This window comes from Elephas maximus, chromosome 3 (genome assembly GCF_024166365.1).
Source record: "Elephas maximus indicus isolate mEleMax1 chromosome 3, mEleMax1 primary haplotype, whole genome shotgun sequence".
Lineage (NCBI taxonomy): Eukaryota > Metazoa > Chordata > Mammalia > Proboscidea > Elephantidae > Elephas > Elephas maximus.
Window position 1 is genome coordinate 63,811,800 of NC_064821.1, and position 132,347 is coordinate 63,944,146.

The 132,347-nt window shown below is 46.5% G+C and overlaps 3 protein-coding genes across 6 annotated transcripts in view; all 3 read right to left on the bottom strand.

Annotated features, from left to right (window-relative positions):
- The window catches only part of ZNF436 (zinc finger protein 436), a 12,494-nt gene extending 12,414 nt beyond the window's left edge, over positions 1 to 80 (bottom strand). For both annotated transcript variants that reach the window (XM_049878240.1, XM_049878237.1), the window contains exon 1: positions 1 to 80. This exon is cut by the window's left edge and continues 421 nt beyond it. The gene's annotated coding sequence lies outside the window, so the exon portion shown is untranslated.
- Positions 81 to 6,123: 6,043 nt separating this feature from the next.
- Positions 6,124 to 49,352, bottom strand: TCEA3 (transcription elongation factor A3). Of its 2 annotated transcripts, none has more exons than XM_049878241.1 (11): positions 45,666 to 47,250; positions 43,711 to 43,773; positions 42,880 to 42,985; positions 41,998 to 42,142; positions 33,158 to 33,220; positions 21,321 to 21,484; positions 21,085 to 21,146; positions 17,902 to 18,051; positions 11,790 to 11,936; positions 9,795 to 9,866; positions 6,124 to 7,409 (listed from the first exon to the last, which is right to left on the bottom strand). In XM_049878241.1, exons 1-11 carry the CDS (start codon positions 45,759 to 45,761, stop codon positions 7,401 to 7,403), a joined length of 1,077 nt encoding a protein of 358 aa, XP_049734198.1. In that variant the 5' UTR covers positions 45,762 to 47,250; the 3' UTR covers positions 6,124 to 7,400. The 2 variants fall into 2 exon arrangements, with proteins under 2 accessions (XP_049734198.1, XP_049734199.1); XM_049878242.1 differs by lacking the exon at positions 45,666 to 47,250 and adding an exon at positions 49,268 to 49,352 and having other exon boundaries at positions 6,125 to 7,409.
- Positions 49,353 to 55,131: 5,779 nt separating this feature from the next.
- Positions 55,132 to 100,826, bottom strand: ASAP3 (ArfGAP with SH3 domain, ankyrin repeat and PH domain 3). Of its 2 annotated transcripts, none has more exons than XM_049878235.1 (25): positions 100,547 to 100,826; positions 75,788 to 75,860; positions 75,548 to 75,693; positions 74,678 to 74,752; positions 73,517 to 73,566; positions 66,335 to 66,446; positions 66,018 to 66,103; positions 65,494 to 65,569; positions 65,228 to 65,314; positions 64,951 to 65,060; positions 63,957 to 64,026; positions 63,502 to 63,589; positions 62,272 to 62,320; positions 61,956 to 62,146; positions 61,738 to 61,871; positions 61,352 to 61,446; positions 60,947 to 61,124; positions 59,552 to 59,637; positions 59,277 to 59,392; positions 58,600 to 58,667; positions 58,400 to 58,507; positions 58,052 to 58,247; positions 57,002 to 57,227; positions 56,330 to 56,420; positions 55,132 to 55,221 (listed from the first exon to the last, which is right to left on the bottom strand). In XM_049878235.1, the coding sequence occupies exons 1-25, from the start codon at positions 100,673 to 100,675 to the stop codon at positions 55,147 to 55,149; spliced, it is 2,715 nt and encodes a 904-aa protein (XP_049734192.1). In that variant the 5' UTR covers positions 100,676 to 100,826; the 3' UTR covers positions 55,132 to 55,146. The 2 variants fall into 2 exon arrangements, with proteins under 2 accessions (XP_049734192.1, XP_049734193.1); XM_049878236.1 differs by lacking the exon at positions 100,547 to 100,826 and adding an exon at positions 88,923 to 89,113.
- Positions 100,827 to 132,347: the final 31,521 nt, after the last annotated feature.

The window sequence follows — 132,347 nt, forward strand, 5'->3', positions numbered from 1 at the left end:
TCTGCCGTGGGGAAGAGCTCCGAGCTCGCTGTAGCCTTGGAGAGGGAAGTGATGGAAAAAGAATATAGCAGCTTATTAGGGACTCCCACCCTCTTCAAGTTATAAATATCCCCAGAACCTTGGCTACGTGCCCGGAAGCCTGTTGTCTTCTAACTGTACAGGAGACTTCTCTGCCTGGGCTGGGAAAGGGGCTTTTCTTTTGTTTTGCAGATACATTCACCCACTGAGTGACTTAATTTTTTTTTTTTCAAACATGACTCCAGGCCATGCTTTTATTAGTGAGTGTCCTGTTCCCAGTGCCCAGTTATTTATGGTTAAATTACTCAAGTGTCTAAAAAGAACTAGGACCCTACCCAAACATGAGACAGAATCCCCCACTCCCACACCTCTTCCACATTTCTCCCCCCAAGTGATGGACTAGAAATCCTTTAGATGCCAAGAAATTGTGCTATCCTCCCCATCTAAATTTGATCTGGGCACCACAATAATGGAGCACGGGAAGGTCCCCAAGAGACAGTATCCCTGGAGGCCTCAAGGTCAGAGAGACCTGGGTTGGAATCCAGATTGTGTATCCTTTTGGAAAGTTATTTAATCTCTCCAGGCCCATTTCCTTTTCTGTGAAATGGGAATAATCACATCTACAGTGATGGTGAAGACTGAGTGAGATGACTTAAAGCACTACACAAAGAATGAGCACTGATGATAGCTGTTATGACGATTAATCCTGCCTTCCTGAGAAGGAGGCATCCAGAAAGCCCTGTGGGTATCTTCACTGGCTCAGAAAATCTGGGAAGTCAGAATGGCTCCGTAGCTGTGAGGATCCACTGGTGACCTTATCTTCACAGTGAGTTTCTGCTGGAAATCCAGAGGGAACTGGAAGTTGGACTAATTCAATGTGTAGAACCAATAAAGCAGAGGTGTTTGGGGCTGTAAGTTGAGGCCTCACACTCAAGGAAGCTTCCAGGTCAGGGGTTAATAACCTAACTCCTAGGAACAAGGGGGAGGAGGATCATTTCGGACTTTGGTTTAGTAATTGCAGGTTTCTAACTAGACCTAAGGCCGAGGTGAGGGCCTGAGCCCCTCAGCCCAGCGGGGCTCCCTTTTCATCCCTTCTCTGACAGATTGCTTTGTAAACTTTCTTAGGCATTTTCTCCCCTTTGCTCCAGTGCTTTAAGCCATTCTTTGTTCTCTCACTGTTTAATTCCTCAAGCCTGCCTGGGGGCAGGATGACTCTCTGAGCCCGGCTTGGCTGCTCACCGCATTGAGTGAGTGCTTTTCTTTTTCTTCACCTGGGACCCTCCAGAGGGTGAAGAAGAGAGGCTGAGAGCGGATGGAAAGCACAACTGCATTTGGAGCCCCTGGGGGGAGTGGAGAAGAGGGGGAGGAAAGACAGCGGCTGAGGGGCTTCCTGTTATAGCATTCAGCTGGACTTTGGTGGTTGGGGTCACTGGAGGAGGAGGTGGCTTCCTGCTCCATTGTTCAGGACTTCAGTGTTTCTCAGAAATATCTTACTGTTTGTGGGTTTTAAATAACCAACTTGTGAAACTGTACTAATTCCTATCATTTGGCAAACAATGAGCACCTACTGTGTGCAGAGGCAGCAGCAGAGGCTATCACTGGGGAAATGGCCAAGAGAGCCATTTGTTCTCCAGTTTAGGCTTTTGACATTTTGTCAGATCCACTGACCGATTTGATCTAAGACCCCCCCCTTGTATATCCTTAAACTTGTGTCCCATTACCAGACCACTTTTTTTTTTTATGCCTATTAGTGATTATATTTTAATAAATCCTATCATTATCTTGGAGCCCTGGTGGCGCAGTGGGTAAGAGTTCAGCTACTAACCAAAAGGTTAGCAGTTCGAATCCACCAGCTGCTCCTTGAAAACCCTATGGGCAGTTCTTCAGTGTCCTATAGGGTTGCTATGAGTCAGAAATCAACTTGATGGCAACAGAAATGGGATCATTATCTTGTGAACAGCATGATTATGTTGTAATTTTTGTGTTAGAAGCATTAATTTGTTAAACATTTTAAAATATGCCCCAGTCGTTGTAATCCTGTTTTGCCATCTCTTCATTTTCAAATATACCAGGAACCTCAGGAAAGTGAAGTGACCGTACTTCTCTTGACCTCTCAGAGGCCCTGCAAGGAGTGGGAAGGAAGGCTTATCACCGTACAAGGAGAGCCGGGGGCAGGGAAGACACACAGACTTGCAAGCAGCCACTGCGGTCCAAGGCCTATAGTATAGGGATGAGCTAGTCTGCACTGAGGAGGGGGCTGGCTCATAGCTGGGGGCTGAGCGAGAGGCTTCACAGAGGAGGTGACATCTGAGCTGGCTAAGACTGTGTAGGAGTTTGCAAGGCAGAGAAAGTGGGAAGGAGAGCATTCCAGACTTTGAGAACAGCATGTGCAAAGGCACGGAGGCGTGAAAGGACAGAGAGTGTTCCAGAAGGGCCAGGATTGAGTATGGCTTGAGGGAAGAATGTGGGGGTGGAGCAGCACAGGGAGGAAGCAGAGCAGGGACGGTTTCTTATGTCCCCTTGCCTGCTTGCCTGCACATCTCTGCTTTTGGCTACGGATCGGCAAAGCTGGTGATGAGATGCAGATGGGGGGAGGCCTGAGTTCTGGCCTGGGGTGAGAAGGGCAGATTGACTCGGTGGGAGGAGAAGGGAGTGGAGAGGGTTGAGAGGCTCTCTCTGATCTCATGCATTTCAGTTGATTTTCTCCAAAGAGAATTAACACTTCCAAAAAAACTGTAAACAAAATTGCATTAAAAATGTACAACAGACTTATATAACATTGTTTAGCTTACTCTAAGGACATCAAATAGGCCTGTATTCACTGAACATGTTTACTGTGCCCCTATGCTGTACCAGACTCTGAGCTGGGAGATATAGAACACGGCCTCTCACAGTGACCGCAGGGCTGCTGTAAGGATTAAATGTGAGATTGGCTTCAAAACACATTGCCCTGCTGGGCACAGAGGAGGGGCTTGACACACGGTGGCCATCATCAGAGGTAAAGCACATTCACAGTTACTCTGTGAGATGAAGCCTATTTCAAAGGGGCTGAGAGCATGACAGAGAGCCTGAGTTCAAATCCAGGTTCTGTCTCCTAGAAAGCAAATTACTCTCTGAACCTTGATATTCTCTGTCTGTAAAAAGGGTATAATACTAGTAACCTAGATCATAGGGCCAGAGGATTGGCTGAGACAATCCCCACACTCAAAGTAATAACCATAGCTGTCATTATGTGTCAAGCATAATTCTAAGTGCCTTCCTTGTAGTAATGAATTTTCACAATAACCGTTTGAGCTAGGTGCTATTAGTACCACCATTTTACATATGGGAACTACAGGCATAGAGAAATTATATAATGTGCCTAAGATACCCAGCTAGTAAGTGCTCAATAATTAACAATTATTAAATTATTAAAGAAATCACCACCATCCTTATCATCACAGTAGAATGCAATGCATGCTATGAGAATTTCACAGTGCTGTGGGAGTTCTGAGGAACCGTCCCCTACGGCCAGAGAAGAATTCATAGATATGCATCTGAGGTGAGCCTTGAAGAATGGGTAAGACTTTGATGTGGTGGAGAAGAACAGTTCAGGAGGAGGAAGGAGAATAGAGAGTTACAGGTGGGAAGGCTTGGCCTGTATTCAAGAACAGGGCAAATACCTCCCTTAGGCTGGAGCCTAAGATGCGGCAGGGGTGGGAGAGAAGTCACCCAAGACAGTGGAAGGGGCCTTTGAAAGTCAAACCAGAGTTTGGATTTTATTTGGTACCTGGTGGAAATCCACTAAAGATGATTGGGGGAATGATATGCTCAGAGCTATAACGGGCAGATGCAGGTAAGGTAGGGACTGCCTTTGAGTTGAGAGACCAGTAGAAGGCAGGCCTTTGTACCAGTTCAAGGAAGTGAGGACGGAGAAGGAAACATGGAAGATGGTGTTGATGGTGACGGCAATGGAGAGGAGGGTAGGACAAGGGAGTGACTGTAGAACTGGTAACTGTGAAGTGAAGAGGGAAAGGGAGAAGGGTCAAAGATGGCTCTAAGGATTGAACTAGTTGACAGAAATAGAAAAGACAGGAGACGTAAGAAAGAGAAGATGTTAAGTTTCAGACTAATTGTATTTAGAGGGCCAGTGGGGTACTTGGTGATGTAAGTCTTGAGCTCAAGAAAAACCAGGGCTAAAGATTTAGTAGTCTCGGTGAGACTCCTAAGACTTCTCATTCTAGGTAGTATATTAGGCTCCTGTAACCTTTGGGAGGAAACCTTGATGGCGCAGTGGTTAAGTGTTACAGCTGCTAACCAAAAGGTCAGCAGTTCGAATCTGCCAGGTGCTCCTTGGAAAACCTGTGGGGCAGTTCTACTCTGTCCTGTAGGGTTGCTATGAGTCAGAATTGACTCGACGGCATTGGGTTTGGTTTTTAGTTTAACCTTTGGGAAGGAGTCCTGGTGGTGCAGTGGTTAAGTGCGTGGCTGCTAACCAAAAGGTCAGTTGTTCAAACCTGCCAGCTGCTCTGTAGAAGAACGAGGTGGCAGTCTACTTTCGTAAATATTACAGCCTTGGAAGCCCCATGGGGCAGTTCTACTCTGTCCTATAGAGCTGCTATAAATCAAAATTGACTCAGTGGCAATGTGGACGGGGGGAGGGGAGCCTTTGGAAAACATCTAAATTGATCGTAAGATCTTGAATGTACTTTTGTTTTTAAGGTCTTTTGGTCATAACATTCCTGGTAAGACCTCCATCTCAAGCATGTCACCTTTCTGCTTCCTCTCACCTAACCTTGTCTTTTCTCTCCCCTAAGGTAACAATCTCCCCTCCCCTGGGAACTCTTCCTTCAAGGGCAGAAGTTGATGCTAACTCCAGTGCAGCTCATACCTTCTTCGTCTTTGATATGAAGGAGGAATTGGGGTTAAACCATGTGTTCCAACCAACAGCATGTGCAAAGGCTGGGTGACAAGGAGGAGCCCAGCATGCTATGAAGAACAGAGAGAGGGCTAATGTGGCTGGAGCACAGAGTGTGGAGGCGGGGCAGAGGCCAGCCACGGAGGGCCTTGTGGGCCAGGCCAAGAGCAATGGGTAAAAAAATGGAAGGTTTTAAGTGGGGGGTGCGGAGGTGGCTGTAACACAATCAGATTTGCAATTTCGAAAAGCTTATCCAGGTCAGTCACTGTGGAAAGCCTGAACTGGAGTGGGTCCAGAGTGGACACAGGGAGACCAGTTAGAGGGTACAGATGCCTGCTGATGAATACAATCTGTGGCCTACTGAAGCTTTTCTGTGTCCTTCTGCACATGTACATGTGTGCTGTATAGCTGTATGGACTTGAGCCAACTTGTTTAATCTGATTCATCTCCTTTGTAAACAGTAAGGTTACTGAGGGTAGAAATTCCTTTTTTTTTTTTTCCTTCTTCTATGCTCTAAATCCCTGGGACACCTGGAACACACAATTAGACCATAACTATTGAAAATTGCCCCCCGGGTGCCACCTTTAAAAAACTCACCCAAAAGTAACCTTTATTGACATTATTACATTGATAAACCAAACCAAACCCGTTGCCGTCAAGTTGATACCAACTCATCACGACCCTGTAGGACAGAGTAAACTGCCCCATAGAGATTCCAAGGAGCACCAGGTGGATTCAAACTGCTGACCTTTTGGTTAGCAGCCATAGCACTTAACCACTACGCCACCAGGGTTTCCATTACATTGATAGTGGATGCTGTTTTGTTCAGCTTTTGATTTCCAGTCATTTGGATGGAGAATTAGATAATGCAGAGGAAAAATCTGGATGACTAAACCCCTGTTACTGTATTCTGTGGACCAGCAGCATCCATATCACCCAGGAGCTTGTTAGAAATGAAAAATCTCAGGCCCCATTCCTGGCTCACTGAATCAATCTGCATTTCAACAAAAGCCCCAGGGGAGTCCCACCCACAATAAAGATTAAGAAGCACATGGGTGCCCAACGTCCCTCTGCACTGCTGGGGATAATAGTTGGACCTCGAATGTGGCATTTATCACACTCTGGTGTGGAGGTCTGTGCCTCTGGCTTATTTCCCTGCTAGATCATGAATTCCTGAAGTCAGGGGCTGAGTCCTGTGTAGCTCTAGATCTCCTGGAACATTCAGCACAATGACAAGAAGCAGAGGACCTGGCTTTCTGGACCGGTTCTGCCACTTAGGAGCTGTGTGTGTTTTATCTTCTGTGAGAGGGTTTTCAGTCCTTCCAAAGGACCTACCCCAAATCCAACTGTTAAAAAGCTTAAGATGATGACAGATTTCTGTACATGGTTTATTTATAGGCTTCATCTACAGGAGGAGGTACCTGATAGGCAGAGGGAGGAAGGGAATAACCAATTCCAGAGTGGATGAGGCCCAAGGTATAAATGGAACTAGGCGATGGCTACCCCAACAGCTGCCCTAAGGATGAACCAAGGCAGACAATCCCAGTGGCCTCTGCACAAAAGGGCCCAAGAGTACATAGGATTCTGTACTTCAGCCATTTTAGGAAACTCAAAGACTAGAGATAGAGACTAATCTTGGACAGGCCCATCAGATTTGCTCCCAAAGTTTTTCCAGAAGGTTCCAGTTTTGCCTGAAGTTCCTATCAGCTTACAAGGCAAGCTAATGCCAGAAGCATGACAGGGCTCCTCTTGCTCTGCAGACTTCCTTTAAAGCTCAGGCCGCAGAGGGAGCTGTGAGGAACAGATTGCTAGGGCCTGGGCAGGTTCTAGGCATCAGGACCTCCAAGGGGCCATGGTACGCAGAGCACCGCTATATTCTTCACTCTGAAAGCCTGCACCCAAGAGAACCTGTTCCCCGCCTAGGGAAACCAGTCTGGAGTCCTCGAATGCCCCCAAAACATCTATGAACAGGGACAGCAGAGAGTTTGGGAAGAGATGAAGGAGCAGGAAAGAAATATTTCTACATGATTGGAAGTCATATCTGCCTAAGCCAAACCATGTACCATCTGCTTTGCACATGTGACTCTGGGGTGGGGTGAGGTGGGGTAACATTTGTGTCAGTTTGGTATTTCCAATCCAGAAAAGGCTGAGAGGTTCAGATGTGAGGGAAGGGACTCAGAGCCAAGGTCTGCCATCCCACTGTCACAGATCTGATACCTCAGCTGTGCAGCTTTGACATCTGTGAGTTTCTACAAAAGGCCTGTCAACATAGACTCTCAGCCTCTTTACCCATTAGGCTTTCCCATTAGTCAGTTATTAATGACTGATTATTAATTTGCAAAAGAATTCTCCCTCTGATCCCTATTACCCCACTCAGAGTTCATCATTTTTCTTCATTTTTTTATTTTTCATCCAGTTCACATGGTTTAGTGCTTCCTCTTTGTTCTTCCTCACCTTGTTCACCAGAATTATGCTGGTGGTTCCATCAGCAGAACTGCAAAACAAAAAAAACCAACAGAATTTGAGAAGTTTCCCTGTGTCCCCCAAGGAGGCTGTGAGAGAACATGAAGAAGATGGGGTCTGGAACCAGACAGGCCAGAGTCCAAATCCCAGCTCTCCCATTATTAGCTGTGTAACCTTGGACAAACCCATAAAACAGGGATTATAACGCTGGATAATGCTGAGAATGATATAAGGGAATAGATGGATGGAAGGTCAATGCCAGGCCCTGATGGGCTCCCAATTCATGGTCAAGAACATCACTGTGATTATTACTAATCACTTGGTTAGGCTTTAGGCCTCCCACGTGGCAATGGACACAACCTGAAAATGTTGTCAGAAGCTGTGTAGCTGCCACCACTAGTGGTTCCTGCCTCTCCAGCTAATAGGAATCAGGGACGAAAAGCTGGGTTTGAAGCACACAGAATGCCCTTTTCTAGATAACAATAATCAGAGGAGCCAGGCCGTATTAACATCTTCACAATCACCCTATGAGGTAGGCACTAGTATCACTCCTATTTTTACAGGTAAGGAAACAGTTCAGAGAGGGTAAGTGACTTGCCTAAGCTCCCATAATACCAGTATGTGACAGACTCAAAATAATAAGGCACATATGTACTCAGAGCTGCTTTGTATGGTTGTACAGGTTGTTCACTGAACGAGGGAGCCTGGCCAAAGAGGCAAGTTGGGGCTGAAACTCAGTCCACACTCTGCTTGCCAAGCTCTGTACCCTGGTGCAAGGCTGTGTTTGCCTGGAGGAAGGGACGCCTTTTTCTAATCTGATAAAGGTACCATATGAGCTATTACAGACCCTGTTAATATGTTTGTATGTATTACCTTCCCTAATCCTCAAAACAGCTCTGTGGGTTAGATATTAATACCTGCATTTTATAGACGAGGAAATTGAGGGCTAGAGAGTTGAGGTCACTTAGCTAAATCACTTTCTAAGTGGTAAAGCTAGCATGCCAAAGCCCATGCTTTAAACCACGGGGCCACTAAACTGACCCCATCCCCGAGTGCTCATTAAGTGAATACAGGAAAATACATAATCATCTGGCTTTACCTTAAAAAATATGACAATTCTAATGAGACCCCAGGGCTATCCAGGCTTTTAGACATTTGTAGAAAAATCAGTCCATCGAGGATGGGGACGTTATTTTTCAGTGAATCAGGAATTGGGGCATTCTCTTTCAGTGCTCCAAACTGTGTGACTTTACGCTTGCTATTTAACTATTCTGTAGTTCAATCTCCTTGTCTGAAAGTGAGAGTAATATTATAAAGACACATTCCTCATAGTTGCTTGCAAAGTGTGTATACATACGGACATCAGTCCTGGGAGAAAGGCATTATCATCGTCCGTTTGCTCAGAGCGGTGAGTGATGTGCTCAAGGCCACACAATGAGTAGGGGAGACTGAGGACTTGAAACCAAGGCTCTGGACTCCCAATCCCATCCCCAATCCCAGGTTCTTTGCTAACTAAATACCTTAGAACATTTGAAGCACCTGCAGCCTGCCTGGCGGCCCAGACATCACACGACACACGTGCAAGTCAGATGCTACTGGAAACTGACATGAGTCACATGACCGCACTTAGTTCTTTCAGAAGATTTGGCAGGGAGGAGCACTCGGGAAGAGTCTTTGCTTGGCTCCCATGCCTGCAGACGAAACCTCTGCCTTTGCTGGAGCTGAGCAGCTTGGGTTACAGCCTTGGATATTGTAAGGCTTTTCCTGAGCTGCCTTAGAAAGGGAGGACGACCTCTGACCTGGCTCAGCCCTCCAGTGTCTCTCATCCTAGTACAGGGCCAGGTTCAAGGGAAATACATCTGTGAAAGCACTTTGCAAAGAGGTGTGGTCCAAATGCAGAGTGCTATTGTTTTCTTCCCTTTCTGTGGATCTGGGAAGGCTGATTCCATCTGGGCTCAAATGGCAGCCTTGCCCATCCTGTAATAAAATGTGGGCTGCCGCCCCCACCCCAGCTGGATGCCTCTAGGAAGCTAAAGCTTACTTACGCACTTTCTCCCCTCCTTCCCACTGACAATTCGCTGATCTCCTGGCTTTGCAGACCTACTCTGTGCAAGCTGGCAAGCCCCCCGCCCCCTCACACACAAGGCCCCTTGTGGGCTGTGCGTCTATATATCCCCTGTGCAAGGCAGTAGAAGGAGCCCTGGTGGCACAGTGGTTAAGCTCTTGGCTGGAAATCACGGGGAAGGGGGAAAAGACCTGGCGATCTGCTTCCATAAAAATTAGAGCCCAGAAAACCCTATGTGGCAGTTCTACTCTGACCTGTAGGATCGCTATGGCTTGGAATCTACTTGGCATACACAACAACAACACATGGGGCAGTGTCTGTGGATGACGGGAAGGAAAAAGATATACAGACCTTCCAGCGATTGCCACATTCATTGCATAAGACAAAGGTGGTCATTGGCTCATCAGCGCTGCGTGTCTGCACCTAAAAGAGGACAGCTCATGAAGTCACTCTCCTGCTCTGCGACCTGCCATGACTCCCACTGTCTATAGGAGCAGGCTCAAATCTCAGAGCTTGGCACTGTTATTCCCAACCCACCTGGGTGACTCTCTTATCGCTGACAACTCCTGAATGCATGCTTTCCTCTTCTCTCTCAATCAGCTCACTCCCCCAGTATCTCACTGGCTCAGCCTGGCCTCTGCACTGCCATTCTTGTTGATCCCTCTGAAATGATCTCTCCTCCCTGGCCTCCAGGTTCATCTCCTATGGGAAGTATTCCCTGCCTCACCCCTGAACACACCCTGTTGGACACGCCTCACTAATTAGAACTTGAACTAGGGTAGGAGCACCTTAGAAATCATCTAGCTCCTCTTTATTTGACAGATGGAAGAACTGAGGCCCAGAGAACAAAGGGACTTGAAGATCACTGGGGCTGCTGGATGTTACTTTTTCAGTTTCTCATCCCCTCAGCCACATCATAGGCCTTTACATGCAGGAACGAGGTTTCCCACCGCAAACCCCTGATGCCCCCAGATGTAACAGTTGGTGTTCGGATTCTCTACGGCGCATCCTGGATGGCTGTAACATGTTGTCACTTTGCTGACGCTCAGCTATGACACTGTCAGCTGGGAGTTTGTGGTGTGGGAGGGAGCCCCCCAGCTAAAGAATCTGCCAAGAGGACACCGCTCAGAACATCCTTGTCATTGCAGAGCAGTGACACCTGAGAAAGGGTAACAGTAGGGTTTCTCTGTGGGAGAGAAAACTTGGCTAACAGGCTGTTTACTTCCCGAGGGAGGCAATGCCCAGGAAGCATGTGACTCTACACGGAGATATGCTTGGGAGAAAGCAGGAGCCCACACAAACATCTCTGAATTCCTGAGTCTGGGATTCTCCAAGGGGCTCTCCCCGAATAGCAAGGCCAACCTGTATTTCTGCTGTAGCCACAGAGCACCACAGGTAAGATGTTCTTGATAAACCTTGCTTGCTGAACAGATAGAAGAATGAACAGAGTTCTAAATGACTAGGCAACAATTAAGAATCCAAGAATATCGTGGTCCAAGGGTATAACATGTGTAACCCAGAAATAGGAGGCAGTTCTCTGGTTTTGTCTTTTAGAGAGGAGGATCTCCACAACCTTCTGTAGCTCTCCATGCCAGGGCAATGGTCTTCACCCTTAGGACTCAGGGCTAAATCCTTTAGGCTTTACTGACTATAGTGGCTGTATTGCTGGTGGAAGGTCTGGATCTTAGAGTCCAAAGGCTTGGGTTTATTAGTATCTCTGCCACTGGCAGAAACCCTGGTGGCGTAGTGGTTAAATGCAATGGCTGCCAACCGAAAGGTCGGCAGTTCAAATCCACCAGGTGCTCCTTTGGAAACCCTATAGGGCAGTTCTACTCTGTGCTACAGGGTCGCTGTGAGTCAGAATTGACTTGGCGGCAATGGGTTTTTTTGGTTTTCTGCCACTGGCTGGCTGTGCCACCTTGGGCAAAGCGGCAATGCCTGACCTCTGTTTGGGCCTCAGTTTCTCTGTGTGAAAAATGAGGGAGCTGGGTTTCATATTGCTAAGTTCCCTTTCAACTGTGTGTGACTCTAGAGAAGTTCTGTGCACTGTGAGTCTGGTTCCTCTTATTCTTACCATAGGGCAGGCCAAAACATGCAGGCCAAATCTCACAGACACATATCTGGGCAATTCTACACTCATGAGAACATTTTCTAGAAGCCAGGGGTATATATCCTATTGGCGTATCAAGGCTTTCCTTCTCGCTATGGCCTGGAGAGTTTTAGCCCTTTCTCCCCCTCTGGCTCTTCCTTAAGCTTCTCTCTGGTTCCCACTTGTATGTCCCTGTACCCTTTATGACAGGCCTGCTCCCCCACCACAGCCCCCTCCCGCACCCATCCCCCACACACCTGGTTATAGGTGCAGTTCTTTTTCTTGCACTTGCTGCACTGGAACAGGTCAGTGGTGGTGCCGCCGGTCTTGGCCATCTGGTGCTCACGGATGGCCTCCTGGGTCATGGCATTCCTCAGCTCCTTCAATTCATCACTGGCCATTTCCTAGACAGAAAAGAGTCTGCCCTTCAGGGCCAGGGAACCCCAAGGGCCCTGCCCCATACTTGGTTTCAAGAGAGCCTAAACAGAGAAGGAGGGATAGAGGGAACACACTGGATTGAGTACAAGAAACTAGAGGGTGGCCTGGACCCCTGGCTCTGTCCCAGGTGGGAAAAGGCTGTACCTGCAGAGTCCCCATTCCGCCCCTGGATGGAAGGTCAAACCTGGGTGCTCTGGCTGCGCCAAGCACAGTGGGGCACGTTCAGGAGTGCAGCCAGAAAGCAGCCTCTGCTCTAGGATCAACACTCTTGTGCACATTTCCTCGATCCCGGCGCTCTCCCTGCCTGCTGGGACCTTGGTTATCTGACTGAACTTTTCTGCTTGAGCTACTTGACCACTGCCCACCTGATCTAGGATGTCCCCCTTACACTTAGAATCTGGACCTGACCCAGTGCCTGCTTGGGCTCTGATCACTGCCCAGACTATTCTGCCTAGTGGGAACCTTGGTCTCAGTTATCCCTGATTAGTTGCTACTACCCTGACCCCAGCTGGACCCTGAAGCTCCCAGGCTCACACACTGCTCACCTATGAATGCACCACAGAATATCTTTTTCTATAAGTTCCTCTAGAACATGGTCTTCCATTTCCTGTCCAACCTACTGTAGACACTCAGTGTCTGCATTATCCAGGTCCTTCCCTTCTCTGTCCATCTCCCCAGCCGTTTGACTCCCCTTAAACCTTTGCCGGAGCTGAGCAGAGAAGGGAGCTCTCAAATTGGAGAGCAGCTCTCTGTAATGGTTGATTTTTGGGGGAAGGAGGACGTCTGAAGCTAATGTTAAAATGAGGATTCAGAACTACTTAGACATTTTAATTGCTGTTAACTATACTTACTCCCGGGGCTCTGGTGTCATAGTGGCTAAGACCTCAGCTGCTAACCAAAAGGTCGGCAGTTCGAATCCACCAGCTGCTCCCTGGAATCCCAAAGGGGCAGTTCTACTCTGTCCTATAAGATTGCTATGAGTTGGAATCAACTCGACAGCAATGGGTTTGGTTTTTTGGGTATATTTACTCCCGAAGAGTCCTGGTGCCTCAATGGATAAGCACTTGGCTGCTAACCAAAGCTTGGCAGTTTGAAACCAACAGTAGTTCCATGGGAGAAAAACCTATCTGCTTCTGTGAAGTTTACAGCCTTGGAAGCTCTATGGGACAGTTTTACTTTGTCCTACAAGGTCACTATGAGTCAGACAGGGTCACCATGAGTCATAATAGACTTGACAGCACACAACAACATACTTACTCCTTAAACGATGGAGAACAGAGTTGGCATAAAGGTCAAATGATTTTAACATGCTGACTACTGTATCAATACCAGTTGGGCTTCCTGATAAAATGCAGATTCCAATGAATCTGCATCTGTAAGGCCAGGGCCCAGGAATAAGCATTTTTACTAGTGCCCCCAAGTTGTTCTGGTGTACAAACCAAAAAACCAAACCTGTTGCCGTGGAGTCAATTCCGACTCATAGTGACCCTATAGAACAGAGTACAACTGCCACCTGGGGTTTCCAAGGAGTGGCTCTAGATTGGAACTGCCAGCCTTTTGGTTAGCAGCCACGTTCTTAACTGCTATGCCACCAGGACTCCACCAATGGCAGGGGTATATAGAAAAACCAAGTCAACCCCAGGCCATATAAGTAAAAAAAGCAGCTTCGTTTCATTTGGGGGGGGGGGGGAGTCCAGAGCATAACACATTCCTTTATTTAAAATTCATTTGATGCCAATTTATTGAATGTGTCTAACTGAGTGGCACTCTGGTAAACAGACTTTGGGGACAGGAGTAGTAGTGAGCCCTAATTTGTAACATACACCAATTTCCAGGGTGTAAATACTTCTACCGTGGCCAATTTCAAACTACAAATGTGATGTAACTAAACGAAGAAGTGGGAAGAGATGCACATAATTAGATCTCCTGAGCTGGTAGGAGGTTCCAGCACACCTCTGCCTCCAAGCCCTAGGATTCAGATATCCAGATATCCTGCCCCTAAGGAACACTAATCTGGAAGGGCGGTGTTGTTCGGTGCTGTGGAGTCACTTCAGACTCACAGCAACCCTATGTGTAGCAGAATGAAACCCTGCCCAGTCCTGCTCCATCCTCACAGTCGTTGCTAAGCTTGAACCCATTGTTGCAGCCACCCTGTAAATTCATCTCATTGAGGGTCTTCCTCTCTTTCACTGAACCTCTCTACTTTACCAAGCATGATGCCCTTCTGCAGGTATTGGTTCTTCCTGATAACATGAACAAGACTGCAAGCTGGTGCATGAAGTACTAAAGTTTTACAAAGTACAAGGGAAAGCACTCAGCTAACTGCTTGGAGGTGGGATGGGTCAGAAAGGAGGTGACATCTTAACCAGCCTAGAAAGACAAGCAGGAGTTCCCAAGGGGGACGGCACATTCCAGAGAAAGAGAATAGGAGATATAAAAGGGCAGAAAACAAGAATGGCACGTCTGGGGAAGAGTATTTGAAATGGGTCAGGGTGAAAAGTGTGGGAAACAGGGCTAGAGGTCAGATTGTGGAAGGAAGGTTTCTTATGTCAGCTAAGAAACAGAGAACAGAAATATCTATCCTTCACCTGCCCACCCATCCATTTATAGAATAAGTAAAGTGAAAGAATAAAAAAAGTTGGAAAACGAAGGAAAAAAAGGCAGGAGATAATATTGGACCCTCAAGTTGTATACACTGCTAGAGGGTCTCAAATGTGAATTTAATATATATTTGTTGAGCACTTAGGATGTGCCAGGCACTGTTCTTAGCGCTGGGTGAACAGTGAACAGACAAAACCCCTCTCCTCATGGAACCGACAGTGTAGTATCCCCACTCAACAGCTCTAATGGCTATCTCGGAATGTATTTCAGTTTCTGTTACGTCTGGGTAGGGCGGAAAAGAGAAAAAGAAGGTGCGTCTTCACAAAAGGAGAATCGTGGAGACACAGGAATGTAAGGAGAGATATCCCTCCACGGTGTATCTGCTCTCCCAGGTTCTCCCAGACACGAGCGAGCATCCCCGTCTACTGAGCCACACCCCAGTGGGTAGTCTGGTCCCCAGCTGTTATTTTTCTTACTGGAGCAACAATTGTCCTATATTTCAAATAAGAACTTCCTGCCTCGGGCAAAAGGTGGTTCCAGGATAAAGGTTTCCTTGGCCTCCGTTGCCTGGTTGCTGGCAAAGTCCTTGGTGGCTTGCCCCACAGTCTCTCTGGATCCCTGGTGGACACCCTCCCCTGGACAGCCACCTCTTGGCCATGGGTTGATCATCTGATTCTCTCGCCCTATTCTTTTTTTTTATTCTAGTAAGCGGTCCTTGGGTGGAGTCAGACTTTGTCCTCATGTCTCGCTTGACCAGCTGCTTTGCAGCGACTTCTGGGGAATGCCTTTGTCCCAATTCTGACATCCAGCTCTGCTCCAATCTCCAGCTTCCAGGAACTTCCCGGGTTTGGCTCAAACCTGTGTCTTACACATTCCTCTTGGTTCTCCTGTGTCTGGTTTACCAACCTGCCTCTAGAATTAGCTGTAAAACAATCTCTTGATATCACCCCCCACAACACATACACACACAAAGAAGCATAGGGACCCCAGAGCCATAGATTGAGAGACAGAGAGAAGAAAACAGAAGGCCAGGTTTCCATAAAGTCACACATTCAATTTTCAGGGAAGGAGAATACACTGTAAAGCCAGGTTGCAATTTGTAGCATATGTCACTAGTTACTGCAAAAGAGCTGATATTTGAGACTACATCAGCCTGAGACCAGAAGAACTAGATGGTGCCTGGCTACAACCAATGACTGCCCTGACAGGGAACACAACAGAGAACCCCTGAGGGAGCAGGAGAGAAGTGGGATGCAGACCCCAAATTCTCATAAAAAGACCAGACTTAATGGTCTGACTGAGACTGGAAGGACCCAAGAGGCCATGGTCCCCAGAGGTTCTGTTAGCCCAATACAGGAGCCATTCCCAAAGCCAACTCTTCATGCAGGGATTGGACCGGACTATGGGATAGAAAATGATACAGGTGAGTGAGCTTCTTGGATCAAGTAGACACATGAGACTATGTGGGCAGCTCCTGTTTGAAGTGGAGATGAGAGAGCAGAGGGGGTCAGAAGCTGGCCGAATGGACACGAAAATAGGGAGTGGAGAGAAGGAGTGGGCTGTTCATTGGGCGGAGAGCAACTAGGAGTATATGGCAAGGTGTATGTAAATTTTTGTGTGAGAGACTGACTTGATTTGTAAACTTTCACTTAAAGTACAATAAAAAAAAAAAAAAAGAGCTGATATTTTAAATAAAGCAGAATGATAATCCCGGTCCACCTGCGCCAAGTTTCCCATTTTATCCTAAAGCCAGGGCTCTTTGTTGTTTTAGGTATTTGAGGAAAGGAGCAAACCCTCTCCTCAAAAAACATACATGTGCACACACACCACACACTCCACGCCACATACACATACTATACACTACACAAACACACATACGCCAAACAAATAGGACTACACGCAACGCTACACACATCATACACCACACACATGCACCAAATACACACACCATACACATCACACATACTACACACACACAATTACCACACTCCACACACAGACATTACACACACCACACACATCATACACACTCCACACACACACACAGAGGAAGGTTGCCAATAGTTTCACAGGACTCCCAGATACCCTGAGGCCCATCCACAGACTCCCGGACCCTAGCACATTTCCACTCCCTTTCTCTGAGCCACTTCAATTCTCTAACCTCCCCTACATCTCGGTGCTTCTCTGGGAGGGAATCCCCTCAGTTAGCTCTGGCAGGAAAGAGCCAACCATACCTGAGGATATGCAAAAGGTCTTTCCAAGATGTCAGCTCTGAAATAAACAGATTTCGGTTCAAATCTTTGTTCTCTCACGTACTAGTTGTATATGGCCTCAGTTTTATCATCCTCAAAATGGCAACTATAGTTCCTTTTTCATAATACAACAGTGAGGTAACATGAAATGGCTGGTGAATGAGCTTGTCATACTAATTGGGGATAGAGTTTTATACATATTAACCTTCTAAGCATTTCACATATATTTACTCATTTAATTCTTTAATGAGATAGTCATTATTATTATCCCCAGTTTACAGTTAGGAAACTGAGGCACTGAAGAGTTAAGTAATTTGTCTAAGGTCACACAGCTAGTAAGTGGCAGAGGCAGGATTTAAACCCAAGCTTCTAACGACTGCACATACTGCCTCAAACGGGGTTGTTCCCTTTCCTTCCTGTGTAAGACCCTCACTGACTCTTCCGAGCTCTGTCAATCCCCGCCTTTTTCGAGTTCCCATTGTGGCTCTATCATGGTTCTTATTATCTTTGTACAATACTTATTTGTAAACATGTCTGTCTTCCCAGTCTGGACAGTGCTCCATGGAGACAGGGACTCTTACTCTGACTTGTGCCAAGAGCTGGGTACTGGAATATAGGACTGAGCGAGATCGAAGAGGGAGGCAATATAACAAAGCAGTGAAGCTTCAGCTTGCCTCCTGGCTTCAACATTTTCTAGCAGTATGCATGGGCGAATCAGTTAACTCCTCTGAACTTCAGTGTTCTCATCTGTAAAGTGGGTATAATAAATGTTTCTATCTCAGTTTCTGTGAAGATAAAATTGACCAATGAATTAGAGCACTTAGTTTAGCATAGAGCTTAATGCAGATTAGCTGTGTTCATTATCCTAATGGTCCAGAAGCCATGAGGCCCTCAGAGGGGCAGCCTTAGTGCAGGAGGCTGGGCTCAGGAGGCACCTGCTGGGGAAACTGAGAAGGTTCTGGGTCAAAAAAGCCCCTGACTCATGTCTGCTGAGTCACAAGCCACTGCCTCTCAGAGGCAAAGCTAGAGGGGCCTAGCCTTTGGCCCCTCCATGCAGAGGTCTGGGCCCCGCCCTCACCTCTGCTGTCATCTTGGCAATGAGCCCTGCGGAGATGGCCCCGCTGAGCACGTTCCGCCTCAGGCCAGGGTTCCTGGGATCCTTGAGGTTGCTGATCCGGCTACGCACACGGTTCCGGTACTTCATGTCTGTGCTCTTGAGCTCCTGATAGATATGTGACACGGTCAAGGGCCAGCCAGTCACTTGTGGAGTGGGACTAGAGAAGGATGGGGAGCCTCAGGCTGATGCCTGAGGAAGAGTCCCAGGGCCGCCTCTTCCGCTCCTTGGACTTCTACGGGGAGGGGCACCTTCATGGCCTCTGACTCCCTGACTGGGGAATCTCAATGGGCCTGTGGGGTCATCCAAGTGTCAGGGACAGGAAACAGCCTCTGTGGTAAGGACTATGGTGTCAGGGTCCCCCAGATAGGCACCCCAGATTTGTCTGAGCCTCTCATATGACCTCAGGTGAGTCACATGACCTCTCTGTGCCTTGGTTTCCTTATTTATAAAATAATTCATAAAATAGGAAACACTTATTTCACAGGGCTGTCATGAGAATTCAATGAACTAAACCACATAACACACTAGCCTGGCTCCTGGGACACATCAAGTGCTCAACATTTAGGAGCTGTTGAGATTATGACAATGATGAAGATGACCTCTACCCTGGAAGGGTCCCTGGAGGTTGTGAGTCCAGTGTCAGGGGTCTGTTCTGGGAAAAAGATAAGGTTGGGAAACACCACTCGCTGACACCACCAGTGGCCATTCATCACGTACATCCATCCTCATGTTTAAGGCTCTAAGAAGTATTGCAATCCAGAAATCTGTTGAGCTTTGATTAATCTGGTGTTTCTGTTTATATCTGATGATAGGATCACCACCAAGACACCCCCAGAATCCCTATTACCATCTTATGGAACCCACTTTGGGAGCTGCTGGTAGGAGTTGCTTCCCCCATTAACCGATGACGAAGCTGAGGGTGCGGGCCTCACTCAAGGTCACAGGGTGAATTCCCGGCAGATGCAGGGCTGGAAGCCAGACCCCCGCCTATCAGTAATCCTCTCTCCACTCGCTCAGCAGGAAGTTACTCCTGGCCACTGACCACACCGAGTTCTCTGTCCCCACCTTGCATCCCAGACAGGCCTCTCTGTCTGGGTTCTTAGCCTCCCACCCAATCCACCCTTCTTCATCCTCTGGGAGTTCAGGGAACATAGCCTCGCTATCTTGGCTGCCTGAGCCAAGCAGAACAAGGAAGACAGAGCTGTTGCTGGGAAAAACCAGAGACAAGAAAGAGACTGTGGGGAATGTGGACAACTGGAAACAGCTGACTCGCTAGAAATGGTGGGATGGGAGGTAAAAGCATTTCTTCTTTTTTCTGTTATTGTTGTTTTAATGCTGTGCATTCAATAAAAACATGAAAAGTATACACCATAACACATCTGAAAGCCAAAATTTCTGTTTAAAGATCTGCCACTGGGGATTCCTAGAGGTGTGCATTGGCTTGATATGTGGGCACAGCAGTGCTGGCAAGGTCTTCACCAGCCTCCTCCTGATTCCTTGTTGAATTCCTGGGACCACAGGAGAGGACGAGGTAAGGAGCAGACCCAGGGCTCACAGACCCCTCGGAGGAGCCTACGTGTGCCCCACGCTGCCATGTTAGACAAGGGCTACTCCAAAGAGGACACGGAGTATTCAAGCCCCCAGACTTATCCTCACCTGACCTCTCACCATCTAAGAACAAAGAGCTACAGGGCCTGATGCAGCTTGAATTTTCTCTCCTTCAGCCGAGGGACACTTAGTGGAGCAAGAGGTTGGACAGGAGGGTAGGGAGTACAATTAAGTACTGGATCATCCACGTTTTGTCTCAAACTGGACATGAAGGCGGAAGGGACCTGCTTGGAGAGATGACTGTTCCAGAGAAAACAAAGCCGAGGCTCGAGATCGTCCTGATCTCTCATACTCTGTGTTCCTGAGTTTATAGGAAATTACGAAAATGTACTTGTTGGCTTAAGACACGCCAGTTAATAATTAAAATGATGATGGTGGGAAACTCAGGCAGGAGACTGAGCAGGGAAGTCTGTTGTCTGCAGATCGGTCCCTGCCCTTCCCCTCTCTGGGCCACAGGCCCAGTCCAGCTCCCTAGGGAGAGCCCAGGGAGCCTCACAGCCCACTCAAACCTCGGTGTGACACTTGGTATGACACTTAGATCCCTGTCCTCTGGGGACTGTACCCCCCCTGCCTCCACATTTCTTTGTTTTTGGCATGCAAAGCTTTGTCTCCAGTAAAAGAAATTCCATACATGAATTCAGTTGGGGCATCGTGGGGAGGGATTTGTTTTTCCCAAGACAAAAATCTTTTGTTACAATGGGTCCCTGTCACTCTGGTGGTAACGTAACCTTCCCTGTCTACTCCACAAGACCCCTTTCAGAGAAGCTGAAGAAGCGGGGCATGTTGGAAAGAGCTCAGGACACAGAATCCAAAGACTAAAGTTTGGGAAGCCCTTCCCCTACTTCGTCCAAGGCCCAAAGAGCAGTTAAGCTTTGACACCCACTAGTTCCTGAGCCTCAGTTTCCTCATCTGTAAAATGGAAACAACAGCCTCTGCCTCACAGAGATGGCTGAGGATTAAGAGAGGTGGGAAGTGTTAATTGCCTAGCACAGTGCCTGATACATAGTAGAGACTGAAAAATGGGAGCTGTTATCATCAGAGAATGGAAGAGGAGAAAGGCTGACCATGAGAAATGCTTGCCTCTCTGCCTACTCTGATCTAGGAGGTGACGACTTGACTGGTGGAGGCACGATATGACACAGCTTGCCCAGTATAGCAGTTGAGCCTTGGGCTCTAGAGTCATACTTTCTGGGTTCAAACCCCAACTCTGCCACTACTATTAGCTGTGTGAGCTTTGGCAAATGACTCAACCTCTCTGAGCCTCAGTTATCTCATCTCTAAAATGAGATTAATCACAGAACCTACCTGTGTGGTTGTTCTCAACACTGAACAAAGTACTGCTCCTAAACAGGTTAGCAGGAGGTTGGCAGGTGTAAAACTTAATGTATGTTAGTTAGAATGAAAAGCTCTGGTTCAGAGGCCATGCAGGGGGCTGTCCTGGGAGCCCTTCCCTCCTCTCTCACTGTCCTGGGTTCTTTGTACTTGAGAGGCCTGTCGCTAGACAGTCCAGACACCACAGCCCCAGCACAGCTCAAGGATATGATCTTCGATTTCTGATGCCATCTTGTCACAGTTGACACCATAGTCCTTATAATCATCTGGAAGAGATTCAGGAAACACAAGCATCAGCCAGACAGGACCTTCATAGTGAAACCTCCCTGTAGTGGGAACTACAGAGTTCCCGTACCACCCCCAGGTGGAGAGAAAGTCTGTGCCTCCCTGGCTTTGAGAAGACCTTCCCCTCCCCGCTCCCGGGCCCCTGGCCCTCTCACCATCTGCCTTCAGGGCTGCTGACAGCATCTCCACACACTTGTCCCGGACAGAGTCCCCTGTGAGATAGCAGGGCGCCAGGAGGCACATGGAAGGGGCAAACGTGGGGGTCAAAGGGCTGCTGGGTGTTTTGGGGGCCTCCGCTTTCGATTTGCTGCTGTTTGATCTGAGGATGACAATCAATAACAGACATGTTGACATTAAGAGAACAGAGCACTATTCCAGATGTGCTTTATGGATGATCTCCTTCAATCCTCACAACAGTCCCATAAGGTAGGGGCTATTTTAGACACTTGACATGGGTCATCTCATTTAATCCCTGTAACAACCCCATGAGGCTGGTGCTATTCTTATCCCCATTTCAGAAGTGCATCTTAAAGTAAATTTTAGAGATTAAAAAAATAAATAAATAAACACAACGAAAACCAAACCCGTTGCCGTCAAGTTGATTCCAACTCATGGTGACCCCATGTGTTACAGAGTAGAACTCCAGTCCATAAAGTTTGCATGGCTGTGACCCTTTGGAAACAAATCACTAGGCCTTCCTTCTAAGGTGCCTCTGGGTGGGTTCGAACTGTCAACCTTTGGGTTTACAGCCAAGCGCTTAACTGTGCCACCCAGGGACTCCATTATTTTAGAGATAGATGCATTTAAAATAGCTTGCTTTAGGTTAACCATTTAGAAATCAGTAGAATCAGGATTCAAACCTAGGCAGTCAAACTCCAGCACCCACCTTCTTAACTAACCACTGTGTGCTGCTGATTACAGGGCAGTGTAACAACGCCAATAACCATATGTCTTGGCCATCTAGTGCTGCTGTAACAGAAATACCACAAGTGGATGGTTTTAACAAAGAAACTTATTCTCTCACAGTCCAGTAGGCTACAAGTCCGCATTCAGGGCACTGGCTCCAGGGGAAGGCTTTCTCCCTCTGTGAGCTCTGGAGGAAGGTCCTTGTCATCAGTCTTCCCTTGGTCTGGAAGCATCTCAGCACAGGAACCTGAGGTCCAAAGGATGCACTCTGTTCCTGGAGCCGCTTTCTTGGTGGTATGAGGTTCCCAGCTCTCTGCTAGCTTCCCTTTCATCTCTTGTAAGATAAAAAGTGGTGGAGGCCATACCCAGGGAAACTCCCTTTATATTGGATCAGGGAGGTGACCTGAGCAAGAGTGTTACATCCCACCCTAATCCTTTTAACCACAGGCAGAGATTATGATCTATAATGTATAGGAGAATCACAAAATGCAGTACAACCACACATGGACTAAGCAAGTTGACACATATTTTGGGAGGACACAGTTCAATCCATTATACCATACTACGATTTATTATACACTGTGCCGGCTGCTCTATATGGATGCTCTCATGTAAGCATTTATTCACTCATTCATAAATATTCATAGACACCTATTCTCCAGGCACTGAGGGACACACACAGGGATAAAGCAGACAAGTCAGAAAAGCTCCCACTCTCAAGGAGTTTGTTGTTGTCAGCTGCCGACACGGGACCCCACGCACAATGGAACAAAATGCACCATCCTTCCTGCACCATCCCCATGATGAGCTGTGGATCCAACTGTTGTAATCCATAGGGTATTCACTGGCTGATTTTCAAAAGTAAATTGCCAGGCCCTTCTTCCTAGTCTGTCTTAGTCTGGAAGCTCTGCTGAAACCTGTTGAGCGTCATAGCAACATGCAAGCCTCCATTGACAGACAGATAGTGGCTGCACATGAGGGGCTCCCTCATGGAAGGTGAGAATTCTACCGCCCAGCCACCACTTTCCCCTCAAGGAGCTTACAGTCTAGTGGATAGTAACTACTGACTAATATTTTCAAAGTCTGGCTTTCACTATGTGCTAAGCACTGTGCAAGGCACTTTACAAGCATTTTTAAATTTAATCCTCAAAGCCATTCTAGGAGTTAGATACTCTCATCATCCCCATTTACAGATAAGGAAACAAACCTAGAGGTGAAGTTACTTATCTAAAGTTGCACTACTGAGATTTGAACCCAGGTCTGTCTGATTTCAATGCCTATGCTTTTAACCTCTGTCATATACTGCTGTGATATATGATATAATCTATGATGTGGATTGCCAGAAGATCGAACAAGTCCGTCTTGGAAGGAATACATCCAAAGTGCTCCTTGGAAGCGAGGATGGTGAGACCTTGTCTCACATACTTTGGACATGTTATCAGAAGGGACCAGTCCCTGGAGAAGGACATCAGGCTTGGTAAGATAGAGGGTCAATGAAAAAGAGGAAGACCCTGGACAAGACAGATTGACACAGTGGCTGCAACAACTGGCTCAAACATAGAAACAATTGTGAGGATGGCGCAGGACCATGTAGTGTTTCATTCTGTTGTACACAGGGTCACTGTGAATCAGAACCGACTTGACGGCACCTAACAACTAACAATGACGTATTATGAAGTCCCTGGGTGGTGCAAATGGTTAACTTGCTCGGCTGCTAACCGCAAGGTTGGAGGTGCCTTGGAAGAAAGCCTGGTGATGTACTTCTGAACATTAGCCACTGAAAACCCATGGATTACGGTTCTACTCTGACACACATGGGGTCTTTAAATCTCAGAACCAACTCAACGGCCACCGGTTTTTTACGTTATATCATATAACCCCTATATGGTATAATAAGAATGAGCTTATTTTGGCTTTGGTTTTTTAAAAAACCCACAAATATGTATGCATATATGCACAGAATATTGGAAGGATAATCGTGTTAACAGCAATTATCTCTCTGAGATGGAATTATAGGCAATTTTTATTTTCTTCTTTTGCTTATGTATATTTTCGAAGTCTCCTACAAAGAAAATACCTCACTTTTGTAATAAGAAACACTTTTTTTTTTTTTTTTAATGGTTAACAATCATCAAAATATCACGCTGAGCTGGTGGCTCAGACAGGCTTCCTTCTTCGTGTCCTCACGGAGCTGCCGGCGTAACAGATAGTCAGATACAAACACCTGGAGGACCGAACCCAGTTCCCTGACAGGTCTTTGTATGAGGCACTCTCCTCGGATCACAGTGTCAGGGTGAGCAAGGAACCTCTGAGAGGGCGAGGTGGCAAGAAGAACAGTTGAAGTTTGCTTATCCATTCAGACCTGCTCCCTCCAGAAGGGATTTACAGTGGCTTAGGAGGACACAGAAGAGCCCTGGTGACATAATGGTTAAGCTCTGGGTTGCTAACCAAAAGCTTGGCAGTTGAAACCCACCCATTAGCTCTGTTGGAGGAAGACCTGGTGATCTGCTCCCTTAAAGATTATAGCCCATAAAAACCTATGAGGGAGTTCTACTCTGTCACATGGGGTTGCTATGAGTCGAAATCGACTAGGCAGCACCTAACAACAGCAATAGGATACATACAAGCTAGCAAGGTGGAGATTAAAATCAACAGCCTTGAAAACATAAGATGGAACCAGGGATACGGCTAAACAGTACACATCATGAAACAACCATGTATCCAATGATAAGGGACTGCTTACACTATGGTGCATCCCTACGTTAGAATACTATACAGTCATTCAAAAAGATGTTGAAGAACATTAAAATATTTGGAAAAAAGGCTATACTGGTTTTCAAGTGGAAAAAGCAGGTTACCAAACACAATGTATGCTATGATCTCAGTTTTGGTTAAAATGTACATCTAAAAATACATAGAGAAATGGCTGGAAGAATATACCCTATAGAATGTAAATAGAGATGACATTTCAGGACTGGAATGAAGGGGTATTCTGACTTTCTAGGTTATATATAGAGTATCCAAATTTTTTTATAAGCATGCCTTATTTTTTATACCTTACTTTTACGGGCAGAAAAAAAAGATAAACTTTAAAAAACAATATATTATAAAAATGCATACCCTAGTAAACACGTGTCCAAAAGGTCACAGTCTTGAAAACCCTATGGAGCAGTTCTACGCTGCACATGTGGGGTCGCCATGAGTCAAAATCGACTTGATGGCAACTAACAACAACAATATACACGAAATAGGGTAAGATGCAAACTTGGCTTTTTGTAGAAGTCACAAGGTAAAACAGACCAAGCAAGGCTCAGACTCCAACCGCTGCTGGTTCTTTCAGGTCCTCATGAAGAGGATGCCGGGTGATGCAATTAGAAGCATCTCCCAGCATCCTGTGGGGTGGATCACAGGGCTGTGCCTTAATGTGTAACTTAAGACAGGTCAAAAGGGTCACACTACAGTGTGATTTGGTCCAAGAAATTCTGTAAGGGCCAGTCAGACGAGGGGGTGGGGAAATACATCCTTGGCAGAAATGCACGGAGGTGTGAAAGTCCATGGTTTGTGTGAGCAGTGTTGAGGAGCTCAGAGCAGCTGGGGTACAAGGCGTCAGGGGGCTGGAGGCATGAGAGAGAGCTGCAGAGAAAAGATTTAGCCAGGCTCTGGGGTTTGTTAAGGATGCTAATAACAAAAGCCACCATTTACCACGTGTTTACTATTTATACTCATAGCGACCCTTTGGTTTGCTATTTATAAAGGAACCCTGGTGGCGCTGTGGTTAAGCACTCTGCTGCTAACTGAAGAGTCCCTGGTTCGAACCCACCAGCCTCTCTGTGGGAGAAAGATGTGGCAGTCTGCTTCTGTAAACAGGATCACAGCCTTGGAAACCCTGTGGGGCTTCCAGCCAGTCCCTATGCCTTGGCTCAGGAAAAACTGACTCATCAGAGCTGAAGAAATTAGGGTCTCCTCTACCCCAGGGTCTCACCACATTGAGTACATGGAAGGGCCCAAAGGGCTGCTATACTTCCTAACTCCAGGGGGTGCTATTCACATCCTTGCCTGGGTGCCTCTTAGAGTTGTACAGTGCACAGCCTGGGCTGCAGCACCAGGCAGCCCTGGAGCTGGATTCCATAGCTGTTTTTCACATCCACCTTCAGGCTATGGATATGCTTCTTCCTTTCAGAAAGAAAAGTAGGTTGGGCCTTCGATCAAGTCCTTTCAGGCCCATGGAGTTGTCTGGGAGTGAGGCTTACTGGGTACCCCAGGGCTCCCAGGATTAGAAAAACTGGATGGCAGGAGAATACCATCCAACATTCCACTGAGATTCCTCAATGTGGACTCTGCTGGTGACCTCCTCGTCCCCTGCCTAACCTTTTCTGTTCAACCTAACCTTGGATCCCCTCTGTCGCCACTGGGATGTTTGTGTTCTCTGGAGCCTTGAGGCTCCTTCAAGGTGTCTTGGGCTCCCACGGGGGCAGTAGGGAAGGGGGGGAGAAAGGCCCAGGGAGCCATGCTTTGCTCTTACCAGGTTTATATTTTGAATTCTTAAAAATGTTGTTCAAGGGGATTTCCTAGATTTTATTTATTTTTTAAGGCAGTTTGAAACATACTGTTCTAGATAACTTACCTTGGATTCTACCCAACCCTGCCTGGCAACTGGGTGGCCTGGCAGCAGGGCCTATGGGTAGGGAAGCCAAGGTACAACCCCTATCTCACCTGGAGTCAAATTTCAGCAGGAAGGAAGAGCATGGATGAAGAAAGGGTGGGGAGGGCAGAAATCTACAGACCAAGGGGCTTCCTGCAATCAAAATAAAGTCTCCCTATGTCCAAGCGTGGTTCCAGCACCAGGCTTTCACCTGCCAGCCACAACGGCCTGAGCTGGCTCCCTGGTTCTCTCGCCACCTTACAATCCACTTGTCACGCAGCAGCTGGAGGGAACTTTTGAAAATTCACAGCTGTTTTTGCCAGTCCCCCGCTTCTGACTCTCTAACGGTTTCCATTATTCTCAGCATAAAATCAAACTCCTCACTGTGGCCTCCAGCCCCTCCACATCTGGCCTCTGCCCACTGCCTCTGCTCTGACCTCATCTCGTGCCACATGGAAGCTGCCCTTCTACAGTTCACTGCTTCCTTCTGTTCCTCGGGCACACCCGTGATTCCTACCCCAGTGCTTTTGCACTGGCTGGTCCCCCCTGGAATGCTCTTCCTCCAGGTTTTCCTCTGGCTGGTGCCACCCATCAGTCAGGTCTCAGCTCAAACGTCATGTCCTCTGCAAGGTCTTCCCCGACCAACCCAGCTGAGGCAGATTGTCCTTGCCCTGTTACTCTCTAGCACATCGCCCAATTTCTTTCCTTCAGAGTGCTTATCTAAAACTATAATTAACTTGTTTGTGTCTATAAAATCACCTTCATCTCCAGGTTACAGGGCTCCAGAGTATAGGGACCTGGCCTGCTGGTTCACCACAGTACTCTAGCACCTGAAACAGTGCTCTAGGCAGGCGCTTGATAAATCTTCACTGAGTGAATGATGCATGCATGATGAATTGAGGCAGCTGATCACACGGAGATACAGGGCACAGAACGGTTGGCTGTTTGAACTCACTCAGAAAGGCCTGGAGGTCTGCTTCCAAAAAAGGTCACAGCCATGAAAACCTTAAGGAGTGCAGTTCTTCTCTGTAACACATGGGAATGCCATGAGTTGGAATCATCTCAACAGAAGCTGGTATGGCTTTGATGAATCCTCTTTGGAAGGCCAGTGGCCCCACTCCCAGGGCCTAAGAGGCAGACCTCTTTGAGCCAGTGTCTGTCATCTCCCATGACCTGGGGCAACCACAACGCCTGCAGCTGGGATGAACCTCCAGATTCTTCTCGGTACTACCCTTCACTAACCTGTGTGCCCCATCTCCACATCCCCAACGCTTAGGACTCATGAGAAGGGAACCACCAGAGGAGAGCTCGTAGCATGCTACTTTGAAGGACGCATAATGAACAACAACGACAATAGTTGTCATTCTTGGAATACCTACCCTGAGGTGGTGTATTTATTAGGAAGCCAGGCTCCAGAGCCAAACTCCCAGGTCAAATGCTGACACCATCATTTTGTAGCTGTGTGACCTTGGGCAAATTCTTTAACCTCTCCGTTCCTAAATTTCCTCTTGTGTAAAAATAGGCTAACGTTGTTGTTTTTATGTGCCATTGAGTCAATTTTCAACTCATAGCAATCCCATGCGACACAGTAGAACTGCCCCCTAGGATTTTCTTGGCTATAATCTTTACAGGAGCAGATAACCAAGTCTTTCTCCTGTGGAACCGCTGGGTGGGTTCGAACTGCCAACCTTTTGGTTAGCAGCCAAGAAGCTAACTGCTGTGCCATGAGGGCTCCTTAGGGTAACATTAAACCAACTGTCATCTAGTCGATTCTGACTCATAGCAACCTTAGAGGACAGAGTGGAACTGCCCCATAGGGTTTCCAAGGCTGAAATCATTATGAAAGCAGACTGCCACATCTTCCTCCTGTGGAGCAGCTGGTGGGTTCGAACCTCTGACCTTTCAGTTAGCAGCTAGTATGTAACCACTGCACCACCAGGGCTCCTTCGAAATGACATAAGTACCCACTTTATAGGGCTGTTGAGAGGATTAAAGCCCCAAAGAGAATTCTGGGAACTAAGTATTAGAGAATTTACACAGATTATCACATTGAGTGTGAGTTTTATTACTAAGTGTGCACATTTATTGAGCACTTATATGAGCTGGGAACAGTGCTAAGCAGTTCATTACCTCATTTGATCCTCACAATGACCTTAAGAGAGGGTCATAATTACTTCCGTTTTACAGGCCAATCAATTGAGTCTCAGAAAGATGAACTGACCTGTCCAAGGTTATTCAACTAGCAAATGGCAGAGTCAGACCACAAACCTAGGTCTTCCTGCTTTCCATATTGTTTTCGACACATCCCAGAGTCTCCTTACCTGAGCAAGGCTGCTTGAAGCATTTTCTCCCCACCTTCCTGGCTTGTACCTCGTGCTTGGCTAAGAGCTGGCCGGCCAGGTGAAATTCGTGTCTAGGTGGTATTTCAGGTAGCCACGCTCATTTTGCTTTCAATACACACAACTGGGAACTGCGCCAAATTGCAGAGAGGGTATCACTGGATGGTGAGGGGGGGCTGGATTTATCAACAGCTTCCTTCTGCTCCATGGATGTGAGAGTTTGTTGGTCTGACATCACCAAGCCCTAGAAAATCCTCCCATTCCAGGTCTGAACCGGGGCAACTGGAGGCCCAGCTCACTGCTCCTGAGTGCCACCTAGAGGGAATTTCAGTCACTGCATCTCTAAGCGTGCCGTAACTGCTTGGCAAGGGTGTGGTAGAAGAGGGGGTTCCAAAAACCAAAGCCAAACCCACTGGCGTCGAGTCAATTCCGGCTCATAGCGACCCTATAGGGCAGAGTAGAACTGCGTTTCCAAGGAGTGCCTGGTGGATTCAAACTGCGGACCTTTTGGTTAGCAGCCATAGCACTTAGCCACTACGCCACCAGGGTTTCCGAAGAGGGGGTTAGCTAAGCAATTCTGACAGCCCAGTCCCAACTTTCTTCCCTGTCACAGATTTGGTAGTCTCTTCCCTGATACTCCAGCTATATAGTTCCCAGAGCACCATGGTCACTCATTCTGCCATACCTTTGCATATGCCATTCCCTCTGCCTGGGATGCCTCTCCTAGCTTGTCTACCAGGCAAACTCCCATTCATCTTTCAATTCTGAGCTCAAATACCACCTCTTCCATGAAGTCACCCTTGACTTCTCAAGCCAGATTGAGACACTCTTCCTATATTCTCATTGTGTGTTATTTTATCTACCCAAAACCAAACCAAATCCATTACCGTCAAGTCGATTCCGACTCATAGCAATCCCATGTGTTATCAAGTAGAACTGCTCCACAGGATTTTTTTTTTTGGGGGGGGGGGGCGCTGTAATCTTTATGGACGCTGATCACCAGGCTTTTCTTCCATGGTGTTGCTGGAGGGGATCGAACCACCAACCTTGAGGTTAGTAGATGAGTGCAAACCATTTGCACCATCCATCCCTCTCTAAAAACAATCATCTTGGTGCCTGCCTCTCTACTAGTGGTTAGCTCCATGCAGGCAGAGACCATGAGCCTTAGTCTTTAAGGCCAGGACCTGGCCTTAAAGGTCACAAACTAGAGGCTACAAATATGTTTTGGTTGGTCAACTGTGTTTCAGAAAAATATGAATAAGTTGCCCGTATTTGAAATGAGGAGTTTCATATGAAAACCCAGGTGTCCAGTTTTCCTTGAAAAACTGGAAGGCATGGCACACGGGACCTGCATTTCTGTAAAGCAACCATCAGCTGGGACTGGGTAGTGGGTGCCCCTTTGGACAGGGCACATACTCTAGTTTGTTTTGGTCTCTATTAGGCAGCCAGTGTATGCACATGTCCTTGACCCCTAGAGAAAGTTGCACTTGCAGGGAGGTACTCAACAAATGGGCTTGCTGAATGAATGAACAAATGAGCAAATTAACTGAAGGGAAAGATGAAAAAAAGAGGTAAAGAGTGCAGAAAATGGTCTGGGTGGTGGATAAAGTGAATTAAGAAGACTTGTTCTGTCCCTTTTGGTTGTCTACCCCCAAAACTGAACCAGCAGGAAATGGCACAACTGATAGAAGGACAAATGTACTCTGACCTTCAGAAAAAGAATGCATTATGCGAGGGAGCCAGGAGGCTTCAAGCCCACGAATGAAAAGTCAGGAGAGGAGTCTGGAGGTAAAAATCCTTACACAAATACCAAATGTTTTTATTATACCATCAAACATAGAACTGTTCAGTGCTTTTCAATGAAGGCACTGCCAGCATTTTGGGGTAGGATGATCCTTCATTATGCAGGGATGTCCTTTGCATTCCAGGACATTTAGCATCTCTGAATGCCAGTAGTGCTTCTCCCTTCCAGGCCCCAGTCATAGTGACAACAAAAATGCCTCTGCAAATTCCTACATGTCCCCGTTATTGAGAACCGCTGGTCTAGAACTAGGAAGACACCGTAACCTCCATTCCCAGGCCTCACCCATGGCAGACATTACTAACTGATCACAGAATTCTTTTCTTCAGAGGCAGGATGCAGCCTCAGACTCCTTCTCCAATCAGCACTTCAAAGAGCCTCCACTCATTAGCTGGAGCTGGCCTTGGGCTGCCATGCTGGGCGTATGAGAAACAGCAGCCCTTTTTAACATCCCAAGCCTGTTTAATCTTCATAAAGCCTTAAACAATCTAATTTTTGTGCCTCTTCTTTTCTCCCAGTGGCAGTATTACTGGTACCTCAGGCTGAAATATCTGTACAACTCCCACACATACTTTCCATGGAGCCAATATCCTTACCCTCCTACCAGGGCACCCCACCATCTAATATGGCACCTGCCTCCTGAATCATTAGCTTCGATCCACCACTAAGCTATTTCCTGGCCTGCCCTGCTTCCCTTGGCCTTGCTTCTCCTGCTCTGACTTCTGACCTCCCTCCTGGACAACAATTCACACTCACTCCTTGATCCACGGTTTCTCCTTAGTGATCTCATCCAGTTACACCCCACTGATTCTGAAATTTGTATTTCCAGCCCAGACTTTCTTCCTGAATTCCAGCCTCATATAACCCAACAGTATTTGACTCCTTCACTTCAAGGACTAGTACACACCTCAAATCCAATATATTCAAACCTAAACTCTCTATCTTCTGCCCCAAATCTGATCTCCGCACAGTCTTCCCCAAACCAATTAATGGCAACTTCATCCCTGCAGACACTCAAGCAAAAAATCATGGTGTCATCCTCGACTCCTCTTTTTCTCTCATACCCCACATCCAATCTGTCAGGAAATTCTGTCAGCTCTATCTTCAAAATATATCCTGAATCTACGACTTCTCCCCATCTCCACCACTATACCCTGAGCCGAGCCACCAGGATATCTTGCCTGAACTATGGAAAGAGCCTCCTGGCTGGTCTCCCTGCTGTGCCCCTGCCCCTGCAGTCCCCGCTCAGCACAGCAGCCAGAGGAATCTTGAGAAATGTCATATAATTCCTCTGCTTAATGCCTTCCCATGGCTTCCTGTTTCACTCAGAGTAACAGTCTAGAAAGTTCTATTCAGTCTGGCCTCCACTACCTCTCTGTCCTCATCTCCTACTACTCTCCCCTTTGCTTATTCTACCCTAGCCACACTGGCTGCCTCACTGTTTCTTGACTTCACCAAGCACGCTCCTACCTCAGGGTCCTCCTTGCAGGCTAACTCCTTCACCTCTTTTAAGTTTTTGCTCAAGGTCACCTCCTCAGTGAGGCCTTTCCTGATCACCCCAATGAACTGTGATGCCCTCTCCCAATCTTCCTCACTCTGCTCTATTATTTTTCTTAGCATTTGGTCACCTTCTAAGCCACTGTATACTTACCTATTATATGTATTAAGGAGCACGAATCCACCAGCTGTTCCTCAGGAGAAAGATGGTGTGGTCTGCTTCCATAAAGATTTACAGCCTTGGAAATGCTATGGTACAGTTCTACTCTGTCCTATAGGGTTGCTATAAATCAGAACCTACTTGATGGCAATGGTTTTGGTTTTACTATATGTATTGTCTGACTCCCATCCCCTCCCCACCCCACTAGAATGTAGGCCTCATGAGTCCCAAGATTTTTATCTTTTTTGTTCATTGCTATATCTCCAGCACCTAGAACAGTCCCTGGCACATAGTAGGTCCTCAATAAATATTTGAAGAATGCATAATTTGATGATTTACGCTATGTTGATACTTGCTAACCAGTTCAGCTCAAACCAATATGGCATTCTCACTGGGTTGAGCTTGACCTTGAGAAAGTTCTTGAGACAGTGATGGGGCCACAGCAGCTGGTCAGCTACCCCAGCAGAGGAGTCACACCTCTGATTCAGGAGCCCACTGGTCTTACTGTGTGGGTCCCAGAATTTGGAGGCAACATAATGTATGTGGTTTCCTCCTTTCTCCTGCCTCAGGCTTCCCCCATCAAGGTAGAGAGAGGGACACATGCTGAAAAGGACCTTTGGGATGGAGGTATCTATGGCTTCCGTTACCTTTCCATTGATGGCCTTTTTGGAGAGGAGGTGGCAGAAGACTTGGAGTCCGTAGAGTCTCTCCTGAAATAAGAGAGATTAGAAATAATACTCTCTTGCGTGTTGACATGAGTATTGACTCCTGAGAGAGGCTGGGGAGAAAGCATTCTGGGAAGAAGCCTGCCGGGCTGAGGATGAGGAAGCCCGCAGGGACTGTAGCTGCCTGGTAGAAGGCCCGCCCAACCAGGTGGTGCTGGGCTGGTCTCCCTCGTGTACCCTCCATCAAAAGGAAACAATACAAGTGAAGGAACCAATATCTGCCAAGCACTTAATGTGTCCTAGGCATATTATATGTTATGTAATTACTAATTATTAATAACTAATTCTCAGCAGGCCTCTCTCCTGGCTGCTGGGTGGGCCTTGGCTAGCTGGAGTCCATGGAGATTGGGGTTTCCGGGATTGCCAATTGTCATCTATGACCAGAGAAACTGAGAGAGACTAGCTTTAGCCTTCCCAGCAGGCACCATGGGTGGGTGGGTGGGAAAGCGCATGGGCCTTGGGTATACAGAAGAGCTGTGTTAAAATGGCAAGTGCAAATGCAGGGAAGAAAATTATATGGATACTACTCCTAAAGCCACACAACACCTAGGAGGGGAAAAAAGGAGAGTGGGAAAACAAAAAAATGTTACCCACAGTTATGTTATGGTGGTGATGGGTATAGAGGTAAAGAGAAATTAAAAAATATATATATTCCATTTTCCAAAATACATGTATATTCTTTTTGAAGGAGCCCTGGTGGCACAGTGGTTAAAGCGCTCAGCTGCTAATCCAAAGGTGGCGGGGTGGCGGGCGGTTTGAACCCACCAGCCGCCCAAAGGGAGAAAGATATGGTGGTCTGCTTCCGTAAAGATTACAGCCTTGAAAACCCTGTGGGTCAGTTCTATGCCATCCTACAGCGTCGTTATGAGTCGCAATCGAATTGACAGCAATGGGTTTGGTTGTTTTTTAGGGTTTTTTTTTGGTATACTTTTTTCGGAAACCCTGGTGGCGTAGTGGTTAAGTGCTACGGCTGTTAACCAAAGGGTCGCCAGTTCAAACCCACCAGGCACTCCTTGGAAACCCTATGGGGCAGTTCTACTCTGTCCTATAGGGTCGCTATGAGTCGGAATCGACTTGACGGCACTGGGTTTGGTTTGGTTTTTGGTTTATACTCTTTTTATGATACATAATGTAAACCTTCCTTTCAGTGATTTTATAAAATTAACCTGTTGTTATACATTCCAACTCCCACTCCCCAACCTGCTCTTCTTTTTATTCCACAGCATGTGTCATCTTCTAACATACCATATAATTTATGTTTTTTGTCTGACTACCTGCCACCCCAGTGGAAATCCCACAGGGTAGAGATCTTGGTGAGTTTTGTCCACTGTGCAGGCACTGTCTGTGCCCAGCCTGTACCCCCTTGGCGGCTCACTCTCCCCGTGCACTGGGACCCAAGGGCTTCCTCCTGCTCGCTCCCCTGGTCCGCTGCCTGAGGGAGTTCTCCAGGTCAGTGCCAGCAGGCAGGGCAAGCAGGAGGTGCTGATGGCCCAGGGGGTGGTCCTCAACCAATGACACCTGGGATTTGGTGGGCAGACACCCCAGCTTCTTTGGCCTTCAAGTGGGTGAACTTGAGGTGTGTTCTCTAGAGTTCCCCAATGAGATTTAAGCCCTGTTTGCCCATGGCAGCAGGTACCTGGGTGGCGTAAACAGTCAAGCGCTCAGCTACTAACAGAAAGGACAGAGGTTTGAATTCACCCAGAGGTGTCTCAGAAGAAAGGCCTGATGATCTACTTCCAAAAGGTCACAGCCGTTGAAACGCCCCATGAACTACAGTTCTACTCCCATACACACAGGGGTGCCATGAGTCAGAATCGACCCAAGGGCAAGTGGTTTGCCCAACGCAGAGTAACCTGCTCGCTAACACACCCTATACTGGCTTCCTTCCCTTCCCCATCTCACTTCCCCACTCCTCTACCTGCGTTTCCTGAAATCACTTCCCAAATAAGCATGTCTCAGAGTCTGCTTCTGGGAGAGCCAACCTAATGTATTCATTGGTTTATCCCAAGGACACAGAACATATGAACTCAAACAGTACAGAAACATAAAAAGTACAGAAGTGGAGAGTTTGATGTCTTTCCTTCCAGACCTTTTTCTACATGCACATACAATTTATGAAGCCCTGGTGGTAGAGTGGTTAAGAGCTTTGCTGCTTACCAAAAGGTTGACAGTTCAAAACCACCAGGCACTCATTGGAAACCCTATAGGGCAGTTCTACTCTTTCCGTAAGGGTCACTAGGAGTCGGAATCCACTCGACGGCAATGGGTTTACAGGCTAGATTTATAACTATGTAATATTTATCATTCTAAAAAGGGAGGCAATGACCTGAGTCATCATCCCAGCATTGTCCCTGGGCAGGTCATCCTCTCTGAGCATCATTCCCTCGTGTGTAAAACGGGAAGGAGAGGACCTATGTCTTGGGGCTGGCCATGAAGATGACATTAGATCATCCATGGGTCTAGAGCAGCTCCCAGCAGACATAAGTCCTCCTGGGCAACTGATGGTCCAAGATGAGCTTGCTTTCCAGACTGTGCAATGCTCTTGCATAGATTTCCCGCTCCCACCTCATTTTCCAGGTGGTCTGGGAGATAGCAGGTGGGGTGGTCCCAGGGGCTAGCCATGCTTGTCCTGAAGACTGTTTCCCTCCCAGCTCCAGACCTGTGCCCTAGCTTGAACACAGAGGGGAGGCAGCAAAGAGGGAGAGGGGAAAGAGAGGCCCTCACTCACATGTCCCTCCATTACTATGCAGGCCCTGGGAGTTCCTCTGCTGGGTTGGTTCCCGAGGGCCCCTTGGGGATGGACAGGTGCTGGCTGGACTGGGAAGTCAGAATTCCTGCAGCAGGAGCGGGGAGGAGAGACACGAGCCCCCGCCCCCGAGACCCACCACCTTCTGGACCTTCCTTATTGTCTTTCTTTTTAGAACAAACCAGAATTATTTTGCAGTTATTGCAAATGACTGTTATGAAAGCTATTCAGGAACATGAAAAAAAAAATACTCAGAATACATTATGAAGGTAGATTAACAGGAAACAAAGCTCATACACTGCCTACAGAAATGGAAAAATTATATTTGTAAATGGAACAGGACTGGGAGGAAAGAAACAATAAAAGCTGTTTTATTCATTGAGGTGGCACAACTGTGCACAACCGTTTTCATTCTCATTTTACATTTCATGATAATAAGTTATTGTGAAGAAAACTAAAAAGAATGGAAGTTCACCAATTGAGCTGTAGTAAAAAATATATATATATATATATATTTTTTTAGGATGCTTGCCAAACGCACTTCTCTCAGCAGGCTGGGGAGAGACCCCCCTTCTCTGTTCATTCACAGTGACAGCCTCATGCCATAGCTCCACAGTTAAAAGTCAGCTAGCATTAACAATTCAACATCCCAGGAAAATGCTCAAGACGTTGTAAAATCTAAAATGCCGGTTAAAAACAGTATGTACGGTGTGCTTCCAAGCTCATTAAGAAAATATAAATGTACATATTTATGATCTTAAAAGACCAGACAGATGTACATTACAGCGCTAAAAGTATTTATTTTCTTGTGTTTGATTTCTGAAATCTTTTTATACTAAACACAATTTATTGTTGAAATACATAAATATATGTATGTAGGAAAAAGTTACAAAACAGTAAACAGAGTATAATTTCATGTTATTAAAACAAATAAATATTTTATAGGTAGTGATGTATAGAAGGAAACCCTGGTGGCATAGTGGTTAAGAGCTACAGCTGCTAACCAAAAGGTTGGCAGTTCGAATCCACAAGGTGTTCCCTGGAAACGCTACAGGGCAGTTCTACTCTGTCCTATAGGGTCACTATGAGTCGGAATCGACTCAAGGGCAACAGGTTTGGCTTTGGTTTTTTGGAGGCACAGAAAATTATAGGTAACGGTGTATAGAAAAAAGCCTAGAAGGGGTGTGTGTATATAAAATTAAGAGTGCTTATCTCTAGATAATGGATGACTTTTTACTTTCCTATTTGTAATTTAAAAATTTTCTGTAATAAACATGTAACAAAAAAGTATAATAAAAAAATGTATAATAAAATGAATATAATACAAAATAGTTAAAACAATATAGTTAAATAATATATTACAAACAAAACATTTTATTTTTAAGAAGAAAGAATGACATCTATTTTTCAGACCTCAATACTGAGTCTCAGAGACTGAGGATATGAACAAGTAATCAAGTTTAGTACAGAGCCTGGCTTTCTGGCTTCCAAATTTCCTTCCTCCTCTCTCTTCTCCCATACCTATTGTCCTCACAGGCCTTTAAAAGAAATCTTTTGACCGATCATTCAGTGGAGTTTGGGGATGGAGCAAAAGGAAACACATGTATTCAGGCTGCCATCTTTACCCAGAGGTGATCAGTCCCATATCCCATTTGGTCTCCATGATGGTTAAGATTGTATGTCAATTTGGCTGGTCCATGATTCTTAGTGTTTATAAGTGATCACCCCCACGATGGGATCTGCTGTGAGGAGCCAGTCAGTTGAAGGGGCATTTCCTTGGGCATGTGGCCTGCATCTGAATATAAGCCGACATTCTGGCTTTTGCCTGCACTGGCTCCTGCAGCTGGATCCTGCTCTCCAACCTGCTGATCTTGGGTTTGCCAGCCCCTGCGGCTACATGGATCAGAAAAAGCCTCTATCCTGATCCACAGACTTGGGACATTCCAGATTCTACAACTGCATGAGCTATTCCCTTGTAATAAATCTCTCTCTATATATATATTTATATACTTTACTGGTTTTGCTTCTCTAGAGAACCCAGCCTAAGACACCAACTTTACATGGAAAGGAAAGAGGCCCTGGACAAGCTAAGCATTATTGAGGAAAAAGAACAAAGTAGGGAGCCTCGCACTACCTGATCTCAGAATTACTATACAACCATGGTAGTCAAAATAGCCTGGTACAATGACAGACACATAGACCAATGGAATAGAATCAGGAGCCCAGATATAAATTCATCCACCTATGGTCAGCTGATCTTTGACAAAGGACCAAAGTCCATTAAATGAGGAAAAGACAGTCTTTTTAAAAAATGGTGCTGGCAAAATTGGATGTCCATCTGTAAAAAATGAAATAGGACCCATGCCTCACACCAAATAAAAAAACTAACTCAAAATGGATCAAAGACCTAAATATAAAACCTAAAACGACAAAGATCATGGAAGAAAAAATAGGGACAACGCTAGGGGCCCTAATACATGGCATAAATAGAATAGAAACCATAACTAACAATGCACAAACACCAGAAGATAAGCTAGATAACTGGGAGCCCCTAAAAGTTAAATCCTTATGCTCATCAAAGGACTTCACCAAAAGAGTAAAAAGAGAACCTAAAGGCTGGGAAAAAAATTTTGGCTACGACATATCCAACAAGGGTCCAATGTCTAAAATCTATAGAATACTTCAAAACCTCAACAACAAAAAGACATATAATCCAATTAAAAATGGGCAAAGGATATGAACAGACACTTGAAAGACGTTCAGGCAGGTAACAGACACATGAGAAAATGCTCACGATCATTAGCCATTAAGAAAAAAAAAAATCAAACCCATTGCGGTTGAGTCGTTTCTGACTCATAGCGACCTTATAGGACAGAATAGAACTGCCCCATAGGGTTTCCAAGGAGCGGGTGGTGGATTTGAACTGTCAACCTTTTGGTTAGCAGCCAAACACTTAACCACTGCACTACCAGGGCTCCGTTAGAAAAATGAAAATAAAAACTACAATGAGATACCATCTCACCCTGACATTATTCACACACACACACACACAAAAAAAAAACCCAGAAAATATCAAACTTTGGAGAGATTATAAGGAGATTGGAATTCTTATGCACTGCTTGTGGGAATGTAAAGTGGTACAGCCACTATGGAAAACAATATGGCACTTCCTTAAAAAGCTAGAACTAGAAATACCATTCAATTCAGCAATCCCACTCCTAGGAATATATCCTAGAGAAATAAGAGCCATCATATGAATAGACATATGCACATCCATGTTGATTGCAGCATTGTTCACAATAGCAAAAAGATGGAAACACCTTAAGTGCCCATCAACAGATGGATAAACAAATTATGGTACGTATACACAAAGGGGAAACCCTGGTGGAGTAGTGGTTAAGTGCTACGGCTGTTAACCAAGAGGTTGGCAGCTTGAATCCACCAGGCGCTCCTTGGAAACTCTATGGGGCAGTTCTACTCTGTCCTACAGGGTCGCTATGAGTCGGAATCGACTCGAAGGCAATGGGTTTTTTGGTTTTGGTATACACAATGGAATACTAAGCAATGATAAAAAACAATGATGAACTTGAGAAACATCTCACAACGTGGATGAACGTGGAGGGCATTATGCCGAGTGAAATAAGTCAATCACAGAAGAACGAATATTGTATTTTTTAGACTACTACTATAAAAACCCAAGAAAAGGTTTACACATAGAAAAACACAATATTTGATGGTTATGGGGTGGAGGTGGGGAGTAGAGAAGGGAAATCATTAACCAAATAGTAGACAAGAGTTAACTTTGGTAAAGGCAAAGACAACACACAATATAGGAGAAGTCCGCACAATTTGACCAAGGCAAAGTCATAGATGCTTCCTAGACACATCCAAATTACTGGGGCTGAGGGCTGGGGACCATGGTCTCAGGGGACATCTAGGTCAATTGGCATAACATAGCTCATAAAGGAAATGTTCTATATCCTGCTTTGGTGAGTAGTGTCTGGGGTCTTAAAAGCTTGTCAGTGACTATCCAAGATACATCTATTGGTCCCATCCCATCTGGAGCAAAGGAGAATAAAGAAAACCTAGGACACAAGGAAAACATTAGTCCAAAGGACTAATGGACCGTATGAACCACAGCTCCATCAGCCTGGGTCCAGAAGAACTAGATGGCACCTGGCTACCACCACTGACGACTCTGACAGGGATCACAATAGAGGGTCCTGGGCAGAGCAGGAGAAAAACACAGAACAAAATTCAAATTCACAAAAGCAGACCAGGCTTACTGGTCCGACAGAGACTGGAGGAACCCCAGAGACTACGGCCCCCGGACACCCCGCTAACTCAGAGCTGAAGCCATTCCCAAGGTCTACCTTTCAGCCAAAGATTAGACAGGTCTATAAAACAAACAGTAACACGTGTGAAGAATGTGCTTCTTACTTCAATCAAATATACGAGACCAAACGGGCAACACCTGCCCAAAAGCAAAGATAAGAAAGCAGGACAGGGCAGGAAAACTGGACGAATGGACACAGGGAACCCATGGTGTAAAGGGAAGGAGGGTTGCTGACACATTGCAGGGATTGCAACCAAAGTTGCAAGCAAATTTGTGTGTAAATTTTTGAATAAGAAGCTAATTTGCACTGTAAAGTTCCACCTATAGTACAATTAATACAAGTTGGTATGTAATGGATGGTAGGTGTTTTCAGTATTATCTAGTACCCTCCCTTATCTATTAAATGAACAACCGTAGACCCCCAAAGAAGTTGAGTGATCTGTCTAGTCACCTAGGGAATAAAAACAAAATGAAAACAGTTGCTGGAGAGTCGATTCTGACTCCTGGAGACCCCATATGCATCAGAGTAGAACTGTGCTCTGTAAGGTTTTCAGTGGCTGATTTTTCAGAAGGAGATCTCAGGCCTTTCTTCCACATGAGGAATAAGAAACCCAAAACCAAACCCATTGCTGTCAAGTAGATTCCAACTCCTAGTGACCCTACTGGACAGAGTAGAACTGCACTATAGGGTTTCAAAGGAGTGGCTGGTGGATTCGAACTGCCAACCTTTTAGTTAGCAGCTGAGCTCTTAACCACTGCGCCGCACATAAGGAATAAAAAAATTTATTCATATACCCATGAAGGCTTTTATCTGCCTTGACAGATAAGGCATTTAGGTTTTATCTGAAGGTAATCCAAGTCTGGGGAGCATCTTGACTGAGGTGAGCAAGGGGAACTGGCACAGAATTGAGACAAACAAGACTTCTGTTCCTCTCAGCAGAGGCCTGGAGTCTTACAGACAAGGATTTGAATCCCACTCTGTCACATAATAGCTGTGTGATCTTAGGTAAGTCCCTGTCCCCCTAACCTTCAGCTTCCTCATCACTAAATGGGAATGTTGGGTAAAGAGGTACCAAAATACTCTCCCTTCTCTACGGACAAATAGTTTCTAGTCCCATTTACCCCAGAAACATGATAAAGGTGGAATGTCAGCTGTGTTACCAGGCAACATCGCTTACAGTGAAAACGACTGCCGATTGGTAGATCCTGTGTCGACAGGAAAGGCTATGAATGAATTATAAATAATTAGTGGAAAACTGAAGCTTTCAGCTGCTCTGAGGGTAGTGAATTCTGTAACTGGGCATTGCCCTTGCCGGCATCCTGGAAGCTTTGTCCATGGGACTGTTACAAGATTTGGGACACGGGACTTCTAAGCCAGAGGGTTCCCACCCATTGTGGCCTCATTTCCTCACACTTGGGCTGTCATCTGGGTTAGCCAGAGGCTATGTGTTGTCTTCTATGAGCACCCGTGAGGCCACCCTGCCGCATGCTGTCATTCCGTCCCTGCGTGCCTCCAGATGAAGCTAGTGCCAAGTTTGGCCCGTTTGGATCTTATGGGTCTAACTATCTGGTTGAGCCAAAGACCCCCAAAGGGTTTGTGGTGAGTAAATGAAATCCCAGAAATAGAGCTGCTGGTAGAGGATGTGACAAGCTCCCATCTCCTCAGCCCAGAAAAAATACCTGTCTTTGGGCTCTTCCCCTCGTTTCTTCCTTGGTGGAGAAAGGCCCGTCTCTGGCTTCCAGTCTGAACAATCATGTCCTTTTTCATTCTTCTTTGCTTTTTCTCTTTCCTCTCCTTTTTCTCCTTTGGGGAGTCCAGGGGAGTCTGAAAACAAAAGGGTGGCATTGTCCCTCAATTCAGCCCCATCTCAGTAGACCCCAGCACGACTTTGGGGAGGCGGGAGCAAAGGGCAGGCACTGGGACGGCTGCACAGCCTCCCAACACACACAAATATACATTTACACATATACAACATGCATATGTGGGTACAAATACACGTTCACACATGGGAATATAACTACATTTGCACACACACCTATGCATATATTCATACAATGTGTATAAACATAAAAACCAGTCGCTGTTGAGTCCACCTGACTAGTGGCAACCCCATGTGTGTCCGAGTAGAGCTGTGCTCCATAGGGTTTTCAGTGGCTGATTTTTCGAAGGAGATTGCCAGGCCTTTCTTCTGAGACACCTCTGGGTGAACTCGAACCTGCAACCTTTTGGTTAGCAGCTGAGTGCTTAACTGTTTGCAACACCCAAAGACTCCGTGTATATACACACATACATGTACTACATATACAAACACAAGCACACAAACAGAAATACAAACATATGCACATGTACACAAAAACTCACACGTCTACAAATGCTTGCACTTGTATACAGACACGCTGGCACTCCCCACTAACTCCCGAGCCTGATTCAGAGCTCACCTGTCATTTATTAAGTCATTCAACAAACATACACTGAGTTCTGCTATGAGCCAGGCACTGTCCCAGCTGCTGGGGTTATGGAAGGAGACAAACACTGGCCCCAGTCGTACTGGCCCCTCTCACCCAGCAGCCGCTTCCAGTTTTTGATGAGGACTTTAGCTAAGGACACCACCTCCTTGTCTGAGCAGTGCTTGCGGACACCGTTAACGGCAACTCCAATCCTGGTTGTCTGCAAAGCGAGAAGGGTAGGGGCTGTTCCGGGGACTGACACACAGGACTGGCTGCCCTGGCTCAGCCACCCCTTCCTCCTGATCCCTTCAGGGCCCCGGCTCTGACCGATGGCTGAAGTAATAACCCTGATCCTATAACTGAGGCCCTGGCCCAGTCTCTACACCGATGATAACCTTGGCCTTGGTGGAAAGCTGAGAAGGGAGGCCTTGGCTAATGATCAAGACCCCTTCCTTTCCCCACCCTCTAGTGTCCTTCAGCCCAAGCTCCAACTTAGACAAAGCTCTGGCTACCATAGCTTGGGTCTGTACTGATTTTTGAGGGCCAAGACGCTTCTGGTAAAGTTTGGGGTCTACGTGGGCAACACAGGGAGGACCTAAAAACGGGGGGAGGGGGAGGGGAGAGGGCGGGGCTTTTCCTTCTCCCTGCATCACTGGCCTCTTGGATCCCACAGGCCTGAGGCCCTGGGAGATGGGGTGTTTAAGGAAAGCAAACCAGTCTTTCTCCCAACCCAGTGAGAGCCCTGTGCTTGGCAGGTACCCTGTCCCTAGTAGATGACTTAGTGTTTCCCTCAGTCCCACCCTCAGAGGTCTGCACCTCAAGACTTCCCTTCCCCTAGGCCCTCCCCTCAGAAACTCCCCCTAAAATCCCCCCTCCACAGTCTTTCCCCACCAGGGTCTCTCCCCGCCAGAGGCCCTGCCCCAGGGCTCCCCACCCGCACCCCACCTGTAGTAGCTGGATGGACATCTGACAGCTGTTCAGCTTCTTCAGAAGGTCGAGGGCGCCTTCCTGTGGGAGGCCACAAGGTGAGAAATGAGGCCCCTGGGTTGTGCACTGGGTCCCAGGCCTCTGGCCACTGTGAGGTCTTGGTGGGAGAGAGGGAGGTGGGAGGATGGGAGGAGACCATTCTAGTTACAGGATATAGATAGACAATGGGTGGAAGGACAGGCAAGTAGAAGAAAAGAGAAGGGAGGAGGAAAATTCCGGCCCAGACCAGCTCTAACCTCACCTCCTACCACCCATCGGGGTTCAAACCTCTCTGAGCCAGGGTGCAGCCTGATTGCTCATTCTGACCTCAGTCTTGTTTCTGCTGTTCCTTCTCCCAGGCATGCTCTCTCCCGCCCCATCTTTCCCTCCAAAATTAATCGCACCGTGGTTTATTGTTGTTGCTTTGTGTCTGTATCCCACCTCTCCTCAGTTCCTAACTGTGAGCTTCTGCAGGGTGAGAACTGTGGGCTTTTTTCCCCAACAGCTTCATCAAGGTAAAATTAACATACAATAAATGGCACATATATACAAGGCAAACCAAACCAAACCCGTTGCCGTCAAGTCGATTCCGACTCATAGCGACCCTACAGGACAGAGTAGAACTGCCCCATAGAGCTTCCAAGGAGCACCTGGTGGATTCAAACTGCCGACCTTTTGGTTAGCAGCTGTAGCTCTTAACCACTACGACACCAGGGTTTTTCCAAAGGCACATATAGTAATGTACCATTTGATGAGTTTTAACATACATATATACCCATGAAACCATTACCACCACAATTAAGTTATGAACATATCCATCATCCCCAACAGCTTTCTCATGCCCCCCAACCTTTGCAATTTATTCCTCCCTCTACCTCCAACCCTGAGCCCAGGCAACCACTAATCTGCTTTCTGTCACTACAGATGAGCTTCCATTTTAAAAGGTTTTATATAAAGAATACTCTGTGGACTTCTTTGGTCTGGCTTCTTTCACTCAGTTATTGCCACATAATTATTCTGAGATTTATCCATGCTGCTGTGTGGATCACTAGTTTCTTTTGAGTGTTGAGTAGTTTTCCACTGTAGCGATATATCACAATTTGTTTACCCATTCACCTGTTGATGGGACTCAGGGGGTAGTTTTCAGTTTGGGGCTGTAATGAACATTCATATAACAAGTCTTTGTGTGAATATATACTTTCATTTCTCTTGGATAAAGAGAACTGTTTTAGTCTCTGAGACTTTAGGGCTCAGCGCAGAGCCCAGTGCTCCCTGAGTGATGAATGTGTGAATGAAGAAAGGAATGAGTGAATGAATAAAGATGTAAGTAGAAAGTGGAGGGGAACAAAAGGAGGCTCAGAAGCACAAAACTGCTGGCTACCTGAAGACCCCTGACCTATTTCAGTCTCCGTCCCCCCACCCCCTTCCTAGCAGCCAGCCCGAGCCTCCTGTCCTGATCGGGTTCCCTGGAGAAGCACCAGCTGACTGTGTCCTGTATGCCCTGTCCCTGGCCCCCTCTGCCTAGTTCCAGCTGCCAACCCCGCCCTGCCAAGCTCCTGGACCATGTTGCAAGAGCTGCCCTCCCTCAGTCCTCAACCTCCCTTAGAACTTGGGTTCACAGGATTTTTTTTCAGCAGTGTGTCTTCTGGATACGTGTGTGCATGTAAACCCGTGGACATACAGCTGCGTGTAACATAAAGTGCTTACTGTGTGCACAGCATTGTTCTAAGTCTTTTACATGTATATATCCTTTAACTCTCATAACAGCCCTGTGAGGTAGATACTATTACCATCCCCAATTTTGCAGAATTATTATCCATTTTTACAGAAGAGGAATCAAAAAAAAACCTAAAGGTTAAATAAGTTGCCCAAGGTTACATAAAGAGCTGAGCTGGGAAAACTCAGCTCTTTCAGGCTCTAGCCACTATACAAACCGTGTAGATACGGATGTGGCTCTGTGTAGACGTGGTCAGCCGTGGAATCTCCACATGGTAAGTGCTGTGGTGTGCTGATCCATGATTAACAACCATTTTTCCAAGAAAAAGAGAACACCTAATTCATAGTGTTTGCCAATATCGGTGGTGTAAATACTCCTCCCATGGTCAGTTTCAAGCTCCCAACACGATGTCACTGTACTGAAGGAGGTATTGGGAAGAGATGTGCAGTACCATGCCATTACATAGGATTTCTACCTTGTAGATACAATAGAAGTAAATAACCTGTAGATCACAGATAACAGGAAAATGTAGAAAATTGGGAAGTAATGATTTTAGAGTATTTTTTATCTTTGTTCTCAAGACAATTTATTTAATTGTAAGCAAGCATATACTTTAAATTAAAAAAAAAAATGGCCGTGTTTTAACAAGTGACTTGCAAAACTCCTGAAGATTCAACAATCGGCTTTCACAGGCTCATATAGACCAGCTCCAGCTCACCAGTGGGAGTGTGTCTCTGGGTGTCACAGCTGTATAACTGGGTCATGCTGGAGAGGAATAGCCATGAGGCCTGGTTGTAGCTGGGCTCGCATAAGCAAGTGTTGCTGGGTGTGTCTCCCTGTATGTACATACGGAATGTGCAGCCAGGGTGTCTCTGGTCCATGTGTGGAGCTGTGTGTTTGCAGTTTGAGGCCCGGCTGTGTCTATTTGTCTTTTGGGGTGATGTCTATACGTGTAGGTGTGGCTGTTTGCTAATTCTAGAAACCCTATGGGGCAGTTCTACTCTGTCCTACAGGGTCCCTAAGAGTCAGAATCGACTTGATGGCAGTTTTTTTTTTTTTTTTTTGCTTTGGTAGTTACGTATGCCTGGGTGTAGTTGTGTTTTGTACGTGTGTGTGTGTGTATAGCTGTTTTTGTGTATCTTTTTGTAAATGTAATGGTATCTGTAATGGTCAGTGTGTCTGTCCTGTCAGGGTCAGTAGCCATGTGTTATATGTAGTTATGTTCGTGGTTTCTCGTTTAGCTGTTGTTGTGTGTTGCTGAATGTGTGCAGCTGTGTCTGTTGACATGTAATTATGTGCATATATAGCTGTGACTGTTGGTGTTCGGCTGTATGTTTGAAGCAGTTTCAGCCAGTGCACACTCATAGAATCCAACAAAAGCCCTAAATCCCTGGGGCTTCAGCAATTGGCAGCAAACCCCAGGCCTGAGCTGCAACGTGGAGGATCAGTCTCATTACAGGAAGTGTGTCCTCCTCTCCCTAACCACCACTGGGCCAGCCCACTTTCACTCCCAGAGCTGGCCCCACCCTTCTCGGCCAGATGCCCAGAACTCTGTGCCCACCCAGATGCTGCCAAGAGTCCAGGCGCAGACGTGGCTACAGACTGGCTCTGTGCTGCAGGGACCCTGTGGCCAGATTTGCATCTTTCCTGGAGACAGCTCTGGGCACTTCCACAGAGATTCATCCCTAAGGGACGTTATTTCCTCTTCCCATTTCACAGAAGAGGAAATCGAGGGCCAGAGAGAAAAAGCAGAGTGGCTTGCCTAGGGCCATAAAAGGAGTAAAGGAGAGACAGGTCCCTTCCTCTTCCCTACCCCCACCAAGCAGCCCATCCCCTCGTCTCCCAAGCTTCCCCACCCCTCCCTACCCTATTCCACTCCTTGCATCCAGAGGCCCAGAATCTCCTTCTTGGCTTAAGTGTGGGGTGAACAAGGGAAGGGGCTGGAGTAATCCGTGTACTTGACACGGGATTCAGCTCAGAAGACCTGGGCTGTGCTCCACCACCACCCCCCCCCCGCCCCGGGAAGTTACCCAGTTGACTTAAGGCTCTCAGTTTCACTGATTCTGGAGGAATGGAGTGGGTAGAAGCTGGGAGTGTAAGGATCAGAAGCTCTGGGCACTCTGCTCACACTGCACCTCCCTGAGTTCTTCCTGGCCGTGCAGAAGAAGCTCTCATTCACTAGCTCTTACCAAGCACCGGCCTATCTCATCTCTTCAACCCTCACAACCGCCAGCAGAAGACACCCCTCTGGTAAGGTAAGCACGGTGCTTACCTTGCTTACCAGATCATCTGTAGTGAACAATTTCACATTTTTTCACCATATCAAAGATTCTGCTTCTAGGTGTGGCTGGCATCTGTCTCTCCCCAACCCCACAGCACCTTCCTGCTGAATCCAAACTTCTTTTTAAATTTACAATCCCTGACAGAGGCAGATGACCCAGTAAGCAAGGTAAGCATAGGCTTGCTTGTGCTTATTTATTAATCTGTAGTGAACAATTTCACATGAAAGATGTGGTGAAACCTATGTGAAATTTTTCACTACACATGATCTGGTAAGCAAGGTAAGCCTGGTACTTACCTTGCTCACTTGGATAATCTGCCTCTGCTCTCCATGATCTATGCAATCTCATCTCCATACAAATGAAGAAACTGAGGCTCTGACCTTTATATAGAGACCAACTCATTTGCTCAAGTCTACTCTTGGGCTCTCTGACACATTGCCATGGTTCCAGTAACACCTCCCTGTTCCAGGTTCTTTAACTTCCCTTGGGTTTTACCCCTTTCCCAAACTTCTAGGGTGGCAGAATATGCTGGAAGTTCAGATCCTGCTCCAGCAGGTGGCTATGGATGGTGGGAGAAGTGCCCCAGGACAGAGTGAGGCCAGCGAAGGGCTGCCCCATGCCCCAGGCTCCTTTCTCCTCCTTTCTCTTAGGGTAAGCCCAGGCCCTCTCCAGCCCCAAGGCCAAGTTTGCTCTGGCGGGGAGACCCAGCGGCTGCCAGCCTGAGGCAAAGATCACAGGGAAATTAAACATTAACTTCAAGTCGGGACTGCACTTCGGGGGGCAAGGGACCGGGCCAAGGGACCCTCAAGCAGGGCTGCGGACCCGATTCTGCCCCCACCTCCTCGCCCGGTCCCTCTCTGTCCCCCGCCTGGTAGCCCAGGGCTCCAGCCAGCCACCTCCCCCGCCCCGCGGCCCCAAGCCCTCTGCGGCAGCCCCGCACCTGTTCGCCCCCACCGCCGGGCCCCTCCCCGCCGCCAAGCAAAGAGAAAGTTGCAACCAAACCTGCTCCTCGCGCCCGACGCAGTCCTTCGATCCTCTCCCCAGATTCACTCTCGAGATGCTGGGGAAACATTGCTCAGCACCCCTCACCAGCTCAAGTTTCCCAGAATTCTGTCCCCTCCTGGCCCCCCGCCCCCGTGGCTCCCTGGACTTTGCATACGCCGTGCGTCCTGGTTCTCCAAAAAGTCTTTTCCCAGGTCCAAGTCTTGTAGCCCACTTTCCCCGGCCCTGTCCAGGCTACCTAGTGGCCTCCTAAACCCTACATGTCTAGAGGGACTGGCAAAGACGCTCATCTGGAACTTACACTTGATTTCCCCCTCTCCCCCCGGCGCCCTGGGCCATGCACACGCCCACCCCGAGGCGCCCAACAGTCCCTAAGGGACACAGCCCTGCGCAAGCCGCGCCTCCCTCGGGTCCTGAGTCCCACACGCGCCTCTCGGGCGCCCCGCCAGCACGCGCCCCCGGGACTCCCGGGCTCGCCAGCGCTGTGCCTGGGGTGGAGGCGGGGGGTGCTGCGGCCCAAACTCCCCAGCCTTACCGTGTGCTTCCTGGCCACCATCTTCTCCAGCTTTTTGGCGATCCTCAGCAGCTCCTCTTCCTGGCCCATTGTGACCTGCGACCCCCTGCGAGGCGAGGGGCGCAGGGGCAGCAGCCAGGCGTCGCCGGACAGGAGGTGCAAAGCTGGAGGACGCGCACCCGGCGCGGGCCCCAAACACACACGACACACACGTCTGGCGGGGGCGGGGCTCCCCCCCAACCCTCTGCCAGGCCGCCTCGGAACAGGGGGGAGGGGAGGGGTGGCGTGCTCTAAATATAGACTTCAAGGACTCGCCGGGGCAAAGATTGACCGCGCCGGCCCGCCTGGGCGCAGGGGAGAGACGGGGCTGCTAGAGAGGGCCCTTCACCTCTGGCCCTTCCTGGGCGGCCACGGGCTGAAGGGAGATTGGAAAGGAGGGCTCTCTGGCGTGCGGGGAGCCTGTCGTCCCGGGGCACAAGAGGCGGTCGGGGCGCGGAGGGAGCCTGAGGTTGCCCTGGGAGCTCAGAGAAGAGTTTCGGGCTCCTGTCTCTGTACCTTTGCGGCTCCTGTCTCTGTACCTTTGCGGCTGAAAGCGGGCGGGCCCAACTCCGTGCCCAAGTGGAGGCAACTTGACGCGCTCAAATCACACGACCGTTAAATCCAACTCATCAGCGCTCACTCATTTGTGCACAGAGTCTGTGCACACGTGTGTATCCAGGCCCTGTTTCCATCTGTAGAACCCGAAGTGCACACAAGTTGCACGCCATCTATTTTGTTAGATGAGGTTTTACATTTCTAACAAGTTCCCAAGTGGTGCAGTGCTGCTGGTGGAAGGACTATATTGCCTATTCAGTGTTTGGGAGATTCTTAAAAATCTTTGAGAAATACTGATCTAGGTGCATGGGTGCTTTTTATTAATTCAGGATCAGGCCACTGTGTCCCCAGTGGGGTTGGGAAGGGGGAGGACACATGACTGTGCCCCCTACCATAGCTGTGCATACCCCCGTCCTACTCTGGAAGGGATGGCCTTCCAAGTGTCCCTCACAGACTTGGGTCTCTTCCTAAGGGAGTGAGTTTAATTGACAGAAAATCTTTCTGGGAAAGGGAGGTGGGGTGGAGCAGAGGCTTAAAGACCTGGTTGTTGTTAGTTTTTGAGGAGTCGATGCTGAATCACAGCGACCCCATGTGTACAGAGTAGAACTGCTCCATAGGGTTTTCGAGGCTGTGATGTTTAGGAAGCAGATTGCCAGGCCTGTCTTCTCAGGCACCTGTGGGTGAGTTCAGACTGCCACCTTTCAGCTAGTAGTCAAGTGCTTAACCGTATGTGCCACCCAGGGACTCCTAGGGACTTGGAGTAGAGGCTAAAAAAAAGTGGCTCACAGTGTATGTGTGCAGAGGGAGGGAGGAACTGTGGCTTGGGGTATCCAGTGAAGTCTCCAGACTTTTCTGAGAGACCTCATTCTTAGATTACCCCTATCCCAGCCTGGGTCAAGGGACAGCCTAGTGTGGACTTATTCTGGCTTCTAACCGCTGCCGTGTGACCTGATCAACATAGGAAGGGTGGTTTTTTTTTCATGCAGTCAACAAATATTGAGTGTTCAAGTAATGAACAAGACAGACCCAGTACCAGATAGTGGCCTGACCCTGAATAAAGGGTACCCATGCACTTGAACTTATGGGCAAGAGAAACCTTAAAGAAATATGGGCATGATCAATTGCTCTGTTTACCACAACTGGGGAGAGGTCAAGGATACTTTAAGGGCACATTTGTTCAAGTGGATTTGTGTTAATTTGGGGGAGTCATCTCCTCTGAAGAAATGACGTTTAAACTTTTGGCTTAAGTGTGGAGTGGGAGTTGGAAGGATGCTCAGAGAGAGAGGAGGAAATGTTTGTTCATCAAATATTTATTGAGCACCTATCACTTGCCAGAGCCCTGGTGGCACAGTGGTTAAAAGCTAAGCTGTTAACCAAAAGGTTGGCAGTTTGAATCCACCAGCTGCTCCTTGGAAACCCAATGGGGCAGTTCTACTCTGTCCTGTATGGTTGCTGAGTCGGAATAGACTAGATGGTAAAGGGTTTGTTTCGTACCACGTGCCAGGCAGTTCTAGTGAGTAAAACAGCCCTGCAGGGTTTCCAAATGTGCAGAGCTCCGGGACAGGAGGGTGCTTGGCGTGTGGGTGTTCCAGGAACTGAAAGATCAACATGGGTGCAGCACAGAAGTGAGGGGAGTGCCGAGAGAGGGGAGGCAGAAAGGCAGGAGGTAGGTGGGGCCTCGCCACTGCGGTGCATTGTGAATCACATTTAGATTTCAACTTTAGAATCAGAGGTTAGACTTTACTGCTTTGGGGCTTGGGAAGGTCCCTTGACCAGCCCTCAGCCAAGCCAGCTGGGATGAAGGGATAGCAGAAAGGCACAGGCTGCCCACGGTTACTTGGGATTGCCTTCTTCTTTTTAAAGAACAGATCTGATTTTCTTCAAAGCTGTGCCCAGTCTCTACCCTGAGCTGGGTGAGATCAAAAGACACCAAGGCTCCTCCATCAGCAGAGCTCAAAGGACCCTAACAAAACACTGAATCTAACCTCTTCATTGTAAAGAAAGGGTGATGCCCAGAGAGGGTGATAAGCTGCTCAGTGTTGCATTGCTTGACAGTATAGGACACTCTAGGTACCCACCGTATCCCCCTCTGCCTACCTGCCCACCCTGGAGTTCACCTGCAGATAATTCCTGGACACACCTCGGACAGCTCCCCATCTCTCGTTGAGGGCTTTAGGGCAGGTTGGGAGAGCTTGAGAAATAACGCCACAGTAAGGACTCTTTATCAGTCAGGGTTCTCCAGAGAAACAGAATCAACGGGAGATATAAAGAGATTTATTTCAAGTATAATTGGCTTATGCAATTGTGGGAACTGCAAGTCTGAAATCTGTAGGACAGGCCAGCAAGTTGGAAACTCAAGCAGGAGTTGATGCTGCAGTCTTGAGGCAGAATTTCTTCTTTGGGAAACCTCAGTTTTTCCACTTAAAGCTTTCAACTGATCGGATGAGGCCCACCCACACTATCTAGGGTACTCTTCTTTACTTCCAGTCAACTGATTGTGGATATTAACCACATCTACAAAATATCTTCACAGGTAACACCTAGATTAGTGTTTGATTAAATAACTGAGGCTATTTATAGCCTAGCCAAGTTGACACATAAAACTATCACAGGCCCCCAACCAAGGTTCAGAGTCAGTGATAAGGACCCAGTTTCTTCACACTAGATGGACACCTTGAAGGCATGGTCTAATCAATACGGTCATTAATGGGTCCCCCAAAAACTAAGCCCTAGGTGCCCACAGTGATAACTCCCTCCTCAACACATCTTCTACTGCTTTTGACTTTGTTTTCCTTCCCGTTATGGATTGAATTGTGTTCCTCAAAAAGTTATGTTGAAGTCCTAACTCCTGACCCTGTTTGGAAATAGTGGTTTCTTTTGTTATGTTAATGAGGCCATACTGGAGTAGGGCAGGTCCTAAACCTAATCACTTCTGTGTGGTGTCTTGTATAAAGGGAGACAGAGAGAGACATACATATGGGGAGGAGATCATATAAGGAACTGTCTATAAGCCAAGGAATCCTAAGGGACACCTGTGACTATTGACAAGGAAGGACCCTCCCCTAGAACCGGTGTCCTGATTTGGACTTCTCACCTCTAAAATAGGTTTCTGTTCTTTAATGTTACCCACTCGTGGTATTTTTTTTGTTATGGCAGCACTAGGTAACTAAGACACCTCCCTGCTCCCTCATTATACTTCCTAGGATCACTTCCCAAATAAACTGCTTGCCCCCAAATCCTTGTCTCAGGGGAAATCAAACTGAGGCAGGAACCGTGGTAGAGCTAGAACCACAGGTCTTGACTCTTGGTCCAGTGCTCTTTCCTCTACACCAGGGTTTCTCAACCTCAGAACTATTTGGGCTAGATAATTCTGTGTTGTGGCGGCTGTCCTGTACATTATAGGATGTTTAGCTGCATCCCTGGCCTCTACCCTCTAGATACCAGTCACACCCCCAGTTGTGACAATCAAAAATGTCTCCAGATATTGCCAAATATTCCTTGGGGCAAGATCATCCCCGGTTGGAAACAACTCTCTTGCTTAGTCCAGAGAAAGAATTCCAAGTCCTACGATATCCTCCCTTTCCCTGACTGCTCTTCAGACAATATAAATGGAAGCACTGCAATTTACCTCCCCCCACCAAGAAAAAGGATCCCTGGTGGAGCAGTGGTTAAGGCACTTGGCTGGTAACTGAAAGGTTGGTGGTTCGAACCCACCAGCCACTCCAAGGGAGAAAGATGTGGCAGTCTGCTTCTGTAAAGAGTTACAGCCTTGGAAACCCTATGGGGCAGTTCTACTCTGTCCTATAGGGTTGCTAGGAGTTGGAATCGACCCAACAGCAATGAGTTTTGGGTTTGGCCCCCAAGAAAATTATTTACTAGAGGTGAGTGAAATAACAAGCCTGAGATAAACAAGACGCTGGGGGTTCAGAAGACAACCCTGTTTCTGTGGAACCACGGATTGGTCAGGTGTACCCTGGAAACAGCTCGGCTGTGTTGGCCATTGGCATCAACTGGCCTCTCTTGCTTGGCCAGGTCCATACCTACCAAGGCCTGAGCTGAGGTGTTAGTATCTGCTTTCTAATAGGACCTAAAGCAGTGGCCGTAATGGAATTTCTGGCATGGGGAGCAGTCTCTGCTCTCCCATTTCTATCATTCTCCTTTCTCCCTTCTTGGCCCTTCCTCACCCTAGACTGGAAGGCTCCTGAGTTGACCAAGAGAAAGGGGAGAGAAGTGAGAAGACCAGTCCTTTTCTCCCACTAAATCAAGGAGTGGGCAAATGGGGGTGAGTTCCACCCTACTTCCTAGCTGGGGAATATGGTACAAAGAGGTCCCAGGATGGTTGGTTATTATTCCTCAACAAGAGTGATATTCAGAATATTTAATAGCCAGCATGGGCTATAAGGCAACTGAGTGGTGCAACCAGTTAAATGCTTGTCTACTAGCTGCAAGGTTGGCGGTTCGAACCCACCCTGAGGTACCTTGGAAGACAAACCTGGCAATCTGCTCCAGAAAGGTCACAGCCTTGAAAACCCTACGGAGCAATTCTACCCTGCACACGAGTTTGCCATGAGTTGAAATAGCTACTACAAAAACAACAATAACAACATGGACTGTGGTGGACCAAACAGAACTGATATGGGCTATAGACAACTGCTATTGGGAAATGGTATAAGCCAGCTCATTGTGTGCCCTGCCCCTAAGCCCAGAACCATCCTCTGTAGTCTAGCCCTACCCATTCCCAAGCTCAACTCTGGGACCAGCCTCCCAGCAACGGAGCACACCTGTAGGACCCTTGTCTTACTCATTGTTGCATCTGCTGTGCCTAGTACAGCCCTGGACATACAGCTGGAACTCAGTAAACACATACTGGACTAATAAATTGCTGAGAAGTCAGTCCCTAGTCTGGTAGAGTCCTTAGTCTGGATATGGAAAATGAAAAAGGAGGGCTGGTTATACCTTGTGGAGCCCCTAGGCTGATGGAAGAAACGCAGCTCTGGTCTGATGAGGGAGTTGGTTTCTGCAGCTGAAGTGAACTCAGGAGTACTCAGACCTGGCCATAGGGCTCCCTGGCCCCTGGGGAAGGCCAGTAATGGGATAAAGGGAGAAAACTGTCATCACCCCTTACATGGAAGGCCCAGTGTCCTTGGCAGGGGCATGAGCCCATGGGAGGGAGGAAGGCCAGCCACAGAGGCACAAGGGGCCGAGAGAGTGAGACCCAGTTCCCTTATCTTGTGGCCTCAAGTCCCAGCTCTGAATGGTGGGGTCCAGCATGGGGGTGGTTCAGGCATGCAGGTGCCAGCAAGGAGCTAGTCTTGTAAAAGTTGCACAGAACTTGCTGGAAGAACCCCAGTCCTTGAGCCATCTCCTTCAGTGAAGCCGACCTGGGGAGAGAAGGACGAAAATTGACATTTTAAGCACCTATTTTATTTTATGTTTTATTATGTAGCAGGGGCCCTGGTGGTACAGAGCTACAGTTGCTAGCCTAAAGGGCAGCAGTTTGAATCTACCAGCTGCTCCTTGGAAACCCTAGGGGGCAGTTCTACTCTGTCCTATAGGGTCACTATGAGTCGGAATGGACTCAACAGCAACAAGTTTTTTTTTATGCACCAGGTGCTTGTCTCACTTAGTTTCATGACTGTCCTATTGTGAGTGGGTTAAATTATCCCCATTTTACAGATGATGAAGCTGAGGCTGGAAGAAGTGAAGCCACTTGACCTAGGCCTCCTGACTCTAAACTCCAAGTTCTTATTGTCATATGCACCATAACAACAGGTATCAACTAAATGTTGGGTGGTGGATACCTGGTTTTCAGGTCACCAGGAGTCAGGGGTGAACTCAACGGTAGCTAATAACACATGCTAGCGGAACCAGCACATGGACACAGATTTACGTCTGGCACCTGACTCTGACGGACAGAGGATGACAATTATTCGGAAAGACCCTGTTTCAGCCCCTGCCTTCCCCCACTCCCAGTGCAGACAAGCAACGCCATCCCTGAGGGACACTCAGGGGAACAAGCAACAGCACAACTGGCTCTTGACCTATGCCCGCTCCCAGGTTCCTTAACTAAATACACATAATTGTTTGAGACTCTGTGACTCAGCAGGGAGAAGCCAGATTAAGGACGGTAGACCTTGCCTTGTCCCTGTCACATCCTTCTATGCCTAGATGCTGGAAGCTTCAGTGGATTCCAGGACAAAGCTGGCTAACACAGCTTTGTTCATCCTCCTGGGGTAAGCCAGGACTGAGGTCTCAACACCTCTGCCATCACTCAAGGCTTGGGCTCTCCTCGGCTTCTCCTGGCCCCGGGCTGGAGCAGGAAGGAGGAGCACTAAGACAGGGTTTGGCCAAACTGTGGCCATTTGGACCCACATGTGCCCCAGTCACCTACTCTTGACCCAGTGCCACCCCTATACACCTGCTCTTGACTAAGTGTACTGTCCAGGCACCCTGTCATTTCTCCTCAAACCACAGTCCTGGAGATCCTACCGGCATGTTCCTTCTGGGCAGTGGCCGCCGGGCTGAGGGACTGTCTTCCAGGTTCCGCCCCCCACGCCGATAGGAACGAGTGCTCTCAGAGCTGGAGGGAAGGAAAGGCCAATGTGACCCCCATGTCCAGAGAGCCCCTCAGAGTGAGAGAAAAGGGCTCGGGTATAGAGCAAGGCTGGAGGCTTAGGGTGAGTGAACAGAGAGTCCATGAGGCCCCCAGGCTGAATCCATCACAGGCCCAAGAAGCCTGGAACTGACCTCCAGAGCATGCTGGGGATATCCCCAAGTCTACTTCTCCAAAACCCCAAGCTGAAAGGGTGTGCAAAGAAGGTAGAGGACTGGATCCTAGGCTGGAGTTAGGAGACGGACTAAAGACCCCACTCAGCCCTAAGCCACACAGGTGGGGCTGCGTCTTTTCTATTCTGACTTCAGCAATCTGGGTCCCAGGCCTCTCTGAGCTCTCTAGGCCTGATTTGGGAGCAGGTGAGTGTGTGTGCTGGAGGGGAAGGGGCTCAGTCACCCTCCACTCAAGCCAGCATCTCGCATTAGTCATGGGCCTCAGAGCTGGAAGGTATCCCAGTATTCAAGAAGGTACCATTTAGAGGTGGGGGAAACAGATGCTCAGAGAGGTCAGGGGACTTGCCCAGGTTGCACAGCTGGGCCCTCACCAACCTGAACCTGACAGGGGGATACATCTCCGCAGGAGTGTTCCCAGGCAGCAGGCTGGGTCGAGTGGTGCCCAGGGGCTCCTGGAGGCTTTCCTCAGAGCCAGGCAGGGCTTGGCTGGGACCCCCAGGCTCCACAGGGCTTGTCAGGCTGGAGGAGGAGGAGGCTGGGCTTCTCAGGCTCTCAGGGGTCCCAGGGGGCTCCGAGCTCAGGCTGGGGGCTTCAGAACAATCTGGAATCAGAAGTGATAAAGCCTGTCATTATTATTCACTGTGTCTTTGGCCTTTAGGATCTATCGTGGTTCTCTCCCACTCCCCACTCCCCCATCTGCTTGCCGGCTTCTCCAGCAACTCTTCCCTGTCATGCTTCAGTCTCCTGAGTCATTCATCCATGACAGCCAGGAGCCCACTGACTCACTTTTCTACTTCTGCTGACATCCTCTCCTCAGCCTGGATTTGGCTTCCCATCTCTCAGGTTGAGGTCAGATGCCACTCCCACCAGGAAGCATTGCTCAAACACCACCCATCTCAATAGGACATGCTCCTCCCTCCCAAGAGCTCCCAAAACAAGCCTGTTCATTCATTCAACAAATAGTTCTTGAGAACAGCCAGGCACTGTGCTAGGTGCTAGAGAAATAGTGGTGAACGATGCACTTGAAACCCTGTCTTTTTGGGATATACACTGTATATCACATTGCACTTGTATTACAAATGAATCATATTCCAGTTTTTATCTCCCCCATTAGACTGTGTCTCTAGCCCTTGAAGGATTTGGGACACAATGGATGCTCAATAAATGCTTCTCTTTCAGTCTCTTTTTATTTAAGTGAAGCACTGAGAAATTTGGCATAAAACAGACCTGGGTTTGAATCCCACATCAGAGATTTGTTAGCTGTGTCATGGTGGGCATGTTACTTAACATCTCTGTTTCTTTACCTGTAAGGTGATGGTGAGGATGATACAGACTAACACACGCACCCTCAGCTCAGTGCCCCAGCACACAGCAGGCACACAAATGAGTGGTCTGATGAACATTTTTCTGGGCACCCAACCATACCTCCACTGGCATGTCCCACACGCCCCTGGACCATGGTCCGAGAAGGGTTTTTGACAGGCAAGGGTGGGGGGAAATCCTCATTCTGGCTCCGAGGGGTGGCTGATCCCAGGCTGGCAATGGCCTCATAGGTCTTGTTGCTGATGTCCTGTCTCCCACTGCTCCAGCGTGCCTGGGCTGGGAGCTTCAGAGGGTAGCGCTGCAGGGACATAAATGTGAGAGGGAGGAGAGCCTGGTTCCTCCAGTTTAGCCCCTTCCCTCCCCACACTAGGCTCAATCTGGGTCTTTCCTTCTGCTGTCCCTGGGGTCCAGCCAGCCCAGGGGCCCATGGGGCAGGGGGCTAGGATCCACCTTCTCTTCTTCGTCCTCCTCACTGTCAGAGCCAGGCTCCACGGAAATTCCCCAGGAGTAGTCCACGTGCAGAGGGAAAGTGAGGGTCCCAGCCTGGGCCTGCTCCAGCTGCCACAAAAAAGCCTTGGCTGTTCACAGGGTCAGGGGCTCAGCACAGAGAGAAAAAGAGTCAGGGACCCTCCCCCTCCCCTAGACCTCACCAGCTCCTGACACTCCTTGTGCTGCTTCTTCCTGGCCACGTCCAGAGCCGTCTCTCCTGCCTCATTCACTGTGAAGGATAAAGTTAGGAGTCAGGGTCAAAGAGGCATTATAGTTTAGAGGTTAAGAGGGGCTCTAGAATCAGATTGTCTAAGTTTGAATCCTGGCTCTGCCACTTCCAGGCTGTGTGACCTTGGGCAAGTTACTTAACCTCTCCAGGTCTTCATTGTCTAATCTACAAAATGAGTATGATACTTGTAACTACATGACGAGCTCGTTTTGAGGATTAAATGAGTTCATATATATAAAGCTCTTAGCACTTTACCAGGCACAGGCTGAACAGCAAATGTTAGCTATAACAACCACTAGTATTCAGATTCAGCTAATACTTATCTGGCTAGGAACTTTCAGAAACATTTCATTTTATCCTGTTAGCAGCCCTACTAAGTGGATGGCATTATTCCCATTTTACAGATGAGGAAGCTGAGGTTCAAGAGATAAAACTGTTAAATTCTCAAGTTCACAGAGCTGGTCAGAGGCAAGCCACAATTAGATCTCAAGTCTGTCTGCAAAGTCCATGCTTGCTACCAGTGCTCTTTGTGTCTAGGGGAAAGGCAGGATGTCCCACACAAGGAGTGGTCATGAATGGGAGTCTGAGGGAGGAGGTGTTGGAGCCCACCTGTGCTAACTGAAGCTCTCCCTTTCAGTAGCAGCTTGAGGCAGTCGGGCTGGTTGTGGAGGGCAGCATAGTGCAGAGCAGTGTTCCCATCAGGGGCTTTGGCATCCAGGTGACCGCTGGGGAGGTGGGCAGGGAGGAAGGGAGGGAGGCAGGCAGATGAGGGGGTCTAGGTCAGGAGAAAAAAAAGAGGGAGAGGAAAAGAGGCAAGGGAAGAGAAAAGGAGGGAAAGAAGGGGAGGCATGCGAGGAGGTGCACAGAGAAGTAGGGGTTCTCACCCATTTTGGATGATGAAATCCACCAGAGGCAGGGAGGCCTGGTTGGCAACTCTGACAGCCAAGTGCAGGGCGAGCTCTCCAGGTGCCTGAACACAGGCCCACACTTAAGTCTCCCCCCAGCTCATCTGTACCCAGCCCAATACCACCCTCTTGAGCTCCTGCTACCCTGACACCCCAGGTGTGAAGCTGCCAGGCCCCTGAGAAATGAGGCTGAACAGATGGAACCCTGCTTTGGGAGGAGGGTAAAGGGCCATTCCTTCACTGCTTCCTTCAGTGGTTTTTCCACCTCTTGTCCCCAAGAGAAGGTGTTTCTCAAATTTTGATTCTTAGCCCTGGGCTCCTTTCTTTGCTCCCATTGCCCCCAAGACCTCATCTAGCCTCATGCTTTCAGCTGTCACCCATGTGGAGACTGTACCAAATCTTTACCTCATCCAAGGGCTGCACCCTCCCTGCTCACTGGACAGGCCCACCAAGATAGCCAGCAGGCAGCTCAAAGACCAGAATGTCCCAAACAGAGAGTTAAAACCCCATCATGATCTCTTCCTGGTGCCTGGTGCCTGGTACATGGTAAGTGCTATTTTTACGATGTCCAGTCAGCAAGGTCCCTGGGTGGTGCAAACAGTTTGTGCTCAGCTATTAACTTAAAGGTTGGTGGTCTGAACCCATTCAGCAGTGCCGCGGAAGAAAGGATCCACTTCCATAAAGGTTCCAGCCAAGAAAACCCTACGGAGCAGGTCTACTTCGTAATACATGGGATCACCAGGGATCAGAATCAACTCAATGGCAACGGGTTTGGGCTTAATCGGTCAGCAATTCCTGTCAATTTAGTCCTTCATATGTCTCTGCTATCCTCTCCTTCCTGTACCTCACCGGCCTGGATCCCCTCACTTACCTGATGTTTCAGGTACTGGACTAGCCAACGCAATGGCCTTTCCTGCTCTAATCTCACTGACCTTCACCCATTTCCAAGGCTATAGAAAACCAACCAAAACCTGTTGCTGTTGAGTCGATTTTGACTCATAGTGACCCTATCGGACAGAGTAGGACAGCCTCAAGGCTATCCAAGAGAAAAAAAAAAAAAGATACTAATATTTTTTGCACATCTGTTATGCACTGGCCCTTTACATACAGGACTGGACTTAATTCTCACTTTTACTATTAATCCATTTTTACAGGCGAGGAAATAGAGACTCAGAAAAGTTAAGTAGCCTGTTCTCTATCACACAGCTAGAAGAAGGCAGAGCCAGGATTAATCATATTTGTGCTCTTTCTCATCTACCCCTCTGATGCATGGGTTTTGAGCAGATATCAGAGGTGAGGCGGAAGGAAGTCATAGCTGGTCCTGGAGGACTGAGGAGTATGTCAGTGCGGGTGGTCCTTAGAAGGGGTTCCCACCTGTCCGTCTGGCCCAGGCAGTGTCTGTCCAAAGTCTTGACCATTAGCAAAGGCTTCCAGTACTGACAGAAGGTCCCGGTTGTAAATGGCTGTCCAGAGTCTCTGAGGCTCGAGAGTGGACCGGCGGGCAAACCTATGTTCCACATACTTGGCCACAATATAATCCCTTCGGGGGCTCCTGCCAAAAACAGCCACAGGTCTCAAAGCAAAGACTGTCTTCCCCCAGCTGGTCCCTAGGACCATTCCACAGGAGACACAGGTCTCCTTTTCCCTGGAATCACGCCCTGGGGACTCCCAGATCGGAGCTTGCCCATTCGCCACACCTCTTGCCTAAGATCCTTCTGAGACTTGCCCTCTAGCAGAAGCCCCCAGCCAGGATGCCCCTCCAGCTGAGAATCCCCTTACATGTCACTCTCAGCTGAAGGTTTAGAGCCGCCATGCGAGGGTAGCTGGGCCTCCATGATCTCATTGAAGTGAGTGTTGCCAATGTTCAAGGCCAACTGGGTCAAGAGAAAGTGGTGGGGTAAGACTGGGTGGTTAAGGCAGTGCCCTCTGGTGAGACAAGCCTCCAGAAGTCCCGCTCCATGGCCGTCCTCCCTGTCCAAGCCCTGTCCTTGGCCATTTCCTTTCTGGGTGGTCCAGATCCTGTCCCACCTCTGCTCCCACTCTACCACTCCAGACTCTACAAGAGGTCTAGCACAGCCGGTAGACCCAAGGCCCACCCCCTAGCCAAAATCCACCCCAACACCCCCCTATTCCCTTCCAGGTTCTGCCCCCACTCCTGTCCTCACCAGCAACTCAGAGGGGCCCAGCAGGTCCAAGGTGAGGGACTGCATGCGTGAGAAGCGCACGCCCAGCTCGCGGTGGACACCAGAGCACTGGATGCAGGTGAGCACGCCCAGGTTGGTGCTAAGCCACGTGGGGTCTGCAAGGTATGAACAGCTCATTCCTGGGGATGTGACCCTTCCACTCCTTCGCCCCCCTATTCACCTTGACCCCACTGACTGACCTGGAGCCCCGCAGTCGCAGCACTGGCCATTCCCAGGCCTGCTCTTCACCTCGGCAATCAGCAACTTTGTGAGGTCCCGGGGTTCCCCATCCAGCCCAGCACCCCCACAGGGCCCTGGGCCACTGCTCGGCTCTCCGAGGAAGGCGCTGCTCAAGGCTTCATCCTTGCTGTTCTGCAGCACTGACACCCACCTGCAGAGAGCATGGGGTAAGGTGGGGGTGACAGCCCAGTTGTGGGGGCTTGAGTCACGCCCAGAGGCTGGCGGTTAAATAGGCTCCCCTGTCCGCACTCCAAGGCTGGCTGTAGGGGCACTCACGCCTCACACTCATGTTCGTCCTCCGTCTGGAAGTGGTACGTCCGGTTGTCTGTGGGGAGAAGAGAGGGCATCTGGCCCACATAAATCCTGCTCGCCTTCCCTGGGGCCAGGGAGCCCTCACCCAAACTACCAGATCTAGATGGAGCTTTTGTTCCTGTGGGGGTCAGGATCTCTCAAGTCAGGAGTGGGGAGGGTAATGAGAGTGGCCAGCAGTGGGAACAGCTTCTCAGAAGTCCCTCCCAAGTAGGAACCCATCAAGGCTCCCTCTGTATGGGGCCTCCCACCCAGATCCCCCTTCTAGGATCAGGGGAGGCCTCCCAAGGAGAAGACCCTACCCAACTGAGAGGTAGGATATTCTTCATCCCCACTGCCACTACTCCACTCTGCCCTCAGCCTCCTGTCTGGTCTCCCTGTCTCCCATCTCTCCCACTCCTACCAGATTGCCTTCCCTAAGGTTCTGCTCTTATCACACCACTCCCCTGCTCTAAGACCTCCCATGGCTCCCTATTGCCAGGAAATAGGGTCTGATCTTTCAGGAGGCATTCCCAGGCCTTGTCTCCCACTGCTCCTATGTGAACCCTCCACTCTAGCCAAACTGGCCAGAGCCCCTCTCCTGCTGCCACGCCTTTTATCATACCAGGTCTATCTCCTAAATGTCCTCCCCCAAACTCTACATTCTACATGTCCTTCAAGGCCAAACTGAAATGTCCTCTCCTTCGAGTAGCCTTTCCTGATTCCCCATAGCAGTTCACACCTTCCTTCTCTCTCATCATCTATGGGGCCATATCTGCACCTCTCTTCTGGACACTCCCCGTCATCTTACAGTCCTAGGTCCCTGCCTTATATCCCTGCCAGACAGAGTTCCCTGAGGATGGGATCTAGATCTTCCTCAGGCTGCACCCACCCCATGTAAAGCCTGGCATAAAAGGTTCCAAAGAACGAAAAGTTAAAACTCAAAAGTACTAATAATTTTGAAAACAAAATTGTCCAAATCCATTTAAATATTTTTTATAGAAATAATCATATTTGATGTGGGTGCATTTTAATGTTTACTGTGATATAGGATGAAACCTCTAAAAAGAGTGTCCAGGGCCTAAGGAGATCTTATGCCTGTAGCAGTAGCTGTTCAATAAATACAAGTAGAATTGGACATAAACCCCTAATTTAAGCCTCTAGGAGCTGATAGTTCTTTTAGAAAAGCCCTAGGGAAGGGGGACAGGGAACACTCACGGGTCACCAGGTCGAAGCACTTCTTCTCCTCGGGGTTTGGCCTCACTTGGCACGTCAGCAGGGTCAGCTTCACTGGGGGCCGATTTATCTGTGGGAATTGGGGAGTGGACGATGGACATGTTACCCTTCAGGCCTTCCGAATTCTTTGGGCCTCAGTTCCCTAGTCTGTTAAATGGGCATAATAATCTTGTTCCAGCTTACGTTTCCCCTTCCCCAGTACCTCAAGGATATGGAGTGTGGATAAAGACTAGGTTGGGGGCTTTGGCTCCCACCCTTCCTCTCACCAAGGGTCTCCAGCTCCCTGGATCCAATTCTATCAGTCCACGCCAGCTTCGCAACAAAGGGAGACAGGCTCTGAGCTGCCTTCCGGCCAGTCTTGGAGGGAGGGCTTGGTATCTGTCTGCTCAGAATTCCATGAGAGGACCCACCCTGCCCTGAGACTCCCAGCCCCTCACCGTGCTGTGTGAGATGGTCAGGCAGCCATACTTGACCCCGCACTTTCTCTTCTGCCAGACTCTTCGAATTCTAGGGCCCAGAGAAAGAGAGAGAAGCATTTACCCTAAGGGTCACATTTAACTCTGTAACAGACAAGGTCCCATACCCCAGGTCCCATGCCCCACCTGTACAACCTCCAACCACACCTTTTTATACTTCCCTGACCTCAACACGGAAACCTTGGTGGCGAAGTGGTTAAGTACTATGGCTGCTAACCAAAGGGTCAGCAGTTCGAATCTGCCAGGTGCTCCTTGGAAACTCTATGGGGCAGTTCTACTCTGTCCTATAGGGTCGCTATGAGTCGGAATTGACTCGATAGCACTGAGTTTGGTTTTGGTTTGACCTCAACACCCTTCACACTCTAGGAGCCCTGACCTTAGGAAACTCCCGGTCTGATGGGGGAAACACAGTCCCACTCTCTGGGAATTTTTATTCTAAAGGGGACGATGTGGCTTTGACCCTTTAAGAGTTCCTAGTCTGATAGAGGAGACATAGGAAAGTTTAACAGAATTATCCTCTGATAAATGCTGATGAGTAAGTAAAAACATGAACACATACCATAAGGGTCTTTGCATTTCATGGGCTGATTTTTTTTTTTTTTTACACCACAGAGCAAGGCACAGGCAACAGTTGCATTTGTAGGCATATTCAGTGCGTTGCAGAGGCTAAGAGTGAGGGCATGGAGCAGGCTGTCCAGGGCATAGTAAATGTTTAGTGTTAACTGCTGTTATACTTCTTCAAGTTAAGAACAACCAGTGGTCTTTAGCAGAAGTTCACACACCCAGGTGTCATGTACAATCCAGGATTCTTATGATTCTACATTCCCTATCGATCCTGGAACCCTGACAGTCTACACAAATTCCAAGAACAGTCCCTTTGGGCAGCTCCCCCAGCCCTGCCAACTATTAGCTGTGTGACTTTGGGTAAGTTACTTAAGCTCTCTGAGCCACTTACCCATCACTTTTCTTGTACAGAAAGCCCACCTTCTCTGTCCCAAACTGCTTGTTGCCCTGGTGCTGGTGGATGCTGTAGCCACCTCCTGAGTTCTTCCGGCCCACACTCTCCTGTTCCTCAGACATGCAAAGGAGACCTCAGGTGTCTGGCTGGGAAGATCCCCATCCTGCGGGGTTCTCACTCAGGGAGACTTCTCATGGGGACCCTGTGGGGTCCTCCTCCCTCCCTGGTGGGCCTTGGGGAAGGACACTTCTTTTGGGACAATTCAGGGGCTGACCTCTCTGTTCTCGAGCTGTAGTGTCCCCCGGAGGGAGTCCCGGAGCTGGGTCAGCTTCTGCAACTCCTCCTCCTGGGCTTGGCGCAGCTGTGGGACAGAGGGCAGGACGCCACCATCAGCCCGCAGAGGTCCAGGTGCAGAGCCCAGACCCAGAGCAGGAGGGCAATGGCCTCACTATGTGGGTAGAAGCCAGCCCTTCTATACCGACAGTTTTTCCAGAAGGATAGGGAGTGTCACCACATGCCCAAGAATGAGGCCCAACTTACTGTGTGTACTGAGGCTGCCAACTTCTCAATGAAGGGAGACAAGCTCTGAGCAGCTTTCCAGCCATCTTGGAAAAAGCTAAGAGGTGTCAGAGGCCAAACAAGGGACCAGAGAGAGATGAAAATGAGAGGTGAAGCCTGAAGTGTGGAAAAGAGTAGCTCTAAGGATCACAGGGCACCTGGGGGCAGGGTAGTCTGATGGTGAAGAGCAGCCACTCTGGAGTCAAACTGTCTGGGTTCAGATCCCACTGACTAGCTATGTGATCCTGGTAAATCTGAGCCTCAGTTTTCTCATCTGTAAAATGGGGATAATAACAGTCCCTGCTCAGAGGGTTGTAGGGAGATTAAGGTGCAAAGCACTTTGAGCCTGACACATGGTAAAGAGGAGCTGTAAAGAGCAAAACCAAAAAGGCACAGCCAGGCCCTGGGGATAAGTCTTACTCTGAGTTACCTGAAAGGGCTTAGGGGTAAGGGATGTGGGGGTGAAGGTGGGCTCCAACATCCTTGGCACTCGAGGGGATACCTACTTGTGCTGGGCGTGGAAGAACTTGACGAGGCTCTGCAGAAAATCAGGACCTTGCTTCACCTGGCTCTCCCCGGCTTTGAGCAGATACTAGGAGGGGCAGGCAAGATGTGTGATAGGTGCTGAAGCTGAATCTTGGGGACAAGGGGCTGCAGTCCCTATCCCAGGCTAGACCTCCTGGGTATGTCCGAGCCTCAGTGACATCCCACAGGGCCACCTGGCTAGGACCTGGGATAAGCCTGTGACTGGGCCCCAGGGGCTTCTGCGAGGCAGACAGGAGGACACACACCAGCCCCACCTTCACCCCTGGGGCACTCTTACCTCACACATGTACAGCTGGAAGATGCGTCGTTCTCTCTGAGTGTCCTGGGCCACTTCCCCAGGGCTCCCTCCTGTCGCCCTGGCCCGATCCCTCTCCTTCTCCAGCCTGGCCCTAGGTCCCAAGGAAAGAGAGGCCTGAACAACTCTCCCCGGGGCCCCTTCACGTCCCACCATCGCTATGTCTCCTCTCTGCCACGGATACCATAGAATTAGGGGGCCCGTGCAGTTCACAAGGCCCTCCTGTGTGCCGGTCGGTGTGGTGTGGCTGGGGCATAGTGGTGAACAAGAGAGTCAAGGAAACTTTCACTCAAACCACAATAAAATGTTAAAAACAAAAAACAAACAAATGACAGAGTCAAGGAATACACAGACTTACAGGGCAGAGAGATGCGAATCAAATCACAACCATGACCAGAACTACGGGAGCCTAAAGCAGGGGGACCTGACCTTGTCTTGAGCTGGGAACTGATGCCTGAGAAGGAAGGGAGGGCTGGGCAGGAGGGTCAGACCATGTGACAGCCTGGAAGCAGGAGGGATGAGGGGACATACAGAGATCTGATGGGCTCGAGTGCTGAGATGGAGAGAGAGGTGGTACCAGGTGAGCCCCAGACCATGCAGGGTCTGATGTTGTTATTAGGTACTGTCGAGTTGATCCAGACTCATGGTGTCCCCATGTATGCAGAGTAGAACTGTTCCATATGGTTTTCAAGATTGTGACCTTTGGGAAGCAGATCTCCAGGCCTTATTTCCAAGGCACCTCTGATGAGTTTGAACCTCCAACCTTTCGGTTGGTAGCCCAGTGATTAACTATTTTGTCACCCAGGGACTCTTATAAGGAGCCTGGTGGTGCAATGGTTAAGCACTCAGCTGCTAACCAAAAGGTCAGCAGTTCGAACCCACCAGAGGCTCTGCAGAAAAGACTTGGCAATCTGCTCCCATTAAGATTACAACCTAGAAAACCCTATAGGGCAGTTCTACTCTGTCCTACAGGGCTGCTATGAGTTGGAATCGACTCAAAAGCACACAACCACAGAGACTCCCATGCAGGGTTTAATTAAGACCATGTTAAGGTTCTTGGTCTATATTCCAAGAGCACTGGGAAAGACTTGAAGGCTTTTATGCAAGGAGGTGAGCAGCTCAGATAGGGCCAGGTAGAATTTGGGGGGACCAGCTCTGGTTTTGCAAGAGGGATTTAGAATGGTGGGTTCGAAGCCTTCATTCTTCTGAGTCCACAGGGGCTTTCAACTGAAAGCTTTAGAAGACCTTTGTTGTTTTCTTAAGTGAAGACAAAAAGCACCTTCCATTCTTGTAGCTAAGAGTAACCTGAGCCTTCCCCCTATGGATCTCAGGGGTTGGCTATTTTCCCTCTTTGTGGAGAGGTGGAACTGTGTGTGTAAATGGTTTCCTAGAAACCCCACACCCATCAGGCTACCCACACCCAGCCAGGAGCATATTTCCACATCTGGAGCCGGGCGCATATGACCCCAAATCCATGTGAAGATGTATTAACAGTAATGCTTCCAAGTCGGTGCTAGTCCCCAGCAGAGAAGACAGACTGGGGCTTAACACCGGATCTGCTGAATTACTTTGGTCCGACCCTCAGTTTCCTTATCTGGAAAATGGAGGGGGAGTGGTCCTTATATGTACCCAGATGAAATAAGGCAAGTAAAGGACTCAGTACACAGAAGACACAGTGGTCCTTACATGTACCCAGATGAAATAAGGCATGTAAAGGACTTAGCACACAGAAGACACAGCAGCTATTATTATTTTTAGTCTGTCAGGCCTCAGTTTTCCTACCTGTAAACTGCTGAAGCAACGGCCTTGAATGAATGCTGAGGCCCCCTTCTGGCTGTAAAGCTGAGGGTCTTACTGAGGCAAGACCTTTGGGCAGTGTTTCTATGCAGAATTTGTCTCTGGATACCTGGAGAGCAGAGCGTCTCAAGCTTGGAATTACTGACACTTGGGGCTGGATAATCCTTTGTGGCAGGGGCTGCCCTGTGCACTGCAGAATGTTTAACAGCATCCCTGACCTCTAGCCACTAGATGACAGTAGTATCCCCCCAGCTGTGACAATCAGAAATGTCTGTTGACATTGCTAAATGTCTCCTGTCAGGGGTGCGTGTGGCAAAACTGCCCCTGGTGAAGAACCACTGGTACAGGGCAGGGTGCTGCAGGCTTGCTCTCTTTTTTAAAAAAAATTCTGAGAAGGGGTTATTGTTCATTTCCCTAAAGCTTTATGATACCCCAAGCAGGAGTATGTGGCAGGGTCAGTTGGGGTGGGGACTGGTCCTGTAAACCGGCTTTGGGGGTGAGGGCAGATGAAGGTTTTTTGGGGATCTGGAAATGAGCAGCAGAGAGGGAAGGCATAGGCCAAGCCTGCAGTGCGTCAGCAACAATGAGCCTGGCAGCTCACTAAGGAGGGCGGACATAGAGCCACAGAACAGTGGGGGAGAGGGCGGAGCTCCCCATGCATGGTGTGATCATATCTTTCAATAGTAAAAAGTAAAAATTAGCCACATGTCTGTCAATAGGAAATGGTTCAATACATCATGGTGTGTCCATAATATAGGAATACTAAGCAGCTGTTGAAAAGGATGAGGTCCATCTATATATGCTGATATGGAAAGATGTCTGCCCCAGAGTGAATGGACAAACAGCAAGTAACAGTGTAGTACAGTGGTTAGCAATGTGAATTCTGGATTTAATGGCAGCTCCTTTACTTACTTTGCCTTTAAACTCTTTCTAATCTTCAGTTTCCCCATTTTAAAATGAGAATAAAAATAACACCTAGTTCTTAGACGTTAAAAAGCAAAGATGTTACCTTGAAGACTAAGGTGTGCCTGACCCAAGTCATGGTTTTTCAATTGCCTCATATGCATGTAAAGCTGGACAATGAATAAGGAAGATCAAAGAAGAATTGATGCCTTTGAATTATGGTGTCAGCAAAGAATACTGAATACACCATGGACTGCCAGAAGAACGAACAAATCTGTCTCAGAAGAAGTACAGCCAGAATATTCCTTAGAAAAGAGGATGGCAAAACTTTGCCCCATGTACTTTGTACAAGTTATCAGCAGGGACCAGTCCCTGGAGAAGACCATCATGCTTGGTGAGGGTCAGCAAAAAAGAGGAAGACCCTCAATGAGATGGACTGACATAGCGGGGCTGCAACAATGGGCTCAAAAATAGTAACAATTGTGAAGATGGCATAGGACCAGTCAGTGTCTTGTTCTGTTTTACACAGGGTTGGTATGAGTCAGAAACCAACCTGACTGCACCTAACAACGACAACAAAAACAACAGGTGATATAACGCATGGGAAACAGCAGAGTTCCTGGCATGTGGTAAATCCTCTATAAATGGCAGGATTATGATGATGCTAATGATGTAATTCCTTTAGATTATATATATACACATATTTTAGCATAAGGTACTTCCTTATTCAGAGACCTGGTGGCATGGTAGTTAAGAACCAGTGGCTCCATGGGAGAAAGATGTGGCAGTCTGCTTCTGTAAAGATCACAGCCTTGGAAACTCTATGGAGCAGTTCTACTCTGTCCCATAGGGTCGCTATGAGTTGGAATCAACTCGATGGCAACAGGTTAACTTCCAAATTTATTCATTTTATATTTTTTTATACAGAATCTAGTGGAGATTAAAAGACAGGAGCCCTTTAGCTCAGCGTGAAGATAGGCTGTGAATACTCGAACAGCGTTGTAATTACCATAGATAGCTCTGTCTCTCAGCCTCAGCTATGGTAATGCAGCGGTGTTGCCTATGAAGTCTGACATAGTCATCCTGAGATAACCTAACACACCTCAAACTAATAGCTGGGGAGTGCTTTTCCCCCAGAAAATAGCAACTCCCACTTCCTCCCTGTCCTTAAAGGATCACCAACATTTCGTAAAAATTTCAGAGGTTAGGAATGTTTTTATTTCCTTTGAATGGAGTTGTAGCAGAAGGAATGAAATGAAATAGTGGGTGGAAAGAACTTAAATGCTAGTTACTAAGAGGTCACGATGACTGGGGAAGGGGACTCTAACAACAATCTAATATTATTCAGGGAGTGGGGAATAGGTACTCCCAGCAGATAGAGGAGGCCAAGGACGAAGGAGATGGGAGAGGAAGGAAGTCACAAGGAATCACGCACCACCCACCAACCTTGGTGCCTTGAACCAAGCTTAGGTGCCACCTCTTCTGTGATGCCTTTTCCGATCACCCCTCCCTCCACCCAAACAAAACAACACACTTTTCCTGCTACCTCTGTGCTGATACTATCATTGGGCACCATCATTTTGTATTTCAATTACTCATTGATCCACCGTTCTTGCCTTACACACCTGTGGGATCCACCCAGGTAGGGATTGTGGTGGCACTGCTTTTCTTCCTACCACTTTGTAATTGGGGATAATGACAGCACCTTTCCCTGCCCAAGGGAATAAATCTGATAACAGATACAAACAGCTTATCACAGTGTCTGGAAAAAAAGAAGCTTTTACTACTGATTATGATTTTTAAGCACTCATTTGATGCCAGGTGCTCTGGTAGGCCCTTCACACAGTAAAGTGACAGGCCCGTGAGGCAGGAATCATTACCACATTTTATAGATGAGGAGCCTGAGGCTCAGAGATGACTTGTGTTACTTGCCACACAGCTGTTAAGTGATGGAGCCAGGATTTGAACCCGGGTCTATCTAGAGCTAGAGCATTGGGGCAGCCCTGGTAACCAACTCTGTGACTCAGTTTTGTTCCCTCGTTGCTCCTGAACACAGAAATACACACACACTGAGGGGAGACAGCCACATGAAGTCAGAGGCAGACTGGAGTGACGCTGCCTCAAGCCACAGAGTGCCAAGGATTGCCAGCCACCACCAGAAGCTAGGAATATTCCCTAGAGCTTTCAGAGGGAGCAGGGCCCTGCCGACACCATGGTTTCGGATTTCTAGCCTCCAGAACTGCAAGAGAATAAATTTCTGCAGTTTTGTGGCGATTCGTTGCGGCAGCCCTGGGAAACTCGTACAGAATGCACATGGACCCCGTGCTAGGACACACAGTACAAACCATGTAGTGTGCACAGCAGGAACCAGGAGACCACTTAGCATGCAGAAAGAGCACTAGACACCGAAACCCTGGATTCCAGTTCAGGCCGTGTCAATAACTCACTGAATAACCTTAGCAAACCATTTTCCCCAACAATAAAATAGAGTCTTTTCTCTGAATGAAATGTTACAGGCAAGCTCATTATACAAACCTGGTAAAAGCAGAGCTGCTTGGAGGTCAGCAGGGTGGGACTTACTCTTTCCATTTGGTAGAAAGCCCTGAAAAGCTAAGGGCTTAGTCAAGGCAACTCAGGAAGATGAAGGCTTTGCGGCCCCACATCAAATCATAAAGACAAAGATAGCTCAAGTCTCCAGCATACATCCCTGGGCCTCTAATGGGGACAGATGGCCCCAGCCCATCCCAGGCATGGATGAGACACCTGCAGGGATGGCCACATAGCTCATCACAGGACCCACACCACAGATTTTGGCGGAAGGAGAGGATGTGGCCTTCCTTCAGACTCAGGGAGGTCTCCGTAGCTGAAGGAGCTAGAGGAACAATAAAAAGTTCAGGACCTACTTCTTGGAATTGACTTCAGAGATAATTACAGGTGGGAGCAAAGACTTATTTCCAAGGATGCTTCCCCAATGATTCCTGTTGTTGTTAGCTGCTGTCGAGCTGGCTCCTGGTTTATGGTGACCCCATTAACAACAGGATCGGACCATGTGAGCCATAGGATTTTCACTGGCTGATTTTCAGCCGCAGATCAGGCCTTTTTCTCAGGCCGTTTAAGTCTGGAAGCACCGCTGAAGCCTGTTCAGCTGCATAGTGACTACACAAGCCCCCACTGACAGACAGGTAGTGGCTGCACTAGAGGTGCACCGACTAGGAATCGAACCCGGGTCTCCCTCATGGAAGCCGAGACTTCTACCATGGAACCACCACTGCCCCCTCCCTCAATGATAAGGAGGATTAAATCTATTACCCATTTAAATCATTTTGTATAAGAATATGTAATGATATAGAAAGCTGGTCATGATGTACTTCTAAATGAAAAACCAGATTATAAAACAGTATGATTATTACGATCTCGGTTTTGCAAAAAATATTTCATTATATATAGGGATTATATAAAGACCAAGAGCATGACTGGAAAGATGTTCATACCTTAGGCTTGGAAATTAAGGATTTTCTGCATAGTTTTTGGTAGTTCCCCCTGCTTCTTGTTTCAAATGATAAAATTACAGTGTTACTCATACCTTGTTTTAAAAAAAATTCAAACAATAGAGAGGTATCAGATGCTTCTTGCATGACTCTAATACTATGACTGAAATTTTTGCTTCTAATGGATATGTACTGCTTTTGCAAAATGCAAAAGAAAACAAAATTTCACAGAGAAGAACAATGTTCGGCAATCAGGTAGAGTCTTGCAGGGCCCTGAGGGTGGGGCAGAGGTTTGGGGCTGGGGTCTGTATGAGTCCTGGGAAAAAAAGCCTTAGGAGTCTCCACTGGGAGGAGTTGGCCAGTGGGTGCCTGAGGCTCTTTTTGTCCCCAAGATGTCCCAGTAGCTGGGGGTGATCTGGAGTATCGTGTGGTGTACACAGGAGGCCTACATATGACAACTCCCTTGTCGTCCTCTATGTCCAACTAAATGTTTATAGATACTGCCTGGTGTTGCGGGAAGAGGAGCAAGGAGCAAGAACCCCAGTTCTGCCTTTGCCTAGCTGTGTGGCCTTGGGCAAGTGACTTAAGCTCTCTGAGCATCCAATTCCTCATCTGACAATTGGGATACTAATGTCTCCCTCACAGGGCTGGGTGACTGTGAGGAATAAATGACCAGTACACAGAGGTGTTCAGTAAATGGCAGCTTCTTTCTACCCATGTCCATGCCTGGCAGCATGGAGCAGATGGGTCTGCTCAGCATCCTGAGGCCCCTTTCATGAAAGCTCCCCTGTGGTGGCCCCCAGACTCCGTCAGGACCAGGCATAGGCCGCCCCCTGTAAACGCTTCTGTAGAGCAAGATGCCATGCACTTCCAGGTGACATGTTCTGGCAGCACTTAGGTTCTTCCTGACATCCGCCCTCCTACGTAACATAAGCACGGCTCTCCTAGACAGCCCACCCTAGCTGTGGCCACTTACGTTTTGGCTTCGTAGTCCTTCCATGCCTTGTCCAGCTGCTTTTTTGAATCCTAAGGTTTAAAAACAACAATTTTCCCAATGGGGCACTAGGCTCTGGAATAAGCAATAGAGCTTGCTACTTTTAGGGGGACCCCACCTGCCTGTGCTGCTTTGAGCCTTACTCCAACCAACCCTGCTCCAGTAGCCCTGACACCAAACCTGCTCTAACCCCCGCCTACCCCAAACAGACCCAACCGGCCCCCCACTTGACTTTCTCCTCTCAGCTGCAAAGAATCAGTCAAGTTTGGTGGGCCCTGGCCTGGGGTGTAGGGGGTTGATGGTTTCTCAGAAGATGGAGATCAGCCATGAGGATGAGGATGGAAGGATGAAGGTCAAACTCTTTCCCTAACTTTATCCCACTGTTTTCCCCTGCCTAGTACCACATCATCCTCTCACCAGGAAGGGGCAGGTTGCGAAACAAACACAGAGAGGTTGAGAAGTCTACTCAAGGCCACACAGCAAGCCAGTGAGACCTGACTGACCACTGGCCCAGTTTACCAAGCCAGCCTGCTCACACCTTTCTGAACCGTCCCAACTTCCAAGTGCCCCGGTAGCCAAGTGAAAAAGCTGCCTGTCTGGTTTGGGTGGTTCCCAGGTTGCTGCCCAGCTGAAGGTAGGGTGGAGCCCTCTGTGGTGAGGACTGCTCCTCCCCTGAGCCTTCTAGGGCAGACTTCCCAGGGAGATTATTCTGTCACCTTTGAGCTTCACTCTGGCTCCAGCCAGGGGCTGCCAAACACAGAAAGAACAGCCCAGGGGTGGGAGCAGGAGTCCTCGGTTCTCACACTGGCTGTTCCACTTACTAACAGGTTATTTAACTCCCTGAGCCTCAATTTCTTCAACTGCAAAATAGGGATGACAGTATCTATGGAACCTCTATAGAACCTCATAGGGTCATTGTTAGAACAGCATGAGACATTTCACATAAGGGCCTGGTAGACAGTAGGTCAGCTGCCCCGGGCTGACCCTAGAGTCGGGTTTTCTAGTCCTCTCATGGCTCAGCACTGCCACCACGACAGCCCCCTCTCTTGGTCTCGGCCTAGGCCTCGGCCCAGCCCTGCCTCCCCTATGGTCTCCCTCCATCTCACCATGTCTGTGCACCCCTGCTCCCACATTGAAGCTCACCTGTCGCCCGTCCCTCAGTTGCCCTTTCAATAGGCTGTCCAGGGGGAAAGAGACAATGTTGTTCAGGTTCTGAATCTGGAAAAAGCAGACACCCCCACCCCCGCCTTGGGTTACTCCCTGTTCAGCCTCAAGGGGCTCAGGGTACAGGGAAGCATCATGAGGCAAGAGGGAGCAGCGGGGGTAAAGGAAGCCGGGGAGAGAAAGATTTGAAGAAGGAAGGGTAGAAGGGGAAGGGGAGGCGTCAGTTAGCATTCCATAAAAGCTGTTGCCTCCATGCCTGACTTCCTCAGCCTCAATACCTCACCTCACCCGAGAGCATCCCCTGGTCAGTCCCTTCTCTGTTCCCTGGCCAGGAACGACCTCACTTCCCTCTGACTCTCTAAAGCCCACCTGGGCCGTGTGCAGGAGCTGAGAGGCTCGCTGAAGCGAGCAGAGTTTCCAGGATTTGAGAAAGACGCAGACGCGATGGGGAAAGCAGAGGGCGACGGGGAAAGTGACAGCAGCAGTGGCGGCTGCCGTGGTGCAAAGGCAGGAATCCCAGAGTCCGCCCCTCCCTTCCCCAAACCTCCTCCAAGGACCCCCCTCACAGGGCTCTTCCCGCTCTGCGCCCTTCTCTGCCCCTGGGTAGTCAGCAGAGCCACAGGAGAGAAAGCCGAGGGGAGAGAGAGAAGGGTTGTATGAGAAGTCTGAGAGGAAGAAGAACGCAAGGAGAGGTCATAGCTGGGAAAGGGATCTCAGGTCATGGGTCAGGGGTCACGGAAGACTACAGGAGAGGGAGGAGCCCAGCCCTTCCTTGGTCAGGTTCTTTGGACCACTAGATTCACCCCAAGCCTGGGCTAAGGGCTGGTTGAGGAAGGTGAGGGGCCTCACCAGGTTCTTGAAAAGTGCAGCCACCTCGCGAGTGAACACGGCCAAGTTCAGGAAGCCCGTGGACAGCTCGTGGCTGTTTTGGGACAAGTGGCTGTTGCCCAAGGACTCCACAGCCTCTCGATACTGTTCCTCATTCTCCACATGGCCTGTGGAGGGAGGGAAGGGAGCTGAGAGTTAGCTCCAGACTGGGGCTGGGAAAGGGGCTGCCTGGGCAGGCTGGCCAAGAGTTGTCTCACTCACCGAGGCCAGAGCTATGAATTGCCCGCACGGACTTCTTTATTCTCTGCAGGATGGCTTGGTCTCCTTCCAGGCTCTGGAAGAAAATGTGGACAGGGATTCAGGGGTGCTGAGCTGTGCAGGGGGTGCTTTCTCCTCCAAACACATACAGAGTTTTGCTGGCCTCTGGAATGCCTCCCTAGGGCCCCCCTGCACCCCCATCAAACATAAACAGCATACCCATTTCTACTCTCTTCCATCCAGGCCACAGGCTTTTCTCCTCAGCTCCAGTACAGGCCAAGCAAATGCAGAGATTCAAAGGCACGTGGCATAGGCGGTACACCAGACCTGAGTATGAAGCTCTGCTCCGGCACTAATCAGTGTGTTAATCCAGACAAATCTATTAACTTTTCTGAGCCTCCAGTGCTTTGTGTGCAAAATGGCTATGACACTATGGACTCAAGGAGAGGGTAAATGATTTGACAAATATGTACAAAATGCTTAGCAAAAGACCAAAGGAGAAAACCTGGACATCTCTACATCCCCAAAGACACAGCCAGGAAAACATGTGTTCAGCATTTAAATCCCAGGCTCAGTAAACAGCCATGTGAGGTCAAGGAGGAAGAGGCTGGATCCTTGGCAGGTGGTGAAGGGCTGGAGGCATTCAGATACCCAGGTCCAAGGAATGAAAGAGGGTTGAGAGAACACATTCCACCACCACTGGGGAGAATCAGAAAAGTCCAGGGGTCATGGAACAAACATCAGACTGTGGGAAAGGTCAAAAGATGGCGAGAAGCAGGACTCACATGCCCCAGGAGGGCTTGGCACAGATGGGAAAATTCCCAGACACACTCCTTCTTTCAATGAAATGCAGTTAACTTGTTAACTATAGAATGTCAGACCTGAAAGGAACCCAGAGAACCACAAATGAGGAAACCGAGGCCAAAAAAAGGATGGGGCTTGCCCTGAGTCATGTTGTGGGGTAGCTGCTGAGCTGGGCTTCCGAGGAATGTCCCAGTACAGTGCTCCATCCACCACAGCCCCACCCTGACCCCAACTCTTCTTTTATCCAAAGAAGAGTGGCTTCAACATGACAAGAGTTAGCAAACACATTTGGGATGGTATCTCCAAAGAGTCTAAATGCACAGATCTTGGAGGCACTGTGGAAAGTTCTCGAAGCCCTCAGCCTATACGAAGCCTCTGAAGGCCAAGATGCTGTATGACAGTGGGCAAGTTGTCTACTCTCTCTGAGTTTCCTCATTTTCCTACTGTAGAATAGGGAAATAAGGCCTACCTCTCAGGGTTGTTGTGAGGATTACATGTATGGGATGATCCATGTACAGGATTTAGCCTGGTGTCAGGCACGGAGTATGCACCCAGTGAACAGCACCTATGATCTGTTGCTGATTCCAGAAGGATCCATCAAATTCTCGGTACTTTTCACACCGGGACTAGATGCCTAACATTTCCTCTCTGCATGAACTTGAGATGCTTTCATACCTGGAACCAGTGGTGGCTCATCCCAGAGCTGAAGACAGAGAGTCAATATATCAGATAGATTGGGAAAGGGAGCCATATCTGAGTCGGCTAAAGAGCTAGGACACTTCTTACTGGAGAAACGAAAACAAGAGAAGCGAACATGGTGATCTCTGTAGTTCCCAAAGACCTGGATAGGGAGATACATGTTCACCAAATCCCAGTATATTAGACCGTGATCCCCACCTTGAAACTTGAAAAGGGAAAATTATAAAAGGCGATTAATTTAAGAAGCTATGACTTCAGTCCAAAAAATTGCTCAGGTTTAAAACATAAACAATTTCTACTAAAAACAGAACTACCATATGACCCAGCAATTCCACTTCTAGGTATATACACAAAAGAATTGAAAGCAGAGACTCAAAAACAGACTTGTACACCAAAGTTCATTGCTTCACTATTCACAATAGCCAAAAAGTAGAAACCACCTAAATGCTCATCAGCAGAGGAATGGATAAATAAAATGCGGGACCTACATACAATGGAATACTACGCAGCAGGAGGAGAATGAAGTCTAGATAAATGCTGGAGTATGGATGGAGCTTGAAGACTTATGCTGAGCAAAATAGGCCAATCACAAAAGGACAAAGATTGTATGACCTCACTTATATAAAACAGCAAGAAAAGGCAAACGTAGAGACCAAAGTTTATTAGTGGTTACCAGGGGCAGGAGGGAGGTGGAAAAGGGGGGTTAAAGGTGATAGAAAAATCACATTGATTAAGGGTAGGGTTGCACAGCCGATTATTGTAATTGCTGTCAATAAGTTGTACACCTGTAAAAAGCTGAATTGGCAAAAGTTGTGTGATACATATATTTACAACAACAACGACAAAAAAAAAGACAGTAGCTGCTGCATGTACAGTAGCTGCTTATGTACAACCAAATACGTCCTGGGATTTGGTACCTTAGTTTGGAGGTGTAGGGTCATAGCTTCATGGGACATCCCAGTTAATTGGCCTAATAATGTATTTAGCGCTTCTGTTCTACCTCCTAGTTCATTGCATGGTGCCTGGGGTCTTAAAAGCTTGCAAGCGGCCATCCAAGGCACAACAATTGGTCTCTATACACCTGCAGCAACAGAGGAAGAAGGACAGTCAGGAACAGGAGGAGGATATAGAATATGTGGCTATTTACCTCCATGACCAACTGCCTCCTTTGCCATGCATCCAGAAGAACTGGATGGTGCCCAGCTACCATTATTGTACATTTTGATCAAAGATTCCAGAGAAGAATCCTGATCAAAAGGGGGAAAATGCAGATCAGAATTTCAAATTCTCATGGGCTATACACTTTCTGGAGCCATGGAGACTAGATAAACACCTGAAACTATTGCCCTGTGATAATCTTTGAACCTCAAACCAAAAATATCCCCTGAAGTCTTCTTAAAACTGAACAATAGTTGAGCTTAACTAGTAAAAAAGGTTTGCCTTGAGCATTATGCTCTTTTTTAAGAACTATCTATCTATATGGAAACCCTGGTGGTGTAGTGGTTAAGTGCTACCGCTGCTAACCAAAAGGTCAGCAGTTCGAATCCACCAGGCACTCCTTGGAAACTCCATGGGGCAGTTCTACTCTGTCCTATAGGGTCTCTATGAGTCGGAATCAACTCGACAGCAATGAGTTTGGTTTCGGTTTATCTACCTATATGGGATCAAACTGAAAACAGCAACTTGAAAGACTGGATGGGAACCTTAGCGGGCAGTGAGTTTATGTTAATGAGGGAAGAACAACTCAGTAAAGGAAGGTGAGAATGGTTGCACAACTCGAAGGATGTAATCAGTGTCACTAAATGGTACATGTAGAAACTGTTAAACTGGTGTGTGTTTTGCTGTGCATATCTTCAACAACAACAAAATAAAATTTAAAGAAAAAAAAATATAAACAATTTCCAAGGAGATTTAGAAAAATTCTTAGAGGGCTGACCCACACCCCTGGCATACAGAAGATACTCAGTAACTGCCTGAATGAATGATAGTCTGCAAAGTCCTGAAACACAGACCTGAGAGTATACATGCTCTAGATACCTTTTGGGGAGTCTCTTCATCTCATAATCTCATTCTCTGAAAACTGTTCTCCTCTCTTGGAGAGGTGGGCCCATGCTGCTTTGTTATTGTTCTGGCCAGAGCTGAATGGACCAGAGGTGACACCTAACCCAAGCTGGGCCAATCAGATTCTCTCTCCTGGGAATATGGAATTGAGGCTCTGGGAAGCTAGTTAATTGACTGGAAGTGCTAAAGCTGGGATGACTTTGCCGCTATGTGCAGAGAGAAAAGAACAAGAAGTGTAGAAAAGCAAATGAGTCCCATGCTGCCATAGAAAGGCAGCAGAGAAGAGCTTCCCTGGTTTCTGGTAGCTTCCACATCCTGGTATCTGAGAGGCCCTTCCATACTTCCTGTCCCTGGGCCTCTGTGAAATACCACCAAATCCATCATATTCCTTTTTAGTGCTTAAGCAAGTTTGAGAGAATTTCTCTTCCCTGTAGCCATAAAAGCATTGTGGCAGAGACCACTGGTTGGCTCCCAATATCCGTTCTCTCTTCTTCCTTAACAAACAAGAAGCCTGGTTTTTCAGATGGGTACTTGGCCATTCAAAATAAAGACTACATTTCCAAGCCTATCCTGTAGCTAAATGTGGCCATGTGATTAAGTTCTGGCCAATGGAATGTAATAGAAATCTCATTTGCTAACTTCCAGAAAGCATCCTTAAAAGGAAGAGAAGGTCACCCCCTCTCATCCTTTTCTCCTGGCTAGAATGCATTTGTGATATCTACAGCTCAGGTCAGTCATCTTGGACCATGAGGTGGAGACCACGTGTTGTGATGGTAGAGCAACAAAACAGAAGAACGGATTGGGGAGCCATCCTGTCAGCCCTGGACTACTTGTCTCTGGACTTCTTTTACATGAAAGAGAAATAACTGTCTATCTTGTATGAGCCACTGTTATACTAGGTATTCTGCCATTTGTAGCTAAACCTAGGTCTAACTGGTACAGGCAGGCAAGTCACCTTGATCACCCATAAACTGTCCTTTAATGCCCTTGTCAGACATATATCAGAAAACGTCTTTTCAGTAAGATACCGTTCTTGTTCCTACTGCTGTTAGCAACCACAGTTCACCAAACCATTCATTCATTCAACTAGTTATCGAGTTCCCACTATGTGCTCACACCCTATGTAAAAGGCACACAGTCTCAGCTCTCAAGGACATCATCATCCAAAGGAAGAAAGAGCCAAGCAGACAGACACTTAGACCTGGGTTTGATTCCCAGCAATGCGCCTCACGTGCAGTCATTACTCTGCTGTCAGTGGAGGCTTACGTATTGCTATGATGCTGAAAAAGTGTCTGCAGAGTTTCCAGACTAAGATGGACTAGGAAAAGACTGGCAATCTACTTTGAAAGCTCGCCAATGAAAACCCTATGGATCACAACAGTTCAAACCACAACCGATCATGGGGATGGCACAGGATGGGGCAGCATTTCATTCCATTGTGCATGGGGTCACCATGAGCAGGAGGCCGACTCCATAGTAGCTAACAACAGCAATGCAATGTGATGAGCGCTATAATGGAAGACGGACAAGGTACTGGGGAACCAGAGGAAGCAGGGTTGTGTCTACCTGGAAGAGTCGGAAGCTTCCCCTAAGTTGTGATGCTCGGGCAAGCAGAAAAGAAAAGAAGAGACTGCACTGTGGGGCAGGGTGGGGGAGCACTTGGCATAAACGGTAGGGTTGCTAGAGGCGGGAGGCTTGCTCTGGCAAGAATGGGCAAAGAGAGGAATATAGTTCAATCATTCATTCATTTATTCAACAAGCATTTAGTGGTGAGCTGGGCTGCTAACCAAAAGGTTAGCAGTTTGAATCCACCAGCTGCTCCCTGGAAACCATGTGGGGCAGTTCTACTCTACTCTGCCCTATAAGGTCACTATGAGTCACAAACGACTCGATGGCACATAATAACAACATTCTAGCCAGAAAGGCACCCTGGTGGCACAGGGGTGAAGAACTCAGCTGCTAACTGAAAGGTCGGTAATTTGAACCCACTAGCTGCTCTGCAGGAGAAAGATGGGGCAGTTGGCTTCTGTAAAGATTTACAGCCTTGGAAACCCTACGTGGCAGTTCTACTCTGTCCTACAGGGTTGCTATGAGTCAGAATCTACTCCACGGCAATGGGTTTGTTTGTTTTTATTCTAGCCAGGCATGGTGTCAGATGCCTGGGACACAGACAAGAGGCTCATAACCACGCAAGTGCCTGAAGGGGGCATGGAGAGGGGAGAATTGTAACCACCTCTTTCTCAAAAAAATATCTGAAAACCATCCACACTAGGGTATAAATGACTAATAACACCTACTGTCTATGGTATTATGGGGCTCAAATATTTAAACTAAAGGAAATTCTGACAGTAACCTAGGAAGGGGAAGGTGTTTGGGGAAGGGTAGAGAGGTGTCCAAAACCTCCGTAATGGTGGTACTACAGCAAGATGAATCAGGAGCTGGGACTCTAGCCCCAGTTTCCCCTAAAACTATCCCCCTGGTGATACTAGCCCAGACAGTTCTCTAAATCTCCTCTTCTTCGAAGATAAGAGAAAAACAAAATAATATGGGAAGAAAAAAATCCATTCTCCACTTAACTCACACAGTTACTATGAGGATTATATGAGACCACAGATGTGGTAGCATGTGGCAAGGCTTGAGGCATTTGGAAAATATGACTATGATTCTCACTGTGATTTATTTTCTGACTCTGGATGAGATCAGCCTTTACTCCCCATGCCTGAGACTGGATAGGTGGCCCCTGATATCCCTGAGAGTCAGTGATTCTCCTGGACCAGAACCATCAGCAATGCCTGGGAACTTCTTAGAAATGCAAATTCTCAGGCCCTGTCCCAGGCTGCCTGAATCAGAAACTCTGACCATGGGGCCCAGCAATCTGTGTTTTAACAAGCCCTCCAGGTGTCCCTGACGCATAGGAAAGATTGAGAGCCACTGGTCTAATTCTACCCTTCAGAGAGGCAGTGCATCATCATTGCTACAAGTTCCCAAACTACTGGCTTTGAATCCCAGCTCCACCAGTGACTTGCTCTGTGACCGCTCTGTGCCTCAATTTTCCCATACATGAAATGGGGATGCTAGTAATTCCTACTGCACAAGGTTGTTGGGAAGATTAAACAAATTCACATGGGCAAAGTACTTACAGTACTGTCTATTAGTAGTAGCTAATTTTTTTTTAATGATGTTACCTATTTCAAAATTAAATTGAATTTGTTTGAGAATTTCTCAACTTTCCTTGTGGTAATTAATGGCACTCCCTCTTCCCTCCACAAGGATCCTGCTCAGAAAGATGAAGGAATCCCAGGTGCAGAGGGGCCATGGTGAAACCTCTGTCTCTGGAGCAGTCACAAGGGGACAAGACGTTACATGTCCTGAGAGCCCGCTCTGTGCCAGGCATGTTACTGGTCACCCTCCCAGCCATCCTTTGAGGTAGGCATCATTATCCCCATTTTACAGACGAAGCTGCCAGGGAAGGGATGTATCCAGGTCATGCAGTGCTGGATAGCAGCAGAGTTGTAATATAAACCCAAATCTGAGAAATTCCTGAGCTAACATTCTTTCCACACTACCATGCTGCCCCACAAAGGATAGGGGACACAGCTTCCTTGATCCTGGAATTGGACCTGGCTCTGAGCTCCACAGCTCTACCATACACCCTCACCATCCCCTCCAACTCAGTGGAGGGACAGAGTGAAACCCGTCCAAAGAAAACAAGGTAGGCAGCAGAGATGGACTCCTAACTCCAAACACTGGAGGGGCTGTCCTACTGAAGAGGAATTAAATATGCTCAGCTTGGCCCTGGAGAGGATTCCCAGGTCTGAGAGGTGGAAGTCAGGGAGACAGAAACTAATTAAGCCCAAATGGACAAAGACTGTCCTAAGGAAAAATAAGCTACCCCCTGGAGGGAATGAGCTCCCTATTACTTGAACTATTCAAGGACTTTAGATGCTAGAGAGTGATTTGGGCATTGGATTTTAGATTAGAATCGATGGCCATTTAGATTTCTTTCAGAGCTAAGACTCAGTGGCTCCATGCAAGTACTGGGGCGAGCATTGGGCAAAGGTGGGTAAAACACTGTGGCAGGGACATGTCTGAACTTGGGAAGTCAATCAGAATCCTTTGGGCAGCCTTGCCTGACCGGCCCTAGACAAAGCCTGAATTCCCACTGCTGGCACTGCCCATGCCTTTGTGCCCCCACGCCCCCTGCCGCCCCAACACACACACACATACCACACCACACCAAACCACACCATGCTCTGTCTCTTTGGTTTGTGGTCTCTGTAGGCAAAAGCCCACAGATGGCAGCGCTAGTGCCATGCCCAGCTGCTCTGCCTGGAAGGGCCTGCTGCATGACCCCCTCCTGAGTCAGGATTCATCAATAGGACCCATTCTTCATTCCTGTGATTTCTCAGAGCCAGCTGTGGTTACCATAGCGACTCAGCCACGGATACAGGGGCAGAGCTGCTGGCCTTGGGAGCTGTAGATTAAATTTCACCATTAGATATAATTCACTCCTTTGGACCTTGATGATATGGAGCACAGGTGCCACTTTGGTCTTATCCCATGACCATTACAGACATCACTAATCCATCACAGCGTTTTTCCCACCAACCCTGGGTTTGGCTCATTACTTCGCTCACACTGTTCTCCAGGCAGCCTCTACCAGTTTAACTAGAGTTGGCACAGGAGATGAAAACCATTTTCTATTCTTGCTTTGGACCATGATGTGGTCCCGTGAGAGATCACAGAATATTAGAGGTAACCTAACATTACCTCCTAATTTTACAGACTGCAAAACAAAGGCTTAAACATGTTTCTTGCCTGAGATTGCATTAGAAATGCAAACAAACTAAGGAAAAAATACCGACTAAAACTTGTACCGGGCTTTACAGTTTGTAAAGCAGTTTGACATCCACCATTTAAGACTCGCAGCATCCCAATGAGACAGTCATTTCTGCTTTCATCTGATCGATAAGTCAGTGAGACTCAGAGTGGTGAGGAAAGTTGTCTGAGCTCAAACAGCCAGAAGGTGGCCAAGATGGACTTGGAACTCAAATGGCTGGACTCTAACTCTCTTGTTCATTCCCAGCCTATGGGCCCCAAATGCTGGGGGTCCATGGAGTTACTACTGGGGCCCTTTGAAGCCACATTTATTATAACACTGTGGATCAAATTTTAAAAAGTCTCACAATATTGGTTTGACCACATTCCAAATATGCATGCAGCTGCCGTGATCAACAGGACACAAAAAACAAAAAGCCTGTTGCTGTCGAGTTGGTTCCGACTCATAGCGACCCTATAAGGCAGAGTAGAACTGCCCTGTAGGATTTCCAAAAAGCACTTGGTAGATTCGAACTGCCAACCTTTTAGTTAGTAGCTCAACGCTTAACGACTATGCCACCAGAGTTTCCCAACAGGACACAGAAATCTTTAAAAGCATTCTTGAATCATTAGCTTTTTGTCATTATCCATTTCCTCGTTCAATCAATAATAAAAGTATAACGGTCATGGGAAGGTCAATGAAACTTTGGCATTCAAAGGGGGTTCTATGAGGTGGCAGAATCCTGGCTCCTTTGATCTTGGACTCTGATGTCCACGATGAAGGTTAAGTTATATGTGCTGTATGTTAATTGTAATAATTAAAATATGATATTTTCACGAGCAAACCAAGTTACACTAAAAACATTTAATAACCCAAAACCCACTGCCATCGAGTCAATTCCGACTCATAGCCACCCTACACGACAGAGTAGAACTGCCCCACAGGGTTTCCAAGGCCATAAACCTTTACAGAAGCAGACTGCCACATCTTTCTCCCACGGAGTGGCTGGACGGTTCGAACCGCTGACCTTTCAGTTAGCAGCCAAGTGCTTTAACCACTGCACCACCAGGGCTCCTTCAAAAACATTTAATAAAGTGATATATAAAATTCAGAAAAAGAAATGGGGTTTCTCACTGTGAGATTCAACTCCCAGTTTACAGGAAATGTAAAAGGTTGTTAAACATACCTGGGGTTATAACAATAAGCACAACTAGACTGCAAAACTACAGAACAAACGGTGCCAGTTCCTTAACAAAGGAATTTCCAACAGCAAACAAGATAGAGAGGGAACCTTAAGAGAGGCTTAAGAGACATGTCAACAAATGGTAATGCATAGGAATCTTGATTAAAAAAAAAAAAATTGTAATAAAAAAGTTATAGCGATTATGAGACTTGGAAATACGAAAACTGACCCATTAATTGATGAATTAGGGATTATTGTTAATGTTTTGGGGTACAATAATGGTATTACAGTTAGATAAACAAAAAAAGGAGTCCTTCCCTTTTAGAGATACATATTGAAATATTTAAGGATGAAATTATATAACGTCTGGGATTGGCTTCAAAAGAATATCAAAGTTGGGGAAACAGGTGGGGTGTGGACAGGGCAGGCCTAGGTGATAAATAATACCAACAAAAAAAACCAAAGCCACTGCCATCGAGTTGATTCCAATTCATAGCGACCCTAGAGGACAGAGTAGAACTGCCCCATAGAGTTTCCAAGGAGCGCCTGGCGGATCCAACTGCCGACCTTTCGGTTAGCAGCCGTAGCATTTAACCACTACGCCACCAGGGTTTCCGTGATAAATAATAAAAATAGGGATTCATTATTATGTTCTATTTCTGTGAATAATCCAAATTCTTTATAAGAAGAGTGGGGCATGGTAGATGGGAAAAATCTGATTGACAAAATATTGATAATTGTTAAAGCTGGGTGATTCTACTTCTGTGTTGAAAATTTCTACAATAAAAAGCTCATAGAATAAGACAGAGGGTTCTCATATTCCGAAAAGCAGGGAACCAGTTCGTTCCAGTTCAAACCTCTGCTGAGAATTTGCATTTCCACCCCCAGATGTACTGAATCAGAATCTACATTTTAACAAGATCCCCAGGTGATTCTTATGTATAATAAATTTTGAGACTCACTGCTCTACTAGTGGTTCTGAGAACTGGTCCCTAACCAGCATTAGCATTGCCTGGGAACTTGTCAGAAATGCAAATTCTCAGCAGGGAAGCCCTGGAATCTGACATGAATTACTCAGTGCTTGTTTTGGGCAGGCACTTCATGCTCATAACCTCATTTAACCTTCCCAACAACCCTGTGAGGTAGTTATTACCCTCGCCATTTTACAGATGAGGAAACGCAGGCTGGGGTACGTTAGGCAACTTGCTCAAGATCATGTGGGTAGCCAGGGAGTGTGGAGCCATCTGCTGCCAGAGTTCTCTCTCACTATCATGCTATCACAAAACATGAGGTAAATCCCACCTCTCTGAGCCTCCGGAACCTCAAGGACTGCTGTGAAGGTTAAATGAGGTAATTTTTTTTTTCTCTAATGGTAGGATTTCAGGCATCTTGAGAAGTGATACAGAAAACATCTTGAGGGAAGGGCCTTCTAGTGTGTACAGCACTAGACATAAGGCCAAGAGCCCTGGACTGGGGGTGGTGGTGAAAAAAACCAAACTCGTTGTCGTAGAGTCAATTCCAACTCATATTGACCCTATAGGACAGAGTAGAACTGCCTCCATAGGGTTTCCAAGGAGCGGCTAGTGGATTTGAACAGCCGACCTTTTGTCAAGCAGCCAAGCTCTTAACCACTATGCCACCAGGGCTCCAAGGTGGTAGTAGGGAGCTGAACTTTAGACCTGGCTCTGCCATTAGCCAAGCTCCTTCCTCCTGTGCCTCAGCTTCCTCATCTGTATAAATCAGGGTTGAAAGACATGAGCTCCAAATTCCTTTAAGGTCAATGCTCAGGACTCGGGAGTCCAAGTTAATCACACCCTGCAAGGCTGTTCCAACCCAGCCGCCTGCTCAGCAGCAAATGAGCAGGAGCCAAAGTCTACAAATGGTTTTTATTTGGAGAAACCCTCTCCCCTACCACCTGAGAGTCCAGGCTGGGGGAGTCAGAAGGGGGAGCCAGAGGAGAGCAGAGTTAGCTTTCCCTAGGCATGGCCCATGTAGAGGTCCCATGCCCAGTCTGCTCCCGGCCCCTACAGTGGCTACAGCTCTGCCCCAGCCCCGACGTATGACCTTGCCCAGTCTCCTTCCCTCCCTGAGCCTCTGACTCCTCCTCTGGAATGAAAGGGTTGGGCGGGGAAGTGGAAGGCTCCTGCCAGCTCTGACGTTTATTATTTCAGGATCCTGCAGACTCTTGCTGTTTTCCTTCCTGCGTCCCCTCTGTAGGGCCTCCACAGACATCTCCCCAGCGGGGCCCCTGTCCAGGCTCACCAGCTCAGTTGCCCGTTGCAGAGTGGTGGGAAGCAGAGAGGAAGAGGGTCTGCAGGAAGGGAACCACACCCTCGATGTGCACTGAGGACTCTGTAAACCCCAAGTTTCCTGGCTGAGATTTTCCTTGGGAGACTGCGCGGCAGTGATGAGCTAAGAGAGTAAGAACTCTGCTGGACCGACTGCCGAAGATTCCTGCCAGACCCCTGGACCCAAGCCCTGAATTCCACTGTACCGTAGGGAGAGCCCCGCCTGCCCTTTCGGACAGAACAGGGAAGGGTCCAGTGCCCCCACCCTCTGAGTTCCCTTGTCCACCCTGGCAAGTCCCTTCCTGCCTCCCTATACGACTTAACATCCATTGCTAATCCCTTTTAAACACCAACCAGCCCTACCAAACTCTGCAATTTCCTAAACGTGCCAGGCTGCTACCTCTGCCTGGAGTCTTTCCCCCATTCTGCCCAGAATATATCATCTCTCCTGACTCCCCACCACAATAGAACTGGCTCTTCCTGCCTCCAAGTCACTCTGTGCCCTCTACAGGCTTTTATAAGAGCACTTAAGGCCCCTACTTACCACATGTCTGACCTCTCTGCGGGCTGAAAACTCTAAAAGGACAAGGGTTGTCTCATTCACCTAGCACAGGGCCTAGCACATGGGTATCAATAAAGGTTTGTAGAATGAATGAATATAAGCAAGGCACTATGAAAAACCCGTTGCCATCGAGTCGATTCCAACTCATAGTGACCCTACAGGACAGAGTGGAACTGCCCCATAGGGCTTCCAGGGAGCAGCTGGTGGATTCCAACTGCCAACGTTTTGGTTAGCAGCCGAACTCTTAACCACTGCACCACCAAGGGCTCCTAAAGGCAGCAGACGCTAAGAGCTCAGGCTTTCACGTCACACTTTCCTGGGGTCCAAATTATGGTCCCAGTACTCTTAGCTATGTAACCTATGGCAAGTGACTTAGCCTCTCTGAACCTCCATTTCCCCACCTGTCAAATGGGTATAACAGCACCTGGTGCAACAGTTAAGCACTCAGCTGTTAGCCAAAAGTTTGGTGGTTAGAACCCACCCAGAATCTCTGCAGGTGGAAGACCTGGAGATCTGCTTCTGTAAAGATTACAGCCCAGAAAATCCTATGGGGTCAGTTCTACTCTGTCACACGGGATTACTATGAGTTGGAATCAACTTGATGTCACCCAACAACAACATCCATAATGGACTCAGACAAACCAACAATCATGAAGATGGCACAAGACCTGGCAACTTTTCGTTCTGTTATACATAAGGTTGCCATGAGTCAGAACACCTACCCCAGTACACGGCATATAGGTCCATCCTGACCAGCAGACACATTTTCTGTATCCTTAGGCACCCAGTGGAATCATCCTGAAAAAAATAAGGATGTCTGGCTTCACCCCAGACCTGCTTAGTCAGAGTTGGGGGGAGGGTGAGCAGGCATCTGGAGGGCAGTGAGTGGTGAAGCATGGCTCTGGGCTTTATGGCAGTCCATTTTTAAGTGCTAGTTGTCCATAAGTCAGACTTTCTAACCCGGGGTGGGGGGTGGGGGTGGGGGGGAACTGCCTGTTTACAGAAAGCACTTACAAGAGTGCCTGTGCTCTCTAAGTGTCTGCTATTCCTATTTTTATTGCTTTTAAAGCAACCCAGACAGCATGGATGAACCTTGAAAATACTATGTTATGTGAAATAAGCCAGACAAAAAAGCCTGTATGTTGTATGATTCCATTTATATGAAACATCCAGAACAGGAAAATCCATACAGACAGAAAGTAGATTAGAGGTTGCCAGGGGCTGGGGGAAAAGAGGTAGGAAGCGACTGCTAGTAGGTACTGAGTTTCTTTTTGGGGTGATGGGAATGTTCTAGAATTAGACAGTACTGATGATTGTACGTTGTACTGAGCTGTACACTTTAAAATGGTTAAAATAGCAAATTTTATATTATATGAATGTTATCTCAGTTAAAAAAAAAAAATCTACCTTTTACAAGCAGCCCAAGTAATATACAGCCCAGATTGCAATGTGCAGCCAGGACTGAGAACTTCTGGGTAGGCTCTCAACAAATGTTTGAGGAAGACATGAAAGGATGAGAGAGCAAAGGGCAGGGCTGAGGGAAGAACCTGCCTTGTCCGTATCAGGCTCAGCTACTACTTCCTGTATACCTCCAAAGTACACAGGATCTCTTTTTGCTTTGGCTGCCTAGATGGCACAAATAATTTTCACGTTCACTTGTGGTAATTACCTCATTCCTGTTTCATGGTGCCATTCTCCCCTTTTCTCTTGTGGTTCCTGAACTCCTTAAGTATGCTGTGTGCAGGTGTACTTAGGTTTTAAAAAGGAATTTTAGAAAATTATTAAGTACCTGTTATGTGCCAGGTATATGCTAAACACTTCATATGTAGTCCCCTCAAACAACTCCATAAGATACTTATTATTATCCCTGATTTACAGATACAGAAACAGATTCAGAATGGTTAAGTCATTGCCTGAAGTCACACAGCCATTAAGAATTCAAACCCAGGTCTATCTTGCTTAGGTTACTGGAATCTCTCCACAGACGGTCACATCCCTGTATCCACCGCTGCGGGTTGTCAATCATCTTTTCACCAACATAAGTCTTCCTTCTCCTACGCAGGTGTGGAACTTGTCTAGTTATCTTCATACCCTCAGGACCTACCATTCTGCCTTTGTACACAGCAGGTGTCCAATACATGCAGTTTAATGGATTACTGCCAGAAGAACAAACAGGTCTGTCTTGGAAGAAATACAGCCAGAATGCTCCTTAGAGGCAAGGATAGCGAGACTGCGCCTTACATACTTTGGGCATGTTGCCTGGAGGGATCAGTCCCTGGAGAAGAACATCATGCTTGGTAGAGAACAGGGGCAGCGGAAAAGAGGAAGACCCTCAACGAGGTAGATTGACACACCGGCTGCAACAATGGGCTCAAGCATAGCAACGATTGTAACGGTGGTGCAGGACCGTTAAGTTCTGTTGTACATAAGGTTGCTATGAGTCAGAACCGACTCAATGGCACCTAACAACAACAGCAACCTTAAGTAGGCAGGCAATAGCTCACCACACTAGTCTTCACCCTAATGATCATCAGAGTCAGCTGGGGAACTGCTGCCCTGCTCACTTGCCCAGGTCTCATCCCTATGGGATTCTGACTCAGTTGGTCTGAGTGGAGGCCCAGGCATCTGAGGTTCTTAAGAGCTTGGCCAAGGTTGAAAACCAGCAGAGTTAGAGGGCCTTCCTCAGCTGTTCCCAGCTCAGCCTCCCATACACCCCACAGCACCTCCAGTGACCTGGGTGTGGCCGAGACACAATGTTCCTAGGACAAAAGGAGTCAGGACCCTGCCCTAGAGTCTGAGGAACTCACTGTGCCCCTGTGGGCCCCATGTCCTCATCTGCTCTGGGCCCAAGCACTTGGCCCACTGAAAGGACTTTAATCTGCCTGGGGACTCTGATCAAATCACCTTCAGGGAAAGCATTTCCTTCTGCTCTGACCTGAAGCTCCAGTTTCTGTCCCCAAACATGCCTGTGTCACTTCAGTGGCCAGAAACAGCTGAATGTCAGGAGAAGGACTGAAATTTGGGGAGAGAAGGAGACTGAGAGACTGTGCTCAAGGCGCTCAAGGCTGGCAAATCGGGAAGCCCCTCTGCCCCTTGGGCAGAGGCAGCCTGGTGTGTCAAAGAGGCTGGGTTCCAATCCCATCCTAGAAAACCCTCTTGGCCCCAGATCCCTTCAGCCACCAACCACACTCCATGTCTCTGCCCCCTTCTCAGGAAAACTTGTCATTTGTTGCCTCCTCAAATCAGTTGGAAACCCTGGTAGCATAGTGGTTAAGTGCCACTGGTGCTAGCCAAAAAGTTGGCAGTTCAAATCCACCAGGCGCTCCTTGGAAACCATATGGGGCAGTTCTACTCTGTCCAACAGGGTCACTATGAGCTGGAATCGACTCGACGGCAATAGGTTTGGTTTTTTGTTTTTGCAAATCAGTCCAGGCTGGTGTGGAGAGGAAAGTATCACTAAAACTGTCTTTAAGACAACCAATAACCTTCATGTTGCCAAATCCAGGTGTGTGTCATCTTCTCCTTCTACCTCTGGACATCTGGACAGCACCTGACAAAGTCAAGCATCGCTCCCTCCTTGAAATACTGCTCTCTTGGCTTGTGAGACACTACATTGTCTTGATTTTCCTCCTTCCTTGCTGTTAGCTCCTTCTCAGTCCTCTTTATTAATGCCTCTTCTTCTCCCATTTTCTCATACTAGAGCTCCCCAGAGCATGGGCCTGGGTGCTCTTGATTACTCTCCCTAGGTGATCTTATCCATCCCCACAGCTTTAAACACCAGCTAAAGCAATGTATGTAAAATGAGGCTCACAGGGCACCTGCCTGGAATGCTCCTGGGGTGCTTGTTAAACATGCAGATTCTCAAGACACCTCTGTACACTGGCAACCTGCTGTCAAGGACATTTGTCATTTGCCAGTCTGGCATCTGAAGCTCGTTCCAATGCCTGGGGAATTACTTGATGTGTGAGACTTAGCAGCGCCTGCCTCTTCCTATAAAAGCTGAAAAGAGCAATTCTTGCTTTCCTGCCTCCCTTGCAGCTAGGGTACAGGCACATGACCTAGGCTTGATCAATCAGAGGTACTCACCACAGACTGAATCAGGAGCAGAAAGAGTGGAATATCTATTGTAACGGTGGTGCCAATAGCACTGATGGTGCCTAGTGTCCGGGAGACACTGGCAGTACAAGCTGTGGCATTCGGTGTGTGGCACTAGTGTCCTCACCAAACTGACTAGTACCAGGATTTTGGCTGAGATTTTGACTGCTGCCTAGCCTCCCTTGTTCCTGCCTGGTTCCCCAGCTTTCCAGAAATTCTGTGAGCTACTAAATATTCCTTTTCTGTTTAAATTAGCTCAGGTTAGTTTTTGTTGTTCGCAATAAGAACCCTAAGATGCAGCTAGCGAATCAGTCTTTGGGAATGATGTCTGAGATTCTGCACCTTAACACATTTGCCAAGTGACTTTTACATAGATGGAAGTTTGAGACCCATCATCTCAAAACATCTATCTCCAGCCCATTCCTTTCCCGCTGAGCCCCAGACTCACACATCTAGCTGCCTTCTTGACACTTTCATTTGAGTATCTCAAAGATATATACACAGAATTCTTGATTTTTCCCAAACCTGTTCCTCTCCCAGACTTCCCTTCTCAGTACATCGCAGCTCCCTTCATCAGAAATTTGAAAAACATTCTTGATCACTCACCACATTCACTCCATCAGCAACTTTTGATATTACTACTTATAAAATACCTTTAGAATCCATCTACTTCTCTTCTCCTCCACTAATCACAACCCTATCCATACCACAATCATCTCTTCCCTAAACAACCATAACAGTCTCCTTATTGGTCTCCTGGGTCAGCTCCTGCCCCCTCCAATCCTGTTTCCACAAACCAGCTGATATAATCTTTCTGAAGTATATATTGCTACCAGGGCCTGAATATGATCTAGCCCTGCCTACCTTCCCAAACTCATCTGGTGTCGCTCTTCCATTTGCCTACCACCATGCTTCTGCTGCTTTGGCCTCTTTTTACCATCACAGGGCCTTTGCCTAACCAGTTCCCTCCATCTGGAGTGTGCCCCCACCATTAAAAAAAAAAATTACTCCCTATTAATGTTCCTTTTTTTGTTTTCCTCTTTTATTCTTCTATTATTCAAGAAGAATTTTCTGAGCACCTACTGTGGGCCAGGTGCTATGGTAAATACTGGAGATACAATGATGAGATTAGATTCTATTCTCATGGAGTTCAAAATCTAGTGAGATTGATTTTAATAAAGTAATTATATAAATAAATGTGAAATTTATCTATGATGTGCTGCAAAGGAGGGAGATACAGTACTATTAGGAAGAACCGAGCTCAAGTAAAAGCAGAGAGACCAGATAGGAGGCCATTGTTGTGTTCCAGGGGACAGATATGGTGGCTTGGACTAGGAGAGAGATGTAGAGGAGTGGGTAGGCTGCAGAGGCCTTGGTGATTGTCATGGATTGAACTGTGTCCCCCCAAAATGTGTGTATCAATCTGCCTAGAACGTGATTCCCCGTATTATGATTGTCCACCATTTTGTCATCTGATGGATTTTCCTATGCGTTGTAAATCCTGCCTCTATGATGTTAATGAGGGGAGATGGGTGGCAGTTGTGTTGATGAGGCAGGACTCAATCTACAGGATTGGATTGTGTCTTGAGCTGGTTTCTTTTGGAATATAAAAGAGAGAAGCAAGCTAAGAGACAGAGGGACCTCATACCACCAAGAAAACAGCCCCAGGAGCAGAGTACGTCTCTTAGACTGAGGGTTCCTGCCCGGAGAAGCTATTAGTCCAGGGGAAGACTGATGGGTAGGATCTTCCTCCAGAATCGACAGAGAGAGAAAGCCTTCCCCTGGGGCTGACACCTGAATTCGGACTTCTAGCCCTCTAAACTGTGAAAAAATAAATTTCTCTTTGTTAAAGCCATCCACTTGTGGTATTTCTGTTGCAGCTGCGTTAGATGACCAAGACAGTGATGAAGTGTGTATGTGGAGATGTTAGGCTTCTGGCTTGTGTAACAGAATACAGGGAGATACCACTCACTGAGAAGGGAACACTGAAAGGGCCAGCCCAGAGGGAAAGTTCTTGAGTATGGTTTTGAATACATTGAGACATCTAAGTGAAACTGTCAAGAAAAAGCAATTGGATATCTGGGACTAGGCAGGAGGTATAAGTGTGTGAGTCATCCAGAGACACGGGAGGTGACTGAAGCCAAGGGTGTGGATGAGTCTGCCTGGGGAGAGAGGCTAGCATGCAAAGGGATGAGGGCCCAGGACTAAAACTCAAGGAAGGTTTGATGAGGAGGGTGATCCTTCAGGCCACCTAACACAATGTGCAGTTACTGACTTATTTGTTTGTTTACCTGTTTCCTCTGTAAACTCTATAGGGCAGGGACTGCATCCGTGTTGCTCAGCAGTGTGTCTACCCAATGCCTGGCACAGGACAGTTCCCAGTATTTGTTGGATTAACCTAATCCCAGCTTCCCTCTTTACTAGCTGTGTGATCTTGGGCTAAGTATTAACCTCTCTGAGCCTCAGTCTTCTCAACACTAGAGTGGTGATAATACCACTTTCTTCATAGAGTTGGTGTAAGGGTAAAATGAGTTAATTTGTACAAAAAGCCTATACGGCATGATGCACATAGAAATAGACCATTCTCTTGAGCTTCTACTTATTAACGTGGAAAATGGGGAGAAATTACTAATTGGAGCATCCAATAATCTATGGAAGGGCAGGATCAGGCAGCCAACCTGAGCCAGATGCTCACTCAGTGGGGTAAAGGCAAGGGTATACCAAGTCCCTCTTTCCTTAGGGCCAAAATTGGGTTTTCCCCCAGGGCCTTGAAGACAAGTAACTTTTTGTGTGGCCATGGGCAGGCCTCTATAAATTGCAAAGTCTGCTATCACAGTGCTCTCTCTGCTCCCCATGGCTCCATCATTTCACAAGGTTCAGAATATGCCAGGTACTATGCTGGTTGCTGGTCCTTGGAAACCCTATGGGGCAGTTCTATTCTGTCCTGTAGGGTAACCATGAGTTGGAATCGACTCAACAGCAAACGGTTTGGTTTGGTTTGGGTAGGCTGGTTGCAGAGGAGGCCTGATGGCACAGTGGTTCAGTGCTTGGCTGCTAACCGAAAGGTCTGCAGTCCACACCCACTGGTTACTCTGTGGGAGAAAGATGTGGCAGTCTGCTCCCATAAAGATTTATAGTCTTGGAAACCCTATGGGAAGTTCTATTCTGCCTTATAGCATGGCTATGAGTCTGAATCGACTCAACGGCAGTGGGTGTTTTGGGTATGCTGGTTGCTGTACCCCAGGAAGGGCCAGCCTTATCCATTCCTTGGGCAACATGATTGGGTTCAGTGGTCCCACTGCCCGGGAAAAAGCCTGAATATCTAATTGCATTCAGGGCCTCCCAGATCTGTGTGTACCCCTTAACTCTCCAATCCCTCTTTCCAATTCCCCTATGTCTGAGCTTTCCAAACTGGGGTTCATCTATAGCTGGGTAGCCAGGGAGACAAAGAATAGGATGAGCACAGTGTTCTCCCTGGAGCCTGAACTGTGCCGAATGGAGAGTAACCGCCATGGACACCTCTGGGGTGACTGTCTGGACCCTGCCCCTCTTCTCTGAAAAGTATCCCCTCCCACAGGGTGGGTTCCTGGGGGCAAGCTTGCCCTGCCCAAGGCTATCCTTCCACAACCTCTCCTGAGGAAAACAGGGGTGGAGACCCAGCTTCTGGAATCAATCCAGAAACTGGGCCGGGCCATCTACTGCTCTGCCAGGAACTTGGAAGTGCGACATGAGACTGGCTCGGTTACCTTCAGATACTGGACCAGCAAGGTCATGAGAGTGTGGGGGCTAAAGCTGTGCTTTGGGGCTTGTTTGATGATAAGTGAGCAAAAGCACTGGTCAGATGTGTAGAGAGCAAGATGTACAGAAGCCAAGAGATCTCGAGCGAGAAGGAAGAAGCAGTTGCCTTAATTCCTGATGTCTTCCCAGCCTCAAGTTTCAGCCTTGGGGTCTATCTTTACTTAACCAGCAGCCAGGTGCCATCGAGTCAATTCTGACTCATGGTGACCTCATGTGTGTCAGAGTAGAACTGTGCTCCACAGAGTTTTCAGTGGCTGATTTTTCCGAAGTAGATCACCAGGCTTTTCTTCCACAAACCTCTGGGTGACTCAAATCTCTAACCTTTCAGTTAGCAACCAAGTGCATTAACTGTTTATACCACCCACAGGTTCCCTCTCTTTATGATTTATCTTTATTCTTTTCAATTCCATGAGGTAGCTCTAATTCCTTAAAACGAATTCCCCTTCAACCTAAATGAGCTTGAGTGGGTTTACGTTTCTTGTAAACAATCTCTAAAATTACAAAATTTATATACTAAAACAAATATGGATATAGTACAAAGCAGAATATAAAATTCACAAGAATATTAAAAATTAAATCCTTACTGAAATAAAATTCAAAAAAGCAAAAGTCACAAAGGAAAAGATAAATTTGACTGCAACGAAACTCAAAGCTGTGCATGATAAGACATACTAATTTAAATAACCACACCCTGTAATCACCCCTCTCACCAATAATATATTTTCTAAGAGTACACACCTTGGGAAGCACACACATTAAATTCCTGACATCAGTTACCTCTGGGGAGAGTACAGAGTGTGTGAGAAGTGGTCAGAGGTAACTTCAGCCTTATCTGTTATATTTTTAAATTTCTATTTAAAAATTATTATATCCCTCTTGAAACTGCATATGTTTTGTTATATATATTTTCACCACACACACAAAAAAATTAGGTCCCAATTGTGGAATTGAAACTAGATATTAAACCAAAAAAAAAGAAAAAAACTTGTTACTGTCGAGTTGATTCCAACACATAGTGGTGACCCTATAGGACAGAGTAGAACTGCCTCACAGGGTTTCCAAGGAGCGCCTGGTGGATTCAAACTGCCAATCTTTTGGTTAGCAGCTATAGCTCTTAACCACTATGCCACCAGGGTTTCCTGCTGAAACCTCAAAAAACGATACAAGACACAGGCCTTTGAAGATCCCTATTTGTGGTGGACTGCTTCATCCCAGACCAACTGGGGGATATGAGTTTACCAGTAGTTTGAGACGTGATAAAGCATGAATTCTCAGTTCTGATCAAAATGGCTTACTTGGTTCCCAAATATGTTCTCTTCCCGTTAGACACTGAGTCCATTCACTTCCTCTCTACTTAATGAAGTTCTTCCATCCTTTAAGACCCAGCTAGAAGTCTCACCTCTTCCAGGAAGCTCTCCCGGACTGTATCAGTCCTCACTGCTTTCTCCCTCTCTCCATTGGCCTCTATGGCACTTTCTATACCTGTCACTGGGCACTTGGGACAGACTCCTGGGGTTCCTACTTATCTTCCTAAGAGAGGCTTTATCTCCATAACCAGCCAGCAAACCAGAGCAGCATTTTTATGTCCTTGGTATCTACCACAGAGATGGCATGGAGAACTGCACAGAGCACAGGCCTTGGAGTCAGACAGAACTGCTTTGTGATACAGGACAACTGCCTTAACCTCTCTGGGGCTGTTTTTACCTATGTTACTGTGAATATCAATGAGATGACTGATGTAAAGGAACCCAGGACAGGAAGAGGCTGGTTGATGGAATAATTATCTTAATACTCCCTCACATTTGTAGTGTTTCACAGTTAAAAGCAAACAACTTTAACAATGCAGTGAAGTAATCAGGGAGGGATTATTAGTCCCATTTTACAGATGAAATAACTGACATAAGGAGAAGTTACATAGGGAGGATATGCAGATTGACTTTAGTAAAAAAAAAAAAAAATGAGAAAAGGACCAGGGTTAGAAGACCTGGGTAGAAATGCCAGTTCTTCCACTATCCAGCTGTGTGAGCCTGGACAAGTCTCTTGCCCTCTCTGGACATCAGCTTTCTCATCTTAAATGAGAGTTCCTAGTTATCTCTATCTTAAAGTGTCTCTCAGCCCTGACATTCTAGTTTCCTGTGATCTGCCCAGGGTCCTTCCCAGCAGGACTGCAAAAAGGGGCTGTAAGTCCCGGAATGGAGTACCTAATAACTCCCAGGAAACCAACCAGGACTGGAAGATTCGATTTGAAAATTCAGTTGCATTTTGATTCAGCCACATGGAGCTTCAAGTTTGGGGGAGGTGGGTTAGTCATACCCAGAACTGGGGGGAAAAATGCCAGCATCAAACTACATGCAAATATAAACACAAATGCAAAACCAAACCGGAAACCTCAGGAAAGTCCATTCCAAAGGTCAGATTCTAACTTTTTGGGCACAGAAATGCTCAAAAGTTTTGTTTGGGTGCCACAAGACTTTCTACTGGAAAAAACGATCACCTGCTTGCACCAAAGGCAAAGGAGGCTCGGTTTTGTCTGGTCTGAACTGGGGCAAAGCTGAGCCTTGACTAGAGTCTGCTGTGGCCCCCAGAACCATTCTAGGACCCCCTTCCCCCAACACACACAAGTGCTTACACAAACATAGAAAGCCAGGCATAGCCAGATGCACGGGCATAAATGGCCATTTCTGTCCATGGGGAAGGGTTCATTGTGCAGCCCCCTCCCCCTGCTCCTGATCTGACTTAACATTCTAATGAAAGACCTGGAGAGGGGGCTGTACTATGAAAGCCCTAAGGACACAGAAGGCACTGAACTCTTCCAGGTGGTGAAGAGCAAGGCTACGAAGATAAACCTGAGGAAGCTTCCCCCAGGAGGAGGCTGTGTGGCAGTAAGTTTCCCTGTGAGCCTCCCAGTAAAATATAAACCAAATTCATGTGCAGTAGGGCTTCTAGGTTGCTGGCTCTGACCAAGGCAGGAAGCCAAAGTTCACCGGCTGCTGCTTGTTTTAATTAAAAAACATACCCCTACTATGTGCAAAGTGCTAGACCGGGTTCTAGAGAGAAATGAGGATGAAAGATATCCAGTTACTGTCTAAAGAGGTCCATCAATTAACCTGATGATAATCATTCCATTTATCAAGATGTAGGCAAATTCACCAAGAGTCCACTCAGAGCGCCTCAAAAGAAAAGCCTGGCCATCTACCTCCAAAAAATCAGCCATTGAAAACCCTGTGGAGCACAGCTCTACTCTGACACACATGAGGTAACCATGACTCGGCATCAACTCAATGGCAACAACAACAAAAACATGCTTTACACACATTGCTTCATGAAATACCAGAGCCCTGTGCAGTAAACAGTGTTATCCCCATTTTACAGATGTCAAAAATAGGACTCAAACAGACTCATACAGCTGGTAAATTGCAGAGTCAGAATATGAATACAGGTCTGCCTCCCCAAAGTTGATGCTCTTTCCACGACCTCTGTTACCCTTACCAAGTGATACAAACAGACTGGGAGATGGAGGTTCAGCAAGCCAGACAAGAAGAGGAGAGATTTCCCAAGACATTGGCCCAGTGTGTTATCAACAGTCCTATTGGGCCTGGTATCTGCCACACACAATAGATGCCCAACATACTAATGGTGAAGGATGGAAGGTGAGAGCTGAGGTCCAAAATGCCACCCAAAATTCGGGGCATCCTCAGAAAGGGAGCTGCAAAAACATGTTACTCTCTACTGGCCCAAAGCCACAGGGTGTCTACCCTAGAATATTCCACGCAGAGGAGCCAAAGAAAGCTGCAGCAGGTCTGGAGAAGAGGAATGAGTTCCAGTGAGCCTGAGAATGGGGTGGGGCATTCTGCAAGAGCGAAGAAAGGGCCTGGGACGCTTTGCTCGGAAAGACAAAGCGGAAAGGGAAGAAGAGAGAAGACTATAAACTTGCCAACAGTCTGGCCAAGGTGAACCCCGGCTCCTGGCGCCTTCCCATTCACATTCATTCCACAAACACTGGCCAAATCTCAGAGGCAAGGAGGAGGGGGCCTCCCCGCAGCCTGGGATAAGTCAAGTTCAGCAGAGGCAGGGAAGGCCTGTTTCCCATAAGGGGAGTGACTTGAGGGGCAAACTTCTGGGGCTCGGGGCTCCAAAGATGAAAACACACACTGATGCAGTAAGGCCGAACACACATGCGACGGGACTGGTCACCAAAAGCGTTTGGGGTATGTCCCCAATCTTTGAAGTCTGTCATCGAGATGTCCTCGAGGCCCCCCACAATCGGCCCCTCGGGCCCTCCCCTGGCCTCGACGGTGAGGACGCAAACCTTTGAGATGCGCTCAGTTCTCGCAGATCTAGGAGGCAGGTTTCTGGGGCGCCTGTTAAGGGCTACCGCAGCTCCAGTGAAGCCTGTGAAGGTCAAGGCCAGGCCCTGCCCGGACCCCGACCCCTCCCGCCCTGGTCCCCTCACCTCCTCCCGCGCCAGCGCCGCCCCCCGGCACCGGGGCATCTTAGCGGCGAAGGCCACAGCCCCGGCCGGAGAGCTGAGGTCCTCCGCGGTGATGGCCAGGAACTCGGCGACGCTGAGCTGCTCGGGCATGGCGGGCGCGGGACCGGGGCGCCGGGGCTGCCGGGGCTGCCGGGGCTGCCGGGGCTGCCGGAGCGGGGCGCGAGGGGCGCTGCGCTGCTCAGCGCTGAACCAGCCTCACCGCCCGCCCGGGGCGCAGTCCAGGCCTCCTCGCGCCCCGCCCCCCGCCCCGCCCCCGACTGCTTCGCCCGGCACAGCCTCGTCCCCTCGGGCCCAGGGAGCCCCTGAGCTTCCCGGTCCCGCCCTCTCCTCGGTCCCGCCCCCGGCCTTACTGGCTTTCTCCCCACTTTAGACTGAATAGCCCCACCTCCGGCCTCACGCCAGGCTCCCAGACCCCGCCCCCAAGGTGCCCCGCCCCAGCCTCTCTCCCACCTCCTCGGCCCCGCCTCTCGCCCCGGCCCCGCCCCTGCCTCCATCCAAGCTCCTCCACAGCTCCGCCCCCTTTCTTCCTACTCCTCACCTTCCAAGTCTTCCTCCCTCCCACGGCCCCTCGATGCCCCAGCCCTACGTTCCCCTTCAGTGCCCCCACCCCGTCCCACCATTGCTTCCTCCTCCCCTACGGGTTCGTTCCCAGTCCCCCGTAGCCCCGCCCCTCTGTCGCGCACACCCTCTGCCTCCTCTCTCCCCCAGTCCCTCCAGTACTTGCCTCGCTCCACTCCAATCGCCCCGCCTCTACCTTGCTCCACACGCTGTTTCTCAGCCTAGGTAGGCTCTGCGGGAGGCCAGGGCCGCCTGCCTGCCCCTGTGCTCTGTCCTCAGCCACGTGCCCCGTCTCCAGGGACTTTGTGGCGCCAATCTGCTGGCAAGCTGTGTGTCTTTGGGAAAATTACTTTTCTTCTGGGAACCTCAGTTTCCACATCTGTAAAATGGGAAGCCTGATCCCTATTTGGTTTTGATGTTGCCAGGAAAGAGCCTGTTGTTAAAACCGTAGCCGTCGACTCATAGCGACCCTATAGGGCAGAGTAGAACTGCCCCATAGGGTTTCCGAGGAGTGAACGGCCGACCTTTTGGTTAGTTAGCAGCTGAGCTCTTAACCACTGAGCAACCAGGGCTCCCTGTTGTTAGGTTCTGTCAAGTGGGTTTTTGACTAACAGCGACACCATGTGACACGGTAGAACTGCTCCATACAGTTTTCTAGCAGATCACCAGGTCTTTTCTCCCACAGAGCCACTTGGTGGGTTCAAACCACCAACCTTTCGGTTAGCAGCCGAGCACTTAATCGTTATGCCACCAGGGCTCCTTCTGGGAAGAACCTAGCACAGTGCGTATACCCGACAGGCACTCAGTAACCCGCTCCCCCGTACCAGGCCCTTACCCGTGCCTTCACTCTTCCTGGGCTCAGTTGGTTATATTCACCTTTCAATCCCATTGGACATCCCTACCAGGCTAAAGACTGCCACTCCTTCCTATCCACTAGCCTTTGCCTCCTGTTGTTAGCAGTGTGGAGTTGGCCTTCTTTCATGGCGATCCCAGGCACAACAGCAGAAAATGCTGCCCGGTCCTAGCCATCCCCTTGCCAGACTATTGGCAAGCTTATAGTGACTGATTTTTGGAAGTAGATCAGCAGGCCTTTCTTCCTCTCTGTCTTAGGCTGTTGGCAAGTTTATAGTGATCCACAGGGTTCTCATTGGCTGACGTTTGAAGAAGATCACCAGGCCTTTCTTTCTATCCATCTTGGTCTGGAAGCTCTGCAGAAGCCTGTTCAGTATCATAGCAACACAAAAGCCTCTAGTGACAGACAGGTGGTGTCTGCACACGAGGTGCATTGGCCAGGAATCGAACCCAGGTCTCTGCATGAAGGATGAAAATTCTGCCACTGAACCACCAATGCCCTCATCCTGGGAACCACCTCTATCCTCAGGTGCATGAGGAAGCAGGCTAGGGATGGGGTTCAGGATCGAAATCTACTTAGGTTTAATTCTGGAGCTAAGATCCTCTGGAAAAGATTCCTTCTGGTAAAAAATCAGGGTGGCGCTGTGAAGAACAGAGACTTTGGAGTCATACAGACCTGAATTCCAATCTTGGTTCTGCTGTTGACCAGCTGTGTGCCATTGTGTTAACTGCTGGCTTCTCTAAGCCTGAATTTCCTTGTCTTAAAATGTTCAAATAATATCCTACTCCCTAGGGCTGTTGAGAGGATTACATAGTTTGCATAGGAAAAAAAAAAACAAAACTGGGACAATATATGATATCCAGTTGAGGACATTATTTTGCATTGGTGAATCTGCTGCAAAAGACCTCTTTAAAGTGTTGAAAAGCAAAGATGTCACTTTGAGACTAAGGTGTGCCTGACCCAAGCCATGATATTTTCAATCGCCTCTTATACATGCAAAAGCTGGACAATGAATTAGGGAGACCAAAGAATTGATGCCTTTGATTTATGGTATTGGTGAAGAATATTGAATGTACCATGGACCACCAGGAGAATGAACAAGTCTGTCTTGGAAGAAGTACAGCCAGAGTGCTCCTTGGAAGTGAGGATGGCAAGACTTCATCTCACAAACTCTGAACACATTATCAGGAGGGACCAGTCCCTGGAGAAGGACATCATGCTTGGTAAGTGTTATGGATTGAATTGTGTCCCCCCCAAAATGCATGTCAACTTGGCTAGGCCATGATTCCCAGTGTTGTGTGATTGTCCACCATTTTGTCATCTGATGTGATTTTCCTATACGTTGTAAATCCTACCTCTATGAGGCTAATGAGTGTGGCGTGATTAATTACTTTTGTGTGTGGCCTTCTAGCCATGGTCTTGTGACTCCTACTCAGGTGATTGGGTGGAACTGTGCAAATAAGACAATTGTGGCCCACCAAGGGGATTGGTCAGTTTTGCCTTAAAAGAGAGCCAATTTCAGAGCAGAGAGGAGTGCTCACCACCACCAAAGAAGGAGAGACCAAAGCAGAGACCCAAAGGAGATGGCACAGTGGGCTTTCCAGCCCACGGAGCAAGAAAGCTGAGTGCCTTTGGGCGGAGACTGACGGCCAGAGAGAAGTCTATGCCTGACCCACAAAATTAGAACTTGCCAGCCTCCACAACCGCGTGCGCCATTTCTTATATATGGTTTCCGAGTTCTGTGAGACGTTGCATGAAATTACGGAACCCAAAGAGGAGGGAGAGTACTGAGGGGAGAGGGAGTAGTTGATGTTAGAGATGATGAAGTGGTACAGCAGCTTGGAAAAATTGGACTTTTGGGACATCTTTAACCTCTGCCTCACAGGAACCAGCTTTGTGCTAATCCTAATAAAAGAAATTTTTTGTTTAATGAGGCAGGATTAGAGGCAGTTATGGTAATGAGGCAGGACTCAATCTACAAGATAAGGTTGTGTCTTATGTCAGATTCTTTTGAAATATGAAAGACAGAAGCGAGCAGAGAGACAGGGGGACCTCATACTACCAAGAAACAAGAGTCAGGAGAATAATGTGTTCTTTGGACCCAGGGTTCCTGTGCTGAGAAGCTCCTCGACTAGGGAAGATTGATGACAAGGGCCTTCCCCCAGAGCCAACAAAGAGAGAAAGCCTTCCCCTGGAGTTGGTACCCTGAATTTGGACTTCTAGCTTCCTAGAGTGGTGCCACATCAACAAATGAAGGTCCCAAAAGCTTGACTCCATCCATATCATTAAGGTCAACTTTACTTTGAGGAGGCAGCTCTTCCCCAGTTGTCTTTTGAGTGCCTTTCAACCTGAGGGGCTCATCTTCCAGCACTATGTCAATGTTCCACTGCTGTTCGTAAGGTTTTCACTGCCTAGTTTCTTCGTAAGTAGATTGCCAAGTTCTTCTTCCCAGCCTGTCTCAGTCTGGAAGCTCAGCTGAAACCTGTCCACCATGGGTGACCCTGCTGGTATTTGAATTCGTACATTGTTGTTGTTGTGTGTCGTTGAGTCAATTCTGACTCATAGTGACCCTATAGGACAGAGCAGAACTGCCCCATAGGATTTCCTAGGCAGTGATGTTTTGTTTTGTTTTTTTTTTTGGTGGGGAGGGGCTTTAACACAGCGAAATTTATTCTCTCACAATCTAGCAGGCTAGAAGTCCAAATTTAGGACATCAGCTCCAGGAGAAGGCTCTCTCTCTCTCAGCTCTGGGGCAAGTCCTTGTAATCATTCTTCCCTTGCTCTAGGAGCTTCTCCATGCAAGAGCCCCAGGTGCAAAGAACGCATTCTGCTCTTGGCGCTGCTTTCTTGGTGGTAAGAGGTCCCCATATTTCTCTGCTCACTTCTCTCTTCTATATCTCATATTGGACTAGGACTCACCCTATTTCAATATAACCTCATGGTAACCTAACTGATAAGATCTTTAAAGACCGTATTTCCATAACAAGGCCATTGTGATTAATAAGATTGTGTTTCAACTTCCTGAGTCATGATTCTCAGCCCTAGGCAGTAATCTTTACAAAAGCAGATTGACAGGTCTTTATTCCTGCAAAGCTGCTGGTGGGATTGAACCTCCAAACTTAGCAGCCAAGTGCTTAACCATTGTGCAACCAGGGCTCCTTTTTTTTTGAACACTCTATTGTGGATTAGGTGAAAGTTTACAGAGCAAATTATTTCCCAATCAAAAATTTATACCAGAGCTTGTTTAGTGACATTGGTTGCAAACCCATGAATATGTCAGTGCTCTCCTCTCTTCCTCCTTGGATTCCCTGTGTCCATTTGCCCAGCCTTCCTTCTGCTACCTTCCTTTTGAACTTTGCTTTGGAGCAAATACTGCCCTTAGGTCCCATATAGTTGATTGTTCTGAGGTGTGCATTCCTCACTGGTGTTATTGTTCATTTTATAGGCCTGTCTGTTGTATGGCTATAATGTGATCTCGGTGAGGGATTTCAGTTCTAAGTTTGAAGTGTGTCTAAGGGCCATAGTCTCTGGGTTCCACCAGTCTCTATCAGACCAATAAGTCTGGTCTTATTTATGAGTTTGGATTTTCTTCTACATTTCTCCCCCACTCTGTCCATGACCAACTACTGTGGTCCCGGTCAGAGTGGTTGGTAGTGGAAACTGGGCACCATAGTTCTTCTGGTCTCAGGCTAGCAGAGGCTGTGGTTCATGTGATCCGTTAGTCCTTTGGACTAATTGTTTCCTTGAGTCTTTGGTTTTCTTCACTCTTTTTGCGTCGAATGGGAAGAGACCAATTATTGTATCTTCGATGGCTGTTCCTAAGCTTTTTTTTTTTTTTTAATCCTGGATAACCACTTTTTTTTTTTTAATTCTGATTTAAGTGAAAGTTTACAAATCAAGTCAGTCTGTCATACAAATATTTATATACACCTGGCTATTTTTTTTTATATACTCCTAGTTGCTCTCCCCCTAATGAAACAGCACAGTCCACTCTCCATTTTCATGTCCACTGAGCCACCTTCTGACCCCCTCTGCCCTCTCATCTCCCCTCCAGACAGGAGCTGCCCACATAGTCTCACGTGACTACTTAATCCAAAATGCTCACTCTTCACCAGTATCATTTTCTATCCCATAAACTAAAAAACCAAACCCAGTGCCGTCGAGTTGATTCTGACTCTTAGCCACCCTATAGGACAGAGTAGAACTGCCCCACAGAGTTTCCAAGGAGCCCCTGGTGGATTCGAACTGCAGACCCTTTGGTTAACAGCCGTAGCACTTAACCACTACGCCACCAGGGTTTCCATTAGTTGAGTCCAATCACTGTCTGAAGAGTTGGCTTTGGGAATGGTTCCTGTCTTGAGCTAACAGAAGGTCTGGGGACCATGACCTCCGGGGTTCTTCCAGTCTCAGTCAGACCATTAAGTCTGGTCTTTTTACAAGAATTTGAGGTCTGCATCCCACTGCTCTTCTGCTCCCTCAGGGGTTCTCTGTTGTGTTCGCTGTCAGGGCAGTCATCGGTTGTAGCTGGGCACCATCTAGTTCTTCTGGTCTCAAGGTGATGTGGTCTCTGCTTTATGTGGCCCTTTATGTCTCTTGGGGTCATAATTACCTTGTGTCTTTGGTGTTCTTCATTCTCCTTTGCTCCAGGTGGGTTGAGACCAATTAATGCATCTTAGATGGCCACTTGCTAGCATTTAAGACCCCAGACGCCACTCTCCAAAGGGGATGCAGAATGTTTTCTTAATAGATTTTATTACACCAATTGACTTAGATGTCCCCTGAAACCATGGTTCCCAAACCCCCATTCCTGCTAAAGTGTTCCATTTATTCAGGTAACTTCTTTGCTTTTGCTTTAAGTCCAGCTGTGCTGACCTCTCCTGTCTTGTGTGTTGTCTTTCCCTTCACCTAAAATAGTTTTTATCTACTATCTAATTAGTGAAAACTCCTCTCCTCCCTCCCTCCCCCTCTCGTAAACATCAAAGAATATTTTCTTCCCTGTTTAAACTATTTTTCTAGTTCTTATAATACTGCTCTCATACAATATTTATCCTTTTGCAACTGATTTCACTCAGGATAATGCCTTCCAGATTCCTCCATGTTATGAAATGTTTCACGGATTCATCATTGTTCTTTATTGATGCATTGTATTCCGTTATGTGAATATACCATAATTCATTCATTCATCTGTTGATGGGCACCTTGGTTGTTTCCATCTTTTTGCTATCGTAAACAGTGCTGCAATGAACATGGCTGTGCATATATCTGTTCGTGTAAAGGTTTTTATTTCTCTGGGTTATATTCCAAGGAGTGGGATTGCTGGATCGTATGGTAGTTCTATTTCTAGTTTTTTAAGGAAGTGCCAAATTGATTTCCAAAGTAGTTGTACCATTTTACATTCGCACCAGCAGTGTATAAGTGTTCCAGTCTCTCCACAACCTCTCCAACATTTATTTTGTGTTTTTTGGATTAATGCCAGCCTTGTTGAAGTGAGATGGAATTTCACTGTAGTTTTGATTTTCATTTCTTTAATGGCTAATTATCGTGAGCATTTCCTCACGTATCTGTTAGCTACCTGAATACCTTCTTTAGTGAAGTGCCTGTTCACATCCTTTGCCCATTTTTTAAGAGGGTTATTTGTCTTTTTGTAGTTGAGTTTTTCAGTACCATATAGATTTTAGAGATCAGATGCTGGTCAGAAATGTCATAGCTAAAAACTTTTTCCCAGTCTGTAGGTAATCTTTTTACTCTTCCGGTGAAGTCTTTGGATGAGCATAGGTGTTTGATTTTTAGGAGCTCCCAGTTATCTAGTTTTTCTTCTGCATTCTTAATAATGTTTTCTATACTGTTTATGCCATGTATTAGGGCTCCTAACGTTGTCCCTATTTTTTCTTCCATGATCTTTATTGTTTCAGATTTTATATTTAAGTCTTTGATCCATTTTGAGTTAGTTTTTGTGCATGGTGTGAGGTATGGGTCTTGTTTTATGCCAGCACCATTTGTTAAAGAGACTGTCTTTTCCCCGTTTAACTGACTTTGGGCCTTTGTCAAATATCAGTTGCTCATATGTAGGTGGATTTATGTCTGGATTCTCAATTCTGTTCCATTGGTCTATCTGTTGTTGCACCAGTGCCGGGCTGTTTTGACTACTGTGGTGGTGTAATAGATTCTAAAGTCAGGTAGAGTGAGGCCTCCCACTTTATTCTTCTTTTTCAATAATTCTTTACTTATCCGGGGCCTCTTTCCCTTCCATATGTAGCTGGTGATTTGTTTCTCCATCTCATTAAAAAATGTCGTTGGAATTTGGATCGGAATTGTGTTGTATCTATACATCACTTTTGGTAGAATAGACATTTTTACAATGTTAAGTCTTCCTATCCATGAGCAAGCTATGTTTTTCCACTTACATGTGTGGGTCTCTTTTGACTTCTTGCAATAGTTTCTTTGTATAGGTCTTTTTCATCTCTGGCAAGATTTATTCCTAAGTATTTTATCTTCTTGGGGGCTACTGTAAATGGTATTGATTTGGTGATTTCCTCTTTGATGTTCTTTTTGTTGGTGTAGAGGAATCCAACTGATTTTTGTAATGTTTATCTTGTATCCTGATACTCTGCTGAACTCTTCTATTAGTTTCAGTAGTTTTCTTGAGGATTCTTTAGGGTTTTCTGTGTATAAGATCATGTCACCTGCAAATAGAGATACCTTTACTTCTTCCTTACCAATCTGTATGCCCTTTATTTCTTCACCTAGCCTAATTGCTCTGGCTAGGACCTCCAGCACAGTGTTGAATAAGACTGGTAATAAAGGGCATCCTTGTCTGATTCCTGCTCTTGAGGGGAGTGCTTTCAGGCTGTCTCCATCTAGGATGATGTTGGCTGTTGGCTTTGTATGTTCTTGTTGTTAGGTGCCATCGAGTCGGTTCCAACTCATAGCGACCCTATGCACAACAGAACGAAACACTGCCCGGTCCTGCGCCATCCTTACAATCCTTGCTATGCTTGAGCTCATTGTTGCAGCCACTGTGTCAATCCACCTCGTTGAGTGTCTTCCTCTTTTCCACTGACCCTGTACTCTGCCAAACATGATGTCCTTCTCCAGGGACTGATCCCTCCTGACAACACGTCCAGAGTATGTAAGACGCAGTCTCGCCATCCTTGCCTCTAAGGAGCATTCTGGCCGCACTTCTTCTAAGACAGATTTGTTCGTTCTTTTGGCAGGCCATGGTGTATTCAATATTTTCACCAACACCACAATTCAAAGACATCAGCTCTTCTTCGGTCTTCCTTATTCATTGTTCAGCTTTCACATGCATATGATGTAATTGAAAATACCATGGCTTAGGTCAGGCGCACCATAGTCTTCAGGGTGACATCTTTGTTCTTCAACACTTTGAAGAGGTCCTTTGCAGCAGATTTACCCAATGCAATGAGTCTTTTGATTTCTTGACTGCTGCTTCCGTGGCTGTTGATTGTGGATCCAAGTAAAATGAAATCCTTGACAACTTCAATCTTTTCTCCGTTTATCACGATGTTGCTCATTGGTCCAGTTGTGAAGATTTTTGTTTTCTTTATGTTGAGTATAATCCATACTGAAGGCTGTGGTCTTTGATCTTCAATAGTAAGTGCTTCAAGTTCTCTTCTCTTTCAGCAAGCAAGGTTGTGTCATCTGCATAACACAGGTTGTTAATGAGTCTTCCTCCAATCCTAATGCCCCGTTCTTCTTCATATAGTCCAGCTTCTCGGATTATTTGTTCAGCATACAGATTAAATAGGTATGGTGAAAGAATACAACCCTGATGCACACCTTTCCTGACTTTAAACCCATCAGTATCCCCTTGTTCTGTCCGAACAACTGCCTCTTGATCTATGTAAAGGTTCCTCATGAGCACAATTAAGTGTTCTCGAACTCCCATTCTTCGCAGTGTTATCCATAATTTGTTATGATCCATACAGTCGAATGCCTTTTCAGAGTCAATAAAACACAGGTAAGCATCCTTCCGGTATTCTCTGCTTTCAGCCAGGATCCATCTGACATCAGCAATGATATCCCTGGTTCCACGTTCTCTTCTGAAACTGGCCTAAATTTCTGGCAGCTCCCTGTCAGTATACTGCTGCAGTAGTTTTTGAATGATCTTCAGCAGAATTTTACTTGCCTGTGATATTAATGATATTGTTCTATAATTTCCACATTCGGTTGGGTCACCTTTCTTGGGAATAGGCATAAATATGGATTGCTTCCAGTCAGTTGGCCAGGAAGCTGTCTTCGATATTTCTTGGCATAGATGAGTGAGCACCTCCAGCGCTGCATCTGTTTGTTGAAACATCTCGATTGATACTCCATCAATTCCTGGAGCCTTGCTTTTCGCCAGTGCCTTCAGAGCAGCTTGGACTTCTTCCTTCAGTACCATCAGTTCCTGATCATATGTCACCTCTTGAAATGGTTGAATATTGACTAATTCTTCTTGATATAATGACTCTGTATATTCCTTCCATCTTCTTTTGATGCTTCCTGCGTCGTTTAAATATTTTCCCCATGGAATCCTTCACTATTCCAACTCGAGGCTTGAATTTTTTCTTCAGATCTTTCAGCTTGAGAAACGCTGAGCGTGTTCTTCCCTTTTGGTTTTCCATCTCCAGCTCTTTGCACATCATTATAATACTTTTTCTTCTCGAGAGGCCCTTTGAAGTCTTCTGTTCAGTTCTTTTACTTCATCAATTTTTCCTTTTGCTTCAGCTGCTCGACGCTAAAGAGCAAGTTTCAGAGTCTCCTCTGACATCCATCTTGGTCTTTTCTTTCTTTCCTGTCTTTTCAGTGACCTCTTGCTTTCTTCATGGATGATGTCCTTGATGTCATTCCACAACTCGTCTGGTCTTCGGTCACTAGTGTTCACTGTGTCAAATCTATTCTTTAGATGGTCTCTAAATTCAGGTGGGATATACTCAAGGTCATATTTTGGCTCTTGTGGACTTGCTCTGATTTTCTGCAGTTTCACCTTGAACTTGCATATGAGCAATTGATGGTCTGTTCCACAGGCGGCCCCTGGCCTTGTTCTGACTGATGATATTGAGCTTTTCCATCGTCTCTCTCCACATATGTAGTCAATTTGATTTCTGTGCATTCCATCTGGCGAGGCCCATGTGTATAGTCGCCGTTTATGTTGGTGAAAGAAGGTATTTGCAATGAAGAAGTCGTTGGTCTTGCAAAATTCTATCGTTCAATCTCTGGCATTGTTTCTATCACCAAGGCCATATTTTCCAACTACTTGTCCTTTTTTTCCAACTTTCGCATTCCAGTCGCCAGTAATTATTAATGCATCTTGATTGCATGATCGGTCAATTTCAGACTGCAGCATTCTATTTTTTCATCTTTGGCCTTAGTGGTTGGTGCGTAAATTTGAATAATAGTCGTATTAACTGGTCTTCCTTGTACCCAAAACCAACCAATGCCGTCGAGTCGATATTATCCTGTCACTGACAGCGTTGTGCTTCAGGATAGATCTTGAAACATTCTTTTTGATGATGAATGCAACACCATCCCTCTCCGAGTTGTCATTCCCAGCATAGTAGACTTAATGATTGTCTGATTCAAAATGGCCAATACCAGTCCATTTCAGCTCACTGATGCCTAGGATATTGATGTTTATGCATTCCATTTCATTTTTGACAATTTCCAATTTTCCTAGATTCATACTTTGTACATTCCAGGTTCCGATTATTAATGGATGTTTGCAGCTGTTTCTTCTCATTTTGAGTCATGCCACATCAGCAAATGAAGGTCCTGAAAGCTTTACTCCATCCACGTCATTAAGGTCAACTCTACTTTGAGGAGGCAGCTCTTCCCCAGTCATCTTTTGAGTGCCTTCCAACCTGGGGGACTCATCTTCCAGCACTATATCAGACAATGTTCTCCTGCTATTCATAAGGTTTTCACTGGCTAATGCTTTTCACAAGTAGACTGCCGGGTCCTTCTTCCTAGTCTGTTTTAGTCTGGAAGCTCAGCTGAAACCTGTCCACCATGGGTGACCCTGCTGGTATCTGAATACCTGTGGCATAGCTTCCAGCATCACAGCAACACCCAAGCCCCCACAGTATGACAAACTGACAGACACGTGGGGGTTGGCTTGTATAAATCCCCTTTATTATGTTGAGGAATTTTCCTTCTATTCCTATTTTGCTGAGAGTTTTTATCACAAATGGGTGTTGAACTTTGTCAAATGCCTTTTCTGCGTCAATTGATAAAATCATGTGGTTCTTGTCTTTTGTTTTATTTGTATGATGGATTACATTAATTGTTTTTCTAATGTTGAACCATCCCTGCATACCTGGTATGAATCCCACTTGGTCTTGGTGAATTATTTTTGGATATGTTGTTGAATTCTATTGGCTAGAACTTTGTTGAGGATTTTTGCATCTAAGTTCATGAGGGATATAGGTCTGTAATTTTCCTTTTGTGTGGTGTCTTTACCTGGTTTTGGTATCAGGGATATGCTGGCTTCATAGAATGAGTTTGGGAGTATTCTGTCCTTTTCTATGCTCTGAAATACCTTTAGTAGTAGTGGTGTTAACTTTTCTCTGAATGTTTGGTAGAACTCTGCAGGGAAGCCATCCAGGTCAGGGCTTTTTTTTGTTGGGAGGTTTTTAATTACCTTTTCAATCCCTTGTTATGGGTTTATTTAGCTGTTCTACCTCTGTTTGTGTTAGTTTAGGTAGGCTGTGTATTTCTATAAATTCATCCATTCCTTCTAGGCTTTCAAATTTGTTAGAGTACAATTTTTCATAGTAATCTGATATGATTCTGTTAATTTCAGTTGGGTCTGTTTAATATCACCCATCTCATTTCTTATTTGGGTTATTTGCTTCCCCTCCTGTTTTTCTTTTGTCAGTTTGGCCAATGGTTTATCAATTTTGTTAATTTTTTCAGAGAACTGGCTTTTGGTCTTGTTAACTCTTTCAATTGTTTTTCTGTTCTCTATTTCATTTAATTCTGCTCTGATTTTTATTATCTGCTTTCTTTTGCTGCTTGAGGGTTTCTTTTGTTGCTCTCTTTCTATTTGTTCAAGTTGTAGCGATAATTCTTTGATTTTGGCCCTTTCTTCATTTTGTATGTTTGCATTTATTGATATAAATTGACCTCTGAGCACTGTTTCACTGTGTCCCAGAGGTTCTGATAGGAAGTGTTTTCATTCTCATTGGATTCTGTGAATTTCTTTATTCCATCCTTCATGTCCTCTATAACCCAGTGGTTATGAGCAGGGTATTGTTCAGTTTCCAAGCGCTTGATTTCTTTTCCCTACTTTTTCTCTTATTGATTTCTACTTATGGCCTTATGTTCAGAGAAAATGCTTTGTAATATTTCAATGTTTAGGATTCTGCTCAGGCTTGCTTTGTGACCTAATATGTGGTCTGTTCTGGAGAATGCTCCGTGTGCACTAGGAAAGAAAGCATACTTGGGTGCTGTTGGGTGGAGTGTTCTGTATATGCCTATGAGGTCAAGTTGGTTGATGGTGGCATTTAGATTTTCGATGCCTTTATTGAGCTTCTTTCTGGGTGTTCTGTCCTTCACCGAAAGTGATGTGTTGAAGTCTCCTACTATAATTGTGGAGCTGCCTATCTCACTTTTCCATGCTGTTAGAGTTTGTTTTATGTATCTTGCAGCCCTGTCATTGGGTGCATAAATATTTAATATGGTTATATCCTCCTGGTATATTGTCCCTTGAATCGTTATATAGTGTCCTTCCTTATCCTTTGTGGTGGATTTAACTTTAAAGTCTATTTTGTCAGAAATTAACATTGCCACTTCCGCTCTTTTTGGTTGTCGTTTGCTTGCTATATTTTTTCCATCCTTTGAGTTTTAGTTTGTTTGTGTCTCTAAGTCTAAGGTGTGTGTCTTGTAGGCAGCATATAGACGGATCATGTTTTTTTATCCATTCTGCCTCACTCTGTCTGTTTATTGGTGCATTTAGTCCATTTACATTCAGCGTAATTATGGATAGGTATGAATTCAGTGCTGTCATTTTGATGTCTTTTTTCTGTGTGTTGTTCACAGTTTCTTTTTCCCACTTAATGTTTTGTGATGAGTAGTTTTATATTGTCTTTTCCTCTTATTCGTTGTTGTTAACTTTGTTTCTGCTGAGTCTCTATTTTTTTCTTGTATTTTATTTTGATGAGTAGGATTGGTAGTCTCCTTTGTGGTTACCTTAATATTTACCCCTATTTTCTAAGTTTAAACCTAACTTTTATTTCTTTATATCGCCTTGACTTCCTCTCCATATGAAAGATCTATGACTACATTTCTTAGTCCCTCTTTATTGTTTTAATGTTGTCATCTTTTACATCATGACATTGCTGTTTCCGTGTTTTGAGTGTTTTTTTAATCTTGATTTATTTTTGTGATTTCCCTATCTGGGTTGACATCTGATTGCTCTGTCCAGTGTTCTAGTCTTGGGTTGATATCTGATATTATTGATTTTCTAACCATAGAACTCCCTTTAGTATTTCTTGTAGTTTTGGTTTGGTTTTTACGAATTCCCTAAACTTTTGTCTATCTGGAAAAGTCCTAATTTCACCTTCATATTTGAGAGACAGTTTTACTGGATATATGGTTCTTGGCTGGCAATTTTTTTCCTTCAATGCTTTATATAAGTCATCCCATTGCCTTCTTGCCTGCATGGTTTCTGCTGAGTAGTCCAAGCTTATTCTTATTGACTCTCTTTGTAGGTGACTTTTCATTTATCCCTAGTGGCTCTTAAAATTCTCTATCTTTGGTTTTGGCAAGTTTGATTATAATATGTCTTGGTGTCTCGGAAACCCTATGGGGCGTTGCATAGGGTCGCTACGAGTCAGAAACGACTCGATAGCACTTTTTTTTTTTTGTCTGCCTATGGATTCTTGCAGCTTATTAAATTTTTAATTATGCTCTTGAATAACCTTTTTAACTTCTTCACCTGCTTTATCTGTGTGTTCCTTGGCTTGTTCTGTGTATTGTCTGATCTTGTTCCTGATATCTTGAAGAGTTCTGTATATCAATCTTTTGTATTCTGCATCCAGTAATTCCAAGAAGGCATCTTCATCCAGAAGATCTCTTGATTCTCTGTTTTGAGAGCTTGTTGAAGTGAACATGGTCTGCTTTTTTATGCGATTTGATATTGACTGTTGTCTCCAAGCTATCTATAAGTTATTGTATTAGTTTATTTTATGTTTGCTTACTGTATCCTAGCTTCTAGCTTTGTTTTGTTTTGTTTTGATATGCCCAAATAGGTTGCTTGAGTGAGCTACCTTGATTATTTTCACCTTTGAAGCTCTAAAGTCCTGCCACCAGGTATCTAGAGCTGTTATCAGGTGTATCAGCCTAGAAGCCCATTCACTTTTCTTGTATGGATTCAGCTCAGGTGTCCAGGTTGATAGTCATCAAGTGTGTGGTACAGGCTCTGTCCTACAGTCTTAGAGGGGCAGGGGTGTTTGGTGTAGGTACTGGTACCTGGCTGCAGCAGGGGGTCATGCTCTGAACAAGGGGGCTGACAACCATCCCCCAAGCACCTGTGAGGAAAGTGTGTCCCTGTTTCCTAGAGTGCACATGTGGGTGGGTTCTGCAGATGGACCATGGGTACCCAATGCTTTTTGTTGTAAGGACTGGAAGATTCCAGTTATCTTTGGACCCCTTTTGTGGGTGGCTAAGTGACCTGAGTGGAGCCACCAGTCCTTAAGCCCCTGATGTGGGTAGGTGAGGACCCTATTTAATAGGCAAAGCAGTGTCAGACATCAAACACTCACCTCTCCACCACACAACTGAAAAAGTTGCAGTCTGCCAACAAGGGCCTATTCTCCTGAAATAGGTCCATGCAGGGGAGAAAGGTATTCAAAGTCCACAGACTGTTTATGCCTGGACAAGAGCTGCTTCTGTCCTGAGCTCCCTCAGTTAGTGGAGCTGGCAGATTATTTTTTTCCCCAATTGTGAATTTATTCCTTCTCCAAGGCTGAGACAATGGCTCAGGATGCTCAGCAGGACCTATCTTAAGCCCAGGAAATCAACAGCCACCAAAGCCGCCTTGGGGGCTAGGGATGTGGTAAAATATACACAAGCACTTAGCTTTTGCCGAGAGTGCCATTCTTCTCTGGTTCCAGAGATGTGAGTGGGCTGTGCAGCTGACTGTTTCTCCCTGAGGGAACTGCAGTTGAATGCTACCACCAGCCTGCTGCACTAGCTCCTGGGAATGGTGCCCAAGGGTTCCTGGTGATTCGGGTCCGGCAACTCCTCTCCACTTCTAAACCGTCCCTCCCTCCCCCTGCTGCTCAGTCCATTTTCTCACTTTGCCTTTGATGTTCAGGGCTCCTAGCTTGTCATAAATATAGTCGTTTCACTTGTTTTTTTCAGGTCTTTGTTGTAAGAGGGTTCACCAGAAGCGTCTGACTACTTCACCATCTTGGCTCCACCTCCTGCTCACAAGCTTAGGATCGCAGTCGCTACTTACCAAGCTAGGATATAGAGCATTGTCTGTATGGATTATGATATGCCAATCGACCTAGATGCCCTGGAGACCATGGTCCCTAGTCCTTAAGCCCAGTATCTCAGTGGCAGGACGTGTACAGTTATCGCTAAGAAGTTGTCATTATTGTGCCCCTCGTGCATACCATCACATTAAAAAAAAAAACCAAAGCCAAACCCAGTGCCGTCAAGTCAATTCCGACTCACAGCATAAATGGGTATATTTGAAGCATGTGCACATACTTCCATATGCCCTCCCACCCCTGTTCAGCTTACATATCTACCTTTGTATCCACTCATACATTATTGTTTTTATTACTGTTGTTGCAGGATTGTATATGTATTAGTATTTACCCTTGTTGCTTTTTACTCTTGCGTATCTTTCAGTGTCTTTATCTTGATTCTGTTGTGCTGACTTCCCCCATATTTGTACCATCTCTCCCTTCACCAAAGTTAATATGTGTCTACCATCTAGTCAGTGGTTTTCCCTCCCCAACCCTGCCATCCCTGCTAACCTTCAAAGAATGTTTCTGTCTATGTGAAAATCTTTTCTTGACTTTTTAAAATTGTGGTCTTGTACAATATTTGTCCTTTTGTGATTGAATAATTTCACTCAGTATAATGTCCTCCAGGTTCATCCATGTTTTGAGATGTTTTTCAGATTTGTCACTATTCTTTAACATTGCATAGTATTCCATTGTATGTATGTACCACAGTTTGTTTATCTGTTCATCTGCTAATGTGCACTTAGGTTGTTTCAATCTTTTTGCTGTTGTAAATAATGCTGCAATGAACTTCAGTATGCATATTTCTATTCACGTCATGGCTCTTATTTCTCTAGGATATGTACCTAGGAGTGGGATTGCTGGATCATATGGTATTTCTATTTCTCACTTTTTCCATAATGGTTGTACCATTTTACATTCCTACCAGCAGTGTACGAGAGTTCCATTCTCCCCACAGCCTCTACAGCGTTTGTTGTTTTCTATTTTTTTGATCAGTGCCATCATCACCAGTGTGAGATGGTATCTCTTTGTAGTTTTAATTTGCATCTCTCTAATGGCTAATGATCTCAAGCACTTCATGCATTTGTTGGCTGCCTGCATGTGTTCTTTGGTGAAGTGTCTGTTCATGTCCTTTGCCCATTTTTTAATTGGGTTGTCTTTTTGTGTTAGAGTTGTTGGAGTTTCCTATAAGTTTTAGAGATTAGACCCTTGTCAGAAATATCATAGCCAAAAAATCTTTCCTGACCTGTGGGTTCTCTTTTTGCTCTTTTGGAAAAGCCTTTTGATGAGCACAAGTGTTTGATTTTCAGGAGGTCCCAGTGGTCTAGTTTATTTTCTGCTGTTTGTGCTGTTTAAGTTATGCTTAATAGTCTATTTAAGCCATAAATTAGGGCTCCTAGGTTTACCCCTATTTTTTCTTCCATGATGTTTTACATTTTAGGTCTTTGATCCATCTCAAGGTAGTTTTTGTATATGGTGTGAGGTATGGGTCCTGTTTCATTTTTCTGCAAATGGATATCCAGTTTTGCCAACACCATTTATTAAAGAGACTATCTCTTCCCCATTTAATGGATTTTGACCCTTTGTCAAAGATTTACTGTCCATAGGTGGATGGATTTATTTCTGGGTTCTTGATTTTATTCCATTGGTCTATGCGTCTATTGTTGCACCAGTACCAGCCTGTTTTGACTACCATGGTTGTATAATAGTATGTTCTGAGATCTGGGAGTGTGAGGCCTCCTACTTCGTTCTTCATTAGTAATGCTTTATTTATTCAGGGCCTCTTTCCTTTCCATATAAAGTTGGTGATTAGTTTTTCCATCTCATTAGAGAATGTTGTTGGAATTTGAGCTGGACTGCATTATATCTGCAGATCGCTTTGGGTAATACTGTCATTTCACAATGTTAAGTCTGCCTATCCATGAGCATAGTATGTTTTTACATTTGAGCAGGTCTCTTTTGGTTTCTTGAAGTAGTGTTTTGTAGTTTTCTTTGTATGAGTCTTTTATGTCCCTAGTTAGGTTTATTCCCAAGTATTTTATGTTTTGGGGGTGTCATGGATTGAATTGTGTCCCCCAAAATATGTGTATCAATTTGGCTAGATCATGATCCCCAGGATTGTGTGATTTTCCACCATTTTGTCATCTGATGTGATTTTCCTATGTGTTGTAAATCCTATGTCTATGATGTTAATGAGATGGGATTAGTGGCAGTTATGTAGACTCCAGCTACAAGAATAATCCACAATTTAAGCCAATCTCTTTTGAGGTATAAAAGAGAGAAGCAAGCAGAGAGACAGGGGGACCTTATGCCATCAAGAAAGTAGTGCCAGGATGTGGGGACCGTGGTCTCAGGGAACATCTAGCTCAATTGGCATAACATAGTTTATAAAGAAAATGTTCTACTTTCTACTGTGGTAAGTAGCATCTGGGGTCTTAAAAGCCTGTGAGTGGCCATCTAGGATACTCCACTGGTCTCACCCCTTTGGGAGTAAGGAAGAATAAAGAAAACTAAAGATACAAGGGAAATGTTAGTCCAAAGGACTAATGGACCACATCAACCATGGCCTCCGCCAGACTGAGTCCAGTGCAACTAGATGGTGCCTGGCTACCACCACTGACTGCTCTGACCGGGATCACAATAGAGGGTCCCTGACACAGCTGGAGAAAAATGTAGAACAAAATTCTAACTCAAAAAGAAAGACCAGACTTGCTGACCTGACAAAGACTAGAGAAACCCCGAGAGTATGGCCCCTAGGCACCCTTTCAGCTCAGTAATGAAGTCGCTCCTGAGGTTTTCCCCTCAGCCAAAGATTGGACAGGCCCATAAAACAAAATGAGACTAAAGGGGAACACCAGCCCTGGGCCAATGACTAGAAGGCAGGAAGGGACAGGAAAGCTGGTAATAGGGAACCTAAGGTTGAGAAGGGAGAGTGTTGACATGTTGTGGGGAGGTTAACCAATGTTATAAAACAATGTGTGTACTAACTGTTTAATGAGAAACTAGCTTGTTCTGTAAACCTTCATCTAAAGTACAATAAAAAAAAAGAAAGTAGTGCCAGGAGAAAAGTGCGTCTTTAGACCCGGGGGTCCTGCACCGAAAAGCTCCTAGACCACGGGATGATTGATGACAAGGACCTTCCTCCAGAGCCGACAGAGAGAAAGTCTTCTCCTGGAGCTGATGCCCTGAATTTAGACTTCTAGCCTACTAGACTATGAGAGAATAAACTTCTGTTTGTTGAAGCCATCCATTTATGGTATTTCTGTTATAGCAGCATTAGAAAACTAAGACAGAGGGCTATTGTAAATGGTATTGTTCTCCTGATTTCCTTTTTGGAGTTCTCTTGGTTGGTGTAGAGGAATCTGACTGATTTTTGTGTGTTAATCTTGTACCCCACCATTTTGTTAAATCCCTCTAATTGTTTCAGTAGCTTTCTTGTGGAGTATCTGGGATTTTCTATGTATAGGATCATATCATCTGCAAACAGGGATAATTTTATTTCTTCCTTACCAATTCGGATGACTTTTATTTCCCTATCTTTTCTTATTCCTTTAGCTAGGACTTCCAATACGATGTTGAATAAAAGTGGTGATAAAGGGCATCCCTGTCTAGTTCTTGTCCTTGAGGGAAATGCTTTCAGCCTCTCTCCATTGAGAGTAATGCTGGCTATTGGTTTTGTATATATGCCCTTAATTATGTTTAAGAATTTCCCTTCTATTCCTATTGTGGAAACCCTGGTGGCACAGTGGTTAAGTGCTACAGTTGCTAACCAAAGGTCTGCAGTTCAAATCCACCAGGCGCTCATTGGAAACTCTATGAGGCAGTTCTACTCTGTTCTGTAGGGTTGCTATGAGTTGGAATTGACTTGAAGGCAATGGGTTTGGTTTGGTATTCCTGTTGTGGTGACAGTTTTTATCAAGAATGGGTGTTGGACTTTATCAAATGCCTTTTCTGCATCGATTGAGATGATCACGTGGATTCTTTTCCTTTTTTTTAATTTGTGTGGTAAATTACGTTGATTGGTTTTCTAATGTTAAACCAGCTTTGTATACCTGGTATTAATCCCACTTTGTCAGGGTGTTTTATTTTTTTGATATGCTGTTGCCTTCTGTTGGTTAAGATTTTGTTGAGAGTTTTTGTGTCTGTTTTCATGAGGGATATTGATGTATAATTTTCTTTTTTAGTGGTGTCTTTGGCTTTGGTATTAGGGCTATGCTAGCTTCATAGAATGAATTCCAGAGTATTCCTTCCTTTTCTCTATGTTCTGGAATAGTTTAAGTAGGATTGGTGTCAGCTCTTCTCTGAATGTTTGGTAGTATTCTCTGGTGAAGCCATCTGGGCTGGGGCTTTTTTTGCTGTTGTTGTTGTGAGTTTTTTAATGATCTTTTCAATTTCTTCTTTTGTTATGTGTCTGTTTAAATTATCTACTTCAGTTTGCATTAGTTTAGGTAGTAGTGTGTTTCTGGAAATTTGTCCATTTCTTCTAGGTTTTCAAGTTTGTTGGAGTACAGTTTTTCATAGTATTCTGTTATGATCCTTTTCATCTCAGTTGATTCTGTTGTAAGGTCACCCAACTCATTTGTTATTTTGGTTATTTGCATCTTCTCATTTTTTCCCTTTGTCAGTTTGGCCAGTGGTTTGTCTATTTTATTGATCCTCTCAAAGAATCAGCTTCTAGTCTTGTTAATTCTATTGTTTTTTCTATTTCATTTATTTCTACTCTAATCTTTGTTATTTCCTTTTTCTGGTGACTGTGGGATCCTTTTGCTGCTCTTTTTCTGTCTGTTTGAGTTGTAGGGTTAAGCTATTGATTTTGGCCCTTTCTTCTTTTTTCATGTGTGTGCTTATTGCTATAAAGTCTCCTCTGGACACTGCTTTTGCTGTGTCCCACATGTTTTAGTATATTGTTTTCATTTGCATTTGATTCTAGGACATTTTTTATTTCATTTTTAATTTCTTCTATTACCCAGTAGTTTTTTAGCAAGGTGTTATTGAGTTTCTATGTATTTGATTCTTTTCCTCTGTTCTTCCTGTTATTGATTTCTAGTTTTATATATAGCATTGTGGTCAGAGAAGATGCTATGTATTATTTTGATGTTTCTTAACTATTGAGGTTTGCTTTGTCATTTAAAATATGGTCTATTCTGGAGAATGACTCATGTACGTTGAGGAAGGATGTATACTGTGCTGCTGTTGGGTGAAATGCTCTGTATATGTCTATGAGGTCAAGTTGGTTAGGTGTGTTATTTAGATCTTCTATATCTGTGTTTAGTTTTACTTGTTCCTTCATTGAAAGTGGTGTGTTAAAGTCTCCTACTATTATTGTGGAATTGTCAATTTCTCTTTTCAGTGCTCTTAGAGTTTGTTTTATGTATTTTGGAGCTCTGCCATTGGATGCATAGATATTTGTTATGGTTTTGTCTTCTTGGTAGATTGTCCCTTTAATCATAATATGATGTCCCTCCTTGTCTCTTATGATGGATTTTAATTTAAAGCTTATTTTATCGGAGAATATTGCCACTTCTACTCTTTTTTGGCTCCTGTTTACATGATATATACATTTTTCATCCTTTGATTTTTCACCTATTTATGTCTTTTTGTCTAAAGTGTCCCTTGTAGGCAACATATTGATGGGTCATGTTTTTTTTAATCCACCCTGTCACTCTCTGTCTCTTGACTGGTCATTTAAACTATATTCATTGCGATTATCAATATGTATGAACTTACCGTTGTCTTTTTTATGCTTTTTGTTGTGGTGTTGACGTTTTCTTTGTTCCACTTTTCTGTGCTGAGTTCTTTTTGTTTATGTATTTTCTTTTCATTTCCTTCATTGTTGTTGATTTTGTGTTTACTGAGTCTTTATGATTTTCTTCTTTATTTTGTTGAGTAAGTTTATTAACTTTCTTTGTGGTTACTCTGATGTTTACCTTTATATTCCTAAGTTTTAAACAGTCTGTTATTTGTTGATATCAGCAGGACTTCCTCTCCATATAGAAATTCTATGTCTACACCATTTATTCCCTGTTTTTGTTTTGAAGTTGTCATAGTTTACAGATTAACATCTTTGGTTTCCTGTTTTTGGTTCTGTAGCTTTATTTTACTTTTGAGATTTCTCTATCTGGGTTGGCATCTGGTGATGCTGTCTGTGGCTTACTCTCAGATTGTTGTCTGATGTTGTTGGTGCTCTATCTGAAGGACTTCTTTTAATATTTCTTGTAAGAATGGTCTGGTTTTTACAAATTCCCTTAATTTCTGTTTATCTGAGAGTGTCCTAATTTCACCATCATATTTGGGAGACAATTTTTCTGGGTATATGATTCTTGGAGCTCTGGTGGTTCTTGGTTGGCAATTATTTTCTTTCAGGGTTTTATATATGTCATCCCATTGCCTTTTTGCCTGCGTTGTTTCTGATGAGAAATCAGAACTCAGTCTTATTGGGGTAGCTTTGTAGGTGATATTTTGTTTTTCCCAGGCTGGTCTCAGAAGTCTCTCTTTATCTTTGAACTTCGAGCGTTTGATTATGATATGTCTTGGTGACTTTCTTTTGGGGTTTTTCCTATATGGGGTTCGTTGAACTTCTTGGGTGGAAATCTTCTTGTCTTTCATGTTATCAGGAAAGTTTTCTTCCCACAGATCTTCAAAAACTGTGTGTGTTTGTTTTTGGTCTCCTCCTGTTGTGGGATTCCAATTGTGCATAAATTATTCCTCTTCATAGTGCCCACATAACTCTTAGCTTTCTTCATTTTTTTTTTTAATTCTTTTTTCTGATCGTTCCTCGAATAAATTGGTATCAAGGGATTTGTCCTCTATTTTGCTAATTCTTTCTTCCATTGTTTCAACTCTACTTTTACGCCCTTCTATTGAGTTATGTATTTCTGATATTTTATTGTTAATCTTCTGGATTTCTAGTTGCTGTTTTTTTGGATATCTTTAGGGGCCATTATTCAACCTATTACATCTCCCAAGGCTGTATCTCCAGTCTGCATCCTTCTCTGGCTTAAGATCTTTGTGCCCAGCTGTTTATGGGACAGTTTCCCTTGGATGTCTCACAGACAGACACTTCAAACTCTATATGTCCAAAATTGAAGTTGTCATCTTGTACCCCTGGAAGTCATCCTCCCTTTCTTCTTCTGTCACCATATCAAATACACAAATCAAGGGATATGTACTACTGACGGTGGATCCTTTTCTGAAGCATCCATTTTATTTCAAGATTTGGGGGTGAAAGTTAAGAAAAGATTGACTTGACGAATGCTGCATAATACACATTTAGAGGGGGAAAAAAAAGAGCAGTTGCTGATGCTGCTCATTTATGACCCAACACCTCACAGAATTTGTTTTTTTGGTTTGGGGGTTTAAGGTCATGATCTCATGGGATGTCTCAGCCAATTGGCTTATGCTGTTTTCAGTGTTTCTGTTCTACCTCCTGGTTTGTAACACAGTGACAGTCTTAGAAGATTGCAACCAGCCATCCAAGCTATAACGATATGTCTCCTCCATTCACCCGGAGTAGCAGAGGAAGAAGGAGAGTCAGGTTTTGGAGGAGGAAATGTTGCCACTATAAACATCTGCCTCCTGTGCCATTAGACCAAAAGATGGTGCCCAGCTACCATTACTGAACGTATGCTGTAAGATTATATCGAAGAATCCTGAGCAAAAGTGGGGGCGGGCGGGGGAAGGGAACAGAATTTCAAATTCTCAATGGAATCCAGACCTTCTGGAGCCGTTCAAGTTGGATGAACACCTGAAACTATTGCTCTGAGATAATCTTTAAATCTGAAATCTTAAACCTCAAACCAAAACTGTCCACACAAGTCTGCTTTGAACCAAACAAGTTTAGCTTAACTAGTAAAGTATGTCTGCCTTGAACATTGAACTCTTTCAAAGATTTATCAATGTGGGATCAAATTGACAACAGCATCTCAAAAGGTTAGATGAGAAGCTTAGGGGGTAGCAAGTTTATGTTAACAGTGGTAGAATAAGTTAGAAAAGGATGGTTATACAACTTGAAGAATGTAAACCATGTCACTGAGTTGTACAGGTAAATTTGTTGAAATGGCGTAAACTTTGTTGTGTATATTTTCACCAAAACATAAATAAGTAAATAATTTTAAAAAGATTACAGCCAAGAAGACCCTATGGAGCAGTTCTACGCTGTGTAAACAGAGAAGTCATCATGAGTTGGAATTGACTCAACAGCAACTAGTAACAACATATCAGAGTAGGTCACAAAATTTTCTTGAATTTTAAAAGAAACATGTGCCTTCAGGAAATTTTCAGTTGCTTCAAGCTATCTTCCTGTATGTAAACATTCACTTTACCAGGGCTGTTTCAAGGGACAAGGTCCCTGGGTGGTGCAAACAGTTTGGACTCAACTTCTATTCTACAGGTTGGTGGTTTGAACCCACCCAGCAGTGCCATCAAAGGAAGGCCTGGTGATCTGCTTCTGGGAAGATTACAGCTAAAAGAACACTATGGAGCAGTTCTGCTCTGTAACACATGGCATCTCCATGAGTTGGAGCAACTCAGTGGCCATGGGTTTGGTTGACATTATTTCACGACAACAGTTTGAAGCACACTACTTATAAAATAGCTGCTCTAGATCTCTGGACCAGCCTGTATAAATCTGGCTCCCTGGGATTTACTTATTCACTCAACAAATATTTATTGGGAAGTTCTAGGTGTCAGACTGTGTGGAAGATGAAGAGTGAGGAGGCTGTGGATACAAAGATGGCCAAGATATGAAGCAGGTCTCAAAGGACTTGTACACAAATAATCATAAGGTACAAATTGTAAATACCCTTACGGAGGCACTAAGGAAATTAAAGGGTGGGGAGAGGAAGAGAGCCCTTCCAGCTTCCAGATGGAGGAAGCTAGGGAGGCTTCAGAGAAGAGGGGGCACCTGAGCTGAGCTCTGAAGAATCTGAGGGAGTTGGGGACAGAATCGAGGAAGCCTGGTGGTACAGTGGCTAAGCACTCAGCTGCTAACCTAAAGCTCGAAGGTTCAAACCCACCAGTCGTTCCACAGGAGAAAGATTTGGCAGTCTGCTTCTGTAAAGATTTACAGCTTTGGAAGCCCTATAGGGCAGTTCTACTCCATCCTTTAGGGTCACTATGAGTCAAAATAGACTCCGCAGCAACGGGTTTGGTTTTTTGGTTTGGGGACAGAATGAGCAAAGGCAGGGTGGAAGGAAAGAACAGAAAAGTCCATTTCCATCAGCGTAGATGCATGCTATAGTGTCTCCCTTATTAAAGCAATTCCCCTTAACCTCGCTTCTGTCTCCAGCTGCTGCCCCACTTTCTGGCAGCAGAAGTCATTGAAAAGTCATCTCTAGTCACAGTAGCCAATGTCTCTCCTCCCATATTCTCTTAAACCTCCTCTGATCACGCTTTTGGTCCTACCACTTTCATCAAGGTTATCAGTTACCTCCACGTTGCTGAACCCAATGACCAGTACTCAGCCTTCATCTTATTTGGCCTCCCAGCAGCCAAGTAAGATGCCTCATTGCACCTTCCGTCATGTTATACTTTCTTCGTTCACCACACTGTCTTGAATTTCTTCCTCCCTCACTGGTGGCTCCTTCTCAGTCTCCTTTGTTGTTTCCTCCTCTTTCTGATTTCTTAACACAGAGGATTCAGTCCTCGGTCCTCTCCTCTCTCTATGTTCACTCCTTTGTTGATCTTATTTGATCCTATAGCTTTAAGTGCTATCCAGATACTGGTGATTGCCAAACGTATAACTCCAGCCAGGACCTCTCCCTTGAACTCCAGACTCCTATATCCTGCAGCCTCCTTCACACTTCCACCCAGAAGTCTAATACGACATCTTGAACTTCATATATCCAAAGCTGAACTCAGATTTTCCTCCCCAATTCACTTCACCTCTGTCTTCTCCATCTCAATTGATTGCAACTGTCTTTCCAGTCATTTTACTTGGATCCATAGTCAACGCCCATTGAAGCAGAAATCAAGAAATCAAACAATGTATTGCATTGGGCAAACCTGCTGCAAAGGACCTCTTTAAAGTGTTCAAAAGCAAAGATGTCACTTTGAGGACTAAGGTGTGCTTGACCCAAGCAGTGGTATTATCAATCACCTCATATGCATGTGGAAGTTGGACAATGAATAAGGAAGATCAAAAAAGAATTGATGCCTTTGAATTATGGTGTTGGTGAATAATACTGAATATACCACGGACTGCCAGAAGGATGAACAAATCTGTCTTGGAAGAAGTACAGCCAGAATGCTCCTTAGAAGTGAGGATGGTGAGACTTCCTCTTACGTACTTTGGACATGTTGACAGGAGGGACCACTCCCTGGAGAAGGACATTCTCTTAGTCATCTAGTGCTGCCAAAACAGAAATACCACAAATGGATGGCTTTAACAAAGTGAAATTTATTTTCTTCACAGTCTAATAGGCTACAAGTCCAAATTCAGGGCATCAGCTCCAGCAGAAGGCTTTTTCTCTCTGTTGGCTCCGGAGGAAGGTCCTTGTCATCAACCTTCCCCTGGTCTAGGAGATTCTCTGCACAGGAACCCTGGATCCAAAGGAAGTGCTCGCTCCTGGCACTGCTTTCGTGGTGGTATGAGGTCCCCAACTCTCTGCTTCCTTTTCCTTTTATCTCTTATAAGATAAAAAATGGTGCGGGCAACGCTCCAGGGAAACTTCCTTTACATTGGATCATGGATGTGACCTTAGTAAGGGTGTTACAAACCCACCCGAATCCTCTTTCTCTTTAACATAAAATTGTAATCACAAAATGGAGGACAACCACATGTTGCTGGGAATCATGGCCCAGCCAAACTGATACACACATTTTTGGGGGAACATAATTCAATTTATAACAGACATGATGCTTGGTAGAGGGTCAGAAAAAAAAGACAAAGACCCTCAATGAGATGGACTGGCAGTAGCTGCAACAATGAGCTCAAACAGTGATTGTGAGGATGGCGCAGGACTGGGCAGTGTTTCGTTCTGTTGTACAACTCAACTTGAAGGCACCTAACAACATCTTTCCAGCCTGGGTTTGAATCCTGGCCTTGCCATCTATCTTGGCTAAATAGCATAATCCCTATGGACCTCCATTTCCTCATCTGTGAACTGAGGGAATAATGATACCTTCCTCAGAGGACTATAGAAATGATTCAATGAGCTGATAGATACAATGGGTTTAGCAATAGTGCTTGGCACATAGTATGTCTTAGCTTAATAAGTTTTATCTATTATCTCCACGTCTGGTACTTAGTAGGTATGCAATTAATATTTGTTGGATCAAGTAGATGTTATTATCCCTATTTTACTAATGTCCAAAGTCACATGACCAATGAGTGGCAGAAGAAGAATTAGAACCAAGTTTTATCTGATGTCAAAGTCCCTGCTTCTTCCACTGCTTCATGAACTAGAGGTAGATGTCTAGGTTCACCTCTGGAGAGTAGAGAACTCACGTCTCATGTCATGGCGCTGGATGAGACCAGAGAAAAGAAGTGAAAATGAGGGTCACCTAGGGAAAACGGATGCAAAGAGTGGCTCGTTTTTGCTCTCAGAATCAAATCCATGCCTTTGCATGGTCACAGTGGTGACAAGACTCTCCTAATCTGGCCCCATCCACTTCTCCAATTCTGTCTTTCAGAAGAAAACTAACCTCGGTGCAGTTCCTGAGGGCACCAAACTGACACCTCCCTGCCCTTGCACAGGCTGTTCCTTCTGCCTGTATTACTCTTCCAGCGTCTTTGCCTGGCTATCTCCTATTCATTCTTCATGTCAGATGTCACTACCTCCAGGAAGCCTTTCCTGATGCTCTGAGATGTTTTAGTGCCCCCCCATAGGCCCCTGTGCTTCCCTATTCTGTTTCGCTTTGCTTGTTTTTCCCTCATTCCCTGACACTCCCACCCCCACCCTTTGCTAGACCATGAACTCCATGATCCTGTGGCCTCAAGTTGTGCAAGACGTTGTTCTTACCCAAAGCACTCACCCCAAACTACCAAACCCATTGCAGTTGAGTCGATTTCAACTCATAGAGGCCCTAGAGGATGGAGTGGAACTGCCCCATAGGGTTTCCAAGGCTGTAAATCTTTACGGAAGCAGACTGCCACATCTTTCTCCCACGGAGTGGCTGTTGAGTTCGAACTGCCGATCTCTCAGTTAGCAGCCAAGCGCCTTAACCACTGTGCCATCAGGGGTCCTTAAAGGACCCACGAGGAACTGGAAAGTACCCAAGAGCCAAAGGCAGCTACTCTCTAGGGATGAATGATCTCTTGCTTGCATAGCCTCCATTCAAGACACCAGCAGAGACAAATCTCAGAATCACAACCCTTACATTGAGAGAGAACTCGATAGCCCCAGCCTGGATCAAGTGCTCAGAGGACCTCAGTGTGGCACAGCTCCAGGATTGTGAATTGTAGCCTATGTCATGGCACCCCTAGAGTTGGGCAGTGCACAGCCTGTACAGCTGGAAGGCTGGACGCAGTAGCCCTTAGTGCCCACTAGGGTAGGCTGTGCTTCCTGTAAGCAGTGGGGTCTGCCCAGACACACAGAGTATAAGAATAGTTGAGGGGGCCTACTCCTGTGCACCCAGGGGCAATTTTCAGAGAAGGAGGGTATGGACTGGGCAGACATTACAAACGGAAAAGATCTGTAGTTGTCATCAGATTTCCAAAGGATTCACAACCCCCTAAAGAGTTGAAGACCCCTAAAGAGATATTTGGTGAACAGATAAAAATATCCATATTAAAAGGTTGTGTATGAGAATCCGTCTACAAGCATGTCGCCACCATAGTTTTTGAGAAGGAGTATGAGGTGAGGTGAATCTCCCAGGACATGAAATAATAATGAAAATAATGGTAACATTTATCAAAGATTTACTTTGTTAGGTACGCTCCTAAGCCAATTACATTCTATAACTTATAGAATCCTCTCAGAGGTAGGTATTGTTATTATCCCCATTTTACAGATGAGGAAACTGAGGAAGCAGGGAAAACTTGTCAAGGTCACCAGCAAGCAAGTGATGGAGCCAGGAAACAATTGCAGGCAATCTAGCTGAGTCCCATGTCTTGACTTCTATTTCCCTAGGCCTAGATGGAACACAGTCCTGCTCTGCAACACATCACGTTACCGTGAGTCAGAGTCTACTCAACGGATGTAAATAGGGAGTCTTTGGGTGATGCAAATGGTGAATGTGCTCAGTTGCTGGCTGAAAGGTTGTTGGTTTGAGTTCACCCAGAGACACCTCAGAAGGAAGATCCCTTCTGAAAAATCAGCTATTGAAAACCCTGTGGAGCACAGCTCTACTCTGACACACATGGTGTTGCCATGAGTCAGTCGACTTGATGGCAACTGGTTTAGATGTAAACAGACCCAAGATAGGCTTGAACACTGAGAATTACAATTTTTTCTTCAGGAGGATGTCCAGGGTCCTCCAACCCCCTGTCCCTGCTCTGGCCAAGAAAGGCCGGCAGCACCTTTGGCTGAAGCCCACCCAGGCAACCTACTGTGAAGACTGTCATGGGTGGTCTGAAGTCTTTTCTTGAACTTAGTGAGGATGGGCTTTGGAGATGGGCCTGGTTTCAATCATGGCTGTGCTCCTTATTAGCCCTTATCAGTTTCCCCATGTGTAAAATGGGTATAATAATGCCTGTCTCACAGATTCATTGTAAGGACTAAAAGAGAGCATGTTTATAAAGCACCCAACACTGTAAGCACTCAGCAAATGGTGACTGTGTTATTATTTGTCTCTGGTTGAAGACAATAAAATTTCTGGGAAGAGAAGGAAACTCAGGCAGATGCTTGGGTGGCTGAGGGCCTTCTCTTTGTCTCAGAAAACCGTACCAGGCCTGCAGCTGGGTCTGCAGAGGTTTAAGAGAGCCAGTCAACTTCCTCTTGTGCCTCCTGCTCCTCATCTCAGTCTTCTGCTGGTCTTCCCTCCCTCTACCCTGAGTATTTCAGACATGAGCAGAGGGAGGCTCATGTCACTGCCCTCCCCACCCCTGCACAGCCCCAGCCATCTCCACTAACCCAGCTCTCCCTCTTCTCTCCTTCTTCACCCTCCCTCTCTCTGAGACTGGGATCCCTTGTCAATCGTGGAGGCAAGAAGAGTGGGTGGGTAGAGGGATGCATCTGAGCAGGAAGACCGCTAGCCTGAAATATGAGAGGGCGGAGGTATAAATCACCACAAAGTTAGAGGCTTAAAACAACACACATTTATTCTCTTAAAGTTCTGGAGGTCAGAAGTCCAAAATTGGTTTACTGGGCTAAAATCGAGGTGTCAGCAGTGCTGTGGTCCTTCTGGAGGCTCCAGGGGAGAATCTTTCCCTTGCCTTTTCCAGCTTCTAGAGGCCACCTGCATTCCTGGCTGGTGGTTCCTTCCTCTGTCTGCAAAGTCAGCAGCTTAGCGCCTTCAAACCTCTGACACTGACTCTCCTGCCTCTCTCTTTCATTTATAAGGATCCCATGACCTTTGGTCCCACCTGCGTCATCCAGGATTATCTCCTCATCTCAAGGCTGACTGAATAGCAACCATCTGCAACTTTGATTTTCACTTGACATATAACATGTTCACAGGTTCCAGGGATTAGAATGTGGACATCTTCGAGGGGGCCATTATTTTGCTGACCATAGTGAGTAAGAAAACACTGTTGTTGGGCAGTGACATACCGGGACTTTGACTTATGAGCACACCTATGCTCAAAAGCCTTCCGTGGCTCCCCATTGCCTCTGGGGTAAGGGCCAGACCTCTCAGTCTGGCAGACAAGGTCCTTCCTAACCTGGGCCTTTACCCCATGACCCTGACTTTCACCCCATTTGATGAACAGACACTTTCTGACCTCCTTGCCTGAAAGGCCTTTTCTTCCATTTATGATTTTTAAAGTGCCAGTATCACCTCTTCCAGGAAACCCTTTCAGAGCCCCAGGATGACTCCCCTTCTCCAACACTATTATGGTCTGTCTTAACCATAGTTATTGGTGTATGTGTTGGTTTGGGTTCATCACCTTCTGACTATGGGCACCTGAAGGTCAACGCATCTCACACTTGAACATGCCTTAGAATCATCTGGAGAGCTTGTTAAAACACAGACTGCTGGGCTTTCTGGGGCCATTGAGGCTGGGTCAACCCCTCTACAGACACACACAACTACTACCCTGAGGAAATCAGTGAACCTTAAACCAAAACTATCCCCTGAAGTCATCTTCGAACCAAATAACGGTTTACCCTAATTAGAAAAGGATGTCTGTATTAAGCATTATACTCTTCTAAAGAATTGTCACTGATCAAACTGACAACAGCAACTTGAAAGGATAGAGACGCTTGCGGGGCAGTGAGTGTGTGTTAATGATGGTGAAACCGTTTGAAAAACTTTGAGAAAGGTGGCACATCTTGAAGAATGTAACCAATGTCGCTGAATTGTACATGTATAAATTGTTGAAATGTGTATATTTTGCTGTATAAATTGTTGTGTATATTTACACACACACACACACACACACACACAAAACCCTAGAGGGAGAAAAAAAAAAGACTGCTGGGCCCAACCCCCAGAATTTTTGATCCAGTGACTCTAGGGTTGTTGTTGTTAGGTGCTGTCGAGTCAGTTCCAACTCACAGTGACCCTATGTACAACAGAACAAAACACTGCCTGGTCCTGTACCATCCTCACAATCATTATTCTTGAACCCATTGTTGCAGCCACTGTGTCAATCCATCTCGTTGGGGGTTTTCCTCTTTTTTGCTGACCCTCTACTTTACCAAGCATGATGTCCTTCTCCAAGGACTGGTCCCTCCTGATAACATGTCCAAAGTTTAGTCTCGCCATCCTTGCTTCTAGGGAGTATTCTGGCTGTACTTTTTCCAAGACAGATTAGTTCATTCTTTTG

Excerpts from the sequence above, each read along its gene's own strand:
- TCEA3 (XM_049878241.1), bottom strand. The coding sequence starts at position 45,761 with ATGGTTGTTAATCATGGATCAGCACACCACAGCACTTACCATGTGGAG. Across the intron at positions 21,485-33,157 it reads AAAAGGCCATCAATGGAAAG|ATCAAACAGCAGCAAATCGA; the intron begins GTAACGGAAGCC and ends TGTCATCCTCAG. Across the intron at positions 11,937-17,901 it reads TTGCCAAGATGACAGCAGAG|GAAATGGCCAGTGATGAATT; the intron begins GTGAGGGCGGGG and ends TTTTCTGTCTAG.
- ASAP3 (XM_049878235.1), bottom strand. The coding sequence starts at position 100,675 with ATGCCCGAGCAGCTCAGCGTCGCCGAGTTCCTGGCCATCACCGCGGAG. Across the intron at positions 75,861-100,546 it reads CGGCGCTGGCGCGGGAGGAG|AGCCTGGAAGGAGACCAAGC; the intron begins GTGAGGGGACCA and ends ATTTTCTTCCAG. Across the intron at positions 57,228-58,051 it reads TGTGGGACATGCCAGTGGAG|ATTGTTCTGAAGCCCCCAGC; the intron begins GTATGGTTGGGT and ends TTCTGATTCCAG.